Source organism: Mus caroli, unplaced genomic scaffold (assembly GCF_978045245.1).
Source record: "Mus caroli unplaced genomic scaffold, Mus_caroli_1 scaffold_7, whole genome shotgun sequence".
NCBI lineage: Eukaryota > Metazoa > Chordata > Mammalia > Rodentia > Muridae > Mus > Mus caroli.
Genome location: NW_028227262.1, coordinates 100,652,051 through 100,792,552, shown reverse-complemented (window position 1 = coordinate 100,792,552; position 140,502 = coordinate 100,652,051). Strand labels below are relative to the sequence as shown.

General features: G+C 49.2%; 3 protein-coding genes, 1 long non-coding RNA gene and 1 pseudogene across 18 annotated transcripts; 3 read left to right on the top strand and 2 right to left on the bottom strand.

Moving 5' to 3' along the window:
* Positions 1-15,051: 15,051 nt before the first annotated feature.
* LOC110296094 (retinol dehydrogenase 11 pseudogene) lies at positions 15,052-18,076 on the bottom strand (annotated as a pseudogene).
* A 13,581-nt stretch (positions 18,077-31,657) lies between these two features.
* Positions 31,658-54,791, top strand: Krabd3 (KRAB domain containing 3). 10 transcript variants are annotated; one of them, XM_085840628.1, is made up of 18 exons: positions 31,658-32,206; positions 39,241-39,367; positions 39,735-39,854; positions 40,348-40,497; positions 41,330-41,482; positions 42,382-42,516; positions 42,926-43,099; positions 43,771-43,920; positions 44,629-44,826; positions 45,270-45,443; positions 45,818-45,994; positions 47,789-47,941; positions 48,422-48,574; positions 49,188-49,382; positions 49,473-49,613; positions 50,109-50,231; positions 50,570-50,680; positions 51,656-54,791. In XM_085840628.1, the coding sequence occupies exons 1-18, from the start codon at positions 32,195-32,197 to the stop codon at positions 52,468-52,470; spliced, it is 3,261 nt and encodes a 1,086-aa protein (XP_085696754.1). In that variant the 5' UTR covers positions 31,658-32,194; the 3' UTR covers positions 52,471-54,791. The 10 variants fall into 10 exon arrangements, with proteins under 10 accessions (XP_085696754.1, XP_085696758.1, XP_085696757.1 ...); XM_085840632.1 differs by having other exon boundaries at positions 41,327-41,482; positions 51,660-52,127; XM_021164613.3 differs by having other exon boundaries at positions 31,659-32,206; positions 50,124-50,231.
* A 9,291-nt stretch (positions 54,792-64,082) lies between these two features.
* Znf467 (zinc finger protein 467) lies at positions 64,083-82,525 on the bottom strand. Of its 6 annotated transcripts, none has more exons than XM_021164632.3 (5): positions 81,888-82,525; positions 79,934-80,009; positions 79,111-79,224; positions 78,433-78,546; positions 64,083-64,262 (listed from the first exon to the last, which is right to left on the bottom strand). In XM_021164632.3, exons 2-5 carry the CDS (start codon positions 79,965-79,967, stop codon positions 64,183-64,185), a joined length of 342 nt encoding a protein of 113 aa, XP_021020291.1. In that variant the 5' UTR covers positions 79,968-80,009; positions 81,888-82,525; the 3' UTR covers positions 64,083-64,182. The 6 variants fall into 6 exon arrangements, with proteins under 6 accessions (XP_021020291.1, XP_021020288.1, XP_021020287.1 ...); XM_021164629.3 differs by lacking the exon at positions 64,083-64,262 and adding an exon at positions 73,047-75,826; XM_021164628.3 differs by lacking the exons at positions 64,083-64,262; positions 81,888-82,525 and adding exons at positions 73,047-75,826; positions 81,503-81,626.
* Positions 70,008-79,685, top strand: LOC115031323 (uncharacterized). The gene is made up of 2 exons (XR_003836945.1): positions 70,008-70,199; positions 78,289-79,685. It is a non-coding gene; the product is annotated as an uncharacterized LOC115031323 (long non-coding RNA).
* Positions 82,526-84,747: 2,222 nt separating the features above from the next.
* Sspo (SCO-spondin) lies at positions 84,748-137,911 on the top strand. Its single transcript, XM_085840626.1, has 103 exons — positions 84,748-84,797; positions 85,024-85,206; positions 85,633-85,715; positions 85,892-86,071; positions 86,262-86,506; positions 86,598-86,697; positions 87,674-87,832; positions 87,952-88,031; positions 88,347-88,499; positions 88,775-88,946; positions 89,075-89,315; positions 89,548-89,692; positions 90,629-90,746; positions 91,336-91,511; positions 91,591-91,818; positions 91,969-92,134; positions 92,327-92,561; positions 93,621-93,810; positions 93,917-94,011; positions 94,222-94,478; positions 94,757-94,891; positions 95,624-95,820; positions 95,949-96,076; positions 96,172-96,281; positions 96,609-96,758; positions 96,852-96,945; positions 97,029-97,198; positions 97,422-97,655; positions 98,068-98,289; positions 98,709-98,945; positions 99,755-99,846; positions 99,924-100,155; positions 100,301-100,453; positions 100,726-100,866; positions 100,936-101,118; positions 101,219-101,369; positions 101,893-102,046; positions 102,170-102,224; positions 102,670-102,780; positions 103,056-103,250; positions 103,338-103,465; positions 103,994-104,144; positions 104,233-104,386; positions 104,853-104,925; positions 105,539-105,600; positions 106,831-106,997; positions 107,298-107,441; positions 108,784-108,954; positions 109,039-109,203; positions 109,760-109,939; positions 110,040-110,162; positions 110,243-110,372; positions 110,526-110,651; positions 110,805-110,896; positions 111,727-111,900; positions 112,157-112,321; positions 112,843-113,092; positions 114,102-114,148; positions 114,298-114,468; positions 114,798-114,929; positions 115,142-115,287; positions 115,994-116,088; positions 116,882-116,934; positions 117,108-117,314; positions 117,447-117,617; positions 117,724-117,803; positions 119,147-119,316; positions 119,793-119,839; positions 119,940-120,131; positions 120,250-120,420; positions 120,650-120,850; positions 121,137-121,233; positions 121,329-121,528; positions 121,824-121,984; positions 122,808-122,968; positions 123,109-123,332; positions 123,563-123,604; positions 123,749-123,904; positions 124,423-124,632; positions 124,799-124,966; positions 126,169-126,300; positions 126,396-126,642; positions 126,874-127,026; positions 127,101-127,147; positions 127,289-127,633; positions 127,926-128,093; positions 128,607-128,737; positions 128,991-129,115; positions 129,322-129,368; positions 129,601-129,879; positions 130,187-130,345; positions 130,514-130,630; positions 131,263-131,401; positions 131,547-131,749; positions 132,575-132,702; positions 132,819-132,961; positions 133,058-133,104; positions 133,835-134,043; positions 134,594-134,689; positions 134,816-134,885; positions 135,127-135,257; positions 137,050-137,200; positions 137,748-137,911. Exons 1-103 carry the CDS (start codon positions 84,748-84,750, stop codon positions 137,768-137,770), a joined length of 15,447 nt encoding a protein of 5,148 aa, XP_085696752.1. The 3' UTR covers positions 137,771-137,911.
* The last annotated feature ends 2,591 nt before the right edge of the window (positions 137,912-140,502 follow it).

The following is a 140,502-nucleotide window of genomic DNA, read 5'->3' as shown; positions in this document are numbered from 1 at the left end:
ACAGTCTCAGATTCAGGATATCCCTCCGAATGTTAGGTTTATGGAGCGACTAATTAAGAACTTCTGAAATAGACATAGATTGTTAAGCATTAATGAGACTCTCTCATATGACTGATATCTGATGTGTGCAAAGCATGTTGACAGGGTCCTAGGAGGGACAGTGCTGGAGGTGACTGGTAAGCAGAACACTAAAAAGCGAAGACAATTATAGGCTTGTAGATGAAGAGAGGCAGCAGTAGGAGTTTGCTGGATTTGAACTCAGAATTTGAGTCTACAGTCCAGCAGTCAACTAAGGAACACCCCTGTTGTGTGAGGTTTCCCTAGCACATTTCGCCTGTGTGACCCTGAGTAGATCCCATAATATTTTGTATAAGTCACTAAACCAGACTCATCACCAGCTGACTCAGACTCTCTGTTTCCTGCTCAATTCCTAATGGCCCCTCATTCATCTCACAGGTTCTTTCCCACCATGAAAATTCTGAATTCCTACAATAAATCAGGGGCTCTGCCTTCTCCTCAGTTAGGACTTGTGGGTGTAGGGAACAAGTTGAGGAATCAAGGCTTGTCAGCAGAGTTCCCACAAGAATCATGAGTATCTGGTGATGTGACTATTTTTCAAAAGCCACAATCACAATGCTGCTTGATAACACAGATCTGGACACACTAGGCTTCTGTGGGACAGGCTTCATTTTTCTGGGATGCCCTTTTCCATGTAAGAGAATTTACCTGGCATCACTTCAGTCAAAGCAGTCTTCACAAAGACCATCCAAGCTACACTGCCGAGATGTGTCTGATGGGAAGGCTCTGGGTTCTGGGTTCTCTACTCTCCTTGAACTAAGTTAGTCGAGGCCTCCTGCCATGGAGAGAGATCTGTTTCACTTTTTTCTTTTTTTCTTTTTTTTTTTTTTTTTTTTTTTTTGGTTTTTCGAGACAGGGTTTCTCTGTGTAGCCCTAGCTGTCCTGGCACTCACTTTGTAGACCAGGCTGGCCTCGAACTCAGAAATCCACCTGCCTCCTGAGTGCTGGGATTAAAGGCGTGCGCCACCACGCCCGGCACTTTTTTCAACAGCAAAGTGTTATCTGCATTGCCTCTGAATTCTCTCTCTGAACCACTCAGTTTTCATGGGAAGTCAAACCCTTCTCATAGAATCTATGACAAGAGAAGCTTGTCACAAATAGCTCACACAGTCATCGCTTTACTCTGAAACAGCCTTTCAGCTCTGCAAGTTCATTTGTATCCTACTGGGTCATTATCATAATCACTTTCCACACTTTCAATACTATTCCTTCAGTATATTTCCAGCAGCGAGCATCCTGTAGGTCCTGTACTTTGGACTCAAACCACCCAACCCAGTGACATCATAAAGTACCAATCTTACAAAAGGAGCAAATCGTCTTCCTAAGTGAAAGAGCATCTCCTCAACAGCTGACATTAGCAAGTTGGTGACTGAAAAGTTCAGCAATCCTCTGCTGATGTCTTTTGTCTCCTACAAGTCTTTGCCTTCAGATAGTGTTTGTCCATGCTAGCACAGCCTCAGCCTCTGTCCACCCCCATCTTAGCCTGCCAATAGAGTCTTGAAACTCAGAATGCAGTTCATCACTCAAAAAGAAGGTAGAACTCAGCAGAGATAAGATCTCTGCAGTATACAGTGTGCTAATGTGCCTTGGGGGTTCCAGCCTTTGAGCCAGTGGATGTTTAGAAGTGTAATCAATGACAGTAAATGGGGGCATAATAACACTGATTCCAGAGGCCTCAGCAAATGAAGACTTTCTAACATCGTGGGTTAACCTGCCTAAGATGAATGGTAAGTCAGTAACCAGACATAAATAAGGGGGCACCTGGATTTGAACCAGGGACCTCTTGATCTGCAGTCAAATGCTCTACCCCTGAGCTATACCCCCACTTGTACTAGTGTATGCAGTTAATGATCTTCATCTGAGTGATGATAAACTATGGCTGACTATAAAGTTAAATTACAGATGCTCACAGACCCACTTTCCAGAAGTTGCCAGACCTGACTGGTGAGATGCCTTCCTCAGTTCTGCAGCTTTCCAGGCCCATCCTTGCATAGCATCATCACCCAAGAAAAGGAGCAGAGCAGCTGCAGACCCTGAGCCGCTTCACACTGCTGTCCTGGGTTAGCTCCTGAGATGGCCAACTATCTACCACCTGAGCCCGAGACACCCCTGACAGACGGGCTGTCATTCAAAAGTTCTCACAGGGCCCTAGCTGGTACTGTCAGCAGCATCACTTCAGGATCCCTCTCTGCCTGGTACAGCAGCTCAGCCAGTCTTTAGCTTCTGAGGGTGAAGTAAGTGATCAGTGGGCTCTGGAAGGGGGAGAGAAGCTCTCAGGGGAAATGTCCACCCTATACAGACCACCCAGTTTTCTGATTTGTCTACTCATTCTTGACCACAGGTTTACCAGAGGGTCAGGAAGGGAGATACTTTTATAGTTAGGCTCTCCTTCCTGATCCCTGGACATTGTCTTCCTCTATAACTGCTATGCCTGGAAAAGTGCAGAATTTTCTGTCATAGTCTTGTCTTGTCTTTATGAATTCAAGAGAACTAAAGAAGTTAGATATGTGCTGGAATAGGGGAGACAGATATTAATAACAAGGACACCCAGCCTGACGGAAGAGATAGGAGGAGACTATTCATCTACATGACAGGTGTTCAATGGAGCCTGGAGCTCCCATCTTGGCTGAGATGTGAATGAAAGAAACATAGGACTGAGTGTGTATGTGATGTAAATATATGGTAGGAGTACCAGGATTTGGACCAGGGACCTCTTGATCTGCAGTCAAGTGTTCTACCCCTGAGCTCTATCCCTTTCCTTTCAGGCATTTCTAATAAGTGTCTTTCACCTTCTACATCCCTAAAAACTAGGTTTTTTGTTGTCTCATGAGACTTGGTAAAACAAGTTGTACTGCCACTACAAACAACCCAGAGAGGTGCCTCTCCTGCCTACAGTGTCTCCAGTTCTGTCCCTGCTGTCATGTGAGCACTCTCCCTGGAAACACGAGGACAGAAGCTATTACAAGGGTCTTTAGATTTATATGTCTGACTTCCTCAGTAAAGTAACAAGCACTTGGTTTTGAAGAGACCCTAATGTTTTTTGGGCCACATGTGGTACCTGCATGTAAAAACATCTCTCCAGCCCTTGTATGGTTTGTGTGTTAGACTCTAAGGTTGATTGCTGGATAGCTAGTGAAAATGTCTCTTCGGGCCTGAGTGGTTCATTGAAGAGCTCTTAGAAGCATCAGGAAGATAGCTGAACAAGTGGATGAAGAGGGCCTTTGGTTTAGAACTAGGTAATGCTGAAGCTATGGGCCCCACCTTGCCGCTCAGATCTACCCCCAAAGCATGATGGTTTTAATCTGATATGTGTGTGATGATTTGAGTAAGAATGGTCCCATAAGCTCAAATATTTGAATTCTTGGTCCTCAGTTATTGGAATTGTTTAGGAAGAATTAGAAGGTATTGAAGTTTTGAAGTAAGTGTGTTACTGGGGTTAGGCTTTGAGATGTCAAAAGCCTGATGAAGGTGCAGGCTTGTAACTCATGTAAGCTCTCAGCACCATACCTGCCTGCCAGTCACCCCACTCCCTACATGATGATCATGGATTAACCCTCTTAAAATGTAAGCAAGTACCCAATTAAATGTTTCCTTTTATAAGTTGCCTTTGCCATGGCTCCTCACAGAAATAAAACAGTAACTAGGACAATGGGTTTTGTATTTGCCAAAGGATCTTGTACAATTATATTCAGAAATGAAATGTTTTTCAAGTTTATCAAGAAAAAAATCTCCCTCTTTTTTGTAGCACCTCAGTAGTGCTAATGCCTTCCTATTTCTAAAATGGATTCATTCTGGCTCTATTTTCTAGTCTGTCTGTGTGCCCTTAATTAAATAAATTCACTCTTCTACAGTTTGTCTAATTTAATGCAGTCAGGAAATCAGTAACTGACTGGCTTCTGTAGATTAGGATTGTAAGTCATATATATATGCCTTCTGCTAGACTCATTTTTCAAATATATTTCTCTCTCAACTTTTGTTTGAATTGTCTTCCATGTTTCTATCATGATGATTAGGTAATTGTATTCATGGATTATCTAGATGGTGTTAAGTGGGGCTACAATTCTGGGTAGACGCGTTGCTTTAATAGAAACTAGTGGCATTATACTTAAACATTTTCACGGAGTCAGCTAGATTCATGTTGATTTTAAATCTAATCTAGCTGACAATCAAGATTAAGTAACATCACTGCACCCTCTGTGAACCTTACACTACACCCCTGGTTTCTAAAGTCTGCTCTCCTTGGACTGCAAGTTGTTCCAGCCTCTGTTTCTAATCAAGAAACCACAGACACTGTTCTCAATTAGGCCTTTTCTTTTGAAATGCGTTTGTGTTTGCCCAAGCTGAAGCCTGTACGGAGTGAGGTCCGTCCAGTTGTCCGTTTGCAGACCACTTGGCTCTTCTCAGTGGTGCTAATGACTATCAGCTGCTTTCCACTTTACCCATCTGCAGCTTTAACCTTCATCGCACCTTTCCCCTTCAGTGCATGCTTTTATTATTCTGCTCCACTTGCTGCTTTCTGTTCGCCTGGATGAGAGCAGTGGACAGTAACAGTGATACAGCTTGAATCCCATTAGTCCATTACTTTTGAATTCAGCCTCATTCGAGTTCTCAGGCCAGTGTGACACAGAGCAAAGCCAGATTACTTGCCAGAATGAAGGGCCACTAGTCCTTGTCCTCCTCATTCTCCTCTGAAACCTCATGAACTGGGGCTTCTCTTTGCATCGTTCTCAGCATTCTGATCTTCTCTGCTCCTATTAATCCCTGCTTATGGCATCACACAGCTTCTCTGGGCCACACCTCCAAATGCTTCCACGTTCCTCCTCCAAAAACAGCTTCAAGGCCTATGAAGCTTGGCTCCCCACAGCCCCACACCTTGGCTACAGTTTCCTAGATTACTTAATTTTCTTGGTGTTGTGACCAAATTTCTGACAAGAAGCAAGTTAAGGGAGGGAGAGTTCATTTTAGCTTATGATGGATATTCAGTACATCATGTGTGGGGGAACATGTCAGCAGGAGCATGTGGCAGATGGTCATATGGCATCCTCAAGTCAGGAACCAGAGATGAATGTCTGTGCTTAGCTCATTTTCTCCATTTTTAGTCTTGGGGCCAAGCCCTTGGGACAATGCCACATATATTCCTCTTCAGTTAAATCTTTCGGGAAACATTCTTATAGACACTGTTAAACCTGAGATTCGCAAGGGAAAAAAAAAAACAAATCCACAATTGTCCAATAAAGGCAAACTGTATTTCAGGATGCACCTGGGACTGGCTAGCCGATTGTTTCATCTCAAGTTGGGATTTGAGAGACCAGCGTCTGCTAGACTCTTGAAGTCTCTTTTATAGGAGAGATAAGGTATTCACAGGGGTGAGAGAGTTGGCTATTATACGTTGTTAGAAAGATACAATGAAAGGGAAACCCGAGGGTATATTTTCATGTAGTTGTACATCTGGTCAAGCTGATGAGGAAGGTTAACCATCACACACGCTATAGAAGCTGTTTGTGAACACATGGCCAAGTGTAGTCACAGAGAGTGACTACAAGCCTTCTGCCTCAGAGTGCCTTTCACACCCTCCTAGGTCACAGAGGCTTCCCAGAAGTCATGGTGCTACTTCAAATGCACTCCACTTTTCCCATTTCACTCTCTGCAGAAACGTCCAGGGGGTAGAAACTGCAGTCATGAGTTCTTCAGACACAGTCACAAGCTAAGCTGTCCTTGTGAATGGAAATTCAAAGGGAGCTAAGGACCCTATTTATTCAGAGTTGGTAGCCATGTGTGTTGAGACAAAACTTGCACAGAGAAGGGCAGACAGAAGGCTGTAAGGATCAGCGCTCTGGAGGAGACAGCCATGCCTGGAGAAGCTCACCTGTGGATGCTTCCAGAGAAGCTCAGTCTGTTTCTTCTTCTTCTTCCCTCGCAGTACAACTCCAGCATTTTGCAATTCAAAGATGAAACGTAATTTTTACAAGTAAAACACTAAAGGGGTTGAAGGCACACAGTTTTAAATCACTGCCCACTTTACCTGCCTGCAAATATTCTCTTTATCTACACCTGACCACATGCTCAGTTGTCTCTAACATGCATCTGTGTGGCATTAACACTGTACTTATTTTTCTCTCTGTAGGAATGGTTCCATTATAAATTGAACCCACCTCTACTCTTCTCCCTCATCAAACCCCAATGTCCTTCCACTCAGCAACCCACTACAACAAAGACATTGACTTGAAGAGCCAGTACTGTTACTCTGAACAGGCATTTAGAATGAGCCAGTGGTGCAAGACAAGTGCCCTGATGGCCTTAGATGACACAATCTTTCCCTCTTCCTTGCTTATAGTTCTGACTGTACAGTCAGCTGCAGATGCATCACCCTCAGATGACAAGAAACTATCCGGAACATCTTGGGCTCTGCTTCCATCCCTCCTAGAGCAGTACATCCTGTTATGCTCAGTGATCCCAAACCCCACAAGGACAGCCCTAGAATAGAAGGCTCTTGGGCTACTGCCACTGTGATATAAAGTGGGGCATGCCTAAATGAGATTCCATCCACTCTGAGCAGGTTTCCTAACCCTGGGTGACCTGCTCATCATGAATCCTAGAGTTCTAGTATTTGCTGCTGCCTGTCTAGGAAGAATGATGTAGCTTTATGTTATTTAACTTGTGTGGAAATTCACTCATTAAAGGCATGCAATAGGTAGAATTTTCAGATTGATAACCACATGTGGTGATTCTACTTATCTGGTGAATTTGTTATCCCAAGAAATAGTGTAGTATCTCAGAGAGGTGACAAAATGAAATAAGGAAGGCTGCTGCTGAAAAGTTAACTTCTCAGACCCCAGTTCAGACCTAGCAAATCACAAAGTCTGGAGATGAGATTAGGGAATCTGCCCAAGCCACACTCTCAGATCATTCTGGAACTCGGACACATTTGAAAACATTTATTTAAGTTATACTTCTGTTGTTATTGGATATTTAATAACCCTATTAATTCTTATTATGACCCAGTCAGTCCCCCAAGAATTGAGACAGACCTATTGATTTATTTAATCAGCTTTATCACAATTGCTAGGTGACTACCTCTAATTTATTTTTCTATTTCCCAGCTATGCTCCCCAAGTTGCTTACTGTGAGTCTCCCCTAGGCTGCTTTTGTCTATTCAGTCTTCTTTCTTCTCCCTTCTCCCCCCTCCCCTCTCCCCTCTACTCTCTCCCCTCTCCCCCCTCTCCTCTCCCCTCTCCTTTCTCCCCCTCCCCCTCCCCTCTCCCCCTTCTCCCCTCTTCTCCCCTCTTCTCTTCTCTCCTCTCCTCCTCCTGCCCCTCCTGCCCCTCCTCCTCCTCTTCCTCTTCTTCCTCTTCTTCTTCTTCTTCTTCTTCTTCTTCTTTTCTCTCTCTCTCTCTCTCTCTCTCTCTCTCTCTCTCTCTCTCTCTCTTTTCCTACCTGCAACTCCCAGCCCCGTAAATGAAGCCCTGCCTACTTATATTCTCTCCATTAATTGGATGTCAGCCACTTCTATTTAACAGTTAGAAGAGATTGGCAATCCAAGTTTATACAACACCATTTGGTTTCCATGTGTGCTTCTGTGCTTGTTGAATTGCACCCAGATCTTGGGGGCCATTACTTAGCATTTGAATACATAGCAGCACCAGACCAATGCCCAACACACTTCCATGCTGTATTCCTGAAAGAAAAGACCATGACATAGCGAGTCTGCCTAAGTTCTCATGATGCTTAGTAACATGATCATGGTCTAGAACCACGTTTCTGGTTCTAGAACATTCCACCACTCCAGCTCAAGAGATGATTAGACTATCCTCCTTCTTGCCTAGTCCGCCCCTGTTTCTCTCCTACCGCCTTGACTGGGCAATGACATGAAGCAACCTAAAGCACTGTCTGTGCTGTAGAACACTAAAAGCAAACTTCACTGGCGGCATCTAAATTTGAACTAGGGACCTCTTGATCTACAGTCAGGTTCTTAACCCCTAAGCCATATCATCAATCTTGATAAGGTATCTAATAAACACCATTTTATCTGCACTGAAACACCATCTCTCTTGTGAAGAGAATTTCTATAAATCCTAAGAAAGTTTTGGTGGTAAGGAAATATGAATTCACAGCAAATTAGTGCCTTTTGGTCCTTTTCTCCTATGGAGCCCCCATCCTCATACTGGTTCCCAGAAGGTTTCTCTGCTTAATCTTTGCATCTCATTTTTCTTAGGACCCTTTTGAGGCATCTGATTGAAAAGCCCTCCCTCTTCCTCTCCTTCCCTCCATTCCTTCTCCCTCATCCTCAATAAGCTGCAGCGGCATTGAACTTGTCACATTCTCTTCCTCCCCATCCTTATCTCCACCATATGACTTGAGGTCTTTATTGCCCATTTTCTCCCCTCTGCTCTGTCCAATTCTCCCCCAATATGTCTCACAGTTTGGGGAAGGAAGATAACTGTACTCAGGGAAACCTAGATAAATTATTTTATAATAATTATCTGACTTTGAAACACAGGATGAGCACACTGTCCCAAAGGGTCATAGGCCAGGTCAGCCCAGGTTGCACAATAAATACCAGAAGTGTCTCTTCTGCAGGACAAGTCCTGACTCAAAAGAAGAGAATATGCACTTGTGTTGTGTGGACATACACACCCCACAGCAGACATGCTGACATCTAGTGCATCAGGGGTCCCAGGGCCCAGGTGGGGTTTTAAAAACTTTTGACTTTCTCATAGCATAGCATGGAAGACAAGTGACTTCTAAGTGCCAGGAGAAAACAGAGGAACATCCAAGGCTGTGTGGTTCCCAGCTAAAGCCTCAAGATGACCCAGCCACAAACAGCCATTCCACAGGCTGAGAAGTCAAGACCTCTGCACACATCCAAGCTTCTGTTGGGTGTGAGAAAGGCATTCTAGTGTAAATACAAGTTCATCCCTTCATCACTGTCCCTGCCCACTCAGGTTCCCATTTGCTCTTTACCCATCCAGTGTCCAATCATAACCTCATTCCCATGCTCCCTTGATGAACACGTCTTTCCCTAAGTCAATCTCTGTGTTTTATCTCTTTAAAACACCCAGTCTTGATAACTCTCACTTCCCATAACTGCCAAAGAGCTCCAGAGGCCCAGTGCTGCCTGCTGAGCACCCTCCCAACAATATTCCTACACTCTTGGATTAATGTTTCATGCTTTCCCTCTCTTCCCCAAACCTGTAGCAACTTCTCCCCATCTTCAATTCATTTCTGACTGCACTGGGAAAACACAGGTGACACAAGAAGCTGTCCCCACCTGCTCTGGAACATTTGCTTACTTCTCAGCATCTAAGTCCATCTATTTTGTTCTCCTTCCAGTGACCAAGGATCAGCTCCTAGTCAATAGCCTGCTCACAGGCATTGTGCCCCAGCTCTGCCAACATGATCAAAGTCTCTTCAGTAGCCTCATCTCTGTTTATTAAACTAAATCAAGGGGAAATTCACATGACATAAAACTAAGGTTTCTACAGTGTACAGTTGGCAACCACCTGTGATCCCTAGTTTCAAAGCTTTTTTTCGACCAAGAACACCTGCACCATTAGTAACCAATTCCCATTCCCTAACATGCAATGTCCTGGAAACTACCCATCTGTCTGTGTGAATTTCCATTCCAAGTGTTTCATTAAAAAAGTCATGCTATACATAATTGTAAGTGTATGTGTGTGTGTATATATGCAGTTTTTTGTAGAATGACATTTTTATGTTTTATATGACTCCTGGATTGGTCTTCTATCTGAAAGAAGTCTCTTTGAAGAATGAGAATGATGTCCATGGATGGACATTTAGGTTGCTTCCATGGGTTGGCTATTGTGAGCACTGCTCCTATGAACATTCATGAACAAGCATTTGAGTGCCTATTTTCAATTCTTTTACAGATATACTAGGGAGTGTGGTTGCTGGATTACATGATAATTCTATTTAACGTTTTTTATTTTATTTTTATTTTATATGTATGAATGTTTTGCCTGCAGATAGATAGATAGATAGATAGATAGATAGATAGATAGATAGATAGATAGAAGATATGCAGCACATTATATGCCTGTGCCAGTGGAGACCTGAAGAGGGTATCAGATCTCCAGGAACTGGAGTTACAGGTGATTGTGACCACCATATGGGAATACTCAGGTCCTCTGGAGAACTCATTTCTCTTAATCACTGGGCCATCTCCCCAGCTCTCTACTTAACTTTTTGAGAAACAATAATTTTCCACAGCAACTAAACCATCTTCTACTCGTAGTAGCCACTTTTCACTTTTCATTTTTCCCCCAGAGTCTCTGCAGCCTGGTGGCTGAACAGCAGCCGCATGATGAGAAACACTTCCTAGGCCCCAACTTCAGGCATCGCTGGTGGTAAGCAGGAAGAGGGGAAAGTTAAAGTCTTAAGGAAGGGGTAAGTGGGGACCCAGGAGAAAGAAAACCAGTCTGGGACCCACAGCCTCCTGTGGCTGAAAGGTTTTGTTTCCATGCTTGCATCTTTACAACTCTGAGAGTTCAGAAGGGAGCTCACTCTACTGTTCACTATTCATTCATTCACTCACTCACTCACTCATTTATTCATTCAATTATACTGGAAATGATGAGTGAACACTCAAGGAGTTTGACATATCTTGGCCATCCACTTAAACACAGAGAGAAAGCATGAACATTGTTCTAATTCATCAAAAGACTTCTTTCAAATAGAAGACCAATCTATTTGTCATACTGTCATAGAAGTGGCAGGAGGCTGAGTAGAGGACAGAGGACCCAAGCTGGGGATGAGACAACGATTCCTAAAGAGATGAGAAGGGTTGATTGAGGAAGAAGCCATCTCCTCCTCTACCTCTGCCTTAGTCAGTGTTCTATTGCTGTGAAGAAACACTATGATCTAAAGTAGAGATTTCTGGTTCTTTGGAGACTCAGTTGTGACGTGATGTATTTCTTGAAACTGTCTTATGAGAGGATGCTTTTGTTGAAGCAGACACGTGAAAGGATGTTTTGCTAAGAACAGACACATGGAGTTTTTCTGGAGGTAGCCTTTAAAAAAGGCATGTGACATTTTTCTAGAGCAGATGCTTGAGAGAACAAGTGATGTTTGGAAAGGATGTAAATATAGCTCAATGAAAAATGGACGATGACAAATGGTATTGGCAGGCCTTGGGCATTGTTGAGCTTTGCTAATGATGCTCAGCAGTATTGGTACACCTTACCATTCTTTGTTGGTCATCATTTGTCATGACTTCATAGAAACACACCAAAAAACTTCTGGTGGTGTCTGGAGGCTTCTTGCTGCTTCTACTGACTGGGCCTAAGTGGGAGAGCCTTGCAGTTTCTTCTTGATCAACCTGTCATTGCTGATTCATGAATGATGTGGACCAAGCTGCCACTGCTGATTTCTGTGACCTGAACTGCTGGTATCCTGACAACACAGATTGGCTTTGCTCCAAAGAAATATTTCTTAATAGGTCCAGATCCTTCCTTGCTCTATTAACTTTTCCTTTCCACTATCTCTAGTGGGTGGTAGGCTAGAAGGGAGGTTAAAGCATTTAAGAACCCTTATTAAAAGTAGGTTTTGATATAGGGAAAAAAAGTAGGTTTTGAAAAATCTAAGCCTACAATGATCCACGATCAAAGCAACTTGTAGAAAAGCAAGCATTTAATTGGGGGCTTGCTTATAGCTTTAGAGGCTTAGTCCATTACCATCATGGTAGTTACTATGGCAGTACACATGGTGCTAGAGCAGTAGCTGAAAGCTACATCTTGATCCTCAGGCAAACAGATGGGGGCGGGGGAGATTGGGCCTGATATGGACTTTTTTAAACCCCAAAGCCTAACCCCAATGACATGCTTTCTCCAACAAAGCCAAAACCACTTTATCAGGCCACAGCTCCCAATCCTTCTCAAATAGTGCCATACTCTGGTGACTAAGCTTCCAAATATAAGCCTATGGGGGAGGAGTTCTTATTTAAACCACATCAATACTTCAGGCTTGTTCAGACTGGATTTCCTTCATTGTGTGAGTCTCGGAGTCACTTCCTGGGAAACGGAGTCATAGTAGAGTGACTGTGACCTGGATGGACTTCACAGTGAGTCCTCTGCTGGCTCATTCCTGGGATGTGATTCTTTCTATAGCTAACTGCTCTGCCTTCAAAAGGTCCAGAAGAATTGAATAAGTGAAAGAAGAAGAAAAAAGAAAAGAAAAGCAGAAATGATTATGAGCAACAGCTTCTATGAGGGGAAAAAAAAACTTAGCAGGAAGCACCCAGACTTAAACTGGAACCTTACTGGTTTAGAAGCCACATGCCCCAAAGCCAGATGCTTTACCCCTGAGCTCTCTGCTCTATGATAGGGGACTAATAATTACCTTTTATATTCTCATACATAACATTTCTACAATATACTAGAAATTTATACTTATTTCTAGAGAGTTGGTAAGACTAGCACTGATTCTTCTGCAAACTCAACCTAGAGAGCGCCTTGTCCAGTCCCCAGCTCTACCCTGCTCACATCCTTCCCCCTTTCTTCAGGCTGTGGGAGTAACAGACAATTAAATATATATATTACACACACACACACACACACACACACACACACACACACACACACACACTACTGCTACTACTACTACTACTACTACTACTACTACTACTACTACTACTACTACAGGGACTCTAGGATTTACATGCCACACTCTACGTTATATACCACAAAACCTCAGGGGAAGGTGCTATGCCTAACTTTTTGAGACACCCAAATACTTGGATCTGAACACATCTCTCCAGCCTGAGGAGCTGTGATTAGATCCTAAGGGTGTGGGCAGGAGAAGGTTGTGGACTTCCCAGGTCCTGACTGGACAATGAAGGAGTTCTACAAACCATCATAGAATGGAGACAGCTCTACTGTGACCTTTATTTCACTACATGAATGTGCCCACTGTTGCATATGTTTCTCCTTATATCAAAGTATCATCCACAATTATTTTTCAGAGTCAAACATTGTTTTAAAGCTTATCATAAAACCCTGCAGTTCTTCGTATAGTCTTCCTGTCACGCACAGGCCCTACTTTCCATAGTTTTGGTTGTTTCTTCTGGTACTGTGGGGTTAAGTGAGTATAGCTAAGTTGACAGTAATCAGGTTTAGGACCTTAGCATCATTTTGTAGAGAAGCATGTCACTTCCACTCCTTCATGTTATTTTGATGAGTGTGTGGTAGCGAGTATGAGTGGCATGCTTAAGTAGGTCTAAGAGTTTGCATGGAACTGTTGGCTTTTCCTGGGGGTAGTGACAATATTTCTTGCTTTCATTTTGCTTTGATTTGGTTTTTGGTCGAGACAGGAGTTCTCTGTGTAGTCTAGGCTGTCGTGGAACTTGGTCTGTAGACCAGGCTGGCCTCCAAGTCACAATGATCCATTTGCCTCTGCCTCTGGAGTGCTGGGATTAAAGGTATATACCATAACTTTTTAGCTGCTTTATTTTCTTTAAATATCTATACTTTTTTTTAACAAACTTTGATTTCTCTCTAAAATGTCTTTCAGAATAATTTTCCACATGTGGGTCATCAGATATTGAACATTTTTCTTTTTCTTTTTTTTTTTTCCAAGTAGAACCCATACTCCTTCACCCTTACCAGGGCATTCTGTGTTTCTATCTCTCTCCTCTATGTGAAATTCTCTCTTTTCTGCATTTCTTCTCTGTCTCTCTCTCTGTCTGTCTCTCTGTCTGTCTCTCTCTCTCTCTGTCTCTCTCTCTCTGTCTGTCTGTCTCTCTCTCTCTCTCTGTCTCTCTCTGTCTGTCTGTCTCTCTGTCTCTCTCTCTCTCTCTCTCTGTCTGTCTCTCTCTCTCTGTCTGTCTCTCTCTGCCTGTCTCTCTGTCTGTCTGTCTCTGTCTGTCTCTGTCTCGCTGTCTGTCTCTGTCTGTCTCTGTCTCTGTCTCTCTCTCTCTCTGTCTCTCTCCCCCCCCACCCTATCTTTTTCCTCTTAAGGAAGATTCTTCTTCTGCCCACAGGCCTCTCCTTTGGAATCCTAGCCACTTCTCAGGAGGTGACCCAGAAGCCTCTTCTCTGCTTGCCCAGCCAGAGAGATGGAGGGATGCTGTCTTCTGCATGGAGTTCTATAGGGCCACTGAAGTTCTCTGGTTCTCTCCCATCAGCCCCAGGATACACTGCCAAGCATTGTGGGATATTTAAAGCTGTGAGAATTCAAAGAACTCCATGGAAGCAGGGGCAGGCAGGCTGCAGTCTGTGGGCAGGAAGTGAGGGTTGAGCAGGAGAAGGCCTGGGACCCAGCACAGCAGCACTGTGAGAAGTGTTCCTAGGGTACAGTCTCAAGCCACCAGTAAGACACAGCCTGTGTCCTACCAGGAAGGAGGAAGAGCTGCGATCTTAAGGAAGGACAAATGGGAACCCAGGAGAAAGAAAACCAACCCTGGGACCTTCAGCTGACTAATAGCTTCACCCCTGTGTTTGTAGTTTTCTTTTCTTTTTCTTTTTTCCTTTTGTAGTTGAAAAGAACCTTTATTTTTATTGAAAGGTGAATATAAATTAAGTAAAATATTAATTCAATTAATCACTGCATTGTCAAAAGTGTTCCAATATCACCAGAAACTAATTTTAAAATACGGTTTATTGGCCGTAACAAGCCCATAAAAATTATTAATTTACAAATAATAGAAGTTAAAGGCTGTGGTCCTATCTGTCTCATATATTCAAGCTTAAAATATAATTGTCAGCCCAAGGAAATGGCAAACTCCCTTAGAATAGCATCCTCCAAGCAAGTGATAGGAACATGAGGGATTCCTGACACCCTTTGTCTGTATTTGATAAAAAGCTCCCAGATAAAGCACAGAATTTTAGTAAATGGAAGCTATCTCTACTTTATTTTGCAGTGCTTGGATCAAACCAAGGGCCTCACACATTACAGGACAGCATACACCTTCAATCTCAAAATTGATTTTTTTTTTTTTACAAAATTATTTATATGGGTGCCTGCATGTGTATCTGTGTACCACATTCTTGCAGTGCCCATGGAGGTAGATAAGGCTGTCAGATCCTCTAGATCATCTATACCTGAAGTTATAGATGGCTGTGGTTACCATGTGGGTCCTAGTAATTGAACCACGGTCCTCTGGAACAGCAGTCAATGCTAAGTCATCCTATATCTGTGCACACACTCCTGAAATGAACAACTTGTTAAGCTAATGTAAAAAAAAAATGCTCTAAAAGATTATGAACTATAATTACCAATCCTTAGGATAACATTTCTAAATAGAGACTTAGTTTCTTTCTTGTGCTTTGGATGTTTTCTTGCCGTACCGATTGGTGATTAAGACGGTGTGCCTTTCTATAGCTGTCTATTACAGTATTTCAGTTATGGTTTTAAATTCTTAGCTGACCCCTTCATGATCAGGTGTTGCAATCGGTCACTGAGAAGCACAGATGCTGCAGGGAATAAGTTTAAACTTCCATGCTGCTGGTTAGGAGTAGCTTCCAAAGGAAAATGGTAGCTGTGTAGGTCGTATGAAGGTGATCTGACTTAGTCAGTGATGCCTCTAGAAATGCTGGCAGGAGCAGGAGCAAAATAAGTCAGTACAAATTCAAGAGGTTTATAGGAACCTGGCAGTGTACTGGGATTTAACTGGATGCCAGGCAGGCAAGGTTTGAAGTTCTGTGCTCTTCTTGTTCAAGGTTTTGGCCACTCTGAAGGACAAACAACATCTCCAATCTTCTTTTGAGTCTAAACCATCACTTACCAATTCATAGGGAGATGACATCCCACAGCTATTGTTTCCTTGTAAGCTTGGCTAAAGACCCATGCCAAGTGGCAATCACTGAAATGACTGCCACTTAGGCTGTTGAGACCTTCTGTTATGGTACAGTACAGGCTCCTCTGGGCTCTCTGTTGAGGGGTCTTGATGAAAAAGAAGAGAAGCTGCCAAATCTGTCCCATAAAAGATGAGTGCCAAATCAGTTCAGAATGGATTGTGCCAGGGTGGACAGAATATGTTGTCACTCTGGAGTCTTTCAGCCTCCTGGCCAGTTCCTTAGTGAAGAGAATGTTGGCTAGTTTGCTGTGGCAGTAAGTGAGACCTGCGTTGTAGAACTTCTCACCCTGCGGGTTATGGAAATGGATCCTTCCCAGATGGTGTGACTACCCTTGACGGGGCTGATTCCCTCAACTTTTCTAGCAGCAAACGGGTCAAGAGGAAGTGACCCAGGTGGTTGATTCCAATGTGCATCTCAAAGCCATCCGCACTCTTGGAGTAGGGGCAGACACATCAGCATGCCACATTGTTGATTAGAATACACAGAGGCTTTTCCTCAGCTAAGAAATATTTGGCAAAGGCTTGAATAGACTTGGTACCAGCTAGGTCCAGTTTCCATACCAGGACCTGACTGTTCCCTGTGGCTTGGATCTCACTAGCCACCAGTTTCCCCCTTTTGCACATCCCAGCAAGCTAAATACACATGGGCTCCTATTTGGGCCAGGTCTTTAGCTGTCTCCTTCCCAATGCCTATGTAAGCACCAGTAGCCATGGCTACCTTCCCAGGAAGCTGGACATTAGATGCACACACTCCACTGGACAGCATTTTCCTGACTTTTGGTGTGGCTGAGTACAGAATGAAAGGAAGAGAGAGCAGTAGCAGGAACCCAATCATCTCAGCAGCCTATGCAATGCCACAGGCTCCTAGATTTCTTGGAATAAAGGAATCATTTTAAAGATTTATATTATTTTATTTTATGTGCATGAATGTTTTGTCTGTGTATGTATCTGTGTACTCTGTGTGTGTGTGTGTGTGTGTGTGTGTGTGTGTGTGTGTGTTACCCTCAGAGGCCAGAAGAAGACATCAGACCCCATGAAACTCGAGTTACAGACAGTGAACTGCCATATCGGTACTGGGAATTGAACCCAGGTCCTCTAGGAACACAGCCAGTGTTGCTAGCCTCTGAGCCATCTCCCAGCCTGTGCACCAGAACTCCAGAACTTTGCCTAGTGATGCCTACTCATGATGTGAAGTCGTTTTAAGGCTGATGCCTTAACTGACCTTCTCTTTATGGTAATGTGTGCTCTTTGTTCAGTTTAAAAGTAACTCTTTTCCTATATTTTCCTATATTATCCTCTAAACTTTGTTGGGTTGACTGTCAGTCACTGTGTTCCCAAACTGTCTTTAGAATGTTTTGTGAGGTAGAGGTCAGGATTCAACAAGCTTCTTTCTTTCTATATGGGCCCAGTTGTCAACTCCCTTTGCTAGACGGTTTTATCTTCCTCAGCTTTCTTTAGTGCTCTGCAAACTGCCTTTGTCAGCCACCATTGTCTATATCAATTTTTTTGTCACCATGACAAATACCTGAGAGAAACAATTGAAGAGAAAAGGCATATGTCTACTTATGTCCTTTAAAGATCTCCAAGGGCAGTAGGCTCCACTGTTTTAGGCCCACAACAAGGCACAAACTCCACAAGGAAGGGTGTGGTAGATAAAAGCTGTTCAGGATATGGCATCCAGGAAGCAAAGAGGGTAATAGAAAGAGCCAGGCACCAGATGCCATTCAGAAGTACTCTTCCTACCCCCAGTTTTGAGTTGGTGGTCAGAGTTATCAAAGAGACTCCCAAAACATTGTAGGCAATTGCTGTAGCCCTTGGTTTCCTCCCAAGAGGTGGAAAGCATGTTCCTATTACCAAAGACACCATGCATTTCAGACACAGGAGCCAGAAGACCTGAGCAGGATCTGATCTGAATGCTTCCTTCTTGAGGACTAACTTTCATGGTTGGTAACCAGAAGGCACCATACAAGCTTCCATGGCATCCATGAAACCACAACATCAACCAGAATGACACAATAACTCTAAAAGTGCAATAGTGGCAGCTTTCTAATTGGATGTAAGGCCTGCTCAACAAAAAGGAAATCATGCATGTTACTGGAAACCTAGTCAACTGCTTGGGGCTAGAGGAATCATGGATCTTATAGGAAAAGCTATAAATGCCACTTTACCAAACCACCATAATCCGTAACTACAGTCTAAATATTTATCCTCATACCCACAAGTAAGTGTAGTTCGCATTCCTCATCAAGAAAACTTCTGCTGGGCAGTGGTGGCGCACGCCTTTAATCCCAGCACTTGGGAGGCAGAGGCAGGAGGATTTCTGAGTTCGAGGCCAGCCTGGTTTATAGACTGAGTTCCAGGATAGGCAGGGCTACACAGAGAAACCTTGTCTCGAAGAAACAAAAAGAAAAAGAAAGAAAACTTTTATTTAAAACAGATGTAGACAATTACAGAAAATCACAACTGATCAAAATGCAAAGAATAAGAGATCGTGCATTACCCAGTCCCAGCTGATGTCTCTACAGTACAATTCTTGCACATAAGGTTCAGGGATCATTGCTGAAGAAATAGGGGGGAGGGGCAGGGTGAGATTGTAAAAGCCAGAAGAGCAGGATGTTTGATGTGATACATCCATGAAGTCTCATCATCGAGGCTGCCTAACCACAGCCTGAACAAGGATGACACCAATAGACATGTAACATGGAAGAGGGAAAGCTCACATAGCCTCAATCCTGCACAAAGAACTATAAGCAACTAAGGAATGATGTGAGCAGGAGAAATAGTCTTCCTTAGGGAAGGGCACACTAATTGTTTATCCAATACCAAATGTTCAGCCCTGAAATCATGTACAAACAATTAATATTATATGGACTGGGTAGCTTATATTTAGAAGTGTGTGTGTGTGTGTGTGTGTGTGTGTGTGTGTGTGTGTGTGTTAACAACTACAGAAAAAGAGGCCATAATTTGAGAGATAGCAGGGGCTACATAGGAGGTGTCAGAAGGAGAAAAGGGGAAGGGAAAATGTTTCAATTATATTATAATTCCAAAAATGAAAAATATGTACAAAAACACTGTAGTAACTTACTCCCTCCAGCTAGGCCCCACATCTTAAAATTTCTACTGTCTCCAACATAGATCCACAAGCTTGGGGAGAAGGGAGAGACCAAGTCTTCAACACATTAATTAGCCCTTGGGGGAATTTCACCTTCAAACCATACCAAGAGGATTCTTCTTAAAGGGTCTAGCCTGAGCCTTTGAATTTCTGACCATCTTTGGAGAGTCCTATGTTCCCTTTCTTTCTCTTGAATGAGCTTTGAGCTCTGGTTTAACACATCCTTCTATATTTCATCTAAGTCCTAAATGTTTTTTGCTACTGTACTTATATGTTTTAGGAACTATTTGTACAATTAAACACACACAAACACAAACATAATTCTAGTATTCCTTACTCACTTGCATCTGTGATTTAGACAAATGCAAGGAGAATCTACATATTTCTAATAACTAGGTTTCTAACCTATAAGTCATCTGTCTTCTCCTTCTCAATATTTTGGTTCATCAGTTTCTTCCCATAGACTTTTGTAGTTGCAAACATTTTTGTGTAATTTTTGCTCATCTGTGATTAGGAGGAATGACAGTTAATCTTATCAATTTGACTAGATTTAAAAATTACCATGGAAACAGATCACTGAATATTCATGAAAGTGATTCCAGAAAGATATAAACTGGGGATGGAAGGCCCAGACTGAACAGGTCCTGATTTAAGTGGAAAGCAGCATGGATCTCCTTCTGCTTCCTGATGATGGAAGCAATGTGACTAACCATTCATGCTTCTGCCACCAAGCCTTTCAGACCACGGTAGACTATATCCCTCTTAAAATTGCAAGACAAAATAAATCCTTCCTGAAGTTGTATTTGCCAGGTATTTTTTCACAACAATAAGGAAATTAACTCATACAGACAGTTAACATTTTATGTTATTCTAAGTGTAACTTCTGCCTTTTCCAGTTTCTGGCTGGTACACTGAAATATAATCATTGATATAATGATTTCAACTTTGAATCCAGAAACATTGGTGGAACAGTTAATCATCCTAATTAGTGGATTTTCCAGTTTTCTGGCTGGTACACTGAAATATAATCATTGATATAATGATTTCAACTTTGAATCCAGAAACATTGGTGGAACAGTTAATCATCCTAATTAGTGCACCTTTGATGTCTTTTTTAAAGTTCTATGTATACAATCACACTGGAGTGACTTGTTCTGACTCCATTTTGTGTCTGCTTAGACACTTTTCAGGTCTCTATGCCCCCAACAGCAATGTCTGCCTTGGAAGCACAATTGGCATTTCCAAGATCCTGATCATGGCCCAGATGTATTACCCAAAATAATGTTCTACAAACCAAACATAAGCTAAAATAAATGAAAAGGATATAAGACAGAATTAATTGTCATGCTATGTCTGAAATAACTATTGTTTTGCCAAAACAAATGTGACAGTAACTCTGACCTTTGCCTAAGATGGATGTAACTGTGGGTTTTAACTTTAAAAATGTTGTACCCCTAAGTTTTGGTGCCAAGAGTCTGAGGCACTATCCCATTGTTGGTTATCAGCCAAAGGCAAAGGATGGTCTCTAATTTGATCTTATGTGTGTGATGATCTACAATATTCTCACCTATACATTCTCCTCTTAAAAGCATATATTTTGTTTATTTTTATCAACTCCTTTCTCCATGGCTATGATCTTCATTTATCAAAGATTTGATGTAGTTACCAAAACTACTTTTACCTTGTTTTGAGTTTCAATGGAAAACTTTTAATATCCTACAATTAATCGGATTTCTTTTATGTTTAGAGAGATTTATTGGAGCACCCTTGTCCTAATTGGCTAAAAACATCTAAAATCATGAATATGTGTTCACTCTTCTTCTATTTTAATGGTATGTAATTTTTCTCCTTTAATCTGGTGTCCTACTTTGGGTTGTTCCAAAAACAGATCTTGAGACTTGAAGAAGCAGTTAGTTTATGAGATGAATACAGGAACCACTTTTCTGGAGTGGGTGAGTCACAGGCTCAGAGAAGGCACCATTTTGAAAACAGTATTATTATCCAGAAGTTAAAGACATCATTTGTTTCTGAAATGTTCGGTATTACAAGTGGTGAACAACTCTATGTGCAATGGGGCTTTGATGCATGTGTCACTGAAGCCTCTTTCTTCATTTTCTTGGTCTGAACAGCCCATTTTTCAAAGACAGAGGGATGCTGGCATCACTCACTATTGTTGTGTTCCAAATTATCCAGCTCATTATGCCTGGTAGTGTTAGTTTTATGAAATCAGGAGCATTAGCATCTGGGGTACATATTCCTGTCATTATATTTATGTGGCGGGTTGTTTCTTTTCTTAACATATAGCACTTCTTTGTCTCTTTCACTATTTTAGCTTAAATATATGTATTCCAGGTGCTTTCCATGTCCACTTGCTTATATCATTTTCTGTCCTTTCATTTTCAGTCTGTGTGGGTCATTGCTGGTGAGGTGTGTTTCCTCCTGACAAAAATCAGTTGGCTCCAGTTTTTAATCAATTTTGCTAGTCTGCATTTAAAAAAAAAAACTGAAAGAGATTTATGACCATTTACAGTTAGGGTCATTGAGCACTGTGATTCCTGAAATTCAGTCAGATTATTTTCCTGGTTGAGACAAACACTGTAAATTTGTTTGTTTGTTTGTTTGTTTGTTTGTTTGTTTGTTTTCTCCCATGTTCAGTGAAGGAGTGTCCTGGATTACTGAAAAGAATATGTTTGGATCCTTCTTAATTCATTTTTGTTTCCAGCCATTCTTCTCATCATACTTCTTCCCTGACCTTTAATGCTTACCACTGTCTTTCTTCCTTACTTCTCTGTAGAATTCTTTTAAGTATCTTCCACAGTGCAGGCTACTGGTCATGAATTGTTTTAGTTTGTGCTTACCTTGAAAGTTTTTTCCCCTCTATCCTTTTATTTCTTAGCATATTTGTACTCTAATATTTAGATGTGTCTCTCAGAAACAAAAATATGTAGTTGATTGACTTTACTTTTAATCTACCAGTTTATTTGTCTTTTAATTTGGCATTTCATGTATTACACTTAATTTTAATGTTGAAAATTGGCTAGCTTTTCTATCTTCTTTTTCATGTAGGATCTCATTTTTTTTTATTGCTTTGTTTGTTTTGGAGACTATAGGAAGAGAGTCTCAGAGTTTTGAGGTAAAATTTACATCCTGGAATAGAGTTAGTAAAAACTCAGGTTGGTCCTGAGGAGATGGCTCTGAGGTGAGGCGCATTTGTTGCTCTGATGGAGGAGCAGGTTTCCCAGTACACACATGAAAATTCACAGGTGATATGACACTTTCTTCTGACCAAGCATGCATGTACTGCACATATATACATGCATGCAGGTAACACATTCAAAGACACAAAATTAAGTAATTAAATATATTTTTTAAAAGCCCAGATGTCTACCAATCACATTAATTCCACTGCTCAGAGGGGTCACCTGGCACACTCCACACCTGTTTGCTTGATGTGTGGTGACAGAAACTAGAGATAGAGTTTATACAAGAAAACCACAAACCCAGTATATTCTTGAGAATAACCTGGACATCCTAGACCAGCATATGCATGGAGTAGAAAAATAGGGCCAAATAATAAAGCAGTTTCCCTGGGCTGAGCTGAGACTGGTGCACAGTAGATATCGAATGATAGGGAAACAAACAAAGACAACCCCTTTATCTCTCTCTTATGTTCTGAAGTAGAAGACAAAGCCAGGTCCTGCTTCCCTGGAAGAAGAGTGGGATGAAAGGGGAGGGGAGAAGAGGGAAGAAAACTGTGAGTGTCTTTTCCCTAGTAGGAAAAACCACAATGATTTCATTTTCCAGAGGAACATTGAAGTGAAACAGGTGGATAGTGGCTTCTGCAAGGCAATACTGTGTGCCACATATGTGACTAGCCCTTCATCTATAATTTCCCACATAATTTCCATCACAGCCCAGTAAATCAGGCTCGTTTCCAGTGAGGCTCAAAAGTGCAAGTTCAGTGACACGAGCTGTTGTTTGTAAGAGATCACTCAACTTTGACCCACATCCTTACTCACAACACACTCCCTCACTATGGCCCACCCCCAACCAGCAATTCTACCACCCCACAGCAGCCGCTTGTCTTCATAAGTGCTTTGTTCTAGCCTGTGTGGGGTTTATTTTATTTCCTTAGAGGTCAATTCCTCTTCTAGTTCCTAGAGATAATATCTTATAATCTCCTTCTTCTTCCAAAAAAAAAAAAGTAAGCAAAGAGTCTGGGGTGTCCAAACTGAGGGGTAATGAATGGTGTGGTTCAGGGTGAGAGGCTGTTTCTTCTGATAAAACAAGGCACTTAGCTGATTGTTAAAGTCTCCACTTTCTATGGAGGTAATCACTCTCTCTGCTGGTACTTTACCCAAACCTGGGAAAATGAGGATCAGAGATGGGAAGTCTGATAGGACCAGAGATCACGTCACTCAACTGGAAGATGAATCAGCTTCTTAGAGCTGTGGTCAGAGGTCACCAGAGATTGGGTGCTTCAAAAAAATATTACTTCATAGCTCTGAAAGCAAACAGTTTGGAATAAAGCCATTGATCAACAGGGCCTTCTACCTTCTGGTGGCAGTCTTTGGCCCACCTCATCTTGTAAACACACACACACACTGTGCATCTCTGTCTTTATCCCCACAACCTTCTTTCCTGTGTGTGTCTTCTCTCCTTTTCCTATATAAACACCAGCCATACTGGATCAGAGCCATCCTACCTAAGCATGACTCAACTCAATTATAACTGAGTGACCCATATTCTAGCTAGATCACATTCACCAAGAATAGGGCTGTATTTTACACAGATTCAAGATACAACTTAACCCACACTCAAGGCCTCCTCAGACATGCAGAAGTAGCTATGAATTACTGGAGCCTTCAATGTACTGCCAAGATTTAAAAGTGCCAATTAGTATATGTTTAATACACTGGGATTAGAATTAGGGCAGCATTTAGCTGTAGTCAAGAGGTCCCAGGTTCAAAGTCACATTCACCTTCTTTACTTTAGGGTTTTGTTTTGTTCTTGTTGTTCCATAAAAGGAGGTTGTAAAAGTAACAATCAACACAGGGGTAACAGTGAATTATCAGCAAAGATGAAATTAGAGTATGAAGTTACCATTTAAGGTTATCTATAGTGTGAATTCTGGAATTTTAGTTTCTTTGAAACCACAGAAATATTATAAAAATATGTTTTTGTTTTAATCCCAGGTGTGGGGATATGGTACTAACTATAAAACCAGGGATGGAGAGGGTATAAAGAGTCAGAAAAAAACCCACAAAGTAGCAAAGACCAATTACAAGTGGCACCTCAACATGGGGCATAAAAATTAAGGATAAAACCAGGAAGTCTGATTTCAAATGCTCCAGAGGAAACAGCAGAGATGAAGGAATAGTTATTTTTTTCAATATGCAAAACAAAAAATTTATTGCAGCTGCTACTGCTGAGATTTCCACCACCACCACAGCCACCCTGCTTTGCTCCTAGAGGGGATTTGCTGATTTTTCTTTTTCTTCTTCCTATATTCTGTTTCAAAAAAGATTGGAAGAATGGCTGAGCAGTTGGAAAAATTGCAGGTGGAAATGGAGGATCCTGAGTAACAAAAAATGGCTGAAATAGAAAAACAAAAAGGTTCTTTGCTCTTCTTTCTCATTTCTGAAATGGTTGCAGAGTTGGCTGTGCATATGAAAAGTTTGTGGGTGGAAGAGCACCAGAAAAGAGAGAAGAAAAAGATTCAGTCCCAGTGACTGAGCAAGAGAGCAGGAGTTTCCCTGAAGGAAGAAAGAGGGAAAGAAACTGCCAGAAGGGGGTAGGGTCAGAGAAAATGTCTAAAAATAGGATGGCAATTTGATGAAACAGCTCACTATAAAGAGAGGGTCAATCTCCAACCAACTGCACCACCAGGGTTGGAGGAAGAGTAGCTCACGGTTACAAGATCACATCAGCTTTCCCTGTACTTATTCAGCATATGTCTACTAAATGTGTGAGAAAAGGTTATGACAAGATAGGACGTCATGGCCAGGCGTGGTGGCGCACGCCTTTAATCCCAGCACTCGGGAGGCCAAGGCAGGCGGATATCTGAGTTTGAGGTCAGTCTGGTCTATAAAGTGAGTTCCAGAACAGCCAGGGCTATACAGAGAAACTCTGTCTCAAAAAAAAAAAAAAAAAAAAAAAACCAAACAAACAAACAAAAGATAAGGCGTCATCCTAAAGAAATGACAGATTTAAGACATTTTAAAGAAGCCATGATTTCATATAGGATCCATACACCTTATGTGAAAAGCATAAACAGAATTATTCCCCAAGACTGGAAAGTATTGGTAACAGCTCTACTGCAGTCTGGTCCGCAGCTGCAATGGTTAACATGGTGGAGAGACAAAGCCACGAATACTGAACAGCAAAATAGAGCTGGGGCGGGAGGGATAAATACAGTAAAAGACCAGTTGCTGAGTGAAGGTCAGTACTCTGATATACAAGAACAGATTACAGTTGATGATGTCACTATAGAACAATGTCACATGGTGGCTTTAAGCACTAGGGACAAAGTTGAAGACCCTGGGAAGAAGTCCACCTCATTTACAAAGATCATACAAGGTTCTGGAGAAGTCTTCACTGATTTTTTTTTTAACAGAGATTAATCTCAGCTAAAACTTCAACATAAAATTCTTATTAATCTAAAATAAAAGTTCATTGACAACTGTCCTTCAGTGGGGTAGGCCAAACACTGCGTTGTAAATGAAGACTTGGATTAAAACAAATGTTGTCTATTAAAATGTTCAAAATGAGCCTGTAAAAGCAAAACTGATGATTCCTTTGACAGAATATATTTTCCCTTTATAGGTAAAGAAAAAAATTCACATGTACGAACTAAATCTTAGAGCCCTTTTCTTTAATACTAGAAATCTAATAGTCTAAATCTTCATTTTTCAAATATTGGTGAACCTGTTTTTCCATACCTTTTTCTATCTATTTATATCTTTAAATTTTTATCCTAAGAGAGTCAAAGATTTTTTTTCTAAATAAAAATGAGAAGTGTATTTTTAGTGACACTTAATGCATAAACATCAAGAATTCTACCAATAATATAGATTATTCCAGAGTGGATTACACTGTAATTTATAGGAATAATGTCTGAAGAAGAAAAAAACAGGGCTTTTTTACTATCCCCTTGCAAGAGCGGGAAAGGTTTGCTTTCACAGCACCTACTTATAAAAATGTTCAACCTGTTAAAAGGTATCAGTGGAAAGATCTTCCACTGGGAATGTTAAACAGTCCAACTTTATGTTAATATTTTGTGCAAAAACTGCTAGAAATAATTCATAGGCAATTTTCTCAATCTCTTATTTATCATTACATGGATTATAGTTGTGATCACAGGCTTTTCCACCTGTGCACAAGTTCCCTAAAATAATGACCCTAAGACTTATTATTTCTGAATAAGTATGTAGGTCAAAAGCTTTAGCTTGTACTCTGAATAACCCATAACTTAATTACTCATTTATTCTATTCCATGTGCTACAATGTGATTGGTTTTGATTACCTCTCCTTGTCTTCATGCAACTGTCTCCTTCAGCATTGAGGTGAATCTCTCCTGTACCTGAGTCTATGCCAGAAATCCTCTCTCTGTACCAAATTTCCTCTTCCCTATTTCCTGCCTATGTTAATGGGCAAACAGCATTTTATTGACAGATTATGCTTCCATACATTGCACAAGAGATTCTTTCTACGTATATTTTGTTAGTTGATTGGGATACACATATTTTAGAGAAAATGTTTAAGGAAACACAAAGAATTCTGTCATGCTGGGGGGTTACAGATTGCTTCTGAAAAACTACAGAGAGAAGATTCTATTTGGGTGTTAAAAATAAGTCAACACTGGATGGTTTTAGATCTTCGACAAGGGAGCTAAAACCATCCAGTGGAAGGAAGACAGCATTTTCAACAAATGGTGCTAGCACAACTGGTTATTATCATGTAGAAGAATGTGAATTGATCCATTCCTATCTCCTTGTACTAAGGTCAAATCTAAGTAGATCAAGGAATTTCACATAAAACCAGAGACACTGAAATTTATAGAGGAGAAAGTGGGGAAAAGCCTCGAAGATATGGGCAGAGGGGAAAAATTCCTGAATAGAACAGCAATGGCTTGTGCTGTAAGATCGAGGATTGACAAATGGGACCTCATGAAACTGCAAAGCTTCTGCAAGGCAAAAGACACCGTCAATAAGACAAAAAGGCCACCAACAGATTGGGAAAGGATCTTTAACTATCTTAAATCAGATAGGGGACTAATATCCAATATATATAAAGAACTCAGGAAGGTGGACTCCAGAAAATCAAATAACCCCATTAAAAAATGGGGCTCAGAGCTAAACAAAGAGGAGGAGGATGTGGTTTAGCTCAGAGCTAAACCTGAGGAATACTGAATGGCTGAGAAACACCTGAAAAAATGTTCAACATCCTTAATCATCAGAGAAATGCAAATCAAAACAACCCTGAGATTCCATCTCACACCAGTCAGAATGGCTAACATCAAAAATTCAGATGACAGCAGATGCTGGCGAGGATGTGGAGAAAGAGGAACACTCCTCCATTGTTGGTGGGATTGCACAACCACTCTGGAAATCAGTCTGGCGGTTCCTCAGAAAATTGGACATAGAACTATCGGAGGATCCCATACCTCTCCTGGGCATATATCCAGAAGATGTCCCAACCGGTAAGAAGGATACATGCTCCACTATGTTCATAGCAGCCTTATTTATAATAGCCAGAAGCTGGAAAGAACCCAGATGCCCCTCAACAGAGGAATGGATACAAAAAATGTGGTACATTTACACAATGGAGTACTACTCAGCTATTAAAAAGAATGAATTTATGAAATTCCTAGGCAAATGGTTGGACCTGGAGGGCATCATCCTGAGTGAGGTAACACAATCACAAAAGAACTCAAATGATATGTACTCACTAATAAGTGGATATTAGCCCAGAAACTTAGAATACCCGAGATATAAGAGACAATTTGTAAAACACATGAAACTGAAGAAGAACGAAGACCAAAGTGTGGACACTTTGCCCCTTCTTAGAATTGGAAACAATCACCCATGGAAGGAGTTACAGAGACAAAGTTTGGAGCTGAGACAAAAGAATGGACCATCTAGAGACTGTAATATCCAGGGATCCATCCCATAATTAGCCTCCAAACGATGACACCATTGCATACACTAGCAAGATTTTGCTGAAAGGACCCTGATATAGCTGTCTCTTGTGAGACTAGGCCGGGGCCTAGCAAACACAGAAGTGGATGCTCACAGTCAGCTATTGGATGGATCACAGGGCCCCCAATGGAGGAGCTAGAGAAAGTATCCAAGGAGCTATAAAGATCTGCAACCCTGTAGGTGCAACAACATTATGAACTAACCAGTACCCTGGAGCTCTTGACTCTAGCTGCATATGTATCAAAAGATGGCCTAGTAGGCCATCACTGGAAAGAGAGGCCCATTGGACATGCAAACTTTATTTGCCCCAGTACGGGGGAATGCCAGGGCCAAAAAGTGGGAATTGGTGGGTAGGGAAGGGGGGGGTATGGGGGACTTTTGGGATAGCATTGGAAATGTAATTGAGGAAAATACGTAATAAAAAAATAAGTCAACACAAAATTCAACCACAAAATGTACAAATTAGAGATCATTTGAAACCTCTTATTCATTTTCAAAGGTTAATGGGACATATTAATTGGCTACAGCCTACCATTGGACTAACTACTCATGAGTCTAGTAACTCTTTTTCAAACAATACAAGGAGTTTCAGACTTAAACAGTCCAAGATGTCCATTTTCATTCAAACCACCTCACCCAGCAATCTCTATAACAGATAAAAGAGATCATAGACAAAATGTATTGCTGGAAATAGTGTTACTCCCTAGAATTAAAATGAACAATTCTCTGAGAAAATACTATTGTAAGGAGAATCTCTTATAAGCATCACCTGTCAATAAAAAAGCCTATGCCCAATGAGCTGAGACAGGAAATTAGAGGTGGGTCACTGGCAGCAAGAGAGAGGATTCTGGGAAATAGTGAGAGGTCCATGAGATTCACTGGGGAAGATGTCACAAGATGGATGCATGATCTCTGAGCACAGGTTAACAGCCATGTGACAGAGTGTAGATTAGAATATATGGGATATTTTAAGTTATTATCTAGTCATACCAGAGCCTAACTATATGGCCACAGTATTTCTAAATATATTTTGAGTCTGAGTCTTATATCTGGTAGCACAGGGCTGGAATGAAAAAACAGACCAAACTTCTACATACTATAATTTTAAATTTCTATGCACAGTCACAAAATACATAAAGGGAGAAATAGACAAGGGTATAATTCATAGATTTTTAACACAGTTCAATAACCAAAAGGTAAATAAATGATAATATATAAAAGGTGCATATAACATGATCAATATGCTTGATTTAATCTCTAACTAGATCGTTACAACCCACATTAGAATATAAACACTCTTCTGAAGGAAATGTGAAACATTTAAATGTTTTTTTTTTGTTGTTTTACTGGTCAGAAAAAAAAGTCTCAGAAAATTCTAGCAGGAGTGTGCAACCACTGGCCCACAACTACTATGGATGCTACTCAACACAAAATGGCAAGCCTACTTAAAACCTTATACGATTTCTTTTGGGGATTTTTTTTGTAACTTGGCTGCTTGGTAAACTTTATACAATGTCAAGTTTAGATACATCCATTACAATCAACATCATAGTCTCTGACTGTAGAGCAAAATTTAAAAAACAAACTCTTACATAAAACCTTCATCATGGGAAATTCCAAAGTCTTTTAGGTGACCTCATAGATGGAAAGAAGACAGTAATGAAAATCAGAAAGTTTTTAAAATTCCAGCTATTTTTCATATGCAGAAATGGACAGCACAGTTTATTGCTCACAGAAACTAGCTGTTGCATTTGAGTGAGACAGCTGGCTAGTCCACTCAAAGCCAACTCATCAAATGGCCAGGTAACCAAATGCCAAATATGTAGGAAGTTAAGCTCTCTGAATAGCAATGTACTGAACAACTAATTGGAATTACTAAGTTTCTTTTTTAATGTATTCGATTTCTATTCCATCCCTTGAGCTCATGTGAAATTGTTGAGATCAAACTAGAGCTACTTATCAACCACTGACAGAAAATGTCAAGAAGCCCTGGTGGTAAGGATGGGGGTTCCCTCACACATATTTGCTGATAGCAAGAATGTCCACAAAAGACTGCAAAGACCACAACGTTGCCCAAATGCCATAGCAACCTTGTAGGGAAAAAGCTCTTCTACAAGGCTGCCCACCCAGCAAGAGTCTGCCCAGAGCTGGACTAACAACACCTTTGTTATAGCCAAAGACTATCATTTCAAAACAACTCTGCAACCTTGCTCATTTTAGAATGCCAGCACTCATGATGCAGAGGCTGGTGGAGCTCTGTGAGTTCAAGGTCAAACTGGTCTTGTTACAAAGCAAGTCCACGATAGCCAAGGCTGGTTACACTGAGAAACCCTACCTCAAAAAAAAATAATAAATAAATAAATAAAATAAAAATAAAATCTTGTCACTTCCCTGAACACAATCATTGCTTGTTATGGTCTCACATCCCAGACTACCACCCCTGTTATCTGGAGTAAAACTTTTTAATGTAGAGATTATAAGGGCTGGTGTGGAGGCAAAAAATAGTCAAAAGGGTAATGAACAGGCAGTTGTTTCTGTAATTTTAACAACTGGCCATTCAGCAAGTTTGATGGTGTAAGCTCTTCTTAGTGACAGATGGCCCAAATCTCCAAATGCTGCACCAAGCCCAGACAGGAGGACACTTAAAGCAAAACAGCAGATTATGTCTTTCTTTTTTTTTTTTTGAAAGGTTTTGAGAGGATTTTGTGGCTTAGGGATCATAGGTCCCTGGCTTGAGGCCTAGGACTTACCCTGAGATGCTACTGGAGATGAGACTGAACTTTCAGTTTTCTTTTTCCATGTTGCGGTCCTGTCCTTAGAGTGTGAAGGAAGAAATTCACTCAGCTGTGCTGGGCAGTAATGGTTAGTGGTCTCTGCTCGAGCATGTGTTCTGGCATGCCAGCATACAAAGACAGTATGCCAGTGGAGCCCACGTAGGCCAGAGTCACTAAAGAACTGTGCTGGGGTGGCTAGGGAGAAATCGTCCTTCCTCGGAATATCGCAGATAAGGAGATGCCCCTGCAGACATTTTTAGGAGTGGAGAGCAGAGAAGAACAAGTCCCGGGTAGGGTGGCTTCTGCTGTGGCTCCAAGCACCTGTTTCAAAGCTCCAAAAACTTCTTCTCTTTGAGATTTTCCCATATAATGAAGGGAAAGACAAGGACTCCCGGAAGGAAAATGAGCCTCAAAGTGCAGCCTAAGGACTATGTCTGCACCACAGAGACAGCAGCACAAATGAATCCTGGGATGGGGCACACACTTAGTCCATACATCATACATATATTTAAGCCTAGCGTTTGTCAGGAACTACTGGGGCCGCCACCATCAGTGGGCGACACGAGCAAGCAAATAGTCACATAAAATATAGTGATGCAGATCAGTGTAGCGGTGAGCCACTGTGCCCTGGCCCTCAGCCACTCAGGGTCGGGTTTACGTGACTGCAGCCAACGGGAGAAACTGGTCCCTTTTTATCCATGCATCCTAACCTGGCACCTGTACAGGTCTCACTCAGAAAGCGCCGGATGCTAAAGAGAACGGAGGAGTGGATGGTAGGTTATTTGGATGAACGGTTGTTTGCACCTGAGCATGCGCAAGCCGCAAGCTCGACAGGACGTAACCAGTGCCAGGCGGGTGCCTGAACCTGAGGAGCTAGAGGTGTGAGGGACGGAGCAGTAAAGGAGAACCCCCGCCACACCCCCTGAAGCCACGCCCCAGGCACGGCGCCCTCTGGGAAGTGTAGTCTGCGCTTGCGTCGTTACCGCTGTGAGGCTGGGGGCTGCGGGCGGAAGCGGGACCACCCCTCCCGGGATGCGAAGCGCTGGACCGACCCAGACGAGCCAACTCTGCTGTTCTCGGTGTAGCGAGTTCCCCAGCCCCGCTTCCTGTCGTGCAGAACTGGGCCGCTGTCCCCGAGGGTCTCGAGGGTCTCGGTGCAGCCTCCAGCCAGAGCCGCACCGGAAGCTGGGTGGGCCACGGAGTCGCGAAGCTGAGTTCCGCCATGGCGCTCCAGGTAAGACGAGCCGTTGCGGACCGACGGACGCCGCGGTCGGGCTTCTTGTTGCAGCGCAGTCCCCAGGGCAACAGGCCCGTGAGGATCCGTCACCGCCGACTTTGAGCTCGGGTGAGCCGATCAAGGTCGGCCAGTGCCCTGAATTCCCTAACCAGAAGTCTAGGGCTCTCCCCTTCTCCCAGGGCACACGGACCTGGAGCTTTTTTTCTACCTGGGGAACTCATTCCTTTGGCTTTTCAATACAAGATCGTGAGAGGGTGTGCACGACCGAAGCCTCAGCAGGTCTTGAGGGAATAACTAAATCTGACATTTATTTTTGTTAAGATACGTAATCCCCGTGAGTTGGGCCGGAAAAGTGGGGAGAAAGAAAACAGATCGAAGTTAATGCTGGTAAAATATATCAGTCCCAGAGCTGAAGAAGAGCCCCATCAGCTGTTGTGGCCTAGGTACAGTTTCGGCAGGATCGTGGGCTGTGAAGATGCCAGGGCAGTTGCTGCACTGCCTTCTGGGTAGACACCCAGAGTCAGATGTGCAATTTTGGTTCACGAGCTTTGGCCAGACTTAGGCAACTGTGTTGAGGTCGTGGCTGGACATCACTAATACCCCACAAGACTCTCAGGAGAAACGATAAACCAGGTAAATCGAACATTGTCTTGGCCTGGAAGCGTCTTTTTTTAGCTATGGCTAACAGTTAGCCCAAGACTCTTGCTCAGATACTCCCACTGGCCCCATCCTAGAGTCTGATTATTTGGGTTTTCTGTTCTGTAGATGAGGGAATTGGACCACGGATCTCTCCAACCTGATGTTCAAGGAAGAGTATTCACTTACTGCATAGAGAAGATGGTCAGGCACGGTCTCTGAGAGTACAAGGTCCCAGGCTAAGGAAGAGGGACAGAGATGGTCTAAGATCTTTATGTTCAGTGTGACAGGGGTGACAGAATCACAGGGGTGTGTGCACAGTCTACAGCTGGGGACAGTGAGTAGCAGCCATGGTACAGGGTCTGACTCTGGTAGCCTGAGGCATGCTGGGGCAATGCGGCTAGGCTGATACAAGACTGAGTGCTGAAACTAAAATTTCATATGGAGACTGACACAGTAGGAGCAGTTTCTATGGAAGCCCATCATGGGAGTTATGAGCAAGGAGACTGATCATCTACAGTGGTCCTAGTTAATCCTGAAAGGTTTTCTTCTGATGATTGGGCAGAGGTCCAGATGACAAGCCAGCGGTAGCTGTTCTCCTGAAGTTAATCTCCCTATCCACTCTGTCTCTTCCCCTCCTAACCCACTCCCTGCCCTTCACACACACTCTCTCTTCCTTTGCTTTTTATTTATATTTTTGGAGACAGACTCTCATGTGGCTGAAGATGACTTTGACCTGATTGACCCTCCTACAACGGCCTGAATCATAGGCATGTGCTACCATGTCTGTCTTTGTGTGGCACTGGGAACTTAATTCCAGCGTATGCCAGGCAAGCACTTTATCATCTGACCAACATCCCCAATTTTATCATCTGACCAACATCCCCAATTCGGCACCTCCCATTTGGGAAAGCTCTGGAGGGAGCATCTCTCCACTCACAGCAAGTTCTCATCCACGTCAAAACAAAACACTGTCAGTGAGGATTGCCTTTTGAGGCTAGGTTGGAGAGAGGCCTGGAAAATATTGCAGGCAAAGGCCTAAAGGAGCCAGATATATTTAGCCTTGAGATAAAGAGCCACCTATGCTGCCCCCCAGAGTCAGGAGTGGTGTATAGAAGAGCCTGAGGTGGTAAGCAGTGTCCTGTAAATGGAAATTAGGCAGATAGCCTTGGTGACACTAGCCACAGCATTTATGCTAGGTTAATTGTAGCCTATGGTAATTAATCCTGTCTGTACAGTATCCCTGTGGACTAGGATATGATCCACTTGTACAGATGAGTTTGCTAACGCTCAGATAGGGCAGCCATTTGGCTGAAGTCTCATGACTAATATGTGGTCATTCCGTGCACCTTAGGTTGTGGCTCTCAAAAGGACTGACTTATACTAAGCAGTCTCACAAAAGACTAATAGAAATACTGTGGTTAGACAGTATCCTCCGAATTTCACCTGTTAGGAACTTAATGCCTAGTGTCATGTTTATGCTTTGTTGGGAAGTCATTGGTGTTGATGGGTGATTGGGGGAGTAGTCTTGTTTAGAAGGCCTTTCTGGCTTGCTTTCTCTGTTTCCCCATCAAACTGTCACGTACCAAACGATGTGGCAGGGAGGCCTTCAACCAGCATGGCCCCTTGACCCTGGATTTCCCAGCATCTGCAACTGTAAGAAGTCAATTTATTTTCTTTATAATCACCCTGTCTCAGGTATTCTGTTAAAGTAATCGAAGCACAGGAGGAGGGAAACCAGGTGCCTACTTCTAGTGAGAAATGAAGCTGACACACTGAAAATGCATGCAGATACAGCTGTTGAAATATCTTGCCTCCTGTCTTCTTTGTATTTCTATGTTAAAATACCTAAGATGGGTCACTTATAAAGAACAGATTTTGGCTGGGTGTGGCAGTGCACACCTTTAATCCCAGCACTTGGGAGGCAGACTCTCTTGTGAGTCTAAAGCTTGCCTGACCTACATAAGTTCTAGGACAACCAGAACTACAATAGTGAGGCTGCCTCTCAAAAAGCAAACAGTAACAAACCAGATCCTCCCCCACAATTGTAGCTGCTGAGAAATCTAACGTGTAAGGCAAGGACCTGGTGCCTGGCGAGGGTTGCCTTAATGTGTGGTTAGCTGCTTTTCTGGTTCTGACAACAGACCTAGCAGAAACACCTAAGGGAGGCCAGGTTTACTAGGGCTCATGTTTTCGGGGGGTTCAGTTGTGGTCATTTGACCCCTGTACTTGGGCAGAACATTGTGGCAGCAAAGTGTGCATTCTCTAAGTCTTGATGATTGGGAGATAGGGGGTTGGGTATGAAGGAACCAGGAGTATTACATCCCAAAGAGCCTTACTCAGTGATGTATTAGGTCCACTTTGTAAAGTTTCTATAGCCTCCTAAAATCATTCAGCAGACAGGGAACAAACTTTTAAAGCATGAGCTGTGAGCACCAGGAGACTCTTCACATCCAGTAGCACTGTTGTCCCACCGTGGAAGGCGGAAGGGCAGAAGAGCACGAGTAAGAGAGGAAGAAGAGGCTAGCCCCATCATTTTTATCAGGAAATTACTTCCCCCAGATAATGGCCTTAATCTGTGCATAGCTTAATCACTCTCACCTAAAGTGAACCCTGCATGGAAAGCCAAGTGCTAATGCAGAGCTGTCTCATAAGCATACAGCTGTGGTAGCCTGAGCCATGCTGCTATTTAGGAGGAGTTCTGCTATTGTAGGCCATAATATGCATGTCATGTGGCCAAGGCCAGATATCCACAAGCAAGATTTTCCCTTTTGCTGAACTCAATTTGTAAACCCATGCTATTCTGTGGGAGCTCCCTTCTGGCAGGGTCTGAAACAGTCGGCCAGTTCTAGCTCTTTGGGTTGCAGGCCCCATTGGGTTGGATCTTTGTGTTGCTATGGCTTGGCCACTCTTTCCAGTGATTCCCTTAGCCATCACAGTGAGAAGCTTAGATTATAAACAGGGGCTTCTATTGTTTGGGCTTTATGATCCCTTCCTTCTTGATGGTGCAACTTCTCTGATCTCCTGTAGTTGTCTACTAAGTTCATGAGGTGGTCAATGTTCATACATCATAATTTATATGACTTTTAAAGGATACAAGTGTTCATCACATCAGCATCTGTACATGTTTAAAGTGTGGGAGTAAAATATGGATATTTGGTCTGCAGGAGGCACACATATGCCCATTTGGACCCTGAGTTGTTATGACAGACCTGGGAATCTGATCTCAGCAGCTTCTTCCCACTTGCCAGCCCCCATGGTTCCCAGGCATTGACTGCTAGGATACCAGAAGGGAGAGGGGAAAGAGGACAGCACCAGAAGGGACCAAAGGACAGAGCTGTCACAGAGATGCCAAAGGGGAGGCTAGAAAGTGATGGGTAGAATGGGGGGTGGGGTAAGATGGCCAAGTGTAATGGGGTCCTGTGGTAGGGCCCCCCAAGAGCATCTGAGGCTTAGTAGAGCCACCTATGAGGATTCAGGCTCAGCGGGTAGTTAGCTCCATAGCTATGTCCATGACAGTGGAAAGACATCTGATAAATCCGGCAATCAGCAAAGGCACCGTCTTTTGGGTGACGTCAGAGGACATTTGAGGGCAGGTTCCCAGAGGCCTCCAGTGCAGTCACCAGGAAGCACTTAGCTTGCCCAGCATGATGTTGAATGACCCATGTAGAATGTCCACTGTGGGAATCTTGCCAGAGATTCCAGACCCAGGATTGTTAGTGAGAACAGGTCACTCAGTCCACTAGCACTTGACCCATTTGCAGACACCTAGAAAGAAGGTGTATGTTCAGCACAAACTGCATCACACAGATTAGCCTCTATAGCCAGTCTTTGTTCCTTTGTGGGTTCTTTTTCCCACCGTTTATCCCCACTCCTGTTTGTTTCGCTATCACTAGATAGGAGAGAAAGGATAGAGGGGAGACAGAGATAGAGACCTCTGAATCTAATTTCTTTCCTTTTGTTTCTTCTTTTACCCTGCTACCAACAAACTGCAACCAAACCCCCTGAATGACTGCCAACCCCACCTATTTAGGCTCTAGCGTTTATATATCCACTGAAAATCCCCAGAACTCCAGATGCCACACGATCTCAGAAACTCTGCATCTGGTAGAACCATGCCTCTGCTAAAGCATAAGGCAAATCAGTCAGCTGCTTCGGAGCAGCCCCGGAGTCCCACCCCTGGGATTAAAACAAAAATAGTCTTAAAATACTTTAAAAAAAAAAAGAGAGAGAGACCAAAATTCCAGAATTCTCACCACAAGCCTCTGTGTTGACCTCTAACTGGTTAGGTAGAGACCCTTTTGAGATGCACATTTCCAGGTGGCTGCCTGGGGCCACCTGGTGCTAGATATTTTGAAGGGCAGCAGTGCCGTTGCCTACCCTGTTGACTCTTTAATACAGAACCTAAGATTGTCCACAGTTTGTGTGCTAGGCGGCCAACAAGAAATGCAAAATGGCTCCCTGCGAGAGGTTTGTGGAATATCTGATAGTTCCTGAGGGATAGTGGCCATAGTGGGCCAGAGCCACAAGTTAAGCCTGGGGAGAGAATCTGCTGGGTTGCCCAGCAGGCCATAGAGATGGTTGGGAATGCACAGTGAGTCAAGAGGCAAAGGGCACTGCCTCTGATCCCTTCTGGACTGTCAGCAGTCAGTGGAGATGCTGTCCCTGGCCAGATGTGTGACTGGAGCCTAACTACTTCAAAATGTCAGGGCTCTGGGTGCATGAGTCCATGTATGCACATTGATGGCCGTCAGCTGTCAGGAATGGCAGGCAGAGAGATAGCGGGGAGTGGATGACAATGCTGCCAGTTTGTAGCAGAGATAGTTTTTTAAATCAGTGACACAAATGCATGAAATAGGCAGTAGTCTCCTCTGCCTTATTAGAAGTGTCGCCATTTTCTTTACGATTCCTTCCTGCAAAGCATGCTTGTTTCTAACCTAGATGGATTCTTTCCTTAATTTTACATTCTGTTTGTGTTATTTGCATGGTTAATTTCTGCCATCGTTGAAGCTCGTGCCTATCAGATGTTGGTCATTGTCTGAGTTTTCATGGCTGTTTTAATGATGACTTTTAAAGTAAGAGCTTTTGCGTTTATCTTACAAAGCTGCAGGAAACAGGTGAGCATAGTAGCTAAAGGTGTGGAGTGTGGATGTAAAGAAGTGTTTCCTGAAGGCCCTGGGATTCCGGGCTTCTTCTGAGCAGGTCCCTAAGGACCACACTACAAGCTTTCGATGCTAAGTGACAATAGTGGGAGGGCTGGGGTAGGGAGCATGGTGAGGTGGATCTGTCAGACTGCAGCCTAGGGAGCTTTGTGGACATCACCTCTGCTGCATGCTTCTGCTGTGTGAGCCTGGTGGTGGGTGTCACAGCTCTCCGCAGTGGAATTGACCAAGGCTGTACCAGGGTTTGTGGACAGTTGAAGCCATGAAGGGCAGGTAGGACTGGAAAAGTGGAGGTGGGTCCTCCTGCCCAGCAGCTAGGAACCTGGACCCACACTGGAGTGGAGATCAGGGGCCCTAAGCATAGGTCAGGCCTATGAGTGCCTGACTCAGCTGCTACCCAGGTGGAAAAGGGTCAGTGTCTAGATCTTCAAGGCTTCTTGAGGTGTTTGTTGCTGCCCCTCCCCCGCCTTTTGATAGTGTTTAATTTCTGACATAAATTATGTCATCCCTGCTGAAGAGCATTAAGTGGGATTTTTTTTTTTTTTTTTTTTTTTTGCTATGTGGGTTGATTAACCCCAGTTCAGAAATGTAAGATGGAAAATGCTCCAAAGGGCAAAGCTTTTGAGCACTGTGATGCCACGTGTGGAGAAGTCCACATCTGAGCTCCTTTAAACATTTGTAGTCAAAATGCGACATACCAAAAACACTGTAAAAGTTACCATCAGCTAGGTATATACAAAAGAACACAGTTGAGTGTCATCTCTAAAATAACTCATTATGTACATGTAAACATTCAAAAACAAATATTCAAAATGCATCTGGCCCCAGGAATTTGGGATAAAGAATACTAGACCTTGGCTGTTTTTATTAGCTGATGTCCCCCTTTCAATGCCACAATGCTGGAGTTCCAGGTCCTTGGACATTCACTCCTTCACTGACAGAGTGAATGTAGGGCTTGCCTGCATACTTAGGAATGTGGTTTCATCTTTCCAAGTTACACCCATGGTGACCTTGTTTCTAAAAGGTTGCTGACAGCACATCATCCTGGGCACCCAGCTAGCCCCACCACTGTCCCAGTTACTGCTTCTCCCAGGCCAGGTCCCACCTACTTCTGCACTGCCTGTTTGCAGTGTCTACCAAGAGACCCATGTGGCTCACTGAGTTCTAAGGGACAGTTTGGGTGGGCCTTGTTGGCATGGTTGCAGCCAACCCCCCCGGAGACTGTACCCACAGGTGCCCATCAGCTTCAAGGACTTGGCCGTGCGGTTCTCTGAAGAGGAATGGCGGCTCCTGCAGGAGGGGCAGCGGGAATTCTACAGAGACGTGATGCGGGAAAACTACGAGACGTTGGTGTCTGTGGGTGAGGTCCTGAGGCCTCCAGAGTGTGGGTTGCAGGGACAGAAGAGGGTAGCTGGTCTTGAGTCTGGGACCCTAGGCTCCTCCAGGCCTTGGTGTCCTTATCTGTGAATTGAGGAGTTTTAGGGGAGTGTTCAGAGCTTGAGGCTGCCCAGGGCCGCATTTTCCTTTGATACTTTCCTTGTTTCTGTGAGCTAGAGTGGGGGTCTGGGTACAAGGCTTTAGGGGTATATGGTCTTTTGATTTGATGACCACACAAAGATATATGAAAAGCTGTACATAGATAAGCAGGCATCTGGGCCATCGTGTGACTGTGGGAGGGTAAATGCCACTCAGTTCCTGGCGTAACTAACTGCTCCTTCTTTCCCCAGGGACCTCTGAGCTGCTTCCTCTCTCTGCTTTCCTGTCACCTGCAGAGGCTGGAGGAGCCACATCAGGAGAGAGCCACCAGGATAAGGGACAAAAAACCCATTTGGAGCATAGTTCCCAGGGTAGGTCCTCCCAATAGACTTGAGCACTTCCTCTTAGTCATGGTTTTGAGCTCCTAGGTTCTGCCCCTCAAATGATACTTTGACTTCAGCTAACTCAGTCCAGGATTTCTTGAGTCTTGCCCCTTGCTGCTCTGAGTTGGAGACTCATGTGGTCTATTCCATAGAGAAATGCTAAGAATAAAACCTGAGGTCATGTCAGGGAGAACCTCTGCCTTGGGCCCCACTTGCCACTACCCAGAGCCAGCCTACAGTTTAAACAGTAGAGGTAGCACACAGGGCCCAGGTAAGGGAGAGAAGGTAGAAAACCAGACAGACCACAGGGTCCTTCAGTATTCCCCTAGAAAGAAAGAAAGACAGGAGGAGCTACTGGGATCTACTGGGCAAGAACCCTCCTGAGTCCAGCACCCCCTTCTCTGAGCCATTTGCTGTCTGTGACTGAAAGGGTTCTTTGAGGAGCTAGGTGACTGAGCACATGGCTCACACACCTCCACAGGAGAGCAGCCTCAGCAGAGCCTACACCTCACCGCATTAGTGCAGCTGGTAAAGGAGATTCCAGAGTTCTTGTTTGGAGAAGTGAAGGGTACTGAGGACTACTCCGAGAGTGGGAGCACCAGTCTGGATGGGGAGCAAACAAGCCCTGAGGGTAAGTCCCATAAGCTGCATGAGTAACCTCACTACAGTCACAGGGCTGTGCACAGATGCCTTCCAGCTCTGCTCTTGACCTCCTCACTATGTACTCATCCATCCTTTCAGCTTCTGGGACCTGCTTGGTACGGGAACAACTCATGCCTTTTCTTGGTGTTCTAGTGTGGGTCCAGCCACCTGGCGGTCCCTCCCTGTTGCCGTGCACTTTGCATGGTGGTGAGCAGTGTGTTCGTCCCTAGTAAGCAGATGAAGAACAAGAGAGGAGCTGAGCTTTGTCCCGATAACCAATGGGGCCTAGGTCCTATGGTCAGCCTTTGCTCGTCCTGCTTCACACACTGGTCTTTCCCTGTCTACCTGGTCAGCTCAGTACCGACCTCACCCTTGAGCATGACCCTTTTCAGCCCTCTTTAGTTAATGTTGGATAACGTAAGAAGGGAGCAGAGCCGGGCAGTGGTGGCACACGCCTTTAATCCCAGCACTTGGGAGGCAGAGGCAGGCGAATTTCAGAGTTCGAGGCCAGCCTGGTCTACAGAGTGAGTTCCAGGACAGCCAGGGCTGGCTACACAGAAAAACCCTATTTCAAAAAACAAAAATAACAAAAAAAAAAAGAAGGGAGCAGAGGTATAGAATGGCTTTATACTCCATGCTCTGTGTTTTCCAGGTCATAGCCAAGACCATGCACTGTGAAGTTTCAGAGCTCAGCAATGGCAGTGCTCAGGTCGCTGGCTCCTGTCCTGGTGGTTGTTACTGGAACATGACAGGGAAAACACTGACAGTGGTAATGTTAGGACAACTTACCAGTTGGCATCTTCTCCATCTCCCAACAGTAGCTGTGGTTGTGGAAGCTTGCCCTCCCCGAGGCCTGCTCAATTCTCTTCCGGAGAGCCCTGCAAGCCACCCCAGCCTGGCCACCACACCCACAGGCAGCTCAACTTCCAGTGGCCCTCCTGGAGACTGGGCACATGGAAGCCCCTTACCTGCTAGTGAGTCTGACCTAATGTGTACAGAGACATCCAACATTGTAAAGGCCTAGCCCTGGAACCTGGCCTTAGACCCTGGACTCTTCACTTTCTCTGCCTCAGATTTCTCTGAAGCTAACTGGAAATAGAGGTCTCTAGATACTGAGAAAATTCACTTGGCCTCTGGTCTACAGACTAGGTGATATAATGCTTAGCTCCAGATGGCCTGTCCCCCATGTTGATCGCTGAGGACTATATATGCACACAGGGAGCGCTGAGCAGTTATAAGGTACAGGCCCTGCAGGTCGGATTCTCAGCCTGTCTCAGCAAAGCTAGCAGCAGGGAAGCAATGCTGGTCACTAGAGTTTCTCTGGGGTCTCATTTTGTCTTTCAGAATTCTTCGAAATCGTACTTGTCTGAATGTTTTGGGTTTTTTATTTTTGGTTGTGTACCTAGCATCTAGTGGCTGAGTCATCCTCCAGTCCTGTTGTGGTGTTTTAATTTAAAATAGTTAAGGGATTAAAAAGGACATTCCCCAAAAATGTACTCCAGTTAGCTGTTGTTCCATGTGCCATCTGTCTTACAAGAATCACATAGGAATCATGATTACAAGCCTGACCTGTGCTGTAGCTGTTGGCTTCATCGGCTGGGCTAGATTCACAGACTGGGATCAGAGAAAGAGTCTGGAAGCATTTGGCATGAACCAGTCTTAGTATTTACAGCTAGACCAGAAGGAGAGAGGAAACAGCCTCCAGCCCTCCTGGGACAGATCTTCCAAAGATGGCCCAAGCCATCTTTGTTTAGGATTTGGGTGACTCTCAAAATATTGGAGAACTAGAGTGGCCTATTCTTTAGGTAGACAGATCTGGGGAGACTCCAGGGTCTGAGTCTCTCCCTAACATGGCCTTGTTGGTGTTTTGCAGTAGGAACTGATGATAAGCCACTATCTATAGAGAAGGAAGGTGTAGGAGCCTCGAGAGAGACCTCCATTCATTCCACTCAAAGCCTGGGCCAGAGCAAGAGTTACCTAAGACAGGAGCGAGGCAGCATGGGAACAGGTAAGAGGCTGCCTTTCCCTGAGGTGGAGCAGCCTAGAGCTGAGTGGGGTCAGTGAAGGTCATGTCACTCACCCAACTGAACCCCATGACGTCCCCATAAGCCAGTGGTTCTCCACCTTCCTAATGTGACTCTTTAAATAATCCCTCATGTGGTGGTGACCCCCAATCATAAAATTATTTTCTTGCTAATTTATAACTGTAACTTTGCTACTTTTACAAATTATAGTGTAAACATCTGATATGCTAGTCCCAAGGAGGTTGTAACCCACAGGTTGAGAACGATACTATAAGATAAGCCTTGTGTGTTTAAATGGGTGGTTCACAGGTGCCCAGAGATGGTGGAGATAGCTGAGGGTCTCATGCTGCCTGTCAGGACTACACTGACCTTAGCTGCCTTGTACATGCATAGGAACCCTTCCTGAGAACAGTCCATTGCAAGGCCTCATCAACTGTTTGAAGGAGATCCTTGTGCCCAGACCCCAGCACCGGGAGACAGCCCCACACTTGCCACCTTCTCTCCCTGGCTTGAGTGTGTTGAAGCAGACGAGAGCTGAGGTAGAGGCTGGGAGCCTGCCCTGCCCGGGTGAGTCCCTGGGTACCTGGCCTGCCCAGGCCAAAGTCTCCAAAGTCCCAGAAGGTTCAGATTGCCATTCATAGTTATTACTATGTTCCATACTGTCCCCCATGATATGGCCACTGTGGATGATCCTGTGTCCCTGCATTCAAGTATCTGAAGCCTAAAAGCTCTTTCAAGGATAGCAGCATCAAGCTTGACCCTGTTTTCCTAACTGTTCTCTGGTCCTTCTAATGTGGGACTCTGAGAACTCAGTGCTCAAATGTCACTTCTGTTGACATGAATCAAGTATCAGTGGACACTCTGGTCTGCCTGAGATTTTCCTCAAAAACCTGCCAAGCTTTGAGTCTTGGTCTTGCATCTGTAGAGGAGAGCTGTTCCATCCTCTGGCTTGGGGTGAGCTTAAATACAGAATTACTCTAATGTATGAACATTACATGTGTCTGTCAAGGCCTGATATGCCTTGAAGCTAAGTTGTAGTCAGATCTCCGAAAATTCCAGCCACTCCTTCAGTTTCCACCCTGAGCAATAGCTGTGCCCAGGTGCTGCCCACTTGGAAAGTCTACAGGTCCTAGTTTCTGTCCCTCTGATGCTCAGACAGCGCCCCAGGACAGTCCTTGTCTGTCTGTCAGGAGACTGAGGATACTGAACTTAAGTGAGACATGTGCCTTTTCCCTTAGTGAAGACAGAGGCAGCATCCGGAGATTGTCCTCTTCAGGGCCTGCTGAACTGTCTGAAGGAGATCCCAAAAGCTCCAGACCGGCGTCCCAGCCCCTCCGGAGCATCAGACTTGCAGCTGCAGGAGGACCCAGGGAAAAGACATTCTGGAGGTAAAGGCTGCTCACTGGCTTAGAGGTGGGGGAGCTAGATGTAATGTGCTTACTTTCCCTGGTCTGAGTACAGCTGTGTGGCCCCTCACAACAAAATCTGATGCCTTGTAGCAGCTTGTTAGTCAGAGGACCCAGTATTGGATTTCATCACTATACAAAGAGCAAAGCAGTGGGAGATCCTCAGTCAGTGCTCTTGTTATAGGAGGTAAAAGTACCAGAACCATCTACAAGGGGTACTGGGGCAGTAGAGAGAAGTGAACTAGAGGGCAAGAGTTCTAACACAGTCGACTGTAGCTGTGCCTGGGGATTCCTGTTGTCCTGGGTGCAGCCTCGGTGCTATGACTGGAGGTTGGGGATCCTAGCAGGTACATTTATTTGGATTGAGATCTTTGTCAGTTCATCAGTAAGCTTGTATTCCTCAGAACACAGCCTTGGGAGCTTAGAGAGGGTGGGCTTGAGCCACGCCTGCTTCATGAGAAGCAAAATCTGACTTGTTGCTAACCAGGAAGGGATTTATTTTTTAAATCTCTTAGAAAGCTCTGCAGCACCCAGGGCTGGGAGAGCTGGTGTTTATACCCAGAGCCAGTGACTGCTATGAAAGCAGAGGAGCCTTGAAAGTCCCTTGTAACCTTGTAAAGAGGAGCGTCTCGGGACTTAGGGAAGTCCAAGCCTGAAATCAAGGCTCCCCAGCAATCACCTCTCCCGCAGGGATGAGACACCTCCAGACTCCTCCCCACCCTAGTCATGACGCTGGCAGTATGCTTACCACGGTGAAGGTAGAAGATGGCTGGGCCCAGAGTCCCCCAGTGCCAGCATCCTGCCAGCTTAGCAGGCAAGGCTACAGCTCCTATTCCACTGGAGACAACAGAGAGGTCCGTGTGCCCCGCTGGGGCCCCATGACTCTAGGTAAGTTCTGGGTTATCTACCCACATATTCCCATGGAAATGAGTTCCAAAGCCCACAAGTACCTGCTTCTCTTTCAGCTAAGGAGCCTTTTCCCTGCCTCTGCTCCCAAGCTGTTACACTGTAGTCCATGTTCTTAATCCATGCCCGTGTGCAGACAGCCCTCTGGTTTCAGGACCTTCCTTTGGCAGTGAGGTCCTGGCTATAAAAGCTGGCCACTGCATGTGGGCCCCACCCTTCTCCTCAGAGTTGGGGTCAGCTTCATTCCTTCTTCAGAAGCAGAAAACACATTCAAAGTTCCTCACTAGAGGCTTTCCTGCTTATCAGATCCTTAGAGCCTGCTATAGAAGCAGGATGTGAATGGACCAGCCAAGGGCCAAGCTGGGGTCTGACTAGCAGGCCAGAGCCCAGCAAGATAAGATGATAAGGTGGCCTCTCTTGTCCAGCCAGCAGGGCCTCAAGCTCACCCCTAGAAGCTCTGGAGGCCTGTCTGAAGGGCATTCCTCCAGGTGGGTCATCACCTCTTCAGTCACTAGCCATCTCATGGTCCAGAAGTCCCCAGCCAGGAGATGCCGGGTCTCAGAGGTTTGAGCTACAGCAACAAGGATCTCACAGTGAAGGTACTTGGGCCTGGGTTAACAGATATTCCTGTCCGCACAGGAGGGAGATGCTGGTCATCATCCTCTCTGGGCTTCCTCAAGTCTATGTCCTTCTTTCCTAACCCCTGCCTCATGCCTTCCCCCAAATAGCTATCCAGGTTTGCTGAGAACCAAATGCTACCACCTACTTTCCCTTCTCTGAGGGCTTCTCCTTATTCCCAAGAGTACTTGCGGGGGGTAGAGAGGGGGTGCTAGGTAGACTTTTCATCAGTGCCATGGGAAACCCCGGAAGTGGGAGGGGTTCTCTGGGCTAGGTGTCCTGGTGCCATATACTCTAAGGCCCAAGGATTTCTCCAGCAGGCTCTGACTTGACCCAATTATTATTCTCTCTGCAGAAGCTACAAGGGAGCCACTTCTGCCTCTGAGCTTGCAGGGCTACATGAGAGAAGGACCTGGGGTTCAACCCTGTGGCTCCCAGGGTACCCCTACCAGCTTCTCCTCAGCCAGCAGCAGTGATGGGGATCTGGATTTCAGGAGCCCCAGGAGCAGCCAGGGGCAACGGCTTGGGAAAGGTGAGCTGGTCCAGCTGAGGTTGTAGTCCTCTGGGAAGGAGTACAAGGTCCTTGTCCACTGTTACCTCTGCTCTAGCTCCAAAAGAAGAGCTGGGAATTCCAACACAGAAGCAGACCCAGGACTTGTCTTGGCAGAGTGAGAGGTTCTGTTGTGGTGACTTACCTCAGAGAGGATAGGACAATGACTGGCCATGTGACCTTAATTTCCCTTATAGTAACTACTTCCCTATTCCAGACAAAAAGAAGTGTCTGTAATACTAACTGACCTCCAACGTAGGGGAAGTAGAGTGAGAGCCACAGAAGACCGCCTTCGCCTTCAGAGTTGTACTCAGGGTCATGAACTTCCCTGGGCCCTGCCAGAGGAAGTCTGTCTTGGGAACTTTGGGTTTTTTTTGTTTTTGTTTTTTGTTTTTTGTTTTTTTTTTTAAGATTTAATCTATATATGTGAGTACACTGTTGCAGTCTTCAGACACACCAGAAGAGGACTTCGATCCCATTACAGAAGGTTGTGAGCTACCATGTAGTTGCTGGGAATTGAACTCAGGACCTCTGGAAGAGCAATCAAGTGCTCTTAGCTGCTGAGCCATCTCTCCAGACCAAACTTGGGGATTTTACAGAGCTCTCTCAGCATCTACCTTTGCCTTCCCTCTTGGAACAATCATGCCTGCCTTGTCCTGTGTTGGATACCCAGTTCATCTACCCATCTGTGCCCTGGCCACATCTGTTGTTAATGGGAAGACCTAGAAATGTAAAATTGACATCTGCATCAGTGACATGGCACCAGCAGCTTAAAAAGTGACTCATTTTAGTTTCCCCTGATGAGTTAAACCAGCCTGCCAGGGTTTCCTTCGGGCATTGTGGATGACTGTGGAGAGCTACATTTTCTCACAGTCCCCAAGCCCACACCTACCAAGCTCCTGATTTATGTGGCTCTAAGTCAACAGCAGGATCAGTGTCAAGCTTGGCTTGTCGCACTGTGCAGCTATTAAAGCAGCAGAGCTGAAACTGAAGACCAGCACAGCTGAGTAGGTCACATGCTTATGTGTGTCCTATTCTTGCCTGATCAAAGATTCTGCTGGTTTTCCAAACACTGCTTAATTGGGGCAGGGTGGCTTTCTTTGCTTTTGTCTGGCACATACGTAGAAAAGCTAAGTAACATTTACTGCAAGTTCAGGAGACTACTTTTGTTATGGAGCCTGATTTTTTTCTCTTCATGAGTCCTATTGAGGCAACCCCTCCCCCTCCCCAGTCCTACACCTTACCCCCCACCCACAGTATACAACTCAAATGCCTATCAACTTTCAGCCTCCCCCCACCCCTGTGTGTGTATCATGGCATATATATGGTAGAAGACAACTTGCAGGAGTCAGTTCTAAATTTTCCAACACCGTATTGTTCTGGAGATCAAACTCAGGTGTACTTAGGCTTGTGCCAAGCACCTCTGTCTGCTGTGGCTTTTACTGCTAAGCTATGCAATGCTACATTACATTAGCCCCACATGACACTCCCTTGCTTACAACCTCTGCCCAGGTCCAGAGTAGACAGGAGGTGCCTCACAAAGGAATTCGGCCAGTGCTATCTGTTAACCTTATTCCTCTAGAACTTCACATAATCTAGTTCATATTATTTACATAAGACTGTATGGCTAGGAGTGCTGTCTGCAATGTGTCTGAAACCTGTGGAAAAATTAGACTTCCTGTAACCTGATGTCATACTGAGAGGCAGGCTGCAGGGATTCACCGAGCACTGGCTCATAGTCATCCATCATAGACTGTTCATGTTTGACCTTCACAGGCTATCCACCAGGAAACTCTCCACTCCAAGGCCTGGAGAACTGCCTGAGAGAGATCCCTATTCCCAGACCACAGGCTGCCTGGCCATGCTCCTCAGCTGTCAACAGGGGATTGAAGAGAACAGAGCCCAGGAACTGGACTGGAGACAGAGAAGGTAACAAAATGGTATTTGTGGGTGTTTAAGAGAAGAGCAGTGTCTCCTATGCTACACTGGCTTTTGGCAGCGGCAAGCAGCCCTCAGATCTCAGCTGAGCTGAGAGGATGCTCGGAAACAGGCTTGGCCAGAGCCCTGAGGCAGGCAGTCAGATGGATAGTCACTTCCCGACATGTGCAGGAGCGATAGGCAGAGTGCAGAGTCCAGGGCATAGAGGCCCAGCACTACTGTCTGCTGCTCCACTGAGCCAGAGCTTTGCTGACCAAGTGTTCTGACATGGCTGTATCATGCCCTGTTGCCTGGGCACTAAATTGTATACCTCCTGAGATTCCATATGGCTTGGATTGGTGCAGCGATCAAGCAGGGCCATTCCCACACCTGAAGCTTGTGTGCTAAAAGCCTGGCAGTGGCAGAAATTCTGTCCATTCTGTGGCAGGATGAGGTGCCGTAGGACTACCGGGGCTCTTCTCATTAAAACAGGACTGAGAGGTGAGGCCTCTGAGCCACCCCACCTCAGACAGCGTCCTGGAGAAGTGCCCAGCAGGAGTCTGCATCAAGACAGTCCACAGACCTGTACTCCCACCTGCCACCAAGTGACCACCAGGCCAGGAACATGGCAATGGCCACAAGAGGGTGAGCTATCTTCAGGATATACATCATAATTTCCCTCCAGTTAGTTTTTGTCAAGCCAATAGCCTTCCCGTCTCTGTTTTTCTATTTCTGTCCTATCTTCCTTTCCTTGCACGGCTTATAGACGCAGACAGAAAGAATAGGATGCTGTTTGGTGTACCTGACAGGTACACCTGCTGTGGACTGTAGGTGGTTCTAGCAGGACCTTGCTATTTAGTCTTTGCAGTGGGTAGAATGATGGCACTTAGTTCATCAGTGGCTCTCAGTAAACTGCCAGCTCTTGCATGGTGCTGAGGAGAGGGTCTGCTAAGAAGTGGGTTGGCAGCCAACTACCCAGTAGGAAAGACTGCTGAGCTTGCAAGACTCAAAACCTAACTGAAACCTGATCAGGAGTTCCACATCTTCCAGGAACTTCCAGAAAGTTCTGAAGCTCACTTAGCCAGGGACATGGCTAGCTTCTGGCTTGGCTTCTCTGCCTGTGACCAGGAAGTAAGTTATTCAGGATCCACTAGAGCCCAAATAGGGTGTGGCTGAGCAGAAAAACAAATCCCGAGTGCCTGGCTATCCAGACTGGTGCTGTCAGGTACCAGTCGGTGACCTCTTCTCCTTTATTTAGAGACAGCCACCATGCCCTCCCCTCTGCACCGCCTGGAGAACTCTCTGAGGGGGATCTTGCCTGTGAGGCCCTTGCGTTTCACCTGCGTGACTGGCCCTGGCCCCAGTCCCAGCCCTTGCTCCAGCTCTAGCTTCAGCAGCTCTGATGGAGAAGACCTAAGACCAGAGCCTGCATTTTGGCAGTCACCCCTCCAGCGTGAGTCTGCTGGCATGGGGGTGGGAGTGGTAATAGGCTGCTCTTTGGGGTGCCTGTCAGTACTCTGATGCTAGCTTACTTATGACACAGAGAAAGACCAGCCTCCCTCCTGTAAGGACCCTGTTCGTCTGTGCCCTGTCTCTGGCGCATCTCCAAGAGTCAACAGCAATAGCTGTCTTGCTGAAGACCCTGAGAGAACAGAGCCCAGGGACTGCAGCAGCCTCAGTGCAGGTGAGCCTGGAGTCTCCCTGGATGACAGCCACATGACTGTCAATTTGCTGGCTCTCATTAAAATGTTCCTCTAATTTTTTTATGCTTTACAGCCTGTAAAGCTGAGCCAGAGAGAAAGTGAGCCTGAGTCAAGAGCTGTGCTCTGTTAGGGAGAGCTCGGTAACCACTGAATGATGTGTATATTACATATATGTTATTTATACACAGCATATATGTTCATTAATATATGCACACATGCATATGTGTACACGCATATTCACCATATAGTATCCAATAATATTTGTAAGACTTGACAATTTTAACAAAAGAAGTATCCAAAGTGATCTTTTTCATTGGTAAAGCACTTATCCAGCATACATTAGGCCTTGGGTCTGATCGCCAACATCACATACACAATGAAAATAGAACTTTTGAAATTGGCCCGGAAGTGTAGAAATGGCATCTGGTATTACAAGCCACTTTACTCTCCACCTGAGCTGTGACCTTGGGACCCAGACTTTGTTTCTACAGGAAGAGCAGAAGAGAAGTCCCACCCACCCAGAAGAGAAGATGGTGCAGAGCGCACATGCCAGGCTGGCCCTGTCACCAATGCTGAAGGAAAAGGAGGAGGAAAAGAAGGTAGGGGCCAGGGAACCATCTTCAGAGGCCGCTCCACTCGCAGGCTCTGGCTGCCACCTATGCGGGGCTCAGGATGAGCCACACTCCTCACATTTCCCTCTAAGACACCAAGGGCTTAGTAGGACATGACAGTGGGTCCCCACATGCACAGCAGGCCAGCCTGTCAGTGTTAGGCTCCCCAGCACCTTGCATCTGACTTAATCATTGTTTAAAAGTTGAAGATTTTTCCTTGGGTGAGGGTAGGAGTGGGGGTTGTGGCTCATCCGAATATCCCCATGTTGGAGTGGTGCTGACAAAGCAGTATTTTCCTAATGCCCAGTGCTGTGTCCTTTCTGCAGCAGCAGCTGGGCACCCATGGCCTGCCCCTCAGCTGGAGGAAAAGCCTGAGCCCAAGGCTACTGAAGACTCTAGGGACCTGGAGCCTGGACATAGACCATCCAGTGCCACAGGTGAGCTGCTGGCTTTTCTAGCATTTGCTGTACTTTAGAGGCCTCTGAGAGAATCAGAACCAGGTCCCATCATAAAGAAATAAACATGCTCCAAGTTCCCTGCGCCATGGTTAGGAAAGTGTTACACTGAAGCCACTCAGTACATGGTTCACTTCAGGGTTTTCATAGATGTGCCTGTACAGGATCACCTTTTAGAGACATTGCGAAGCATCTGGAGTCAAAGTTTGGGTTTGAAGGACCTGAACCTCTGCACTGTTGAGTGACCTAGCTAACATCCTGCACAGAGCACAGGCTTCACATTATACATTGCTCCAGGGACCCACAGTGACAACAAGTAGGGTGATGTCCCCATGCCCTGATTTGTGCCGGGAAGACCTCAGAGGTGTGCAGGACTTGAGTGTCCGTGCCACATGCAGTTATTTGCTCTTATACCTGTGCTGGGTACCTGCTGTGTGTTGAGCTTTGGCTCCTCTGAGAAGGCAAGGTCTTGTTGCCCTGGCTGCCCTTCAGAAGAAGCATCAGACCACATTCTTACTTTGTTTTGTGGTGTTTGTTAGTTTTTGTTTGAGACAAGGTTTCACCAAGTAACCCAGGCCACCTGGAACATGTGATCCTCCTGCCACAGAATCAGATCCTTGCTTTAATTTAAAAACTTGGTGAGATAAGAAGTGAGTCCTTGGGCCACTCAGGCCATTGCCTGGGCTTCAGCAGACAGCAGATCTCTCTTCCATTCTGGGCTGAGGGGGTGAAGAATGTCAGGGGCCCTGACTAGCACCATGTTGCCTAGGGTGAGACCCATTCAAGGTGTGTGAGACTGAAGAATTAGACCATTTTGGGGAAAAGGGAACTTAAGATTAAATTCTCTGGAAACCAGGCCTTATGGGGCAGGATACTGACTACACTAAAGAAGTCTCTGGGGCTAGAGAAAAGATCCTTATATCTAAGCACTCTTACCCACCCTTCCTCTGGTTTTAGCCAGGACCCAAGGGAAGCTGCTCTCTGGGGATCCTCCGGAATCATCTAGCAAGTCTCCCCTTCCCACAACTGTCGCGTCAAAATGGTCACCCACTTCTCTTCAGCCACCATGCCCCTGTGGCAGGTCCTTGCAGCAGGAGCTGCATAACCTTGGTACTGCCCTCACAGACAAGCTAGACCGGCTTGCAGCAGCCGTGGCAGGCCTGACTCAGGAAGTTGCAACCATGAAGACCCAAATGAATCAACTACGAAGACACCCACGGAGCCTTGGACCAAAAGGTCAGGGTTCCTGGCGGTTGGCCCTCCCCCAGAGACCCCGCTGGGTCAACAGATTGGACCACAGACATCTACCCTACTGGAGACAGAAGGGCCCCACCAGGCCCAGACCAAAGATTCTGCGGACCCAGGCAGAAGGCTGCAAGACTGGTGACCGCCCAGGACTCTCTAGAGGGAAGGGCAGTTTGGTGCCTCAGCTGCCTCCAGAGGCTTCCTTGGTAGAATCTTCCAGGCCCACCTGTAGTTCATCCCAGCAGATCTCCTCTATGCCTGGAGGCCACACTGTGCTGTCTGCACACCCTCCTCTGGAGCACACTGCATTCCACCAGAATCCCCTCTCCCCTTCAGTGCCTACTTCAGCACAGGTCCCCCTTGTGGCCTCACCTGCAACCAGTGCAGACACAGAACCTCCGGCTGCTAGAGTGGCAGCCATCAGCATTCCAAACCAGCCCAAGGAACCTGACGGCCTGCTAGGGGAAGCCCTCAGCAGAGACCTCTGGGGAGGTGACCACCGGGACCCAAGGTGGGGGGCCCATTAACTGTGCTGTTTGTCTGCTCAGCCTTGCTGGAGATTCTGGGTAGCAGGGACGTCCTGATGGGACCCTCTGGAGTCCAGCCATCCCAGGCTGTCTGCTTTCCAGGGGTTGTAGCTTCCTTCTTACCTGTTCATCAACCAGCCCTCTCATTGCTGCTGCAAGTCTGGCTCTTTGCCTCTGCTGTGCCAGGCCTTCATGGTGTCTGCATAGAGCCATGACAGAGGCATTCCTCAGCCGTACCTCTGGCTTTCTTGGCTCAGGTTCAGTCAGTTGCTCTTCCTCCTTGGCAAAGCCATCTAGGTTCCAGGTGGCTGTCATGCATACCACATGTGCACAGAGCCAGCTGCAGAGGGCACCACAAGGGCACCTTAACCTGCTCCTGGATCTCAAGAACACTAAAAGGCTAGCCTTTGTCTGTCTAGAGTGAATACTTCAGAGATCTCATTTAGGGAGAGCCTGGTCTATGGACTAAGCTGAATTTTCCCACATAGATTCTAAAATTAAATGTATTAGTTGCTAAGTAAAGGCCATTGGCTTCTGTGGAAGGGTGCTCAGAGGGGACAACACTCTGGCATGGTTGCCCAGATTGTCACTAGTACATTGGGACTAGGCAGCTGGTGTCCCCCTCTTCGAGACACACCTCACAAGAACTGAGCATGTGTAGTACAGCCGGGGACAAAGTGCCACAGGGCCTCTGGGGAGAGGACTGCACATGTGTCAGTCTCCTGGGCTGTGTACAAAGTGTCACAGACTTAGTCTGGGCAGCTTAGATCAGGGGTCCCAAATCTAGGGCCTGCCAGGCTTGGTTCTGCAGGGGACATTTGACCCTATGGGGGGCTGTTTTCATGCTCACATGCCATCTCCTGGGAGTCTTTTCTCTAAGTGCCCTCATACCAGGACACAGGCTGTTTTAAATGGCGTCCATTCTCATTTGAACTTAATCTAAAGACTAAAGAACATCACATTCTGAAGTGCTGGGGCTAGGGGACACTTTCCCCTAGTGCCCGGTGTCAGCCTTTTCACATCATTGACAGTGTTGTCATCCAGAAAGTTTACATTCAAGAACCAGACAGTTAAGATTTTTAAAAAGTCAGAAAAAAAAACATGTTTTCAGTATTTTACAAGTTTGTGTTGGGTTGTGTATATCACATTCCTCAGCTACATGCAGGTTAGTGGGCTGCAGGCTGGCCATGTTAGAATTGTACATAAACGGGGAGAAGGGCACCATCTAGCTCATGACACACCTAAGACCTAGGCCAGTCTGGGCTGACTAGATGTCACTCCATCTGCTTCTGCCCTGGGGAAATGCTTGGCACTCTACCACAGCTGGCCACCCTAGATTTACTCACTTCATGGCCTTCAGGCTTGTCCTGAATTCCTTTTGAACCTAAGGCTTTTCAGGAGCTGTGTCTATACCCATAGGAGCTGGGAAGGCCAGGGCCTGGGACTGCCTGCTGAAGCTAAGGGTGACATGGCCTTGTCCTTGACAAGCACAAGCAGTTTCTTGTGGCTACTTTGCCCTGTGACACGCTAAAGTAGTGATCCCTGGAGATATCCAGGGCTGGGTACCCCTCAGGTAACCATGCCTAGGGCTTGGTGAGTGTGGCTTAAACAGACACAGTCAAAACAGAGAAAGGGTTTTAGAACAGTGATTCTCAACCTGTGGGTCACAAAGGATCCACCCTGGGAGGATCACATATCAGATATTTCACATTTCGTTTTGTAACGGTGGCAAAAGTGTTGTTATAAAGTAGCAACGAAATAACTTTATAGTTGATGGTCACCTGGTTGCAACATTTAAGATTGAGAACTGTTTTAGGGACTAAAGCACTCCCCAAGAAGTCTGCGCCTCGACTAACATAAGCTGTGCACGGGACATTGACGGGAACAAGTCGAGCTCAGTGCCTTCACGTGGAGTAGAAATCAAGTGGCTGCAGCTTCCACTTGAAAGGAACGGGCAGCTGCTTCTCCAGGCGAGTGGGCAATGCTGGTGCTTCTAGTGCAGTGGGCAGGGCTAAGGCCCAGGTCCGGAGTAGAGAAGAAACAGTCAACGTCATAATCCTACTTGGAAGGCTTGGGTCGTCTTAAATTGGGGACTGGTATAGGTATCCCTGGCCAAGACAGGAACTTCGTCCTTTCTCTTCTAAACATGAGACCATGTTATCAGTCAATGAAAGGGATGGCATGTCTGTCTGCCTTGCTGACAGCCAGCACAAGTGACCAAACAGCATTGTAGGAGAGTTGTCAGGGCCTGTCACCTCCTGGTTGGTAAGTGTTTCCCTTGGCTGTGCCTGCTTAGAACAAATAAAGGCAGTTGGGACCAAGCTCAGCATAAGTGGTTCAGATCCAACTGGACAGTCTTAACAGGTTTAAAGAAATGTTTAGACTGGAGCATGGGCCACTGAGTGAACCCTATGGATTTCATCAGCTACATCACCACTACACCACTGGAAGGTCTCTAAGGACCTGATGCTGTCACAACTGTTAATCAGCCTTCTGGACTCACTGGGTCCTGTTCCTGGCAGGACAGTTCTGGGCAACTTGTTCAAACTCAGTGCAGATTTGCTGGCCAGGAGGTAAGGACCAGAGGTCTATCTTCTACTGATCTGGGAAGTGGCCATAAGCCATACCTGAGTGGAGACTTCTTCCTCATATCACCCACAGGGTTAAGAGGGTGAGTCCTGCTCACTCTGCAGACTGATGGAAGACTGAAGGAGGTAGGTGGCCCCAGGGACCATCAGTGACCTCCGGCAGTATCCTGCAAGTCACTGTTCACCACTGGGGCAGACTTCACTCTGGACTGGCTTCTCTGGATCCTACATGTGGCCCCTGTAAAGTTCTGTGATTGCAAGGCTTTCCCCTCCTAATCCATCTTGCCAGTTTCTGGTCCTGGAGGCCTGAGCCCATTTACATGGTGGTGGCTGCTGATTCATTCACAGTTGAACACACCGTCGTACTCTGCTTTGTCTCACTTACAGAGTTTGGGGTTAGCTGATTGGCTTTGGTTTTGGTTTTCCTTCCTTCCTGTCTTGTTTTGGATTGGCTGTGGTGGGTTTTGTTGTTGTTTTATTGTTTTGTTTTAATTTTTTTCATATTCATTCCACTTCTCCCAAAGAACTAGAAGAGGAAACATCTGAATTCACAATCCTATTTGTAAGATTTCAGTATTTTCTCAAATTGATAAAACAAATTAGGGTGGAAGTTGAAATTTTGAGCAAGCTGATTAACAAAATTCTCCTGATTCCTGAATGTAAACATACTGCACCATAAGACTGCTGTTTCCACGGATACACAGAACACTTGGAAATTAACCTAGTTGACTAAGCCCTAGAGCAAATTTAAAAATTAAAAGTATTGAAATTACATAGAATGTATATTTTGGCCACACTTTACCTTCTAGGCTAGAGTTAAATAGCAAATCCCAGACATTTTTATATACTCAAAAAAATAATGATTATACTATCAAAGCTAACACAAGGGACTAGCCTGTGGTAAAATACCAATGCAAAAAGAAAACACAAGTAACCAGCCTCAGGAATGAAAAGGGACATTACTGGAGATGCTATAGGCTGTAGAAGATAACAAAGATAATACAAAGAACTTTTTGCTAAGATCTTGAAATTTATATCATAAAACAGTTCAAATATAGAAAAAGGTAGAAAACCTGAGTAGTTTTATACCACTGAAAAAGTTGTTAAACATCTTCCTACAGAAGAAATCAAGGACCTCATGGGCCAACTAAGGAGTAGGAATAACCAAAATGATCCAGAGAAGTGGTACTTTGGGCTCCAGTTCAATATGAGACTACCTCAACTTGCTGACAATCCAAGGGCATCCCACCAGCTTCAGAGTCCATGGAAGCCGAAATCCGCATCAAGAGTACCACCAACCAGTCATACATCTGGTCATGATTACATCGGGTCTGTCTGTCTATGAGATCTCAAACTGATCTTAACATCTGAAAATCACCAGTGGCAGCCCACCACTATCAGAAACTAAAGGGAAAAAAACCCCACATGATTAGTAGCTACAGAAAGGATGTGTGGGGCAAGTGGACTGTGCCACCAGAAAGAAGAACTGGTAAGGTTGAACAGACCCAAATCCCAGGGGATCTCAGAATTGAGACCGGCAGGTATGGGGCCAGCTCCTTGCCAAACTGCCTGATCTGGAACATGCCCCTTCACACTCAGAAACAAACTGGATTCCACCCCTGTCCCCAGACTCTGCCTTTCCCTTCCTGTCTGGCATATAAATGCCCTGAGGGGAAGTGTGGATCCTCAGATCCCTATTCTCAAGTCCCAGTGGCGTCCGAGTACACAGGAGACAGGGAACCACAGCATCTGTCCCAGCCCCCTCCTGTTTCTCACCCCAGGAAACGTGCTGGGACCCCTATCATGGACTGTGTTCTGCCTCCCCTGAGAGGCTTGCTGGCAGTGCTCAGGCACTCCAGCAGCGAGGCACACAGGCAGCTGAACTAGGATGGTCATTTCAAGCTGGTGTGCTAATGCATACCTCAAGACTCAGCACTTGAAATCACGAATTCTAGGCCAGCCTGATCTAGAACGTAGTGAGTTCCACACTGGCCAGGGTTACACTGAGACCCTGTCTCAAAACCTAAAAGGAAAGGTAGGGAAACAACCTTTAGAAACTATTGCCCTTATTCATTTGTTCCACTAAAACATGTATTGTCCCTAAACACAAGTGTCACCTCAGTTATGACCTTCCTGACCACTCCATTAAAAACTGTAATGTGGCCCACAACCCTCCTTACCCCTCCCCAGCTGTATTTTCCTTGGAAGCATCAGCTGGCAAGCTGCTATTGTATTTACTCCTTTTGTTATTCTCTGTGTTCCCTACGTGCAACTTTGTCCAGTGCCAATCCCTCAGCTGCTGCTTCCACAGTGCTGGTCACAACTTGGGCACAGTAAATATTTTGCTTATTTTTATGTATATGTGCCTGTGTGAGTTTATGTGCACCGGGTGCATGCAGGTGCCCTCAGAGGCTAGGGGGGTCTAGGATCCCTGGGAAGCAGTTACTGCATTAGCTGCTTAATGTGAGTACTAGAAATCAAATTCAGTCCTCTGCAAGAACAATAAGTGTTTTTAATTGCTGAGTCATCTCTTGGGCCCCAACAATAAGCATTTAAAACCAACCAAATGCATCCAAATAAGAGAAATAGTGAATTTGTTAAGCAAAGCCCTTTATCTATGAGAGAGGGGAGGGGAGGGAAGGGGAGGGGGGGAGAAGGGAAGGGGAGGGGAGGGGGGAGAAGGGAAGGGGAGGGAAGGGAAGGGGGAGGGAAAGGAAAGGAGAGGAGAGGAGAGGAGAGGGGAGGGGAGGGGAGGGGAGGGGAGGGGAGGGGAGGGGAGGGGAGGGGAGGGGAGGGGAGGGGAGGGGAGGGGAGGGGAGGGGAGGGGAGGGGAGGGGAGGGGAGGGGAGGGGAGAGGAGAGGAGAGGAGAGGAGAGGAGAGGAGAGGAGAGGAGAGGAGAGGAAAGGAAAGGAAAGGAAAGGAAAGGAAAGGAAAGGAAAGGAAAGGAAAGGAAAGGAAAGGAAAGGAAAGGAAAGGAAAGGAGAGATGGCTCAGTGGTTAAGAGCACTGACTGCTCTTCCAAAGGTCCTGAGTTCAAAATCCTAGCAACCATATGGTGGCTCACAAACATTCATAATGAGATCTGATTCCCTCTTCTGAGGTGTCTGAAGAAGCTATAGTATACTTATAATAAACAAATAAATCTGAGAGAGAGAGAGAGAGATGGGTTGGAAAGATGTCTCAATGGTTAAGAATATTTATTGTTATATCAGAGAACCTAGGTTTAATCCCCAGTGTCCACACAGCAGATCACAACCATCTATAACTCCAGTTGCAGGGGGTTCAACACCCTCTTCTAGCACCATAATAAGACTTGCATGTGGTGCACAAACATACATACAGGCAAACACTCAAACACATAAAAAGTTAAAAATAATTAAACAAAAAAAGAAAAGAAAAGCTGGGCAAAATGACACATAGCTGTAAACCCAGCACTTCTGAGGTGAGACAAGAGTTCAAGGCCAACCTCAATTACATAGAAAGTTCAAAGCTAACCTAGGCTTTATGAGACAGCATGTCAAAAGGAAGGAAGGGAGAGAGGGAGGGAGGGAGGGAGGGAGGGAGGGAGGGAGGGAGGGAGGGAGGGAGGGAGGGAGGGAGCAAAAAGGAGGTGCACCAACACTGATCCTTGAAGAACTGAAAGTCTTCAGGGTCTGTAGCAGGTGCCAGTAGGGCAGTCAGGACATTAATTAGGCATGGGATATTTTGAGCATGGAGGGGGAAAGTGTAGATGAGCTGGAACCCACGACTCTTGATGAAGACACTTCTATTAAATCTAGCAAGGATGCAAACTGAAACCACAGTGGTCCAGCCTTCCCAAGAGACCTTTGCTCTTCTGCACCTACGGTGACCCAAAGGCATTGCAGGGTATCCTGAGTGAACTCACAGGAGGCCTCTGTGGGGAAATTCACACAAGCGAAGTGTGCCAGCCATCAGGTGCTATCACCTAGAAGATTGCTCTGTTCATTTCCATGCCCCTACCCCACCTCACACCTACACCCTACCCTACCCCCAACACCCAGAAAACAGGAAAAATTTTAGACAAAAGTCCCTCTTCCATGAAAAGTGAGATAGAAATTTCTATCTTCAGACAGTGTTTTCACTATATAGCTTCAATTGGTCTCGAACTTGTTAATCTTCTGCCTCAGCTTCCTGAGAGCCAGAATTACGACATGCAATGTTGTAACTTGAGACATTTAATGTTCTCCAGCATCTCAGGGATCCTTTAACACAGCATTGTGGGATCCAGCACAGCTCAGCTCCGCACAAGGTTGGTAGCTCTCTGGGAAAATGGAGTTTCCTATACCAGTGCCGCAGAGAGCCTTCACAGTCCTGGGCTAGGTCCCTTGAATCTCTAGGCTCCCAAGGTGAGGTCTTGGTGCCTTTCCATGGATCTCTTCCTCCATGTCCTCATCTTCTATGTTGGCTGCTCTACCAGTAAGTCCACTTTCCTCTCTAGTCAAAGTCCTCTCTGAGAGCTTCGAAAGCTTGATTACATCTGACATAGTTAAATGTGGGTCTCCTCTGGGAGTCAGACTTCATGCTCTTGCTCCTTCCTGTGAACAGAGACAGGCCTAATCAAAGTTCTGTTGCCAACGCCTAAGCCGCTCCAGACATGAGAACCGCTCAGCAGGCTGCCCTCCATCAGCTCCTTTCAAAAGTGAAGTCACCGAAGCATGGACATGCCTCTAACGGTAGTGTTCCTCCTGCCTTGATTCTCTCAGCATAGTGCTCCCTTAATTGGGCCTATCCATCTTTGCTGTGTGTTTTTTTTTTTTCTTTTCTTTTCTTTTTTCCTTTTGATAGGATAGGATATTATTCTGTAGACCTGCCCTGGAACTTGAACTCCCCATGAAAACCAGATGGCCTCAAACCACAGAGATGACTTGCCAAGTGCTGGAATTAGAAGCCCGCCCCACCATGCCCATCTGCAGTGACCTTTTTATATTCAGAAGTTACAAGTAGATACAAGAGAATGGTCATAGGGAAAGCATTTCCTCTGCTCTGCTTTGGAAGGAGATGCCTGTGAACTAGGATGTAAGACAAACAGGTAATGCTAAAGTTCACACACATGACAAGTTAGTTCTGTATCCATCTGGTCTTTGGTTAGTTGTGTGGACATATCCTTCACACACACACTCACATACATACACTTCTGTTACACTCATGAATCTTCCTATGTGCATTAGTTATTTTTCTGTTGCTGTGATAAAACACCACCAAAAACAATATCTGTAAATCTGACTGCCCCAGGGTAAGCAAATGCCTGTCTCATCTTCAGTTTACACCATGACCAAGGTAACCTTTAGAACACAGAGTTTATTTAAGCTTACAGTTTCAAAAACATAAGAATTCATCATTATGGGGAGGCCCAGCACCAAGCAACAGGCATGGTAGGGAAGCTGAGAGCTCACATCTTCAATGGCAAGCATGAAGCAGAGAGAGGGCTAACTGGAAGTGGCAGGAGGCTTTGAACTCTCAAAGTCAGCCTCCAGTAACTTCTTCCAACAACACCGCACCTCCAAAACCTCCCCAAACAGCGCCATCAGCTGGAGACCAAGTGTTCAAACATCAGAGTGATGAGGCATTTTCTCATTCAAACCACTACACCATGCATACACTAAAGTGCACGCTCATAGTGTCTAGTAAGTATCAGGTAGTGTTGTTTTAAGAATGGATTGTGGACCACTGAGTCAGGTAAGTGACCAGTCACTGCAAAGCAGAAGTGCAAATGACACATCAAAAGTCATGTGAGAGACAAAGGGATGCTGCTGAAAAATACACCAAGTTTGTTACAAGAATTTAATATAATGTTATCTGAAAGTCGTTCTTTTTATTTTATTTTGTTTTGTTTTGTTTTGTTTTGTTTTGTTTTATTTGAGACAGGGTTTTTCTGTGTAGCCCTGGCTGTCCTGAAACTCACTCTATGGAGCAGGCTGGCCTCAAACTCAGAAATCCGCCTGCCTCTGTCTCCTGAATGCTGGGATTAAAGGTGTGCGCCACCAACACCCGGCTGAAAGTCGTTCTTTTTAAGTTATAACACCAAAAGGAAAGGACATCAAATAAACACCTGGTAGCAGCATAGCTTTCTGGACTTGCTGAGACATGTTTTAAGTATAATTGTGATTATGCTTGGCTTTTCCAGACTCACATAACATTATTTCAAATCATAAAATCTCTTGTAGTATGCTGACAAAGTTCTGCCTGAAAGGATGCCTCAAACTCAAAGAAGATGAGGCCTTGTGACCTAGGTCATGTGAGTCCCAACAAGCCCCTGAGCACTTAAAGTCTCGGTCACTTTACCAGCCTGCCAGAGTAGGTAAGCTTGTAGATGTGCACTGTACAGAGAAAGCATACAACAAACAAATACATACAAACAAATCATGAGGGACATGCTAAGGCATTTTAATTTTCTTCTTTATCCTTCCCTTTCCCACATTTTTCCCAAAGAGCAGGGGGGGGTGTGTATCTGTCTGTCTGTCTGTCTGTTGTCTGAGTGCAGGTACCCTTGGAGAAAAGAAGAGGACATCATATCTCCTGGAGCTAAAGTTATAGGCATTTAATGCAAAAGGGTGATAATATAGCAGAGACCATAAAATATTCTGGCTATATGTTGGCAGATTTCATATCTTTTGGGCTATAGGACTGAGGGGAGAGGTCCCAGATTTTTAATAGCTCAACTAAAAAGCCATTCTCCAGTCCTAGCTAGGAGAGCACCCAAGGCTCTCTGCCACAGGCTCCTAAGTACAGCACTTGCTTATCAGGCCCGCAGAGAGAAGCTTTGCTGGTAAATTCGCCCTGTATTACACGGTGTGCGGTGACCTCCATCAGCACTGTCATAACTATTGCTTAGAGGCCAAGTCACAGACATGCTCACACTGGAGAGGAGTGTGTGCCTTGTGTATGTGTGTGCAAGGGTGTGCTTGCCTGTGTGTGCACATGAGGAAGGTCAGAGGCCAACAACAAGATACCTGTTTCTACTGCTTTCTACTTTATTTTTTGAGGCATGATCTCTCACTAAATCTGGAGCTCACCATTTTGGATAGTCTGGCTAGCCAGCAAGCTGCTAGGCTGTGTGTACCTCCGACTCACCCCAGCACTGGGGTCACAAATGCACACTGCCACAACCTAGCTTTTACACGAGTGTTGCGGATCTGAACTCTGGTCTGCATGCCTCCACAGAAAGCACCTTGCTCACTGAGCCATCTCACCAGTCCTATTGATCAAGGCCTACTGTGTGCTAGCCTCAATAGGGGTGTTTAATAAGGACTTGCATTGAAGATATGGAACTAGCTCTTGATCGGTTTGGTGAAATACGATTTAGTGATTTTATTGTCTGATTTTTTAATATTAAATTTAGCTAAGAAATACATCCAGAATGTTCTATGCCCTCTGTTACATTATCTCATCATTTCGTATTTTTTTATTTCATTCCAGCACCAACCCAGTAAAGTGTTGTCTTATCCTTATTTTTCAGAGAAGGCAATTGGAGCTGCTTAGCCTGGGGACAGTCAGATTTACTAATCATTAAACCATAGATTGTTATTTCAGAGGTTGCTTCAATAGAAGAATGAAAGCAGGAGGTTAGACTGTAAGTGGGTTAGTGACAAATGGAAGTAAGGAAGTAGAGACAAGATGTGTTGACTATTTAGAATAGATATGTAATTTTTGTTTGTGAGACAAGGTATCACTGAGTGTCCCTGGCTGACCTGGAACTCACTATATAGACCAGGCTGGTCTCAAACTGAAAAAGATTTACCTGCCTCTGCCTCCAAAGTGCTGGGATTAGAGGCATGTACCACCATGCCTGAACTAGACATGGAATTATTACTTGCCCTGTGGCACTCTTCTTCAGGAAAAAGAAGCTCTTTATTCTTCCTGCTTCACCAGCAAGGCCAATAGCATCGTGTTCCTGTGTGGTATCTGCTGAGTGGTCCAAAAGGAGGTCCCTGGGCCAGGTGCGGGTGGCACACACCTTTAATCACAGTACTCGGGAGGCAGAAGTAGGTGGATCTTTGTGAATTCCAGGCCACCCTGGTCTACAGAGTGAGTTCCAGAACAGTCAGGGCTACAGACAAAGAGACCCTATCTCAAAAAGAAACGAGAGAGAGAGAGACAGAGACAGAGACAGAGACAGAGAGACAGAGAGACAGGCAGAGAGACAGGCAGAGAGACAGACAGACAGACAGAAAGACAGAATCAGAGAGTCAGAGACAGAGAACAGCTGAGATACCTTCTTCAAGGTCAGGAACTTTAAATCATGGAGTATGTACATTACTCTCTTGGTTAGCAAAAGTCATAACACCTCATAAACAGCAAATCCTGAGAGCTGTTATTGACCATATTTTTTATCACATGGAGAAGCTGGTCTTCAGTGAGAACTGACCCAAGAATAAAGTGGGAAGAGAGATGGAGGGTATCTTGGGATTAAATGAAATAACCACAGATTCTTGGTATTCCCAAGGCTGAGTCAGAGGTCTACATTCCTGTGGGAACTGGAGATGTCACCCTTGAATTTCTCATCTAAACCCTGAACTGCTCTGTTCAAGAAAGCCGTGGCTAGTTGTCTGCAGTCACTGGTCTTCATTCAGGATTCATCAGCACAGGCCATGCTCTTCCTAAGGAGTACCAGCCCTATCTGAGCATAAGAGAGGACTAGGCTTGGTGCCCCTTCGTTAGACTCATCTGACAAGCCATCTTTGCCTCAGAACTCCCTGCTGAGACTTTGTGCATAGAGGTGTGAGACCCCACCTACATGACTCTGTCCTCTGATCCCCGACTTACTTTTCAGGGAGTCACTGTATCGCTCAGATGCCTTTTCTTTCCTTCTGGGCTTGCTTGCTTCTTGTTCTCCCATGGGAACCACCTCATAAACCTCTCATTCCATCCTGCTTTGCCAAACAAGCCTTCCCACGGATTTATTGAATCAACATTTGCTTTTTTGTCTTCACTAGTTGAGCTGCTGTGACAATCAACATTTTATATAAATTTAACTGGGCTAAAGGACTTTCAGTCTACAGAACCATGAGCCAAATACATTTGCATTTATTAAAAATTACTCAGACCCAGGCATGCTTTTATAGCAATTCAAAACGAAGAGGGCAATCATTTGTTGTGTCTCAGCTAGACAGAAACTGAAGAGCAGGCATCAGGAGACATCTGATGTTTCCTCATCAGAGAACAGTGGAACTTCATGTGGTCTCCTGCCAGGACAGAGACAGAACTTCATCAGAGCCTCTTAGAACATAAAAGGTTAGCATTCCAACAGCATCCAGACACACCAAGGTCCCTTTCCAGGTGAAAAATGAATGATTCAATAAGATATTTCTTTCTCCTTTCATAACCCCTGTCCTCTTATACCATGTGTCCTGGTAGAGAAGAAGCAGAGAACAAGCGAGAGGCCATGGAGACCTAGCCCTCTTCTCTTGTCACTGAGCAGTCTCAATGGTATCAGGCAGAAACTTGTGCACACCCACCTGTTCCAGAATTCCTTTTGGGCTCTGTTGTGGTAGGCACAAGTCACATTGGGAGCCAGAAACCTGTAAACAGTACCTGTGCTACCACACTGTGGACTCACCATGCCCTTCCTCCCACCTGCGGCCCTGTGGAATCATCTCACCTTCTCTAAGCCCAAATTGTCTTGTACGTAGCATGAGAACAGAGATTCTTTCAACAGCCCTGAGAACCCATGAGGGCACATGGATATGATTAAGAGTGGATAATGGGCTCTGAATTTATACACAATCTTACTTCAACACGTTATTTTGAAAGAAGCATCCATGTTTATCATGGCACCATATTTAAAAAAAAAAAAAAGCCTAGGTGCCCACTGACTGAATCATGGGTAAGGAACATGTAGTCTATGTACACAGGGAATATTATTCAGCCTCAAGGAGAAGTGAAGTATTGCCATTTGCTACTGGAAGGCGTTGAGTGAAAGGAATGGAAACAGAAGGGCACTGCTGCATGTTTTCTTTCACGTGAGGAAGCTGAGCCCCGTGGAACTGAATGCAGAGCAGTGAACCACCCACTCCAACACCAACAGTATGTACAATTATTATGCATTAATTGTGATTAATTAATACATAATTAATAAACATTTAAAAATATATAGTGGTCCACAAAAGTTTAGAGACCCATGTTCTAGAACATTCCCAGGGTGACAGCATTGGGAGTACAAATGTGAGGGTTGGGGCAGGGGAGGCATCTGAGTGGGCCTGTGGGTTGTTCTGCAGAGGAAAGATCCCAGGGATCCTCAGGATGGAGTTGGCCTCATCTGTCTAAAATCCATATCCTGTGGGAAGACCCTGAAGACCATGGGAAGGGAGTCCTGGACAGAAATCCTGGTAGAGAAAGAGGGCTCAGACCCCCAGGGCCTGTCTTGCAGGGTTGGAAGGGATCCCTGGTCTGGCTTCTGCAGAGCCTCAAGTAGAATACAATTTGCAATGCCTCTAATGACATTACATAACAGTATTACATAAACCTGTTACATAAACCAGTGTCCTGTAGTTGACCAGGAAGATCCCCTGCCCCGAGGCTGACCTAATCCCAAGCCTAAAGGCTCTGTCTTCAGTTGGGTGGTTGGCTTAATCTGCTCCCCCTGTCTCCTATGCAGCCTGTACAGATCCAGCAGCTCAAATCTTCAGCTTCGTGGGACCTCCACCTCCCACATCTGGCCACTGTTCCACCCCTCTGGCTCTTGTCATGCACTCCCACCTCTCCCCAGGGAGGGTTCCACAGCTCTTCCCTAGAGACACTCCTCCAGCCCCTCCCACAATGGCTGCTCCAGAAAGCACAAGATACTGTTCATCCATAGAAGAGTGTAATGGTCTCCAACCCTGCTTCGTTGACAGCTAAATCTCAAGGGTCAATAAGTACGTAAACATAAGTGAGTTCCCCTAGAGAACAGAGGAAGAGTCTGTCTGAGGCCCCTGGGGTTCATAAAATTGCAAGCAAAGGCTAGGTATGGTGGCACGCACCTTTCATTCCACCCAGAAATTGGTGGAACGAATTAGTTTGATTGCCTTTGTAAAGGCACAATTTCCAGATACATGGCCTTAGGGCTGAAATGAAGTCTCTCCTAGATGAAGGCTGAGGCAGGTGGATCTTTCTGAGATGGAAGGCAGCCTAGTTTACATAGTGAGCTCTGGGCAAGCCAGGGCTACATAGTGAGACTCAAAAATAAAGCAAGCAAAATCACTTGTACAGGCAAAAATGTCCTTCTGCCCTGTAGCAGATGTTTTGAGTGATATGACCTCCAGAGCCAACTCCCAGGCTCCAGGCACCTGGAGCTTTCATTTCAGGCTTTCCTACAACTCTGTGGTCATGTATCTAGTCATGTATTTGTGCCTTTGTAAAGGTAATCAAATTAAGATGAAGTCATTAGATTGGGACTAATCCAATAGGATCTGTGTTCTTAAGATGAGAAGACACAGATGCCCACAGAATGATGGCTTGGGAAGTCGTATGAGGTCAGAAGGAGAGATGGAGAAGCATCCACCAGTGAAGGGGCAGCTAGGATAGAGGCAGAGACCAGCATCTCCATCCTTCACTCCAAGCAGAGGGCTTGAGGTCCTGCCAGCACCTCGGCCTCAGTCTTACAACCTCCAATCCAACAAGACAGGAGCTGCTTTGTCATTTGGTGCCTCCTAGACCCTGGTACTCTAGTAACAAGACTACAGAAAGGAGAATGGCACCTTTGGTGAAGGGTTCTGGGCACAGACTATCCCCCACTTTGTGTGTGAATGTGGGTATGGATGGTAGGGGCAGAAGAAGGCAACATTAAAAGACTGGAAAGTTCCCAAGTTGCTCTCAGATACCAGGCTATGTATGAGGCAGGGCCTGAATGGTATCACCTGTCTGATGCAAAGCATCCTGGGGGTCTTCTCCCACCCTCATGCATTCTCTAAGTCCTGCCTGTCACACAGATGGTCTCCCTTTGGGTCATCTGCTGGGACACTTGTTTCCTAACCGAAGTGCCTTTATTCAGCATGTCCTACAATATTCTTTCCATGAAAACTGGGCTTTATCCAGCTTATTCATTGCTGGATGTTTTAAATTGTGTCTTCCACAGTTCATCATAGACTGCAGTAGCATGTCCTTGAAACTGTCAGTGGCTCCTGGAACATTTGCCACTGAGACCCAAATGCAGTGCATTCCTTGCTATGAGAGTTTTCATAATCTTGGGCATGGGGGAGGATGCTCTCCTCTTCTTTTCTTTCCCGGGAGACAGACGGTGAATACTCTGGGTGTGTAGAACCATGCTGCCCGGATGGCTGGAGGCCCAGACCACAACACTGATGATATTCCTGTCAACTTGATTCATCTTCTCAGAGATGCCTCCCGACCATCCAGGCAGAATCCATCCCTTTTTATTCTTTTCCCCAGTCACCTCTTACATATTCAGCTGCTGGGTCCATCTATGATTCCAAGTTTACAGAGCCCAGGAATGTGAAAATGCTCTCTACCACGGGGTACAGCATCATTCACAAGAGCCACTGGGTAGCAACAACCTGTACCAATGAGGTGAATAGAGAAACAAAACTGTAGACACACAGTGGAATATTATTCAGCCTTTAAAAGGAAGAAAAGGGTGTTCAAACTCATATTAAAAGACTAAAATTAAAATAAAATAAAATAAAATAAAATAAAATAATGTTGTCCCTGTAAGATGGCCCAGTAGGTTAAGGTATTTGCTGTGTGATACTCAATACCCACATGGTGGAAGGAGAGAACAGACTTCCTCAAGTACTGTGGTATTCGTGTCTGTCTCACCACTGGGATGCCACAGTGCCACCAGTGTGTTCCTCAGGTAAGGCAGAGCACAATCCAAGATAGGGGCTTCCAACCTGTGTTTTTCCAGGTGAGAAACAGCAGGGGCTGGGACAGATGCTGTAGTTCTCAATCTCCTGTGTACTCAGACGCCTGGGGACTGAGAGGAGTTGAGAAGGGTGGTTCCCAGCCTCCTGTGTACCCAGATACCTCTGGGGACCGAGAGGAGTTGGGAACAGGGGTCTGAGGGTCTGTGCTTCCCCTATGCACCAGACAGGAAATCAGGACTGGCTTCAAGTGAGTGTTGAGAAAGTAGGAAGGAGCTAGCAGAGAGGCCTTCTCCAGGGGATTTAGGTGGTGGCTCTTTATGAGGCAGACCCTCCTCCTTCCCTTGGGGATCCTTGATGAAGAAGAGGGTCCTTGCTTGTCCAAACTACTTTATTTATGGAGGATGTTAAGCATTCATCTTACTCAGGGTGAACCAGGGATTAAATACCTTTTGCAAGAAGAGATGCCCAGGAGGGAAGCTCATTGGCTAAACACTTGAAGCCTATCTAGATACCTCATTAGCATGGAGAACTCTAGGTTTTTATGCTACATGACCATGACTGGTTGTCATAGTCCTCTCAATGGGGTGTATCATTATGTGTTAGGACAGATAGACCCTGGTCGGGAGCTGGTTCTAATGCCTGCCATTTTCAATTATGAGACTTCCCAGAGTTTTGAACCTGCTTCAACCTTACCAGGTCTTCTGTCTGGTGGCACGGTCCACTTGTCCCACAGTGGTACACATACAATGCATTTAACTTTTTTAAAAAAGGAATTTATAAAGGAAATTCTGGTATGTGCTACCATATATATGACCCTTGAAGATTTTTTACTAACAGAAATAAGCCAGACAAATATTAAATGATTCAGCTTATGGGAGAGTCTTAATGGTCAAAGTCATAGAGAAAATAGAACGTTGGTTGTGGGAAGTTGCCAGATGGAGAGAGACTATGGAGTCACTGTTTTCTCAACTGACACCAGTGACCACATGTATGTAGAGTATGGTATGACATTTATATAACGATGAATGGTTAGTAACTTCTAACTATACTATCTAGTTTTATGTCAACTTGACACAAGCTAGAGTCAACAGAGAGAGGAAGCCCCAATTAAGAAAATCCCTCTATAAGATCCAGCTGTAAGACATTTTCTTAATTAGTGATCAATAAGGGAGGGCCCAGCCCATTGTGGGTACCATGCCTTCACAGGTCATCCTGGGTTCTACAAGAAAGCAGGCTGAGCAAGCCATGGAGAACAAGCCAGTCAGTAGCTCCCTCCCATGGCCTCTGCATTAACCCCTGCCTCCAGGTTCCTGCCCTGTTTGAGTTCCTGTCCTGAATTCCTTTGATGATAAACAGTGATATGGAAGCATAAGCCAAATAAACCCTTTCCTCCTTGCTGTGATCGTGGTGTTTCATCACAGCAATAAAACCCTAACTAAGGCAATATCCATCAGCTGGAATATCAATAATTTCAGAAGAGGTGGGATTTCTCTGAACCTACCCTGAGAGGGATAAGCAGGTCTTACCACTGCCTTAGAGTTACATAAAACTGGTTTCCTGTGGCCCCTGCTCCCCCTTACAATGGCTTTTTGGCTGATCCTAGCCCTCTTCTTGAGCCAGGGCACACTCCTCTCCAGAAACATCCCTGACTTCTCCAGCCTACACCCTTTCTCTGCCCTTTGGTCATGAATAGGTTGCAATACCTGTGCCTGCCCAGCCGTAATGGGCATGTTGTGAGGCCCCAGCTTTCTCTTTTGGCTCAGGTTCAAGTTTGTGAGTCTGGGACCATGACTCTTAATTCTTTACCATCTCCCAGAACACTCAGCATTAAGTGCCATCCACAGGACAAAGCTTGCCTTACATCTGAAGAATCAAATTCATGAGATCAAGGGCTTGTGCTGTTTCCTACAATGTTTGCACAGGGCTGGGTGGATTTGCAAGCTCAAAGGATTAAAATGCCAGAGTCTCTACTTGCTTGTCTGAGCCGGTCAGAGACACACCTAGACTCTCTCTGACTTGAGATTTGCAGCATGTTTGGCAGGTCCCTCTGACCAGCAGCTCTCAGTGTCCACCCCTGCAGACAGAGGAAGAAGACACCAGAGACTCCGCCACAAGCAAGATTCCTGTGTCATGGGTCACGTGATTGGCAGATTTCACTAGAGCCTGGATTAGCTGCTGCTAATGTCCACTCACTTTGCTTGCCCTTGCCAAATAGTCTCTTGATCACTGATTGTTCCCCAAGCAAGGCAGCGTGTAGAAGAAAATGAGAGAAGAAGGGGGTGAGAAGCAGCGTTCCCGGTATCTGAACAGCTGTCATGGGTAAGCAATGCAAGGGCTGCGTGTTTTGTTGAAAACAGACCAGATCCTCCCCTGACTCCGACTCCTTCAGATGAAGGGGCAACAGCAGGAACAAGCAGAGCCTTCCTCCTCTGTCTGTGGGCATTCACGTTTCATCTCCAGTCAGACTGTAAGTTCCTCACAGGCAGGCAGCATGAGCTATACATGTCTGTATTACATACTGGGACTACAGACTGTCTGCTTCAAAACTGTTTACTACAGATAATCTTTCTGTGGAACAGGATTTGGGGGAAAACTAAATACATTTTGGCTAATTCGTGAAACATCTCATCATCAATGAAACATTCATAGATAAATAAATACATATAATTTACATTTTAGTTCTTAGAGGTTTTTTGGTTTTTTTGCTTTGTTTTGTTTTGTTTTGTTTTGCATACCAGTACTGGGGATAGCTCACAACTTGGGTCCCACCTGGAGAAACAGAAGTGTGTATTAATTTTAATAAGAACACCTCTGGCTGAATCTAGAGCTCCTCCTTGCAGCAGTCTTCAAAGCCCCTGCCTTTCACTCAGATCCTGGGCAGAGGAGGCATAGGAATCGACCACATGGCCTTGCATATTTCGGACAAGTGCTTGCCACCAAGTTACAAACCCAGAACTTTCCCTTTCAAAATTATTTTTATTTATTCAGTTTGTGCATACGCATACCACAATGTATGTGTGGAGGTCAGGGGACAACCTGGAGCAGTCAGTGGGTCTCTGGGATGGAATACAGGCTCAGAGCAGGCATGCTGAGTCATCTTGCCAGGTACCCTCCACCCCCCACCTGACCTCAACCTGTCACTAGGTTCTCTAAGCTAGGCTTGAACTCACTCTGTAGCCCAGGTTAGCTTTGCCCTTCTGATTCTCCCGCCTCAGCCCACAGAGGGGCTGAGCTGACAGCCCCACACCGGCTGGTCAGTCTTGCTCACTTGGTTCTGAGCACTTGTCATTTGTTTTGACCGCTAGGCTTGACACTAAATGACGTTCAACTATTTGCAAACAAGCTCAAAGGACAAGGATTTGACAGGTGGTGAATCTTCAAGAGAATGTGAAATCCCAGGCACGTGGTAGCGCTCATCAAATAATGCTGAAGGATCAAAACGCTGTTCTTACACAAGAATCCCAGAATGTTTGGAGAAGGGAAGCAGTGGGTGAATGTCATGTGTGTGAGCCAAACAGTCCATGCAATAGCCTTTCAGCGGGTCCTTCAAGCTCAGTGCCCTAGAGGCCAGGTGGGCAACTTCAGAGGGAAGCTGAGCTGTGTTTTGGGGCAGCAGAGTGGCGGGGATTTCAATAGCGGGCAGCAGGCAGGGAGCAGCGGTAGGAGTGCTGTTTTACAGCCCTGCCCACAGTTGTCAACAGTCACCCACTCAATCTTAGCCAGGAAAAAAAACCTTACACACATTCATGCCCTTGGCCTTACAGTGAAAGGGGCTTCCCACTGTCCCTCACCAATGTCCAGGTCTCACTCCTGCTCATTCCTGCTCATGGACTTTGCTTTTGTGGTTCACCTTTGCAACTGGAACTCACCCAACCACTCAGATGCTGTGTACCATCGCCTTGGCATGAGACCCTGGGTTCATGTACTCTCCTCCCTCCCCCCCAGCCCCTCCCCCGCATCCCTCCCCCCCAGCCTTCAGCTGCTTCTTCCTTCCTGAAAGTGTTATCCAGGGATCCCTGTCACCTCCTCTCAGGGTCTTCTTCTCTATTCTCTGGGGACTAGTCTTTGCAGCTTTCTCTCAGGATCCTTCCCTCATTGCTTGTGTTCCACACCAGCGCCTGGTCCAAGGCTTCCCTTTTTCACTCCATACTTACTCTGAAAGGTAGGCACCTAATACCTAATAGTTTCCAGAATGCAGATAGTTCTCAGACCACCCGTCTTCAGCTCGACTTATCCTGAGCTCTGTACTTTCTACAAGTCAACCTCAGAAGCTACAAAAGGACTGCTCTCCCAGCACAAATGTGCTCCCCCAACCTGTGGACGCTTCTCAGGGGAAGGCTGCTGTTAGCCAGCTAAGCAGATGTCAGGCCCCAGTGGTTCTACCATGCTTCGTAGCAAGTCCTGTACCATCTGACTAGTGTTTTTTGAATTCAACACTTCTCCATCTTCTCTGACACATCCATAGTCCAAGAGCCCCACCACGTGACTGATGGGTGACTGATGCACAAGTCTCCAGCCAGTCCTCCTAAAGTGTTGGAATATAAACACGTTTTCACCCTGCTGACCCCACTCTCTTAGACACAGTAGGAACTACTGTACACTGGAGTGCCCACAGCCTTTCTGGTTCTCAAGCCAGTTCCAGCTTCTCTTCTCTTCCCTTGCTTGGGTTGGGGACTGCAGCTCTCTGGATCTTGGATTGGATCCAACTTGGGCCTCCTACTTCCATTCAACCTCCCACCCACATTTCCCCTGCCGTTTCTTCAGGCATGGCTTCAGAAGTGGCAGCCTGTCAGCCTCCCTTGACTATGCTTGGCCTGTTGGCCCCTACCCTGCCCTCAAGGAGACCACTATATGTTGGCTATGTGTTGGTTCTGTTTTGTTGCCAACTTGACAAAGCTACAGTCATCTGGCAAGAAGGAACCTCAATTGACACAATCCATTAGACTGGCCTGTGCGGGCATTTTTTTAATTAGTGGTTGATGTGGGAGGGGCAGCCTCTGTAGGCAGTGCCACCCCTAGGCAGGTGGTATTTTAAGGAAACAAACTGAACAAGTGATGAAAACAAGCCAATAGGTCTCTGCTTCAGTTCTTACCCTGACTTCCATGAATAATGGACTCTGACTTCAAAGTATAAAACACATAACTCTCTCCTGCTCAAGGTCAGTATTTTTTTAAAGGTTCACAGACTTTATTGGTTCAACAATGAACAGCAAAGAAAACGCTGACTATCACTCCGGGGGCGTCAATGTAGACGTGAAAGCCACCCTTGGAAAGTCAAGGTCAGTATTTTATCCCAGCAACAGTAACACAAACCAGGAAACCTACTTAAGCTGTGATGGCTCCTGACCCTTCCCAGTGCTTAGCACCCAGGAGACCATTGCCTTGGGTATTTTTGTTGTTAAGTACTCTCAGCTTTCATCAACACCAGCTCTCGTTTTAATGAGAAATTGAAGTTCCAGGAGAGTAAAGGATTCCCTCCAAGTCCTCTGTGAGGTTGAACCCAAAATAGTTCTCTCTAAACTCACACCCCATGCCCCAACTGCTCCTTCACTGTCAGGCAGCCCAGCCCCTGTGCTTCAGTCACAGCGGGGTGTACAGTTGCAGTGCCTGCAGCAAGCAGTCCTCAAAAGGAGACAACTGGTGGGAAAGTGATACACAAACCACCTTTATGGCCTGTTCACGCGCTGCCTCCTTCTGTACCTCCTAGGCAGGTACAGGTAAGGACGCTTCTGGGAAGCCTCTTGAAGGGCTGGAAACAGGTGGTATGGAGCCGCAGCAGCACCTAGAGTAACAGTGCTGGTCCCCAGAAAGCGCCCAAGAGCAGCCTGTCCCCTCTGGTCCTCACCTACTCCTTCCGAGCCAAATTTCTGTCACACACACGCACATGCACACGAGCACTTGCGGGACCATGGTAGTTGTTTGGCCCGTGTGCATCTTGCACTTCGGTTGGGAAGAACCTCCTAGCTAAGTTTACGTCCCTAGACTGACAGAAAAGGTCTTTTTTCCTGTGGATGGAAGTGGCAGCGAATAAAGAGTCAGGTTTTTCCTTCAGTGGCTCAGTTAACAGCTCCAGAACCTCAGCTTTGAACTTTAATGAACTTCAAGTACATAAATAACTATTCTTATCCTCTATTTAGAGGTCTCTCGCTCAGCCAATCTCCCCTTGACCTGGCTGATCCCCATAAATGTCTGTTTCTCGGTGTGGTATCTGCAAGGATAGTCTCTGTGTGTTGTCACAACTGACAAGAGCTAAGTTTTTCCGGACGTCTCAACTAACATTAAAGAAAGGACAATTAAAGAAATGACCCAAGTGTCCTGGTGCTTTGGCAGCAACCTAGGTGTGAATGTTGAAAACCCACTAAGTCTCCAGACATGAGTCTCCCAAATCTGTCGGGAAAGGCAGGATGAGGGTCAGAACTTCGCTTAGAAAAAGATTGGAGGTGGTACCCCCTCGGAGGGATTGGACCAGGCTGGAGCAGAGAGGTTCGAGGCTGGGGCAGGGAGGGCCGCGTCCCCATGGATGCGTTGGTGCCGCACCAGATGGGTCTTGCGGCTGAAGCTCTTGGCGCACTGAGGGCAGGAAAAGGGGCGGGAACCTGTATGGATTGCCTGATGGCGGACCAGATTGGTTTTAGAGCTGAAGCAGCGGGCGCAGACGGCGCAGGCGTGGGGGCGACTGCCAGTGTGCACTGCCTGGTGGCGGCCCAGATGAGATTTGCGACTGAAGCGACGGCCACACTGCGCACAGGCAAAAGGTCTGGCGCCGCTATGGGCCCGGGAGTGGGCGACTAGATTGGGTCGTGAGCCGAAGCGGCGGCCACACTGAGCACAGGCAAATGGCCTTTCGCCCGTGTGCACCCGCCGGTGACGGGCCAGGTGCTGCCCGTGGGCAAAGCCTCGCCCGCAGTCGGGGCAGAAGAAGGAGCGCTCGCTGGAGGTGATGCGCGGGGGTGCCGCGGGCCCCGAACCCGGTCCACAGTCAGGCGCATGGGGAGTGCAGGCCGAGGGCTCGGCGGCGGGGTCCACGTTGGTGCCGAGTGCACATTCATCGCACCCAAAAGGACGACCCTCGGTGAGATGCAGACTCTGGTGCGTAGCGAGGTTCTTTTTCCAGCCGAAGCTCTGCCCGCAGTGGGAACAAGCGAAAGGCTTGGGCCCAGGAGGGGACGGTGCAAGAGACGCGGTGGGGGAGTGGGGAGCAACAGGAATGTCTGGAGAGGACCGGGTGCGGCTAGCAGCATCGTGAACCCTCTGGTGCCGCACCAGGTGTTGCTTGTGTGTGAAGCTGCGCGTGCACTGGGTGCACTGGTAGGGCCTCTCGCCGGTGTGGATACGCTGGTGGCGGATCAGGTGCGTCTTCTTGCGGAAACGCTTCTCGCATTCGGTGCAGGGAAAGGGCCGCTCTCCGGTGTGGGTCTTCTGATGCGAGCCTAGGTGAATCTTCTGGCTGAAGCGTTTGCCGCACTCAGCGCACGGGTAGGGACGCTCGCCAGTGTGCGTGCGCAGGTGGCGGGTCAGGTGGGCCTTCTTGCTGAAGCGCTTGTCGCACTCTGAGCATGGGAAGGGACGCTCTCCGCGATGGCTGCGTTGGTGCAGGAGCATATGAGCACGCTGCGTGAAGCTGCGGCCACAGTCCGGGCAGGCACAAGGACCCTCACCCCGGTGCAACCTCTGGTGCAGCCGCAGAGTTAGCTGATCCCGGAAACGCCGCTCGCATTCCTCGCAGCCATAAGGCTTCTCAGGGATCGGGGCCCACCCCGACAGCGCGATTCCACCTAGTGCTCCCGGAGTCCCTGGCTCCAGTTTGTACGCAACAGCCAACTGACCCAAGTCAGGAGTGGGAAAAGGACTGGGAAGGAAGGAGAGATGCTGGGGCCATTCCACCTCCTCCTCTGCCTCCTGATCCTCATCCTCTACCTTCACCTTCCGAATCATCCATTCCTCCCCTGAGCAGTCACAAGGGGGAAAAAAAGGAATTGTGTGAAAGCCCATCCATGGGTACATTTGCCAGTAGACTCACTCCTCCACTCAAAGCTTCCTGGGAATCAGTAAACCCCAAAGTCCTTTCATTCTTTCTGTTCCCTATGCAGCCAAAGCTGCTGGCCAACTTGGCCTCCCTGGGGGCTTTTCTCCCAGGCTGGCCAGCTCCTCCCCCTCCCCCAGGAACCCTCCCTTGACTCCTTAGTAGTCACCCTTCCCCCTGCTCCCTCCAGAACAGGGCTGATGCATACTTCTGAGCTTCCTTCCCTGTGGAAGATGCCTGCTATCATCTTGGCCCTTCTTGGGTGAGTGTCCTTCAAACTGGCTATAGTGTCAACAAATGCCTGGCCTTCGAAGACCTATTCCCAGCCAACTTTAACCATAGGAGGCTGGATGGCCTTGAAACCTTGGTGCCTCTCCCTCTGCTTCCTCCCTAAATGCCAGAGCACCCCTGTGCTCTGTCCTGCCTTCTCAAATGCTCCCTCTACTGCTCCATCTCTTTGGAACCACTATTCAGCTCCCTTCCACCTGCTCTACAGGACTGGGAAGTCCCATTAAGAAAGAAGCAAGCAGGGCGGTGGTGGCGCACGCCTTTAATCCCAGCATTTGGGAGGCAGAGGCAGTCAGGTGGATTTCTGAGTTCGAGGCCATCCTGGTCTACAGAGTGAGTTCCAGGACAGCCAAGGCTACACAATGAAACCTTGTCTCGAAAGAAAGAAAGAAAGAAAGAAAGAAAGAAAGAAAGAAAGAAAGAAAGAAAGAGATTGAGAGAGAGAGAGAGAGAGAGAGAGAGAGAGAGAGGAAGGAAGGAAGGAAGGAAGGAAGGAAGGAAGGAAGGAAGGAAGGAAGAAAGAAAGAAAGAAACTGCACTTGGGAGGCAGAAGCAGGTGGATCTCTGAGTTCTGGGCCAGCCTTGTCTACAGAACAAGTTCCAGGACAGCCAAGGTTATACAGAGACCCCCACCACCACTACCTCCCTGGCAAAGAAGAAGCTGGAGTTGTCAGGATCAAAGGAAGAGTTAAGGGAGAGAAGACAAGACTGGGGTTTACAGGCTGGGGGCAGGGAGACTTGGTGAGTGTTCAGCCACTGAGAAAGGCAGGGTGAGGCCTCACGGGGAGCCTCAGCCCAAGGGCAGATTCAAGTTCCGAGGGAATCCTCACAAAATGCATCCATGCATGCAGAGGAATCTGTTCTCCTCCTTTACAGCCCTCCTCCCCCTCCCCCACTCCACCCACTCCCACCCCCACCCCCCAGTGAATCTTGTCTGGGAACATTTGAGCCACAGATCTGAGTGCTGCCTGGCCCTGAAAGCCTGTCATAGCCTGAGCCTTGATCATATTACACAGATTACATTCACTCCCATTTTCTAACACACTGGTTCCCATATCACTGTCTGCTCGGCCTCTGACGTGACGTCACGTCACGTCACTTCCCTCCTCTGCATGCCACTCCTCTACTCAAGAATCAGCAACAGCTTCTGGTTTCACGAGGGGGCCCCCCTTTTCGTGCAGGTGTGAAGCTTTGTCCTTCACTATGCTGCTCCCCAACCTGTCACAGATCACCTTTCCTGCTTCCTGCCTGGAAGTCCTTTCTCAGCCAAGAATGTCGTCCCCTCCTCCACCCCACTTACAGCAGCTGAAATCCATGTTCCTCTCACATTGCAGCACACCAAGCAACATTCTGACATGCCTAGCACATAAAGATCCTTTACCATAAACCCCTATAGCAATTACCGTTAATATTAGCTTCCATGAACCTGTGGCTATGTATTGTTGGTTTAATTATTTGCCCTGCCTCATAGTAACAGCAGCCCAGCTCTGGTTTAACTTCTGGATGGCAGACATCTTGAATTCTAAAATCAGCTCTCCGGCCATTTGTTTGAGGCCAACTAGGGATTAGGCAGTGTGCATGTAGCATCACAAAGCTTCACACTAGCCATGATGTTACTGTCACCCTGAAGACAGGTGAACAAAAGACCCCTGGAGGGAAGACAGCATCCCGCCCCAGAACATTCAGCAGGTTAGTGCAGAGCAAGGGCTGTGCAGCTAGGTGCCCTGTCTTTCCCTGCCGTACTCAACACCTTTGTGCAGTATGCACTCAGTAAACCTTTCTTGAGTCAGTGATGCTATTCAAGCAAGTGGTGATGAATGGAAGAAGTGTGTGTGTGTCTGTGTGTATGTTTGCACACACGTGTGTGCTACAGATTGGGGGCCCTTGGTATCATGAAGATCAGCAAGATTTGGGGAAAGGGGCATGCAGGGTAGCGGCAGTAAACATACTGATGAACACCCTGTATCTTTGTGGCAATTATAATCCAAGAGAACAACAGCATACATGAATGGGGGAGAGGGGATGATGAGGGGAGTTGGGACTTCCAGAAGGGAGATGCACTTCTGATACCTGCTTCTCCCATTCCACTGTCTACAGATGTGAAACTCCTTGTGAGCGCTGATGTACTACAGAGGAAAAGGGAGAGGGCCTGAGACACAGCTATCTCCTCAGAGAGAAGCCGCGGAGTTAGTTTGGACCCTGTTCCTTTCGCCTGATCCTCAGAGCATCAGGAAGACTCACCTGGGACAGAGCCTGCAGGTTCGGCCTTCTGCGGGGTACTGGCCTGGCTGCCTATACAAGGAGCTTCAGCTTGTTCTGTGTGGATGCCTTCTTTCTGGCTAGGAGTCTCATGCCCTAAAAGAGAAGAGGATGCCCCAAGGACTCCAAAAACATCACATATGAAAAGCAAACCCCATTGGTTCTAGGAGGCAAGCCTGAACTTCCCAAAGATCTCTGTCCTACATCATACCAGCAAAGGCAGATTCCCGGTAGCCAGAGCAGGCGCTAAGGGTGGACAGGAGCCATAATTGTAAGGAATTTCTGGACTACGTGTTTTATAAACTCCAAGGCAAAACATGTGAGGAAAGAGAATGGGAAGGAGCCAGGCTAGATCTCACCTTAGGCATTCCTGCCTCGGCCTACCTGCAGCCGCTTGGTCCCTCTCACTGTGCTGTTATCACCCCTATAGCACTTTCTGTCTTCTAAGGTGGCTTGCAATTTGTAGCATGCTTACATTTCTTGTTGGCCGACTGCTGCCCATTGTAAGATTAGGCTCCTCACAGGGAAGGGCCTAGGTCTATTTAGTGCCTAAGGTTTTCCAACCGTCCGGAGTAGCTTCCAGCAGAGTACGCGCTTAACAGATGGCTTGTGGAAGAAGGAATATTCTCTCCAGAGCCACGCTCCATGGTACCCACTTACCTGAGCAGGAGTGCAGTGTGCTCGCTCCTCTGGATGACATCTTCTCCTGGGCATTACTGAACCCATCCCTGGGCTCACTCTGGGGAGCCATCTCTGGCTGTCCCACTGAGAATCCTGTTATAGGCAGAGTGAAGCTTCAGAGTGAATCCTGTTATAGGCAGAAGTTCAAGTGAAGCTTCTAGTATTGAACTGGTACCAGACATGGAGCATTTTCCCAGCCGGTCTGGGAAGAAAGGTACCTCTTGTCTGTATGGATAAAGGACTGCCCAAGCTCCCCAGCAGTCTGGCCAGGTATTAAGCTCAGCCCTTTTAATCGAGGGGAGAAAAAAGAAAAGAAATTGGATAGTTTGAAATAGGAAAAAAAAAGAAGAGGAAGAAGAATTCCAGTGCTGGGGGGTGGGGTGGGAGGTGGCTCAGTGGGTAAAGGTACTTGCTCTGTGCCTAATGATCTGCATTTGGTTCAAAACCCACATGGTAGCAGATAACTCAAAAAAAAAAAAAAAAAAAAAACTGTTCTCTCACCTCCACACATGAGGCAGACATAATAAACACAATAAATAAATATGTAAGTGCAATGAGTTTTTTGTTTGTTTGCTTGCTTGCTTTTAGCTTCCAGTTCTCTGTGAATCCCATGCACACATACAATCTAGTATTATCATCCTGGTCTGGTCACTGAGATACATAATGGTGACCTAAAAAGATGTCTGCTTCTCCAGGCTGCCATGGTCTGGGGCTCAGGGTTGTATACCCCTGAGGGAAGACACTGCTACACTTCGGATGCCTAGGAACGCCCACCCTCCTGGTTCCTTTGTCCCCCACTCACCCAAGGAGTTCAGGGCCTCCAGGGTCTCTCTCATGGCCACCAGGAGTGGCTCTCCTAGGTGATCAGGCCACAGACCCTAAAAAGACAGCCCTGTTCAGATTCTTCCTGATGGCCTCCACCTAGGTCTCAGCTATCCCCAAGAACTCCAAAGTGAAGCCCTAGGCACAGGTGAGGGAACAGAGGCCTCTGAAGATGAATACCCAATCACATGGAGCCTCCTGCAAACTCTGCTTGGCAATGGATATCAGCCCTGGTCCCCACCTGTCAAGTCTTCAAAACCATCCCCAAACCATCAGCAGTCACTCACCACCCACTGTGTCTTTGCCAGGGTAAGTACAGGGACCACTTAATTCTCTGGACCAAGATGGGGAGAGGGAAGCTACACGTGGACCCTTCAGCCCCTAGGGCAGTAGCTAGTGAAATGAGAGCCAGCCCTGGAGGACCAGTAACACTTTAGGGATACAGGGGTGGGGGGAGGTGAACAAGGGCTATTGCAGAGGTAGTAAATGACTCTGCCTTCCTCTCCCTAAACCCCTACCTCAAAGACTCACAACCCCCATAGGACTAACCGTGCGAGGACAACCCCCACACCAGGCCAGGGCACTCCCCGAATTTTGCACTTCTCAGCTCCACTTCCAACCGGTTCTCTGCCCCTCCTTTAGCAGGCTCCCCTCCCCCTTCCCTGGCAGCCTTCCCTCTGCCCCTCCCCTCTCGCTGCCTTCCGCCCTCTCTCCCCACCAAATCTGGCAGCCTTTTGGGGCTCCTCCTCCTGCCCCGCCCCTTTGGCTCCTCCCTTACGCGCACCCGTCGGGTCAACCCCCAGGGGCCCCCTTCGAGTCGGCCCTCAGCAGCTACGGCCTCTCCCGACCCTCCTCTACCAGCAGTCTTGGGCAGCGCTCCCCTCCCCCTTCCTCCTGTGCCCGCCCGCCTAGTTCTCCGCACGCCACCCCCTCCCCGGGCTGCACACTCCCTCCCTTCCTTCCCCCTCCTCTTTTCCTTCCTCCCCCCCCCCAACTCCCGCCCTCCCCTTCTCAGCTGCTCTCCCCCATCCGCTTGCCCCTCCCCTCTCCTCCCCCACTCGGGTTTTTTTTCCTTCTTTCCTCTCCTCAGTTCCCTCCCCCTCCCCCACACCAGCCTCCCCTCTGCTTCCCTCCCTCCCGCTGCTCTCCTTCCCCCCTCAGCGGCCCCCGCCTCCCTTCCCCCTCTGCCTACCCTGCAAGCTTGGGCTCCGCTTCTCTCCCCTCCCGGTCCCCAGCCTTGTTCTTCCCCTCCCCCTCCTAGTTCGCTCCCTAGCTTCCAGGTCTCACGCCCCCCATCTCGGGGGGTGGGGGAGGTGGAATCCAAGCTAACCCCGCAGTCTCTGGACCTACTCCCTCGCTCTGCCCCTCCCCATACCCCTTTCTTCCCAACACACCTCCCTCTCAGCAGCCCCCTTGCCCATTTCTGCTCCCCACTGACTTCACGCCCTCTCCGGAGTTTTCCTTCTGACTAGACTCCCCCCAATCCCCGCCCCTGTTAGAGCTCCGGAGTCACTCCGGGTCCCGGCCCCCTGCCCTGCTCTAGGCTCACCTGTCAGCGTCCTTCGCTCCCGACCAGCCCCATCCCTGAGCCCGTTTCCTGCCCTTTCGCACTGGACCCTTCCTCTATCCCGAGGAACCCTACTCCGGCTCCTTGGGATCCTCCCCGCAGGCCCCTCCCGCCCTCTTCCCACCTGCTCCCACCGGGCCTCCCCGAGTCCTTGCCCTCCCCTCCAGTTTCCTAGTCTCCCCCTCTGCGCCAGGACCCTCCCTCCTGACTCCCTTCCCTCCTGGTCTGACCCCGCACCCCTCCCCCACACTCGCGTCTGCGCGCCCCTTCCCTCGGGGTTGTCACCTGCCGTGGGTCGGCAGGGCTTGTAAAGCTCCGTTTGGGTGGCGGGCGGAGACGCCTGCCCCGGAGTCTCGGGTGTCCTTACCTGGCGGGCTCCTGCGGCTACGAGCCGCGGCCCGCTTCGGGGACCCAGGCGCTCGGGCCTCCGGTCCCGGGCGGCCGTTTGCACAATGGCGCCGGCTGCCTGCAGCTTGGGTGCGGGCTGCCCGAAAGACTCCGGGACTGACAGCCCTGAAACTTCGCGGGGAGGGGAAGGAAAGACGCGGAGGGAGAGGGTGCGGGGCAGCGTTGCGGGTGATCGGGGGGAGGAACCCGGGAAGCGGGAACACTGCTCCGGGGCACAGGCTAAAGCGGAGGGTCTTCGAGAGACCCGCCGCGGGAGGGTGCACTAATGGGCTTGGGTGCAGGTGACGGTCTGAGGGCAAGATGCCCGGAGTGTGGAGATGGAAAGTGGGAGCTTAGGACCGAGGAAGGGCAGAGGGGAGAGGAAGGAGAAGAAGAGGCTAGGGAGGAAGGGCACTCGGGCTAGAAGGGAGGGTGCTCACAGCCTAGGAGGGAGGAGCTGGAGAAAGGTGGAGCGCGGAACGGGGTGGTGGTGGTAGTAGTGAAGAGTTGGGGGGAGCAGGGAGAGGAGGGGGCGTGTTTGGGGAGGAGAGCAATGTGTGTATGGCTGTCTTTAAAATCGCCAGTGGCAGCCGAGTATGTGGTAGCGCCGCGGTCCCGCGGGAGACTGTCTGGCCAGCAGAGATTGGGAGAATCGGTCAAAAAACTCTCCACCAGGATCCACCCAGACCGGAGGACGCGATCCAAGTCTCACTGCGGAGACTAAGGATTAAGAACCAATCTAAGAGGGCAGAGAGAGGGCTCTCAAAGTAGAAAATGGGGAGAAAAGGAACCAAGTCCCCGACTGAGACCGGTGGACAGGCATGGAAACTGCAGGGGGTGAGGTGGGCGGGGCTGGGCGGGGGCGGGGGAGTGTTGTCCGTGGGTAAGAAAACCTTCTGGCGTTAGGTGTGTATCTCTCCCCAGACTTCCACCATTTCTGCTCATGGGTGCAGGTACTCCTAAGCCATCCCCCTCTGCTCTTCAGACACCCCCACCCAGTCCCGGAACTAAAATCTAGGCTGGATATTCCATGCCCTGTGATTTTTCTTCAAACTCCCATGGGCTCCCATTTCCGCCTGCCTGCCCCTGTAGGGAAAAGGGCAGATCCAAGTTACATTTCTCCCTAGTCCAAGCTTCCCTTGTCAGCCAAGTTGCAGAACAGAGCTGCTGGGAGAGAGTCTGGAGAGAGGAGGCCAGTAAATGGCCCTCTTGGATAGGACAAGGGCCCTGACAAATGGCGCCCTGACACAAGGATAGTGACACCTGTGGAATCAGGGCAGTGACCCAAGGCTAGCCTTATAAGATGGAGCAGGGCTGTCCTCGACATTTACAGATAGTTAGAGTGAAGTCTGGAGCAATGGAGACCGACCTGAAGGATCAGGAGGTCCTGTGACTCGAGATGCAGAAGGCTCTTTTAATAACTGGCTGCTTCGCTGAGTGAAGATGGCTCGGAGCAGAGTTTGTGTCCCTCTCTGTGTGCAAGAATGGGCTTTGAGAACTGCAGTCCACGTGTGTAGGATAGATATGCAGGAACAGTGGCCAGGTGAGAATGTGAGAGAAGTTAGAAGGACACTGTGCCCACAATAGATGCTGACCCTTCCCCAGGACTGCTCAACTCCCAGGCACCAACCCTAGATACCTGGAAGCAACTGGGGAAGCTCATACTGGCCCTATTTTGGTCCCAGGCCTAATAGTAGGCCCAGAAGAAGGAACTCCCAGGCCAGGTGGGGTGACCATGCAGGATGCCCAGTGGGACCTCATTTCATTATGAAATAAAACGATTCAGAGTTTCAGGCCCAGCCGCATTCCAGCCCAGTGGCCTTGGAGGCCTACTGGTGACCAGGATGTAACCAGGATTTGCCTGTGGAGCCTGCAGCTGCCTCCTCTAAACCGGACGGATGCTGGGATTATTCTATCCGGCTTAACACTGCTCCATCCAGGGGCAGGGGGAACAAGCTCACTCCCACCCCACCCCCACCACCCCCTCTTATTCCACCCTTCTTCCCATCTTCCTGGATCCTTTCAGTGTTTGAATGCTTTGGGACCCTCAGAAAAACCCAAGGTGACCAAATGGCCCCAGCCACCTCATACAGATACCCTCAAAAGACTGACATCACTGAGCAAAGGATTTACCGTTCCATATTGCCTCCACATAACTTGGGTGCTTTCTCTTCTTGTGTACCCGGGCCGAGGGAACAGGGAGAGGAAAGACCATAGAGAGAACACCATAAGTCATGTGTTTTGCCTATATATATGGATGGTTATGAGCTAAAAGTTTGGTTGCTGAGAACCAAATCTGGGAGTATCAAGTGTTCTAAAACACTGAGCCACCTTCTCTCTAGCCCTGCAGTTTTTGGAAGGTGGAGAGACCCTCCCACACCTGAAGTTTCAAAAAGCTTATTGAGGCCCATCTGTGCAGCCTTGGAAAGTCCCTGAAGTTTTTACTGGTAAGGAAACAAAACGCTCAGAAAAGGAAGGTGTCTTGATCACACTCATATATTAGTTTGTGGTAGTGCTTGACAGTGTAGAAAAACCAGGGGCTCAAAGTGTCCAGCCGTGGTCCTCTCACACACCCACATTCCTAGATGGGCGAGATGGGGCCTGTGTCCAGGGAGAATTGGCCTCTGAAGGGATGCTGGAGGTAGGTCCAATCTGGTTTTGAACAGCTGGTACCCAGGGGCTGGGATAAAATCTACCCTTATGAAGAGCCTTGGACAGACTGACCTCCAGGTTAATTCAGACCTCATTGTGGGACAGTGCTATCCTCTCTGGTCTCCTCCAGCAGCATTGCCCAAGTCCAAGCAACAGGTCCTCCCAAAGGCGACCTGTGGTGGAGCACTATGCTGCCTCTTGCCCTTCTCTTTGGGATGCTATGGACTCTGGCTAATGGGTAAGCAGCTCCTGGGGATCTCCCAATAAGATCCTCCTGCCTGTCTATACCCAGGCTCCCTCTGGGATGCCAGGATTTTCTTTTAGCCCTTTTCTATCAACCCTTAATCTTTCCCTTCTTTCAAGTACTTCTCCCAGCAGCCCTTGGGGCCTCGGATTCATAGTACAAAACTTCTCGATGACAGAGGGGGCAATGCTGGTATCTGTGCTCTCCTGTCCCTGGACAGGCATTGGTGTGAGCAGATAGAGACTGTCCATGTGGAAGAGGAAGTAACACCTCGTCAGGAGGACCTGGTACCCTGCACCAGTTTGTACCATTATAGCCGCCTAGGCTGGCAGCTGGACCTGTCCTGGAGTGGCCGTGTGGGGCTCTCCAGGCCCCCAGCACTTGGGCTCTGTGCGATCTACAAGTGAGTGAGGGTCAGAACCTGGGCTGTCTGCCGGACAGGAAAGGAAAGAGTGACCACAGGATATCCTGAGAGTGGGGGAGGAACGAGTGCAGCAGGCATTTGGGAAACGGGTTCTGACTGGATTCAAGGAAGGGTGGAGAGAGATGATGTAGGTGGATGAGAGGGCACTGTGCTGGGCACAGTTTGGCAGGGGGAAAAAGGTGTGACGCTTCTCCCATCTGCCCCTGGTTACTTCCTAGCATTCATTCTTGCTTTACATTTGAAAGTAAGGCCAGGAGAGGAGAATTGCTTGACAGGACCCCTTAGAGTAGTTGACCAGAACTAACCCACCAAGTACTTGACCAGACCAAGACCCACCATACCTTATGGTAGGACTTGGCTGAATATTAACATCTCTCCCTGCTTCTCCCTGTGTGATGGGGGCAGACCCCCGGAAACCAGGCCTGCTACTTGGAACCGGACAGTGAGGGCTTGTTGTCCAGGATGGGGGGGAGCTCACTGTACCGATGGTGAGTACCCAAGAGGGATGGGTAGGTGGTACCTTTTGGGGTAGTAGCTGTGAAAGGGAGCCCATCTGTGATGTAGCAGAGGTGACAGACTGCCTGAGGACACAACAGGTCTGGTTGGCTCTCCAAGCCATCTAAACAATGACAAGCTGGGTGTGCCCCATTCTTTTCTACCACAGCCCTTGCTGAAACCAGCCCTAAAGGTCATTGCTTTGTCACATGGCATTGCCAGCCTCTAGCAGGCTCGGCTAACTCTTCGGCAGGAAGCCTAGAGGAATGCTGTGCCCAACCCTGGGGACACAGCTGGTGGAACAGCAGTTCCCAGATGTGCGTCAGCTGTTCTGGTCAGCACCACCCAGGTGGGTCTGTAGTCTCCAGTTCTGGAGACAGGCTTATCCAGACCCTCTTCCTCACCCTTGAGAGTTCTAGGCCTTTCCACCAGGTCCTGCCTACTCCTATGGTCCCTCTGAGGGACCATGCCCCGATCTCATACCTCCTGCTGTGCCAGGAACTGTGTCCTCACCTCTGTTCCTGCATTATCTTGCTCAGGCAATGCTTCCTCTGAAGGCCTCCTGCAGCCTCTGGCAGGAGCTGTAGGCCAGCTCTGGAGCCAGCGCCAGCGTCCCTCAGCCACCTGTGTCACCTGGTCTGGCTTCCACTACCAAACCTTTGACGGACATCACTACCACTTCCTGGGCCAGTGTACCTACTTGCTAGCTGGTGCTATGGATTCCACCTGGGCTGTCCACCTCAGGCCTAGTGTCCACTGTCCCCAGCATAGACACTGCTGGCTGGTAAGGGAGAGATAGATGACCCCAGGGAAGGTCTGGAAATAGCAGGGGTAGGGGAGGAGAACCACCCATCTGATCCACTGCTCTCTCTTAGGTTCAAGTGGTGATGGGCCCTGAGGAGGTATTGATCCAAGATGGAGAGGTCTCTGTGAAGGGCCAGCCAGTGCCTATTGGGGAGCCTCAGCTGCTCCATGGTGAGGGCTTCTTCACTCCTCTGAGGTTGTCCACCTACTCCTAAGGGCAGGGTGGCAGGCGAGGGCAGAGCCGCTGCACCCCCCTGAGTACTGTTGGGAAGAGTTTGAAAACTAGGGGTCAGGAAGACATAAGCCTGGCTTACCCACTCCCTATTGTCTTCAACTGTGACTTGGGCAGGCCACTCTGTTTCCCTGCCATGAACCCCATGAGAGTATCATCATGGCTGGGACAGGAGGCTGGGGCTAAGCGTGTATGTGTCTATATGGTATGGGTGGGTGGACAGAGTGTATGTAGTATGTATGTATTGCCTGTGTAGAAGTGTGGTATGTGTGTATGAATGCTATGAGGTATGTGGTTTATGTTGTGTGTTGTGGCACATGTAGTGTATATATAGTATGTGTGCTATATGTGTATATGTAGTGTGAGTGAAATGTGTATATAGTGTATTATGGTGTATGTATAGTGTATGTGTGGTGTGTGTATAGTGTATGTGATAGTATGTGTATAGTGTGTATGTGATGTGTGTGTATAGTATATGTGTGGCATGGATATAGTGTATGTGTGGATATAATATATGTGTGGTGAGTGTATAGTGTATGTGAGATGTGTGTATAGTGTGTATGTATGTGATGTGTGTATAGTGTATGTGTGATGTGGATATAGTGTATGTGTGGTGTGTGTAGAGTGCATGTGTGGCATGGATATAGTGTATGTGTGGATATAATATATGTGTGGTGAGTGTATAGTGTATGTGAGATGTGTGTATAGTGTGTATGTGATGTGTGTGTATAGTGTATGTGTGGTGTGGATATAGTGTATGTGTCATACTTTACTCTCTCAAGATAGCAGCCACAGCAGGAAAACCATAGTGCAGAGCTTGGAAATTTGTGTAAATTCTTTCCCTATGCAGTCTAGACCCTGCTGATGAGCTGGGAGTGTGGCCCTTGAGACTGAATGACCCTATCCTCTTTCCAGGGATGAGCCTGCAGTGGCAGGGAGATTGGCTGGTGCTCTCTGGGGGCCTGGGGGTGGTTGTGAGACTGGACAGGTCCAGTTCCATCTCCATCTCCGTGGACCATGAGTTCTGGGGACGGACACAGGGCCTCTGTGGGCTTTACAATGGCAGGCCAGAGGGTATGTGAAGTGTGTCTGGAGGAGGGCAGGAGGGAGGGAGGGCAGGAGGGAGGAAGGGGGAAGGAAGGGAGGGAAGAGACTTAGGACCCAGGTTTAGCTTTGGCTTCAACTTTTCTCAGATGACTTTGTGGAGCCTGGAGGGGGATTGGCTACACTAGCTGCTACCTTTGGGAATTCATGGAAGCTCCCTGGCTCTGAGGTGAGGCTGTCTCCTGCCTGCCTACTATTTTCCTGGGGTCTTCACGGAGAGCACACAGGTTCCAGGCCCCATAGGGAGTCTGGCAACTGCTGTGTAATGACAATCCTGGGTCCTCCCTGTTATGGCCACTGAGCAGCTCTGTATGGACTGACTGTGGCTCTGGCTCCTCTTCTCTGAGCTGGGCTTGTCACTTTGCTGCCATCTGCAGCCCTGGTCTAGTGGACATGACAGTGGGGTCTGGAGGCAACTGTGAGGTAATCACTTTCCTGTTTCCCTGGATAATGTCACTGCTTCCTGGCCTGTCTCTGTTCTCAGTCTGGGTGTCTGGATGCGGTGGAAGTGGCTTGGGGCTGTGAGAGCCTCCTAGGAGGTACATTAACTGACTTGGAAGCTGTCAAGCTTCAAGCTCAAGCTCAGGACATGTGCCACCAACTGCTGGAGGATCCATTCTGGCAATGTCATGGACAGGTATGGGTGGGGTAGAGGTGGTGACCAGCTCTAGAGGGGAGAGGTTTCGTGGTGACTAGTGGATGCTTAAGAGATGCCAGTTGGGTCATCTGATTCAGTCATTGGGTGCCCTTCCCCTGTCTTACCTTTGAGAACAAGATGGCTGTTCTTGTGACTCCTGAGGATCCTTCTAGCACTTACCATGTTTGGTTTCAAGTTGAGATGCAAAGGAGGAGGAGACAGGAGATCTTGGTGAGGAGAGGCATTTGCTGGCTGAGGATCTCCCTTCCCTACAGGTTCCGCCAGATGAGTACCATGAGACCTGTCTCTTTGCCTACTGTGTTGGAGCCATAGTAGGCAATGGCCTAGAGGGGCAACTGGAGGCTGTGTGTGCCACCTTTGCCAACTATGCCCAGGCCTGTGCCAGGCAGCACATCTATGTGCACTGGAGGAAGCCTGGCTTCTGTGGTACGCTGGGTCTGCCTATCCCAAATCAGTCAAGATCCTTGAGTGGCCTAAGGGCTTCTTGGCTGCCTCCCATGGCCTATTGGATTTGCAAAGCCAACTCCTCATAGGCCAATTTTTTGTTCCCACAGAACGTGCGTGTCCAGGGGGGCAGCTCTACTCTGATTGTGTCTCATCCTGTCCACCCAGCTGTTCAGCAGTAGCCCAGGGAGAGGAGGGGTCTTGTGGGAAAGAGTGTGTGAGTGGCTGTGAGTGCCCAACAGGCCTCTTCTGGGATGGTGCCCTCTGTGTGCCTGCTGCCCACTGCCCCTGCTACCACAGGCGCCAGCGCTACGCTCCTGGTGACACCGTGAAACAGCAGTGCAATCCTTGGTGGGTCTTTGGGCCATGTTCTGATATGTTTTCTCTGTGCTGTCTCTGAGATCTGCCCCTTCCAATAACCAGTCCATTCTGAGGTCTCCCACCCAGTGACCTGTGGCATTTTCTGGCATGCCTGATGACTATCCACTTCTATTGGTGGTGGGTGTGCCAGGGGAGAGAGAGAATCAACACCTTGGGATGGAGCTGATGCCACAGTGCACTGTCCTATCCCTTGTGCCTTTAGTGTGTGCCAGGATGGTCGCTGGCACTGTGCCCAGGCCCTGTGCCCTGCTGAGTGTGCAGTGGGTGGTGATGGACATTACTTCACCTTTGATGGGCGGAGCTTCTTCTTCAGGGGCACTCCCGGCTGCCACTACAGCCTGGTGCAGGTGAGCAGATAGCCTGTTTCAGGAGGGGGATTTTGTTAGAGTGGGGGCCTCACATGGGAGACCCAGGGAGATGACTGTAAACAAGTCATTAAAGTAGACCCCTGCACTCCCCACACCATCCTTTCTAGTCCCCACCTCTAGCTGGCCACAGAACTAAATCCATCTTCATAGTCCCTTATACAGACAGATGTAACACACTGGACTTGTCACAGGAGAAAGAAGGGACCCTCCTCAATAATGTTGAAGCTTCCCAATTCAACACACATCATTTTTTTTCCATCCTTCTGAGGACTGATCAGTGATTTCTCAATTTTAGTGTTGGACCACTGTAGTCTCTTTACTCTGCCCCCCCCCACTGGGTGACAGTGGGGTAAGAAAATCAGGGGAGAGCAGGGCCAACAAACTGGTGTGTTATCCAGGGCAGCTGTCTCCCCATCATCTGATCAAAGATGCATGAGGTATACACACACAGATGGAGGCTACATGGCAGCACACGCTCATGCACACACACACAAACACACAAACACACACACCACACTCCACACACAGTCATGCTGTGTATGTAGATTCAATAAAAGTATACGCATATATGGATATATATACATAAAGGAACACTCATGGGGTGGAAGAGAAGTATGGGTGTGTATGAGCACATACACTCTCTCTCTCTCTCTCTCTCTCTCTCTCTCTCTCTCTCTCTCTCTCTCTCACACACACACACACACACACACACACACACACACACACACCACACACAAACCTCTTCCCCATATACACTCATGTCCATTCGCCTATGTCAGTCCCTGGTGAGCTAAGCACATCTTGTCTCACAGAATCCGCCTGGCTAGCACCTGTGTAGGGTAGGAGCTGAAGTTACCCGAGGCCTCCTCATGGATCCTCCACACACTCTTACCATCCTCATCTTGTCTACCCTAGGACTCTGTGAAAGGCCAGCTGCTGGTTGTGTTGGAACATGGGGCCTGTGACACTGGGAGCTGCCTCCATGCCCTCTCTGTCTTCCTGGGGAACACCCACATTCAGCTCAGATACTCAGGTAGCTACAGCTCTGCCTCCTTGGCTAGCGTGGAACCTTTATTCTCTGGAGAGTAGAGAACTCTGCAGTCTACTTCTTTGGGGTAACCAACTGGGCCTGCTGTCCATTGTCCTTACTCTGCATACTCAGGCCTACCCAGTGCTTGCCCTCCACACACCCCTCTTGATTCCAAAACTGTCCCTTCTAGATTCCTGCACCTGCACTTACCACCCAGATCACCTCATGTCCCCACCCCAGAGGCAGACACAGTTATAGGAGTTGGAAAGGCCTTGGGCATGAGCAGATGGCTAACCCCTCTCAGCAACTATCCCTCCAACTCTGCCAAAACCAGGCCTGCTGCCAGCTCTCTTTACCCAACTTCCCTCACATACTGACCACACAAACAGAGGGATATACAAAAATGCATGGTGATGTGGTTCTTGAGCTATGGAAGGGTGGTCTCTGGTAGGACAGGTGTCCTCACAGGGATCACACTAGTTGCTCCCTCACCCCACACTAACACAGCCCCCTCTCCATTTTCTTGCCAAGTTCCTCTTGAAGCCCCTTCCTTCCACAGACTCCCCATTACATGGTCAGGCTTCTCTTCCAGGAGCTGTGCTGGTAGACGGGGAGGATGTAGACCTGCCCTGGATTGGTGCTGAGGGCTTCAATATTTCCTGGGCCTCTTCTACATTCTTGCTATTGCACTGGCCTGGGGCCTGGGTTCTCTGGGGAGTGGCTGAGCCTGCAGCATACATCACGCTGGACCCCCGTCATGCCTACCAGGTATGCTATGAGGCCAGTGAATGTCTGGGTTAGGCTAGGTAAGATTGTATTTCACTTTTCTGTGTCTTCCGTGGCTCAGGTGCAGGGTCTGTGTGGTACTTTTACCTGGAAGCAACAGGATGACTTTCTGACACCGGCTGGAGACATAGAGACTAGTGTCACTGCCTTTGCTAGCAAGTTCCAAGTGTCAGGTGATGAAAGGTGCCCCTTGGTGGACAAAAGCCCACTCTTCTCCTGCAGTTCTTACTCTCAGCGCCTCACCTTCGCAGAGGCAGCCTGTGCCATCCTGCATGGCCATGCCTTTCAGGTACTAGGGTGTCCCCTCTGCCCATAAGCTCAAGGATCCAAAAGTCTAGAGAGAGAGTTCAAGGGTACAGGGAGGCAGCTAGCAGTGGGATCCCAAGGGGATGAGATCCACAGAAAAAGAACTAACTGCCCCTTTTCTTTTTGCCCCAAGGAGTGTCATGGGTTAGTAGACAGGGAACCATTTCGATTACGGTGCTTGGAGGCCGTGTGTGGCTGTGCCCCTGGCAGGGACTGCCTGTGCCCTGTGCTCTCTGCTTATACACGCCACTGTGCCCAGGAGGGCGTCCTGGTGCAATGGAGGAATGAGACCCTGTGCCGTGAGTTTCTCTGCCCAGGCCCCTCACATCCCCCTTCCTAGTGCCTCACCACCATCATTAGGAGGAGCTGGAGGGGGCAGGAATTCCTTCCTTACCAGACCATTGCTAGGCTCTTTCTCCTGTAGAGGTACAGGGACTTGAGGCCCAGACAAGGTGGCTAGGCTTCTGATTTGCATACATTCCTGTGTCCAGCTGTTTCGTGTCCTGGTGGCCAGGTGTATCAGGAGTGTGCCCCAGTGTGTGGTCACCATTGTGGGGAGCCAGAGGACTGTAAAGAGCTGGGCATCTGTGTGGCTGGTTGTAATTGTCCCCCGGGACTACTGTGGGACCTTGAAGGCCAGTGTGTGCCTCCTAGCATGTGCCACTGTCAACTTGGAGGCCATCGTTACACCATTAACACCACCACTGTGAGAGACTGCAGCCACTGGTAAGACCTGTCACACTTGAGCAAAGAGCAAGGGGGAGGGGGAGGGAAAGAGGGAAAGAGAGGGAGGGAGAGAGGAGGAGAGAGAATGGCTGGGTGTGCTGTTGCATGGTCACAGTGGTTGTCAGGGTGGGATGGCAGGGTGCTGATACTGTCTCAGTGCTGCGGCACTGTCAGCTTCAGGAAGCTCTTGCTCACTACATATTGTGTTGATTTTACTTCCTAAGTATAGCCTAATAGAGTGTGGGAGGTGCAAAACCATTCCTACTTGGTAGATGAGGAAAGAGAGGCTCAGCTGGGCTGACCATTTGTTACTGAGAAGGCAAGATGAGGTCTGTACTTGAGGAGGCTGGGGCAGGCTCTAGGGCACTTCAGTGGGTCCCCTCTCCTGGTTTGGACAAGTGGTAAATGTCTTAGTCACTTTTCTTGTTTCTGTGACCAAATACCTCATAGGAAGCAGCTCAGGAGAGGAAGTAATTATTTTAGTTCATGGTACAGGGAAAGACAGCCCACCAGGGTGGGGAAGTCATGGTGTCAGGAGGCAGCTGGTCATACTGCATCCTTAGAAAGCAGGGAGAGATGGATGCTGGAATCTGGCTCACTTTCTTATCACCCCAGGACCTCAGCCCATGTAATGGTGCTGCTCACAGTCAGGGTGGATCTTCACACCTTAACTAACTCAATTATAAAAATCCTTCATGGACAGGCCCAGATTAGTCTCCTAGGTGACTCTAGATCCATCAAATTGACAGTCAAGATTAGTCATCACATTAGGAGAGTCGGTATCTCCACCCCACTGGGGCCAGAGAGAAGAGGGACTGTGGATCCCAGGCATATGGGCTTCCTGAACAGCTTGTCTGACTATGCTAGGGGCTGGGGTGTTGGAAGTAGAACTGTTCCAGTTTCTAGCACTGGGACCAGGTTCCTAGTATTAGTGGATCCAGATGCCTGCAGAGGTCCTCGGTATCTCGGTTCCTGAGATTCATTGTGTCTGACCAGGGGATAGGATAGCCAGACAAGCCCATGCTGAGCCTGACTCTTCCACCTTCCCTTCCTCTACAGCATCTGCCAGGAGAGGGGCCTCTGGAACTGCACAGCCCACCACTGCCCCCGACAGTGGGCTCTCTGCCCTCAGGAGCTCATCTATGTCCCTGGTGCCTGCCTTCTCACCTGTGACAGCCCCCGTGCCAACCATTCCTGTCAGGCTGGAAGCACTGATGGCTGTGTCTGCCCCCCTGGCACTGTATTGCTGGTGAGGCTGGAAAAGGGACCCATGGGGTAACAAAATGCCTCTCCCTACACAAGGAGCCTGCCCTGCTCCCTAGATGCCCAAAACAGTGCTTTTACCCTTCACGCAGGACAAGCACTGTGTGTCTCCTGATCTTTGTCCCTGTCGCCACAACGGGCAATGGTACCCACCCAATGCCACCATCCAGGAAGACTGCAACATTTGGTATGCTCAGTCCCATCATCTGTTACCATATGACCTTGTAACCCCTGACTCCCCAGGCCATCATGCCTCTTCACTACAAGGGGTTAAAATGGTGGCTGGGGCAGCACATGCAGAGTGGCCTGGACCCTGGGGACCCTCCAGAATTCTTCACACTCAGGCAGGGTATGTATGGACTATTGTTAATGGCTCTGTCCTGTTTCTTGCCCACAGTGTGTGCCAGGGCCAGCGCTGGCACTGCACAGGTCAGCGGTGCAGTGGATGGTGCCAGGCGTCTGGTGCACCCCACTATGTGACGTTCGATGGGCTGGTTTTTACCTTTCCTGGGGCCTGCGAGTACCTGCTGGTGAGAGAGGCTGGTGGCCGCTTCAGTGTCTCCATCCAGAACTTGCCTTGTGGGGCCAGTGGCCTCACATGTACCAAGGCGTTGGTTGTGCGTCTGGACAGCACTGTTGTGCACATGCTGAGAGGTGACTGTGACCTAGCGAGAATGGCTGGATACTGGCAGAGGGTGTTGGGTAAAGCAGCATAGCATCATAGCTCCTCCCAGCTCCTCCCCTGGGTTTCGTTTTCCTATGGTGGCGTGGGGTGGAGCCAGAACTCTGGAAGGCTGTGAGATGGAGGCCCAGAGAAGACTAATGACCCACCCAAGGTCACCTAGGAAATGATGCAAAAGAAAGTTTGGAAGAGTGGCTGGGTGGATCTCTCAGGGACCAAACTAAGTTTAACACCTTCCCTTCTTCTTCAGGCCAGGCCGTAACAGTGAATGGAGTGAGCATAAGGCTCCCCAAAGTCTATACAGGCCCCGGCCTGAGCCTGCACCATGCTGGCCTCTTCCTGCTGCTGACAACACGCCTGGGTCTCACTCTGCTCTGGGATGGAGGTCAGGCTCTGTCCTTCTGCCCTTAGCCCACACTAGGCCTTCACGCTGGCAGCTGGAGCCCCCAGACCCTTCTTCCTCAGTGCCTGCCAAACTCTGAGGTAGAGGTGGACTCCTGAGCCCACTCAGGACCCATCTCCAGTATGATAGCCAAGTCAAGATATCTGCTGCCTCCCACCTTCCCACCCTCTGCCCAGTGCCCCTCACCAGTGGCCACCCATGTCTTACAGCCCCTGGAAATGGTTGGAGCTTCCCTATTATATTTTTCATAATTGTGTTTCTCTTCATTTTACAAGCATGACCGCCCTGCCGAAGAAACATTTAGAAAATATCAAGTTTTAGGAAGAAATGAAAATAGACCAGCTGATATTGCACTACCCAAACATAAGCAGTTGGCGTTTTAGAAATATAACTGTTAGTGAGGAACTGAGGGAAACCAAAATAACCCTGTGTGGATCTGGTCCTCTCAGCTGGGCCAGCCTAGAGTTTCTTGCCACAGAAGAGTATCTCAGCCCATCCAGAAGCCAGGTCCCACCTGAATCTGGCCTGGTGGGGAGATTTTGCTGTCTTTCAACCTAGAGTTAGTTAGGAAACTAGCTTCCTAGTTAGCTCCTAGATGTTGCTCTTCAGTTGTCCCCTGTTGAGTAGGGCTCCTGTGCAGGAGGCTACTATACCTATGTGTCTTTTTGCCCCAGCCTGCTGAGGGCCTGGAAGTCACTTTTTTAATGCCACCAGGCACCCGGGTGCTGGTACAGCTGTCCCCCCACTTCCATGGTCGTGTGGCCGGGCTGTGCGGAAACTTTGATAGTGATGCCAGTAATGATCTGCGGAGTCGCCAAGGAGTCCTGGAGCCCACAGCAGAGCTGACTGCGCATTCCTGGCGCCTCAATCCCCTGTGCCCTGAGCCAGGAGACCTGCCACATCCTTGTACAGTGAGCAGGGCAGGGTAGCCAGAAGGGAGGGTAGATATACTAGGAGAGAGAGAGAGAGAGAGAGAGAGAGAGAGAGAGAGAGAGAGAGAGAGAGGAGAGAGAGAGATCCAAAGTACCCTGTTTTGCAGGTGAATGCCCATCGGGCAAACTGGGCCCGGGCACGCTGTGAGGTGATATTGCAGCCAATCTTTGCCCCATGCCACACAGAGGTGCACCCACAGCAGTACTATGAGTGGTGTGTGTACGATGCTTGTGGGTAAGAAGGCTGTGTGGTGGGTGCAATGGGCATGCTGAGGTGTAGGGGTGGGGTGGGGTGGGGATGTATGATGGGCTGACAGCTCCACCCCACAGCTGTGACACAGGGGGTGACTGTGAGTGCCTCTGCTCAGCCATTGCCACATACGCTGATGAGTGTGCCCGGCACAGACACTATGTGCGTTGGCGCAGCCAGGAGCTCTGCCGTGAGTGTGTCCTACTCAATCCTGCCTACCTTGAGCCCCTTGAAAGGTCCTTCTCCTGTCCCATCAGCTGGCTATTTAGTCACTCAAGTTCACATGTGACCTGGGTGCTCACACTGTTGCTGGACACTTTTCTTAATGGACCAGACATGGGAATGGCTAGTGCACAGGACTGGCATCTTTCATCTTCCTTTGGGGAGCATCTTGATAGAGCTCTCTAGCGTGCATCCTGTGTGTCCCTTGGGTGTCAACTGAAGCTGTATTACCTGTGACATTGTTTCCTGGTGCCCTTGGGCCTCAGTGAGCAGAGCCTCTCTTCTATCCATTCAGCCCTACAGTGTGAAGGAGGTCAGGTGTATGAACCCTGTGGCTCTACATGTCCACCCACTTGCCACGACCACCATTCTGAGCTCAGATGGCACTGCCAGGCCATCACGTGTGTGGAGGGCTGCTTCTGCCCTGAGGGGACACTGCTGCATGGTATGTCGCTGGGGACAGAACACTGAGACTGGGTAAAGGCTAAATGTTCGCTGGGCTCTCCTTGGTCCTGAATCCTGTGCTCTGTGCTCTCAGGAGGAGCCTGCGTGGAGCTGGCTGCCTGTCCCTGTGAGTGGCAGGGCAGTTTCTTCCCACCAGGGACTGTGCTGCAAAAGGACTGTGGAAACTGGTGAGTGGGAGACCCAGGAGAAGCCTGTGCTCTCGGGCCGAACAGGCTGATCTGTGGCTAATGCCAGGCCTCTGTGGGCTCAGCACGTGTCAGGGAAGCCAGTGGCATTGTGACCGTGGTGGTGCCCCATGTGAGGACATGGAACCTGGCTGTGCAGAAGGAGAGGCTCTGTGCAGAGAGAATGGGCACTGTGTGCCACTTGAATGGCTTTGTGACAATCAGGATGACTGTGGTGACGGCTCAGACGAGGAGGGTGAGTATAACCCGTGTGTGGTGGTTACAGGGACAGATAACTGAGTTTACTGAAGCTGCCGCATCTGGCCCCAGGGTGGCATCCTAAATCACTGCTTCCCCTGCCAGGAGCTGTGACTTGGGTGGTGGGCAGGAACTGAGGGACAGAGAGGGAATTCTGGTCCTTCTGGGCCAGGATCTTTGGCAGCACAGCATCCTGAATCTGCTTGCTTGTCCCATGCCAGGGTGTGCCACCTCAGTCTGTGGGGAGGGACAGATGTCTTGCCAGTCTGGCCACTGCCTGCCCCTGTCCCTGATCTGTGACGGGCAGGATGACTGTGGAGATGGCACAGATGAGCAAGGGTGCCTATGTCCCCATGGTTCTTTGCCCTGTGCTGATGGTCGCTGCCTGCCACCTGCCCTGCTGTGTAATGGTCATCCTGACTGTCTGGATGCTGCAGATGAAGAGTCCTGTCTGGGTGAGGACTCTCTGCCCTGCCTCCAGCCTTCTAGGAAGCCCCTCTCGGAGTCTAGATCCTGAAGTCCCCTGACTATCTACCCCATTCTATGTCTGGTCTCCACTCATGAAGGTGGTACCTGTGAATGATTAAATGGAGATCCCCCAAAGAGATAGAATAAGGGGCAATCCCAGGAGCTGGATTGGTCCGTGGTTAAGAATACATGTTGCTCTTCAAGAAAACCTGAAATTAGCTACCAGCATCCACGCTGAACCTCACAACCACCTATAACTCCAGATCTAGGGGTTCTGACATGCTCTTCTGGCCTCCACGGGCCCCTGCACACATGTAGCATACATGCACAGACACATACATTTTTTTATGTCTTAAAAGGGGTGAATCTCAGGATCACCCCCTCTCCTCTTGACTGCAGAACCGGTGAGCTGCATCTCTGGAGAGGTATCTTGTGTTGATGGCACTTGTGTTAGGACTATCCAGCTGTGTGATGGAGTTTGGGACTGCCCAGATGGAGCTGATGAGGGGCCTAGCCACTGCTCTCTGCCTTCTCTGCCTACTCCTCCTGCGGGCATTGGGCAGAACCCTTCCACCAGCTCCCTGGATACAGCACCGAGTCCTGTGGGTAGTACCAGCCCTGGTGAGTCTCTGGGAATAAACAGGGTGAGAAAGTTAGAAGCCAGATATGCTGCCCTGGAAGGGGACGAGTGAGTATCTCAGAAAGAAGCATTTGGGCCAAATTCTGGGGCTAGGAGCTCTGGAGTGAAGTAGTCAGTGTTTGAAAAAGATGGAAGGTCCAGAATTACTTCCTGGTGTTCAGGGCTTCCCTCTGAACAAGTGAAGGAGAACCTAACGGCGTCCGGGGTCCAGGGGAAAGCTTGTGGAAAGCAAAACAGCAGCCGTGTGCAAGAGAAGATGGGGTTAGGTTAGGACGGGGCATGCTCAGGTAAGAGTCAGGGGTGCTGAAGCTAGAGGGCAGCCCCAGAGAAGATGTGAGGGTGAGCTGGGCCTGCAGAGTGGAGTCCACTCTCGCTGGTCTAAGCAACACATTCTCTGCAGCGTCGCCCTGCAGCCTCTTGGAGTTCCAGTGCAATAGTGGAGAATGCACCCCTCGGGGCTGGCGCTGCGACCAGGAGGAAGACTGCACTGATGGCAGCGATGAGCTTGACTGTGGTGGGCCCTGCATGCTGTACCAGGTGCCCTGTGCCCACAGCCCACACTGTGTGTCCCCAGGACAGCTATGTGATGGAGTGACACAGTGCCCCAATGGTTCAGATGAGGACCCCGATGTTTGCGGTAAAAGTCACATACCTTACTCTGTCCCTTCTGCTGGTGGCCTAGCAGGCTGGGGCCTGACTCTTCCCAAGCACTTGCCACCATTGATTGGCCCATGCTGTGGCAGTTTGGTGCACAGTTAGACTGTGGCTGGGGATATCAGAGGCTGAGTGATTGGTTTGGTTTTGTTTCTCTGATCTTTACCATGAAATCTACCCTGGATTTATTTTTCTTTTTTCTGTAGGCTCATTGGAGAGTAGAAAGGAATCTCTTGTATGCTCACATTTGGGCTAGAGGAAACAAGAGAGTGGGTGGTGGCAGAGGCCATGAGGGTGGTCTGTGGGGAGACTCCCCCATCTACAGCTTCTCCCTACCTTACCTGAGCGGGATTCTTTGAGCCCTTACAAATCAACACCTCATGCCCTGGCTTTCTGTTTGTCCCTCTGAGAGGATAGGATGGGGATGGGGCAGGAGCAAGCTAGGATACTTCTGTTTGTTGGTTTGTTTTTTGAGACAGACTTTCTCTGTGTAGCCTTGACTGTCCTGGAACTCACCTTCTGCCTGTCTCTGCCTTCCAAGTGCTGGGATTAAAGGTGCAACCCACCACCGCTCATCTGACAAGACACTTCTTACCCATATGTTTCACCAAGATGCCCTCATGCCAAGGCCTCTTCTCCTGTGGTTTGGCTCCCTGGCTGTGCCAAACAGCTCTGCAATGGGATCCTTGACTGTCCCCAGGGCAAGGATGAGCTGAACTGTACTATGGATACTGTTTTCTTGCTTTCTAGGAAATGGCTGTAATTCCTAGCTAACTGTTCTTTCTTCCCCAGAGGAGCAATCAGCTTCAGGAGGCGCCAATAGGACAGGAGCTCCTTGTCCAGAATTCTCCTGCCCCAATGGCACTTGCATTGATTTCCTGCTGGTAAGAGTCTCAAGCCAGGTTGGGTAGGCTCGAATTTTATACACATAACCAGAAGCCTGAGACTGCTGCTTTCCCAGGTTTGTGATGGGAACCCAGACTGTGAATTGGCAGATGAAACAGAGCCCTCCCTGGACGAGCAGGGTTGTGGGGCCTGGGGCTCCTGGGGTCCATGGGCGCCATGCAGTCAGACCTGCGGGTCTGGCACACGGAGTCGGAACCGGAACTGCTCCACATCCAGTCTCCAGGTGCTACAGAACTGCCCAGGCCTGCAGCACCAGTCACAGGCCTGCTTCACAGAAGCCTGCCCAGGTGAGGGAAGGGACATCTGACAGGGGGAGTGGGGCAGTAGGTCCTAGGGACAGAGGTGACAATAGAGGCTCTTAAGCCTAGCCCTGCCTCAAAGCCCGCACCCCCCATGCCCCCCCCCCACACATTGTCCTGGCCCTCCTTGCAGTGGATGGAGAATGGAGCTCCTGGTCTCCCTGGTCTCCCTGTTCTGAACCCTGTGGGGGCACCACAACACGGCATCGCCAGTGCCGGCCACCCCAGAATGGGGGCCAGGACTGTGCCCTGTTGCCTGGAAGCACTCATAGCACCCGCCAGACCAGTGAGTAAAGGGGAGAGGGCACAGTAAGGGCACAAGGCACCTGATAATTGGATGCTGAGTGGGTAGGTGGACATTGGGGGAGGGGAACCTCAGGGTGGGGAGTGGGGGAATGGGAGAAGACAGCAGGAAAAGAGGGTACTGTGGGCATGGGAGTTACCACGTGAGACATTGAAGACATGGAGGGTTGTGGTGGGTGTAGAATGTGAGGGACACCGGATCTTCGCTGCAGATGCCTCTCTCTAAGCCCTGACTTTGTCCTTGCCCACTTTCAGGTCCCTGCCCTCCGGAGGGCTGCCTCAATGCCACTTGCTTTGGGGAGTTGGTATTCCAGACTTGTGCCCCCTGCCCTCTGACTTGTGATGACATTTCTGGTCAGGCTGTGTGCCCTCCTGACAGGCCCTGCAGCAGCCCAGGTGAGGGGGACTGGGCTGGGTCTGTTGAGGCCTTGCTTTGCATAATGCCTAATGCTGGGCTTTACCTAGGTTGCTGGTGCCCAGAAGGGAAGGTGCTGAACACTGAGGGGCAGTGTGTGAGACCCAGGCAGTGTCCCTGCTTGGTGGATGGTGCCCGTTACTGGCCTGGACAACGCATCAAGATGGACTGCCAGCTCTGCTTCTGCCAGGATGGGCAGCCACATCGCTGCAGGCCCAATCCGGAATGTGCTGGTAAGCCTCTGTCCTGGCCGTTCCCTGGGGAGGCAGTGGAGGGGGCGCGGAGGCTGCTTCCTGTCCAGACCACCAAGCCCTGACTTCTGTTGTCTCTCAGTGGATTGTGGCTGGTCTTCCTGGTCCCCTTGGGCAGAGTGCCTGGGGCCCTGCAGCAGCCAGAGCCTCCAGTGGTCTTTTCGGAGCCCTAACAACCCACGCCTCTCTGGGCACGGTCGCCAGTGCCGTGGCATCCACCGCAAAGCCCGCAGGTACAGGATAGGGACAAGATCTATCCTTTACCCCTGCTTAGGAGGTAGACTCCAATTCCCTCTTTGAATTCTAAGTATTTCACATCGGCCGGAGGCCCCAGACTAGCAACCTGTTCTCAGACCCCCAATTGACACTTCAGCTGTCTTTTCCTATGTCACCCTTCTACCCACTAGATCCAGGAGCCAGCAGACAGAGCCTACAAATAGAGCTTGAGCAATCTGGTGGCAAGAATGGGTCTGTGTCTCTAGTGGGTGGAGAGCACATCTGTTGTGGCTTATAGAGGCACAGTTATTTCAGCTCTTCTGGAGCAGGCTGTGTTTACCTGCAGTGTTGGCCCAAAGTGCTTCTCTCCCCTATGGAACCTCCAGGGATAGAGTGGGAATATAGCATGACCAAACATTTACCCAGGACTTTCTTAGTTTTATTACAAGCCTAGGAATGCCCTTTGTCCACCAAGTAGGGTGGAGGTAGCTTTGAGTGAACTCCCTTCTCCAGGAGCTGTAACCATGTCTCCCTTCCCAGGTGCCAGACAGAGCCCTGTGAAGGCTGTGAACAGTGGGGCCTCATGTACAATGTTGGAGAACGCTGGCGTGGGGGCCCCTGCATCGTGTGCGAGTGTCTACACAGGAGTATCACACATTGCTCCCCCTATTGCCCAATAGGCAGCTGTCCCCAGGTGAGGGGCCTGGGAATGTGGAGAGGGCGGGACCTGGAGAGGTGATATGGATCAGCCAGGCTTGGGGAAACTGATGGTGTGGATCGGTGATGGACAAGTGGCTTGGCTTCTGTCTTCCCACAGGGCTGGGTCCTGGTGGAAGGAATGGGAGAATCGTGTTGCCACTGTGCACTGCCTGGTGAGTGGGACTGGAGAACAGCAGAGCCTCAAGATGAGAAGAATCCACTGAAGGCTATGGCAGGGAGACATGGTGGGGTTTCCTTATCCTAAAGGCATTTTTACAAATTGAGGAAGCTAGCGCCCGCCTAGCATGTACCGTTACATAGGTTGTTCACAATGAGTCTCTCCCTAACGCGCCTACATAGGTTAGAAATGGCACCTGGTCCATACTCATCAGAAGGTTGTTTTGGCCTGGGTGTTTTATTCTGTTCTCTAAATAGTGAGTGGAGGCGGAAAGCCCTAATTCATCCACAGAAAGAAGGGACCCATCCCAGCTGGCATTTGTCCCTGAGAAGCCATGAGAGGGAACGTGTTCCAGGAAGTGTGGGGGGACCTGAGTGCTGAGTTGGTGGCTGGTGGCAGTCTCTCCCACTCTTTCTCCTGACCACTGGGTCTCTACACAGAAAAGAACCAGACAGTGATCCACATGACCACTCCTGCCCCTGCCCCTGCCTCTGCCCCCAGCCCTCAGATTGGCACTCATCTGGTCACCTATGTTCTGCCTCCCACGGCAGGTAAGTCACGCACGTGCTGTTTCAGATGCTGAGAGGGACAGCCCTAGCGGTTACCAGACCTCTAGAGAAACATAATCTCTGGCCCAGTCCCCTGCTTTACACACACTGCCGGTGGTGAAGTCACCCTTCCCAAGTTGCACTGCCCAGCTCTGCCCCACCCTTGTTCAATTTTTCTGTCCTCTGTACTGCATCTCCCCTGTGGCTCCCTGATTGTCCCTGCCACCCTCTCTTTTGCCTTACTCCAGCCTACGTCTCTCTTTCTCTCCTGTACTCAGATGCCTGCTATTCGCCCCTGGGCCTGGCTGGATTGCCCATCTGGGCACCATTCCAGCACTGGGAACACACCACCAGGGCTGACCCCGTGGAAGCTCCCACGGCAGGGCCTGGCCCCAGAGAGGGGGCTTCTGCTGAGTGGCACACCCAGCCACTCTATCTGCAGCTGGACCTGCGTCGGCCTCGGAACCTCACTGGTCAGTGAGGAGGAGGGGACAGGATAGGGGGTGGGGGAGGGGTGGCTGGCTCAATGCTGACCTTTGCCCTTCCCTGTTCCCTCTCAGGCATCATCGTGCAGAGGGCTGGCTCCTCTGCTGCTTATGTCTCCACTTTGTCACTCCAGTTCAGCAGCGACAATCTACAGTGGCACAACTATGTCAACTCTCTGTCTAGTACCCTGTCTCCACCCAAGGTACTGAGACCTCCAGGGCCCTGGACCAGGTGGCCCAACAAATCCTTTTGTGGATGCCACAGCCATTGTCCCCCAGGCACTTTCATTCCCCTGGGTGACAGTCCTTGCTTTAGATGTCTGTGGAACACCTACTAACTAGCAGAGACTATACTCAGTAGAGTTGAGAGTCCAGGGATATCGGAAAACCCCAAAGTCACTTAGCATCTGCACACATGACCCTCTGCCAGTTTGTGAAGGGCAGGGTGGGACCACAGTCAGTTCACAAAGGCCCTTGGAAGCACAGGTCTCTGCAGCAGCCTCTGCACAGTACTATTCCTTTAGGGGTGAGCATTCTCTCCAGGAACACAGGCCCCTGCAGCCATAGGACTCAGTCCACTCGTGTCCATTCTCCTTAAAGAGCACCTGCTTTATGTGGAAGTAACATCCATGCCATGAGGGTTGGGGGACTCAGGAGGGACATCAAAGCAGAGTTACAATGGCGGCTTGAGCAAGAGGTGGTACTCGGGCAGCAAGTAATGTCTTCCACAGCCTTCCCCGGAGAGCTCGAACCATATGGCCCCTGAGGTATGGACATTCGACCAGATGGTACAGGCAAGGTACATCAGGGTGTGGCCACACAGTGGCCACCTCAGAGACAACAACCAGCACGATATCTTCCTGTGGGTGGAGCTACTGGGCTGTAAGCCAGGAACAGGTCAGCTTGGGAGCTGGAGGGACAAGGGTGGGCCGTATGATGTCAGGAGTCCTTAGTCATATATTTTCCACAGTGTCCCCATTGGCACCCCTATGTCCGGGGAGCAGGCACCGCTGTGCCAGTGGTGAATGTGCCCCAAAGGGTGGTCCATGTGATGGTGCTGTGGACTGTGAGGATGGCTCTGATGAGGAGGGATGTGGGCCCCTTCATGCAAGCACTACCAGCAGGTATGGCCTGGCCTAGGGCTGGACATAGGTGGAAAGGTGAAGGGAGGGACCCTGTCTTGCCTTCTCAAACTGGGACTGTTAAGGAGTCATAGCTGGGTGCCCCTCAGCCCTTACCTCCATCAGAGTCTTGGGTTCTCTACATTCTCCTGATACCTGGAGTTTAGCAATTCTCAAAGGATGGCCCCTGAGCTAAGACCACCACCACCACCCAGCATGATAGATAGCTGGGAGTCACTCAGTTTCTACCTGGCCCTGAGGGTTGCAGTAGGAGTGCTTTACCCATTCTCTGGTGATCATGACGTGATCAAGCTAAGACTACTGTTGGAGCTCACCTTTGTCTAGCCTTGGTGGGCAGTGCCCCTCCTGAATGCCCTACCCTGGTCCAAAAATCCCTGATCTCTTTGGGATGGTTGGGCTCTAGGGCTAGGAGATTCCCTGGAACTCTCTTGGTGGTTTTTCTTCCTAGAGTCCATCCCACAACCAGGACCCCAGCCCTCTCCCCAACTCAGCCTGGAAAGTTTCCGTTCCATCCCAGGGAGGTGAGTGAGGATTTGAGTCCCACTCCCTCAGCAGTGCACTTCCTGCATCTGCATCATCCTCCCTCTGCATGCATTCAGTGGCTTTTCCTCCAGCTTGTGTTTCCTGATGCTATTCTGTCAGGCCTTCAATCCTGAACTGTCTGGAAGCCAGCTGAGTGCTGGAAGGACAGAGTGGTGTGGAGATGGACAGGGCAGGCCATCAAGGTAGTGCAGTCTGGGTGGCAAGGACTCTGTCACAGATGAGGAGACACTAGGGCATTTGCTTTTGGTCTCTATGCCTGGGGTCCCCAGAGGCATCTGGGACAAAGCTTGAAGGATGGGGATATTTGTGACACAAAGAGGGACAGGGCACTTTCCATTGACAAACAACGTGCTCAGAGCACTGGGGGTGGGGCAGAGATTTGGGGGTGGGCCAGTGTCTGAGGATGCCCAGGCTCAGATGATCTACCTGCCAAGGGAGGTTAGCTCAATCATGAGATCTGTAGGCCAGTACAGATATTCAGCCTCCTTACCTTGCAGGAGAATCACCTCTGTCCTCAGCTCTGGGCTTCTAGAAACAGATAGAGGTGGGAAGGAGGAAGCTGTGGCCTGGCTAAGCTCTCTCCCTCTGCAGGGTCTGCCAGACACAGAGCCCCAGCAGCCCAAGCAGGAATCATCCTTGCCTGGTGCAGGTGTGTGCACAGACTCCAAACCCCTCCCCATGTCTCCGCCCTTGTCATCCCTTCCCCTTGTAGAGCAAAGGCAGTGGTGTTCTAGAGGCTGAAACCCCATCCCCCTAATTCTCCCAAGACCAGAGAGCTATAGGGTCAAGAGACACCACTCACCAGGCACATGGCCAGGTTCTGACTTGCTCAGCCTACTAGACCTAGGATGTCAGATCTGAGAGGACCAAGGCAGTTTGAAGGGCCATGAAATTGTCTCCATGGCTGCAGCCCCCAGCCCCTATTCTGGACCAGCCTCCATTGAGATACCACCTGGCCCCATCTTTGTCTTTCTGCTCACCTAACCATGATGTTAGGTGTTATTCTAAAGTGTTTGGTGTCAATAAATGCCCTAAGTAGGCAGGAGAGTAGGGAGGGTGCCTATCTTAGGATACTTCTAAACAGTAAAAGGGATTCCCTACCCAGCATGTTACCAGTTTCCCCATGGCCACTGATCAGCCACCTGTAACATGGTCCCAATGTGGGGTGGGATGGTTGTGGATCACCAAAGGAGCAAGCTATACTGACTTCCCTGGGAGATATTGGACAAACCATCCCAACCCTGTGCCTCAGTTTCCTCACCTATGAGACTAGGAGGCCCTTCCCTATGCATTCTAGAAGTTGTTCAACAGTCTGGCTGCACCATGTCTTTGTGTCTTTTGTAGAAAAAAAATCACATCTACAACATGTGGGCTCATGGGATAAATCCTAGTCTCATTCTAAATCTGGTTCCAAAAAAAGGCTGTCTTTGAAAATGAATATTTTGGCAGAAAATGCACGTCTGGCTCTCCTTTTCACTACAGTTGTCAGGAAGCTCAAATCAAGTTTCTGTCTTCACATCAGTAGCAGTGCCCCCATTCCGAGTCTCAGTCATGTTTGCTCCTTCTGCTGTTATGTTTAAATGGCTCCAGGTCTTTTTCACTTCTTAATACCTTATTTTACAGTGAACTCATACTGGGAAGTTGCTGTGTCTTCATGCAGCTAGAGTACAGTATTAAATGACGACTGTTTTTTTCTAACCGTCTTCTCATGCTCCTTGGGTGATATAAACCCTTTCTTTTTATCTGAGGAGTCCTGTGATAGCTGTAATTATCCTGCACCATGTGGGAGCCAGGGGTGCCTTCTTCAGAGTCTGTCCACCACCTCTCATAGGCCAGGGAGCTGAGGCAGTGACATCTCACTCCCCTCCATCTTCAGGGGAGAGAGCAGGTCTCATCCCTGCTTCTGAGGGTACTCTGCCTGTTTCAGGGCAGCCCATGCAGACACTGACTGCCACCTCCACCTTCCCTCCTGGTGCCAAGAGCCTACACCCAGGAATGGCAGCTGTGACGGTGCATCCTCCACACTCAGTCACACCAGGAACTCCTGTTGGTAAGACTCTTCAGCATGAAAAACCTGTGTGAACCCAGCTTCTCTGTGAGGAGCAGAAGCCACAAGAGGTTCATCACTTAGATCAAGGTCATATGGCTCCAAGTCATTTTTTTTTTTTTTGCTAGAATGGGCCTTTCTGACTCATTCACTCACTTCATTTTCATTATCCCAAGTAAAGTAATGTATCCTAGACACTAATAGGAGAGAAATTGGAGGCTGCTAAGGACTGACCAAGAGAGAAGGGTAAGGGTGGCTGGTTCCCAAGTCAGCAGGCATCCTGTGATGGTGTGCTGTCTGCAGGCCAAAGTGTCAACCCCAGGCCCTTCCCACCCATGCCGTGTGGCCCTGGGCAGGTGCCCTGTGATGTGTTGGGCTGTGTGGAGCAGGAGCAGCTGTGTGACGGGAGGGAGGACTGTCTTGATGGCTCCGATGAGCAGCATTGTGGTGAGCTGGAGGGACTACACCACACATTGGGGATGCCAAGAGGGTTTCAGGTCTGGGAAGCTCAGATGGGAAGGATATAGGAGGGACTGGAGCAGCAGGGAATGGGGAGAAATTGTTAAAAATGACTAGGAGCACCAGAGTCTTTGAAGATGATGAAGAGAACGGGATAGGCATCGGGTCCCAGCCTGTTTTGTTAAACCTATTTGACTGCTAAGGATACTCAACTGTCCATCAGTTTACCTTCCCAATTATCTGTTGATACATCCACCCATCCATCCCCCCCACACACACTCACCCATCTTCCCACCCACTTATCCATTGCTCCATCCACCTCTTTATGTGTCTGTCATCCACCTTCTCTTTTTAAAAAATATTTTTGTTTTTATGTGTGTGTGTGTGTGTGTGTGGTGTGCTCATGCATGCATGAGCATATACCACATGCGTGTACTCATGGAGGCCAGATAAGGATATTGAATCCCTTGAAATTAGAATTAAAATGGTTGTGAACCACCATGTGGGTGCTGGGAATCAAATGTGGGTCCTCTGGAAGAGCAAGCAGTGCTCTTAACTACTGAGGTATCGCTAACCCCACCGATATACTCTCAAATCTACCCATCCATACACACATCCATCTTTTCATCCACACACCCATACATCTGATCATTTATTCTATATGTCCATCCCTTTCTCCAAACGTATATCCATTAATCTATTGACCCATCTATCTACCCATCTTCCCACGTATCCATTTGCTACCTATCATATTATCTATTGTCTGTCTGTCTGTCTATACATTCATTTATTTACTCTTGCACCTGCCTACCCACCTAATTACTTACCATCTACTTAGCTATCCCATTCACACACTCATCTCTCTGTCCATCCATCTATCCATGTACCCACATATTTATCCATCTATCCACATAGTCTACTCATCTGTCCATCCACTCATCCACCCATTCACCTACCACCCATCCATCCATCCAAGGTAGATCATTTTCATCAAAGTTTGGTTTTACAACCCAAAGAAAAGGTGTTAACCAATTATAGTAACTGGCACCCTGGGGAGAACCCATTCGGAGAGAGGATAACCAAGAGGAAGGGCTGTTCTGCATGCATTGACTTCTCTCTGGAAAGTGGAGAAACTGTGAGAACTGTGTAGAGCAAAGACCTTGTGTGGGCTCATCCTGCGTAGAAGATGCCAGAAGCACTGGGAGGAGTGGAAAGGCCAGAGACCCTGCTCAGCAAACTGTCCTGATCAAGTTCAAGGGACTCAGTTTCTTACCCAGCCAGAAATCATTTATGGGGCTCCCTTCTCTCTCCTCAAATGACCAATTGGCAGCAAGTGTTGAGCCCTTCACTGTGCCTACTACTGCCCTCCCTGGGTTACCAGCCTCAAAGGCCCTCTGCTCCCCAAGTCAGCTGAGATGCGGCAGTGGGGAGTGTCTACCTTTTGAGCATCGCTGTGACCTTCAGGTGAACTGCCAGGATGGCTCTGATGAAGACAACTGTGGTACGTGCTGGCCTAAGGCACCATCCTGAGGGTCCTGTTCCTGCTTGAGCCTCCTTCTAAGCCCTGGTGTGCTGTCCCCTGCAGTAGACTGTGTGTTGGCACCTTGGTCTGGCTGGAGTGACTGCAGCCGCAGTTGTGGCCTGGGCCTCATCTTCCAGCACCGAGAGCTGCTAAGACTTCCCCTGCCTGGAGGCAGCTGTCTGTTGGACCAGTTCCGTAGCCAGTCCTGCTTTGTGCAAGCCTGCCCAGGTAGCCTAGCACCCCCGAAGGAAGGAGAGGTTGGCCGCTTGCCATGGGAGACCTTGTTGGATCGTATCAGAGACCCTCAACAAGTGCCCTGCTCTCCTTGTGTCCAGGCTTTTGGGACTCTAGCACAAAGATAACCATGTGATCCTAGCTTTCATAGAGTTGTCAGGATACTCATTCCTCTGGCCCCACTCGCCCTTCCTTGCCTGTCTAGGTAGCCTGAGGGAATCTCTTCACTCAGGGTTCTCATGCTCTAAACTGGTATTCCCCTGGTTTTGGTAGCTTCCCTGTACCACGGCTGCCAGACGTGTGCCACTTCAGGGTTTTGCCACTGTAACCTTGCCAGGGGCTGGAACTCTAGCCTTGTAGTTACTGGGTGACTTTCACTGGTTTTCTCACCCACGGGCAGTTTCCCACAATACAAGGACTTTAGAACTGCTAGGGTGCTGCCCTTGGATGCCAGGCCACCGGCCCCCAAAGGGCTGGGAGAGGCTCCCTGGCTTGGCCCTCCCCTTTCTACACAGCCTGTTTCCTTGGAGTCTCTCTTCCTCCTCTACAGTGGCCGGGGCATGGGCAGAATGGGGGCCCTGGACACCCTGCAGTGTCTCCTGTGGAGGTGGCCACCAGAGTCGCCAGAGGAGCTGTGTGGACCCTCCTCCCAAGAATGGTGGTGCCCCATGCCCTGGGCCTTCCCATGAGAAGGCACCCTGCAACTTGCAGCTCTGCCCAGGTGACACAGGTAAAGGGAAGTTGGCTGGGAGAGACCTCTGACAGTAGAGCCCCAGGGTTTGTCTCAGGATCTTCTGGTGCCCACCCTACTTGAGCTCTTCTCTGCTCAGACTGTGAGCCAGGCCTTGTGCATGTGAATGCTGAGCTGTGCCAGAAGGGGCTAGTGCCCCCATGTCCACCCTCCTGCCTGGACCCTGAAGCCAACAGAAGCTGCAGTGGGCACTGTATGGAAGGTGAGGCAGAGTGAAAGAGGAAGTAAGAGGTGCCCTCCCAAGCTCAGCACTGTCCCTAAGTGACCTTTCCTTGCACCCAGGATGCCGCTGCCCTCCTGGGCTCCTCCTCCAGGACTCTCACTGTCTGCCCCTCTCTGAATGTCCCTGCCTGGTGGGCCAAAAGCTGATGCAGCCCAGACTGGCCTTCTTGCTGGACAACTGCAGCCAATGGTGAGCATGCTACACTAAGGGGTGGTCGTAGTCCAGGGTTGAGTACTGGGGTGGGAGAGGGTGCTGGGCCAAGGGAGGGCTCTGGATTAAGAGATGGTGCTGAATGGAGAGAGGCTCCTGGTGCTGATGGATCACTCCTCCTGTTCTCTGCAGCATATGTGAGAAGGGGACACTGCTGTGCAAGCCAGGGGCCTGCTCCCAGTCCTGTGGCTGGTCTGCCTGGTCCCCCTGGACTGCTTGTGATCGCTCCTGTGGCTCTGGAGTGAGGGCCAGGTTCAGGTGAGCTGCGGCAAGAGTGGAAGAGATGGGGAGAGAGGATCAGAACAGGCTGCCCTAGGAGGAAGGGCAGTAATGGATGGGAAAAGGATAAGGAGGGCAGGGGTGCTGGCTGGTGAAAGAAGAAGACAGATGCCCAGGCAAGTCTCTTTTCAGGTCCCCTACCAACCCTCCTGTGGCATTTGGAGGTTCCCCGTGTGAAGGTGACAGGCAGGAACTGCAGGCCTGCTACACAGACTGTGGGACAGGTACTGTAAAACAGGTGACTGCCTTCCTCTTCCCAAGTCCTTGACTTGGCTAGTACCTTGGATGGCTAGTGGGTGAAGCTGTGCTGGAGGAGGCTGCCTGAACTCCAGTGCCAACAGAAACTGCAGTGGGTTCTGTGGAAGGTGAGGCGTAGCCAGAGAGTGGAAGCAAGAGTAGTTGTACCCACCCATCCAAGCTGCGGTCCTGGAACCAGGCTAGGTTAGTGGGCTTTGGGGTGGGGCAGGCTCTTGTGTAAACTTCCTGGATGCCTGGGCAGGCTGGTTTGCGGGGACAGATGTCTGTAGAGGCTGGAAGAATAGGGTTGCTGTGTGCTTCAGGTGCCCAGGGCAGATAGGACACTTAGAGGCAGGATAAAGGTGCCAGTTTGTCCCCTTTGCTTCAGGCTATGTGGGGACCAAGGGAGGTCATTGAAGTTCAGGCTATTTGCTGTTCGTCTCTGAGGCAGAATGAGTGGTGGGTGACAGGAGGCTGAGTAGTGGGGTCCTGGAATCAGAGGAGCTGATGGTGAGCTCCGACAAGTGGTCACATGCAATCTAGAGGAGTTGGGCTGAGCGACTGAGGATGGGGAATGCATTGTGGGCTGTTGGCTGAACCATGGGTAAGCATAGGCATGACTTCAGGCAGGATCCATAGAAGGCTGTGCTCTCGGGAAGGGTGAGACCTGGAGCTGCAGAATAAGGTCCTAATCACAGAGCCACAGGAGTAATCCCAACCCTTCATAGCCTCTTGGTTTTTCGGACCCGACTCAGACCCCCAACCCTTTGGCCAGCCTGTCTCTGTACAACAGACCTATAACTGTCTTTCCTTTCAGAGATACCAGGTTGGACACCCTGGACATCCTGGTCCTCCTGCTCCCAGAGCTGCCTTGTCCCTGGGGGGGACCCTGGCTGGCGGCAGCGTTCTCGGCTGTGCCCCAGCTCTAGGGACACATTCTGTCCTGGAGAGGCCACCCAGGAGGAGCCCTGCAGCCCCCCTGTGTGCCCAGGTACAGTCCTGCCTTCCTGGTGTGGCTGGGAACCTTAGTGGAAAGAGGAACAAAAAAATGACCCCTTGACCTAGTCCAACCCCCAGGAAGGAGGGGAAACAGCCAACCTGGTGGATGTCCTTAAGCCACCCCATCTCACCCCCACCCAAAGTCACCTTAAAGATGGGAAACTTTGATTGATATTATTTGGGAGTATTCTAAATCCCTTCCTCCCCTGCCCACGTTTTGTCACCATGGCCTCTGTTCTTCCTGACAGTGCCAAGTGCCTGGGGTTTATGGGCTTCCTGGTCTACCTGCTCAGCCTCCTGCAATGGTGGCATCCAGACTCGTGGGCGCAGCTGCTCTGGTTCTGCTCCTGGGAACCCTGTGTGCCTAGGACCCCACACTCAGACCAGAGACTGCAACATGCATCCATGCACAGGTGCCACATTGCTTCCACACTCTCCAGGTGGCCACGTCCACCCTGGGTTTTGACCTTTCCAGCCTTCTCTTTTTGCTTCTCTGACCTCTGACTTCAGAACATGCCACAGAGAGCTAGGGAGCCTTTGGGGATTCCAGTGTCTCTCCAAGTCCCCTCCTCCTCCCATTTCCTGGGAACCAGATACTGGGCCAGACACTCTACTTGTCCCTGATAAGGGTATGTGACCTTGGAGGCAGAGCCCACTCACAGGCAAAACTCAGCGGGGAGCAGCATCAGTCCCTGAAGTCTGTCTTCTTTGCTCCCTGATCCTTTGGGCATTCCTCCTGGCCCAGACACTGGTGTCCTCCTGTTCTCAAAAGCATTTATATCCAGTGGAGCTAAGCTCTGGGACAAGGGGGAGGGAATGGGAGAGGACTGGTGGGGAGGGACTTCCTCACCTCTTCCCTGTCAATCACTATATCCGGACTTTCTTCCTTGTCAGCATCTCTATTGACTCAGACCCTCTCTGTCTTCTCATCTAGCCCAGTGCCCTGGAAACATGGTATTCCGCTCAGCAGAGCAGTGTCTTGAGGAAGGGGGTCCATGCCCTCAGCTGTGCCTGGCACAGGACCCTGGTGTGGAGTGCACTGGCTCCTGTGCTCCTAGCTGCAACTGTCCCCCTGGCCTCTTCCTGCATAATGCTAGCTGCCTGCCCCGCAGCCAGTGCCCCTGCCAGCTGCATGGGCAGCTCTATGCACCAGGAGCAGTGGCTCACCTAGACTGCAACAACTGGTAGGTTACCAGCGGAGAATGGGATAGGGACAGGGCAGGGGAGAGGTGGTACGAAGGGAGGGGCTATGCTCCACAGTCAGGCAGAAATGGACTCATTCACATACTCTCTCATTGGTGTGCGTTGGAGGCGGAGGGCAGTGGGCTGAATATGCTGACCACACACCAGACATGGTTCCTGTGAACACTGCAGTGAATGAGACACTGCCTGGCTACAATGCAGGTGTCTACAAGAAGTGTTCATCCAGTCTGACTGTGGGAAGACTGGGTTTCAGATAGGCGATAGATAGGCTGGAGTGCTGTGTAGAATGGAACTACAAACTAAAGAGGGGCTTCCTTTTTAAAATGTAATTTGATTCCTTGACAAATTCACATGTGCATAAAATAATTTTGATCCTGTTCATCCTCATTCCTCCCATTAACTGCTTCCGGGTCCACCCCAATCCTCTAACTTAAGCTTGTTGTCTAGATACTTATGAGTAGGGAACCATCCACTGGAGAATGGTCCACCCACCAGGGCCATGTTCTTAAAGAAAATGGACTCTCCTCCACCAGCACCCATCAGCTGTCATAGCTACCTAACTGGAGGGCTGGGGGCTCATGAGCCCTTCTGAAAGGGGTTTTCTCTTTCTTGAATTTCTACACAGGATCCCTTGGATTCTGTTCTTTGAAGTACTCAAAACTGACACCATGTTTTGCCAGCAGAGGGCACTCTAACATGCACCCCCCCACACACACACACAGACAGACAGAAAGACAGACAGACAGGCAGACAGACACACACACACACACACACGCACTCACGCACACGCACAGCACGCACTCCGTCCCCAGCATCACAGAACCCACTGGATTTGGGGAGGGAGGTCTGAGAGTCCAAGCCACAGCTTTTACTTAATGTTATATAGTTTGTGGCCCAGCTCCCTGGTCCTTGAGGCAGGTATCCAGTGCTTCAAGGGCAAGGGCTGGGTGGGTGGACTGGTTTAGAGCTCATAGAACCATCTCTTGGCAGCACCTGCATCTCTGGAGAAATGGTGTGCACCTCAGAGCGCTGTCCAGGTACTCCCTTCATGTGGTGGTCAGTGCTGACACTATGCAACTTTAGACCCTTCAGAGATAGCCTCCTAGGGTGTTGGTAATGTCCCAGGAAAGTCAGGGTCCAGGACAGCTTGCCCTGGTCTCAGATATCTGCCCCTTCACCCTGGCAGTGGCCTGTGGCTGGAGCCCCTGGACTCCATGGAGCCCTTGCAGCCAAAGCTGTAATGTGGGCATTCGACGGCGCTTTAGAGCAGGCACTGCACCGCCTGCTGCCTTTGGAGGTGCTGAGTGCCAAGGTCCCAATCTAGATACTGAATTCTGCAGTTTGAGGCCATGCCGAGGTAAGAGTGGGAACCTAGAGTCTGAGACTTCCTTGAAGAACCTATCTAGGGTTCCTTCCAGAGAGAAACCAACAATAGCCCTCAGGACCCCATTAGTTATGTAAGGGTCCTAAGAGGTGGGTTCCCAGAGACCTTGCGAGTCCATTCCCTTAGAAAGACCCTCCCTCCCTAGAGGCCAGTCCACTTTCTCTCTGAAGGCACCAGATCTCCTAGGGTAGAGGTGACCCTGCAGGTGAAATTACATAAGATGAGAAGGAAGGGGTGTGTTTGGATATCTGGGTTTGGGAAGGAGATGTGCCGGGTATGGAAGATCTGAATGTTACCCATAGGTCCTGGTGCAGCATGGGGTTCCTGGACCCCATGCTCAGTGCCCTGTGGTGGTGGCTACCGAAACCGCACTCAAGGCAGTGGCCCGCACAGCCCTATCGAGTTCTCTACCTGCAGCCTGCAGCCCTGTGCAGGTGAGGGATGCCTTGGGGAGACTCTAGTTCTCATTCCCACCAAGCTAGGACACTTCAAACACCCTGCCCACTGCAGCCCTGTCGGTTAGAACAGTATGACCTCTACGACAACCTCAGCAATACCCAGAACTGGTGCCTCTCCCATGCTAGGATCCTAGAAGAAAGCTGAGTGAGCAGGCTCTGTGCTGCCCGTTTGTCACATGTGTCTACAGGACCAGTGCCAGGTGTGTGTCCCGAGGACCAACAATGGTTGGACTGTGCCCAGGGTCCAGCCTCCTGTGCCCATCTCAGCATCTCTGGAGAGGCTAACCAGACCTGCCACCCTGGCTGCTACTGCCTCTCTGGAATGCTCCTGCTAGTAAGTATCCCACTGCCTGACCACACTGGGACTGCCTCACAGCTTGGGACCCTGGTTTAGCAGGGAAGAGATAGCCAGTGGGCCTGGTCAACGGTGCCAAAGGTTTGGGACTGGACACAAAGAGCCTGCTGAGTTAAAGACACCCTAGATAACTGGCCTCTTGTTTATGAAAGTGGTCATGGATCAGATAAGTGTTTTATAAATTTTACTCCTTCAAATGTGTGTCTTCTTACACACCACCATGTGCTAAGGGCCTACCCAGCGCTCAGTTTTAGACTGTGCAATCGGGTGAGTGGATAAGTCAGGCATACTCAGGGTTGCCTCCTGGTGCTGGCTAGAGACACAGCTATATTCCTTAAAGAAAATGGTTGTGTGTGTGTGGGCGTGGGGCTTGTTGGCGTGGGTTCTTCTGTCATTTATGTCACATAGTTCATATGGAAAATACGTATCTCACACAGTTGATTTCAGTTAATGGTTCAGTCTCATACCTTGCATTGGAAGAGGGTCAGTTTCTTCCTGAAGGAGAGGCCCATGTGCCCATGTGATCCTCAGCTGAGGGTCTGCTCTTGCCCATTGACAGAGGGACCTGGGTAGAGAGAGCTCTGTGGAAGGTGTCTGGGTGGCACTTGAGGTAGACTGGGAAACTGAGTTCTGGCTTTGACTGGAGCAGGCTGGAGCCAGGATGACAAAGGGCTTTCTATTCCAGAACAATGTATGTGTGCCTGTCCAGGACTGCCCTTGTGCCCATGGGGGCCGTCTTTATTCCCCAGGCAGTGCTGTGATTCTTCCATGTGAGAATTGGTAAGACCCTCCCACCCCCAGTTATGCAGTAGTCTTGTGATTCCCGAGGACCCAAGTGTACCCATCTGCCTCTCCTCAGTAGCAGGGGATATTGGCTTCAGTTGGCCAAATAAATGCCCATTCTTCCCCTAGCCACAACCAACCAGCCCTGCCATCTGAACCTGTCTGTAACTCTCCAGGCACCCATCCTTGTCTGTCTTCTCTCAGGGACTGGAAACACACTCTCCAGTAATGAAAGAAAAAGTACCTGTCCTCTTTCTCCCTACTTGTGTTAATTTCTAGGATTGTTGTAACAAAATATACCATACCTATATACGTGCACATACATACACACACATGCACATAAATGCATGCACACCAATCACATGCACATACATACATGCACACAAACATGCACATATTCTGGAGGTAGAGGCCTGGAAAAACAGCCATTGATGGCCACACATGTCCTAGATCAAGGTGTTGGCAGACCTAGTGCTTCTTGAGGGCTGAGGGAGCATTTGTTCTAACTCCTTTTTGGCACCAATCTGGTATTTTCTGGCTTGCAGATGGCTGTCTTCTCCCTCTTTCCATCATCTTCCCCCTATGTATGTCAGCACATGGATACCCTTTTCTTACATGGGATTGGCCACACATCCCCTCCAACAACCTTACTAATTAAGTTACCTCTGGAAGGATCTTATCTCCAAAAAAACGTCACATTTGCAAGTTGCAGGGGCCAGAGTTTGAGCATAGTCTCTGTGGGTACCAAGTAGCCCTGAGGGGCACCCAAAGCCTCTGCCTTTCCTTCTAGCTCCTGCATCTCTGGGCTCATCACCAACTGCAGCTCCTGGCCTTGTGAGGAAGGTGAGAGCGGGTTCTCACTCCTCCTGTGCCCTTGCTTCCCATCCCTGGCAGGCATGGGTCTGGGTTGGGGTAGGAGACAAGCTTCAGGAGAGCCAAGGCAGAAGGTATCATGGTACCTCCCCACATTGCATCATTCTCTTCTCTCGTTCTCTCTGTCCCCTCTATACCCCAAGGCCAGCCTGCATGGTCATCCTGGACTCCATGGAGTGTGTGTTCAGCCTCCTGCAACCCTGCCCGACGCCACCGGCACCGCTTCTGTGCCAGGCCCCCCCATAGGGCACCCTTCAGTTTGGTTCTGCTGACCACAGTGGCTGCCCCTACAACCCTCTGCCCAGGCCCTGAGGCTGAGGAAGAGCCATGCCTCCTGCCAGGATGTAATCGTAAGTGGCCCTTTAAGCTGATGCTTGCCCTGAAGTCCTGGGTGGGATCATCTCTGGGGTACCTCATCCTTGTACCAGCAGCCTCCAGCAACCTCAAACCTTTTCACATTTCCTCCTCTGCTGCTCCCTCAGAAGCAGGGGGCTGGAGTCCTTGGAGCCCCTGGTCTGGCTGTAGTCGGAGCTGTGGAGGAGGCCTGCGAAGCCGGACCCGAGCCTGTGACCAGCCATCACCCCAGGGCCTGGGGGATTTTTGTGAGGGACCTCAGGCCCAGGGGGAGGCCTGCCAGGCTCAGCCATGCCCAGGTACCTGCTGAGGATGGGGTGGTCCCAGGAACAAAAAAGCTGGGAAGTAGTCCTGGGAGGCAGGCCAAGGTCTCCAACCTACTCTCAGACCATTCTGCCCTCCCAGTGACCAACTGCAGTGCCATTGAAGGGGCAGAGTACAGCCCCTGTGGCCCTCCTTGTCCCCGCTCCTGTGATGACCTTGTGGTGAGTCTGGTCCCCCTTGATACCCCCACCTGACCTTTGGCTGTCCAGAGAAACATCTTGTGGGAACCAAGAGTATGGCCTTGGGCTCATGGCCTCTTGCAGAGAGAAATGGGGCAGACATCCTGGTGGGGATGGTTGAGGCCCTGGATTTTAATTTACAACATTGTAGGCTCGCTCCATCTTACTGATGAGAGAGCCAGCCTCATCCAGCAGCCCTTGGCTTTGGTACAGCCAATGTTTCTAAATTAAAATGCCATTGCAAACACAGCATAAACATGTGGGAGGGGGAAATCATCTCACTGTATCATCTTAAGTGCCATAAACATTTTGGTGTACAAAGTGTGTGTGTGTGTGTGTGTGTGTGTGTGTGTGTGTGTGTGTTTGTGTGGTGTTTAGGAACACCTACGCAGACACTGTAGACACAGATGGAGGGAAACACAGACAAGGTCTCTGAATCTGTGATCCCACATTCTGGGGGGAGGAAGACAGACATGGATTAAATATTGAACATAATAAGAGCTCAGAAGATGAAAATGGCCTGAGCCATATATATGTACTGGGGGCCAGGGATAGCTTCAGAGAGGTGATGGGGGAGGAAGAGTGCAAGAGAGTTCACCTAGAATGGCACAGTCAGTCGTTGCAGGTCATCGTGAACAAGGCCTGTTCCCAGCTCTTTCCCACACAGCCTCCCTTGCCATCCTGCTCTCTGAGTGCTGGGGAGATCTGGGCATGCCACAGTTCCCAGGCAATCGGTGCAGACTCCACACTGAGTCTGCAACCCCTAGGAACTGGGGTTTCATATCTCCTGGCCCCAGCTTTCAGATACATTCCGTGGGAGCTGAGGGGTTAACCTGTAGGCCTGCTCCCCACTCTCCCCTTCTCAGAGGCAGGGGACTCTGGTGAGCTGGCTCCCTTCCTGCCCTTCATCAAGTCTTAAAAGAGAAGGAAGTTAGTTGCAAAGTCTTGCTTTTCTCCCTCTCTGGGCACCCTTCATCTCACAGTGCTCCCTACTCGTGGCAGGGACAAGATGCCGACAAAAGTAAGTTCGGAAAGGAAGGGCTTTTTCAGGTGCATTGTTAGCAGGGGGAAGCCCATAGCTTTGCAGGAGGCATAGAGGCACTGAGGGCAGTCCAGGACCCCCTCACATGTAGCGCTACCACTCACATTTAGGGTGTGGCTTGGTTTCCATGGTGATTCTAAATCAAGTTAGCAATCAGGATTAACCATCACACCCACCCACCACCCATCCAACTTGGTCTGGGATTCTTCCTAACTCCCCACCGCAGGCCGCAGGCCGTTTCCTGCTGACTAAACTCCTGCTTGCTCTCTGTCCATCCCTCCAGCACTGTGTGTGGCGCTGCCAACCAGGCTGCTACTGTCCCCTGGGCAAGGTACTGAGTGCTGATGGGGCCATCTGCGTGCAGCCCAGTTACTGCAGCTGCCTGGACCTGCTGACTGGAAAGCGCCACCATGCAGGCACTCAGCTGATGAGGCCGGATGGCTGTAACCACTGGTGAGAGAGAGACCATGCTCTATTCCCGGGCAGGAGGCGGCATGCTGACAAAAATAGTTTGCCTGGTGTCTGTGCATCTAAGTCCTGGGGGCTCAGACAGTGGTACCCTAGGTACCCCCTTCCCTGGAGAAGATGTAGAGCAGGCCCTGTGACACACATCTAATAGGAGGGGAAACTGAGGCAAGAGGAGGCGAGAACAAACAAGCAACAGACAGGCCATTTATTCCTGCTGCCTGCCTTCATTTATCTGCAAGTCACCTACAGTCATTACCAAACACAGAACACCTGTTGTTGCTATCCCAGAAGGCTAGCTGACAGGACAGGTAGACTTGTGAAGCATAAGAGACTAGGAAGAAGGGAGTAGACTACACCACGAAGGTACAAAGACGGAGAGGAAGGAAGCAGAAGCCAGATGAGCTCGTGGTGTCCGAGACCATTCTGAGCTGTCATCTTTTCCTCTGCCTCCGCTCTTCCAGCACCTGCATGGAGGGGAGGCTTAACTGCACAGACCTGCCCTGCCAAGGTATGCACTAGCTTGCAGGGTGGGGAGGGAAGTAGGTGCGTAGGGAGAGTAATTTCACGAGTATATCAATTATGTCCAATGCCTACCCTTCTGTTCACAGTGTCTGGAGGCTGGTGTCCGTGGTCGGAGTGGACAACATGCTCCCAACCCTGCAGGGGCCAAACAAGGACCCGCTCCAGGGCCTGTGTCTGCCCTGCTCCCCAGCATGGGGGTTCTCCATGCCCTGAGGAGTCAGGGGGAAAAGGAGTACAGCATCAAATGGAGGCCTGCCCTAACCCCACTGCATGCCCAGGTGTGATGTTCACAAGGCCTGTGACCCTGTCCCAGAAGCTCCAAATGCATGTTCTGACCCTGATGACCTAAGGCCTCCTGGGTTTTCCAAGATAGATGATTCTGTCTTCTTGGTGCAGTGGATGGAGCCTGGAACCCTTGGGGACCATGGTCTTCCTGTGACGCATGCCTGGGGCAGTCCTATCGAAGCCGGGTGTGCAGCCATCCTCCCATCTCTGACGGAGGCAAACCTTGTCTTGGGGGCCATCAGCAGAGTCGCCCTTGTCGGAACAGCTCCACCCTGTGTACAGGTGAAGGCTTTGGTGGTGGGGTAAGGAAGAGACGAGTCCTTTATAGATCTAGAGACACGCTGCCTCTCACTCTGACTACCACTATACATAGAATTGTTCAAAGGGCAGCCTCGAGGTACTTGCCCATGGTTCTGGGTGAGGTGTCAGGGCAAGGCCAGTGTAGGCATAGTAAGAGGCTCTTACCTCTAGGGATAGCTCCTTAACACTAACTCTTTGACGTTCTTCCTAGATTGTGGAGGGGGCCAGGATCTCTTACCCTGTGGGCAGCCATGTCCTCATTCCTGCCAGGATCTGTCCCTTGGCAGTACATGCCAGACAGGCTCAGCAGGCTGTCAGTCTGGCTGTGGGTGTCCCCCAGGCCAGCTTTCCCAGGATGGACTCTGTGTGTTTCCAGTTGACTGTCACTGCCACTTCCAGCCTAGAGCCATGGGTGAGTCCCTTCCCCTCATCCCAGCCACCCACCCACTTCTGCCAGCAGCCCATTGAGTTCAGTATCACTCTGCCTGGTTCTGCATCTCTACCCATGGGGCCCAGGCCCAGGCTATAGGCTGGGAACTGGAAGCCCTACATTTCCCATACCCTGAGCTAGTCCAGGTTAGAGAGTTTGCCTCTCCCTCCTTCAGGACATGGGCAATGTTGGAATGGGTTCTAGCATGTAGGAGTGTCGGATGAGGGGCAAGGCAAGGCAAGGCTGTTGTGCTGTCTTCACCCTTCAGGGATCCCTGAGAACCGAAGCCGGTCAGTAGGGTCCACACTCAGCTCCTGGGAGAGTCTAGAACCTGGAGAGGTAGTGACTGGGCCCTGTGACAACTGGTAAGTGGGTTGGGAGTGAGCCATGGAGCCGGACAATGATGCTTTCAGGGACATGGACCAGGCTGTGTTGCTGAAACCCCTTTTCTTGTCCCCAGCACCTGTGTGGCAGGTATCCTGCAATGCCATGAGGTGCCCAGCTGCCCTGGTCCTGGGATATGGAGTTCCTGGGGGCCCTGGGAGAAATGCAGTGTTTCCTGTGGGGGAGGGGAGCAGCTACGGTCCAGGCAATGTGCCCGACCCCCCTGCCCTGGACTGGCTCAGCAGAGCCGAATTTGTCACATCCATGTCTGCAGAGGTGAGCCCAACCTTCCTCTACCCAGTGATCCTTTAGCCTTGAGTCCTGTCAGGTCCCTTGAGCCTGACTCTGAGTGCCTGTAGAATCCTCTTTCTGTCCCCCATCATTCTCTTCCCTTGTTAGTTATGAGCAAGTAAAGGAGGAGACAGGCAGATCGTGGGGGAGCATCTGGGGAAGGGATACTGCCAAGAGGGTGGACACTATGACTTTCAGGCTATAGAGATGGTGGGCACAGAGGTAGGTAGTGAGGCTGGGATCAGACAGGGCTCTGACTCCAGTGTTGTCTCAGAGACAGGCTGCCCAGCAGGTCGACTATACCGGGAATGCCAGCCCAGTGATGGGTGCCCCTTCTCCTGTGCTCATGTCACCGGACAGGTGGCCTGCTTCTCTGAGCGCTGTGAGGAGGGGTGTCACTGTCCAGAGGGTACCTTTCAGCATCACGTGGCCTGTGTCCAGGTGAGAACTTGGCTGGCCAGGAGCCTGAGGCTGTGTCCACTGTCCCTGGCATCTGGCAGCTCCCTACCCCCAAGGTATCTCTGGCCTCTTAGACAGTCCCCTTTGTCATGGGACCTTAAGTAACACTCAAACCTGAGAGGCCATTCCTCCTGGGCTCCCATAATTGTGCATGGCACATGGACCAGCATCCCTGCCCTCTGTGTCGGAGGCTGTGGATCTTCACTGCCTCTCTCTTCCCTGCCAGGTCATTGTGGGGGAAAGACCCCCCCACACCTTCATCCTACCTGGTCCCAGATCCCTGCCTCCAGCTGTGGGGACAGAAGGCAGGCAGGTGTTCCCTCTGTTCTGTTGAGTCCAACATATAGGCTCTGGGAGTCCACACCTAATTCTGGTGGCCTCTTCCAGCCATATCTTGATGTTTTCTGGCCCCATTTCCTTGAGATTATGACACTATACCTGATGGAGAAAGGGCTGCTCCAAGGTCAGGAGGACGTTGAACACCAGCGTTGTTGATCTCACACTGAGACAGCCAGAGTCCTCTGATGACTGGCAGGATTCTTTGTCTCACTGAGTCTTGGAGCCTCTGCCAGTGTCTGCCTGTGTCACTCTAGCTGTCTGTAGAGAAAGATGGCTGACTCTTAGGCTGGCTCACAGCCTACAGACCTTCAGTCCTATGTATACTGGGAAATGTCTCCTGAGGCAGAGGTCCTCCCTCCTGCTACCATTCCCTCTCTTTCCCTGAGTCTCATCAGAAGCTGTACACAGATGCCCAGTAGGAAGCCTTCTGGGAGATGTCACTGTCTCCTTCTGTTCTCCCACCCAGGAGTGCCCCTGTGTGTTGACAGTCCTGCTGCTGCAGGAGCTGGGGTTGACTAGCGCTGCCCTCAGTTCCTATCCAACCCTTCTGGGAGATGAGGGCAAGCCCCTCGGACCTGGAGATGAGCTGCTCCCAGGCCAGATGCTTCAAACAGCCTGTGGAAACTGGTAGGGGAACCAGCAAGGTGGGGATTGGGCTAAAACATGGGGGAGGGGCTAAACGAGGGATTAGAGGGCGAGGACAGGGAACCCTGAGCTCTGTCCTTTAGCCTGGCTGGGCCTCATTGGCCACTTTGTTCTGTCCCCAGCTCCTGTGTTCATGGGAAGCTGTCTTGCTCTATGGCGGAATGCTCCAGAGTGCATGGCAGCTTCAGTCCCTGGGGCATGTGGAGCCTTTGTTCCCGCTCCTGTGGTGGGCTGGGTACCCGGACCCGAACCCGCCAATGTGTGCTTCCCACACTTGTGCCTGGTGGACTGAGCTGCCGTGGACCCCTTCAGGACCTGGAATACTGCTTCAGCCCAGAATGCCCTGGTAAGGGAAATATGTAGGAGCTAGGCAGACACCTGTCTGGCCAGGTATGGCTCAGCTTGTCTTTATCCTGCTGGTATCTCTGGCGTTTCCTTCCTTTTGTCCAATAGCTCTAAACTTTTGTTTGGGTCTCCAACCAGCACTTCTGGAGATCTTAGCATGTGTTTTGTGTGCTGCTGGGAGGGTGCATTGGAGTCCCAGAAACCGTTCTGAGCAAGGTTTCCTTTACACAGGAACTGTAGGGTCCACAGTGGAGCCGGTGACAGGCCTTGCAGGTAGCCCGGGTCTCCTTGCACCTCAACAGTATGGCCTGTCTTTGGGCCTCCACCCTCCCCATCCTACTTCCTGGAAGGGTTAGAGAGCCTTGGCTGACTACTTGGAAAAATACTTTCTCTTTCTTCTATCCCTCCTTCCCACAGGTGGCTGGGGCCCGTGGTCTCCATGGTCTCCCTGTTCCCACAGTTGCACAGACCCTGCTCACCCGGCGTGGCGCAGCCGCACACGCCTCTGTTTGGCTAACTGTACAGTAGGGGACTCCTCACAGGAACGTCCGTGCAACCTACCCTCATGTGCAGGTATGGCTCTGGGGCCCTAATCACAGCCTTCAAACAGCTGATCTAAACCCACACTAGAGCTCAATATCCAACCCCTAGAACAACCTAACGATCTGATCTAATCTAATCTCAGATCAGAAATCAGTGTCTGACTCTAGACCTCTTCTTCACTCTGTTAGCCCTAGCAGCTGCTCTGAGCTCTGCCAAGTCTAGCAGGCTCCTTGGTCCGTCTGTCCGTCCATCTGTCCGTGTGTGTGTGTGTGTGTGTGTGTGTGTGTGTGTGTGTGTGTGTACTGTCTGTGGGGTTGTTCCCCATCCCTCAGCAGCCCCTGAGTCAGGGATTTCTGTCCTCTATGAGGATAAGACACACAGGATATGCAGGCCCAGTTGCCAAAACCACACACCCGCCAGAATCAGATACAGAACAGGAGCCCTGGGTGTGGATGAGATCACAGCTGGCCCAGGGGAAGAAACCTGAGCTGGGGGAGGGGAGAGCCTGGGATAGGTTCTGATAGTTCCAGACCTTTCTCATCATGCAGTGCTGCCCCCGTGCCCTGGCCCTGGCTGTGGGTCAGGGAACTGTTTCTGGACGTCCTGGGCCCCATGGGAGCCTTGCTCCCGAAGCTGTGGTGTGGGCCAGCAGCGTCGCCTACGAGCATATCACCCCCCTGGGCCTGGTGGACACTGGTGCCCTGATATCCTGACTGCGTACCAAGAACGCCGCTTCTGCAACCTTCGTGCTTGTCCAGGTGAGGGGAGCTAAGGACAAAGCCTGCTTCAGGCTCCTCCCTGCCCCTGCCCCTGCGAAGCTATGATGCCTTTCATTAGCCTTCGTGATCATGCCAGTCATCTCCTGGCTCATGTGGGGCCCTCTGCCTGTGCTAAGCCCTGATAGAACCATTCTCTTTTCACCAGTGCCTGGGGGCTGGTCCCACTGGAGTCCCTGGTCCTGGTGTGATCGCAGCTGTGGAGGAGGTCGATCCTTGAGGAGTAGAAGCTGCTCAAGCCCACCACCCAAGAATGGGGGAACATCCTGTGTTGGGGAGAGGCACCATGTCCGGCCCTGCAATCCCATGCCCTGTGGTACTGCAGTGGTGACAGCTACTTCCTGCCTACTGAGCTAAATTCTGCAAAGCTCTCTCCACCCCCACCTCTAACTTCATTTCCACTATACCCATGGGATGGAGAAGGAAGCAGGCTGTTATTTTGTGGGCTACTAAGGAAAACAGAGATGTTCAGGGGAGGGATGGCTGGATCTTGGTACCGGGTTGGAATAGCCTATGTGTATCTGGGTCCTTTGTGGCTGAGGGTGGAATGCAAAGATCTATCACCTACCTGGCTCATCCCTATGACATCGTCCCAGCCTTGTCTGCCCTATTAACTACTGGAGAACCACTTAGCCCAGGCAAAGTTTCTGAGAACTTGCAGTGTGATATCAAGGGCATATGTGGTAAACTGAACCAGAGACTATACTTGAGCCCTCCCCTCCCTCTCCTCCTTCCCCACTCCTCTTTTAGCTTCAACCCTTCCTTCCAATGCTCCCAGCCCTGAGGGGCTTAGTCATTCCCAGACCCATTTGTCAGGAGATCCCCATTCATACTGCACCCTGCCTCATATTTCAGACTGGGGCCATGAACCATTAGGTGAGAATGTTGGCTTCTGAGAGGTACAGATGTAGTCTAGCTTCATGAACACGAACTGGATGACCAGCTAGAACAGTAGGTTCTGAGAACTTACTGTGCACTTAAAAAAACAACTCTAGGGCTCTGCCAAGCCCCTCATGTTTCAGTTCATACCAATATGGGGGAACGGGGAGGGGGGTGGATCCTGGAGCCTCTAGGAGTCCTGATAGGAAAGAGAGAGAGGTTATCTTAGTTTGGGTTTTATTGTTGTGAAGAGACCCCATGACTACAGCAACTCTTATACAGGAAAACATTTAATTGGGGCTGGCTTACAATTTTAGAGGTTTAATCCATTATCATCATGGTGGGAAACATGGCAGCTACAGGTAGACTTGGTGCCGGAGGAGCTGAGAATTCTACATCTTGATTCACAGGCAGCAGAAGGGGACTGGATTCAACACTGGGTGGAGATGAGCATAGGAGATCTCAAAGCCCACCCCCACAGTGATGCATGTCCTCCAACAAGGCCACACCTACTTCACCAAGGCCACACTTCCTAATACTGCCACTCTCCATGGGCCAAGCTTTCAAACCCATGAGTCTAGGAGGCTATTCCTATTCAAACCACCGCAGGGAGCTTAACACTGGGTTTGTCCCCTACAGAGGAAGGCTGCCCAGCGGGCATGGAGATGGTGAGCTGTGCCAACCACTGCCCCTACAGCTGCTCAGACCTGCAGGAGGGAGGCATGTGTCAGGAGGACCAGGCCTGCCAGTTGGGCTGTCGCTGCTCTGAAGGTAACATGCTAGAGGTCTTTCTGGCACCTCAGGGTAGCTCAGTGGGAAGACAGGTATGGTCTAGGTACCAACATCCATCTGTTGCCTCCCCACAGGGTTTCTGGAGCAGGATGGAGGCTGTGTGCCAGTTGGGCACTGTGAATGCACAGATGCCCAGGGCCACAGCTGGGCCCCAGGGAGTCAGCATCAGGATGCCTGCAACAACTGTTCCTGTCAGGCTGGGCAACTCTCCTGCACTACTCAGCCCTGCCCACCTCCTGCCCACTGTGCCTGGAGTCACTGGTCTGCCTGGAGTCCCTGCAGTCACTCCTGTGGACCTCAAGGGCAACAGAGTCGCTTTAGGTATGAGCCTGGGTGACAAGGGTCTCCTGCCTGGCATGTCCTCTCTGGCAGAATTCTGGGTGTTTCCTGGTTTCTCAATGAATTTGCTCCATCCTGTGTCCTGGTTCAGTTTGTGCTGGTCACCTAGGCCTTTTCTTAGCCACCCTCATGCTCACCCTGAAGCCAGAAGGATTATGTAGGGCATGCATTGTCTGCCACCCCATCCCCGCCTTTGCCCCTGGCCCTGCCCAGGTCCTCCACATCAGGCTCGTGGGCCCTGGAGTGTCAGAAGGAGCAGTCACAGAGTCAGCCTTGCCCTGAGGTCCCCTGCCCACCCCTGTGCCTACATGAAGCCCACCTCCATGATCTGGGGGACAACTGGCTGCATGAAGAATGCCAGCAGTGGTAAGCACGGTCCAGGAGAGGGTGACCCACTGTCCTGCTGGACAGCAAGACCCTGAATCCAGGCTCTTTTCTAGCTCCTGCACCCCGGAGGGAGTGATCTGCAAAGACACTGATTGTGCAGGTTTGGGTTTCATCCTGTCCCCTTATGTCTTGTCGCTCATCTCTTCTACGTCCTCCCCCACCCCCTTCCCCAGTGCTACCATCTGAGTCCTCACTACCCCCCCCCACCTCACTACTCTCACCTTTCCTTGCCCTCTTACAGTGCCTGAAGGCTGGACATTGTGGTCCTCCTGGTCCTCCTGTTCTGTCTCTTGCGGAGGGGGAAGCCAGGTCCGCACTCGATCCTGCACGGTGTCAGTCCCTCCGCATGGGAGCCTATCTTGCGAGGGCCCAGACACCCAGACCCGGCACTGTGGGCAGCAGCTGTGCCTGCAGATGCTAGAAAGGTGCTCCTGGGGACCATGGGGACCCTGTTCCCGCAGCTGTGGCACAGGTCTGGCCTCCCGCTCTGGATCCTGTCCCTGTCTACTGACCAAAGAGGACTCCAAGTGTAATGACACATTCTTAGACCTGGACACCCAGGCCTGCTACCCAGGACCCTGCCAGGGTGAGTTGTACCCCTGCTTTTCTTCCTTGGAAAATTCAGGGAATAAAGGTTTGCCCAGGCCAGATTCTCTCTCTGAAATGTCCCTATTTCTACTTCACAACTTACATCATTCCCTTCAGAGCCCTTTGTCGAGCGAGCGAGCGAGCACTCTTAGCCTGCTTTGAGAGAATCCGCCCAGCAGGGGCCTTTCAGACCGCTTGACTTCCTCTTTCCCTTTCCCAGCTAAGGGAGGGAGGGTGTGGGCACAGGGGAGGATGTGGGACCCCCAGCCTCCATCCCTGCCCATCTCTAGATGACTGCACGTGGGGCGACTGGAGCAGCTGGACACGCTGCTCCTGTAAGGTCCTGGTGCAGCAGCGTTACCGACATCAGGTGCCAGCACCTGGCCAGGCTGGAGAGGGCACCCCTTGCACCCGTCTGGATGGCCACTTCAGGCCTTGTGCCATTGGCAACTGCTCAGGTAAGGTCGGAAATGAGAGGTCAAGGAGCCGAGTGGGAAGAGGCTCAGTACAAATGCCCAGGGTTTGCACTGCCCCTTGCCCTGAGAACAGAGTCATGTTCGCTCTGTTCCACCTGCCAGCTGCCTTCCTCACTGTGATTCCCCACTTGACAGCTGTGCTTTTATCACCTTGTTTTAACCCCTTAGAGACAGGTTATCTCATCTGGCTTCTGTTGAAGCTGTCCCTCATCTTGTCCCTTTGTGTCCCACCCTGGAGTAGCCACCATAATTCTGACTCCCACAGTCCCTCCTCTTTGTAGCTTCCTGGATCTTGGGGCCCAATCATCCTAATTCTTCCTGGGGCACATGAGCTATGCAGGGGAAAGTCAGGGACAATAGCCTTGACAGGCAGCAGCCTTGTAGTGTCTATCACCTCTCAAAGGTGTCACTGGGATCATGTTGATCTGCTCTGTTTTGTGGGAAATGGTGCCTGGTGGGCTGTCTCTCCACCACCATTCCTCCCTGTCCTTCCAGAGGACAGCTGCCCACCTCCATTTGAGTTCCAGTCTTGTGGCTCCCCCTGTGCTGGGCTCTGTGCCACACATCTGAACCATCGGCTTTGCCAGGACCTACCACCTTGCCAGCCTGGCTGCTACTGCCCCAAGGTGAGTTCTAGAAGATGGCGAGACACTCAAGAAGGGAGTGTTCTGCCCAACACCCCCCTCCCCGCAACCTCCCCTCCCTGCTCCCCTCTCTAGGGTGTTTTCTAGAAGGGAGCACATTGCTTCCATGCTGGGAACATCTCCCCACCTTGTCACCACACATATGTGCACTGCAAGAAGCCAGCATGGTACAGGGCACATAGGTGACAGTGGTCCCTTCGCAGCCCCAAGCTGTCCTGATTTTCCTTCTGCACAGGGCCTGCTGGAGCAGGCTGGAAGCTGTATTCTCCCAGAGCAGTGTAACTGCTGGCATACCTCAGGCGAGGGAGCTAGGGTGACCCTGGCCCCTGGGGACCGCTTGCAGCTGGGCTGTAAGGAATGGTGAGTAACAGGGGAAAGAGGGGCAGAAGTTGGGGGCAAGGACACCCTAACCCACAGAAGCCAACCTGAGAGCAAGTGACCCAAGATGCCCGACTTTAAGGCTCTTTCATCTTACACCAGAGCACCCAGCTTTCAGGCTGATGAGCCATACATAGTTCAGCAGATCCCTATTTCCAAAAGCCCATTCTGATGTGTTCCTCCTACAGCGTCTGCCGGAGGGGAGAGCTGCAGTGTTCCAGCCAAGGGTGCAAAGGTAATCCTGGCCTTAGGAGACCTGTCCCTGTTAGCCCAGGGCTGGGGGACTTCAGGACATGGAGCTTGCATTGCTAAGGCCAGGACAATCCTAGACAAATAGTGCCCTGTCCTGCCCTGAGACCTTTCTTAGTCTTTCCTATTGGTTGTGACCCTGAGCTCTTCCTGCCTGCCCACTGGGCTTTCTGGGTTGAAGATTTCCTGAGGTCAGCACAAATCCTTTGCCCTTCTAGGTCTTCTGCCTCTGACTGGATGGTCAGAGTGGTCACCTTGTGGGCCCTGCCTGCCCCAAAGTGCCCTAGCCCCTGCCTCCAGGACTGCCCTGGAGGGGCATTGGCCTCTGAACACATCAGACCTCCCTCCACCCTCAGTCACTCTGCTGGCTTCAGAGCAGTACCGGCACCGCCTCTGCTTGGACCCTGAGACGGGGAGGCCCTGGGCAGGAGATCCTGCTCTTTGTACTGTGCCTCTCAGCCAGCAACGCCTCTGCCCTGACCCGGGAGCCTGCAATGGTAAATGAGGGATGCAGGCCAGTAGGCAGGATGGGTTGGCCTGCTAGCAGCAGGGGGTCGTCCTGATGGGGCTAGTCACAGGTTCATTTCATTGTTAGGAGTAAGACAACCTGCTAAGCCTCCCGCTTGCTTGCCTCCAGGGCAGACTGGATGTGAGACTTGGTGGAGTAACAGTAGCAGTTGGGGGGGAAAAAAGGATTGTGAAGGGTGTTGGGGCATTTTTCTAAGGGGAGGAGACAACACCTGGCACTGCCTGAGGCAGGTGAGGCCTGAGCCACTGATTTCCATTGTAATTTTCCCTTCCCAGACACGTGCCAATGGGGACCTTGGGGACCTTGGAGCTCCTGCCAAATGCCCTGCAGTGGAGGATTCAAGCTGCGCTGGAGAGTGGCAAGAGACATCTCTGCGGGAGAATGCCCTGGACCATGGGCTCAAACAGAAAGCTGCAATATGGGATCTTGCCCAGGTAACCAGTATCCCAGCATCCCAAGGGTATGGAGACTGGAACATTGGAAATGGCCCCTGAAGGGGATTGGTGCCTCTGCCCTGGTGGTTTAGAGTGGAAGAGAGGGTCTGCTGGGGGGTGGGTGGGTGGGCAAGAGTGTCCCCAGTTCACACTTTTACTTCTGGACAGGAGAGAGTTGTGAGACCAGGGACATGGTGTTTACCCTTGACTGTGCCAACCAGTGTCCTCGCAGCTGTGCTGACCTCTGGGATGGTGTTCAGTGTCTACAGGGACCCTGCAGCCCAGGTATCTGGCCTGGGGAATCTGCATTGCCCAGAACCTGTTCACCATAGGAGCACAGGTAGGGTAAGGAAAAGGTCAGGCTATTGATCATGACAGGGCAAGAAAGTAAGTCCTTCCAGCAACCACTCTGAGTCCTTCCTAGTGGCTCCATCAAAGCCTGCTGGGTTGCTGGCTGTGGTGACACACATCTGTAATTGTGTGTCATTTGAGAGCCTGGGACATGAAGATTGCTATGAGTTTGAGCCTGGGATACATTTTGAATTTAAGGCCAGCCTAGGTTACATAGCAAGATCCTGTCTTAAAACAATGTGCTGTATAGGGGAGCACAGAGGTGTTTCCCACGCATGGCCAGAGGGTGAGAGCAGCTTTGGATCCAGTCTAGCTGCTGAAGGGACCCATTATGTAAACCTTGTCCAAATGCAGGATTTTATAACCTTTTTATTAGCATGTATTAATTTTTTACAAGATAATGGGTCACATCTTTGTAACGTACACACTGTACTTCCCCCTTTCCTCGCCATTCCTTTTCTTCATTCTTCCATCTTTCCTCCTGACCCCTTTCCTCCTTAACAGTAAATCGCCCTTCCACACTTTCACATCTTTTTAAAGCAGTGGATCTTGCTTGCCTCTCACAGGCTGCCGATGTCCCCCTGGTCAGCTAGTGCAGGATGGACACTGTGTGCCCATCTCCTCTTGCCGCTGTGGCCTGCCCAGTGCCAATGCCTCGTGGGAGCTGGCCCCCACACAGGTGGTCCAGCTGGACTGCCATAATTGGTATGCTGCCATGCTGCCAAGCCAGACTATAAGGGCTTTGGATGGGTGACATGGGGGCAGGTCAAGGCCATGGGCAATGCTGGGGAATGAAAGCTGTTTGTCACAACTTGGGTCCTGAGCCCTTGGGTGTGCACATTGTCCACAGCACATGCATCAATGGGACCCTGATGTGTCCACACCTTGAGTGTCCAGTCCTGGGACCTTGGTCAGCTTGGAGTGAGTGCTCAGCTGTCTGTGGTAAGGGCACCATGGTGCGCCACAGGAGTTGTGAGGAACATCCTGATCGTGAACCATGCCAGGCTCTGGATCTGCAGCAATGGCAAGAGTGTAACCTGCAAGCCTGTCCTGGTGAGTGCCTGGGTCTGGGGTTGTACAGCAGAGTACAGCCCTGTAGGCAGAATGGTTTGTACCCTGGGTAAAGTTTACCCTTGGGCTACTCGCATGCTGATTTCTCTGCCTTCATATCTTGTTTCATTCGACATGGCATTGTAATGCTTATACCAAGAATCTCCTCTCTCAGATTTGTGTAAACAGTTCTTGTTGCGTATTCTCTGCCTTTTCAATAAATGCTGATCACCCAATGGCTGGGCAGAATAGTGAATAGGGTGGGATGTCCGCCAGCAGAGGAAAGAGAGAGGGAGATGGGGCGGAGCAAGAGGATGGAGAGAACTGGAACCATGAAGAAGGGGTTCGAAGGGTCAGGTCAATAATAATATGCAAGTGTCATGGGATGGGCCTGGGAGGGAGCCAGATTAGCGCAGGAGATCAAGGTAGATAATTGCTTGGCTACTGAGGTGCAGTTTTGAATAAATCTTATTTCTTTTGTGTGACTATTGGGGAATAGCATAAGGTAAAGAAAAATAGCTTCCTTATCAATTCATCCTTTATATTTATATTAAGGATAATTCTTTTCTGGTCCAGTCTTTTTGGAGTTCTGTAGGCTTCTTGTATGTTCATGGGCATCTCTTTCTTTAGGTTTGGGAAGTTTTCTTCTATAATTTTGTTGAAGATATTTGCTGGTCCTTTAAGTTGAAAGTCTTCATTCTCATCTGCTCCTATTATTAAGGATAATCCATTTACACAGCCTTCCATCTTTGCTGGCCCTTGCAGTGGGTAGAATAGACCCTCTGTAACCTGCAAGTACCTTTCTCACTGCGTATGTGTGTTTCTCAGAGTGCCCACCTGGGCAGGTGCTCAGTACCTGTGCCACTATGTGCCCGAGCTTTTGCTCCCACTTGTGGCCTGGCACCATCTGTGTGCGGGAACCCTGCCAGCTTGGCTGTGGCTGCCCTGGGGGACAGGTGAGTCTGGCCTCTGAGTTCTGGTTTCTGTAGGGGTGTGGGATCAGGGGTGGAGGGAGATGCAGTTGGGGAGACATGGGGCCAGATCCAAGTGTAACTGAAGCTATCTGCCTCAGCTGCTATACAACGGCACGTGCATTCCCCCTGAGGCCTGTCCCTGCACCCAGCTTTCCCTACCCTGGGGCCTCACCCTGCCCTTGGAAGAGCAGGCCCGGGAGCTGCCCTCAGGGACTGTGCTCACTCAGAACTGCACACACTGGTGAGGTCCTGGAGCCTGGGTGGAGGGCAGGGTTGTTGAGAATGGGGTGGGGAGGAGGGACAAGGGGCCTCTGAGCAGTTGCTTCTGTCTCCTTAGCACCTGTCAAGGTGGAGCCTTCATCTGCTCCCTTACGGACTGTCAGGGTGAGATGTGGCTGTCCTTACCCCTCCCAAGCCAAGACTCTGCTCAGGGAAAGAGGGTCCTATCTACAACCCAGGCTAAGCTACTTGCTTTGGGAAATGGACCGCTTCCCTACCCTGAGCCCTAGCACGCCCCACTCCATAATCCCAGAGCACCCTGTGTATCTTTTCTACTGATGGTAGTATTTGCCAATACGGTACATGCGCACTGAGCCAGGCTACATGAGTGAAGCTAGGAATTAAATGGTGCTTCCTGTTGAAGTCCAGGGGGGTGAGTGGAAAGGAGCTGTCTGGCTTGGAAAACCCCAGACCCTCAGCATTCAACTTCTGCTGCTGCCCACCATTGCCACTTGGGGATCTGTAGATTCAGATATAGGTTTTGCAAATTCTGAAGCACCAATCCTGGCTGCTGAGTGAAGGTGGGCAAGCTACCAGAACAAATATAGACAGGAGACTGTCTCTGAGTTTCTAGCCAGCAGGCAGCACCCTTCCGATGTGGCAGGGTCCTGGAAGCGCAGAGGTGAGGTGGGCAAAAGTGGTGATAGAGTGAGGACTGTCTGGGCCTAGTGTTTGATGAATGGGTCAGAGGGGGAGGCATAGCTGATAGAGGGCAGCTGGAGCCAGAAGGGCAAAGGAAGAGGTCAGGTCAAGTACCCAAGGCCTGTCTAGTGGGGCGGGGGAGATCTAGGTTGGATCCAGAGCTGACAGACAGAAGTGGCTGGTCTTCCTGCAGAGTGCGCTCCTGGGGAAATATGGCAGCATGGGATGCTGGGGCCTTGCGAGAAGACATGCCCGGAAATGAACATGACACAGGCTTGGAGCAACTGCACTGAGGCACAGGCTCCAGGCTGTGTGTGTCAGCTGGGGCACTTCCGCAGCCAGACAGGTCTCTGTGTTCCCGAAGACCACTGTGAATGTTGGCACCATGGGAGTCCCCATTTGGTGAGACAGCAGCTGCTTTTCTTGTCTAAGGAATCCCTATCTACCGATCGTACCTCTTTTGACTCCTTATTCCCGGTCATGCAGGGGCAAGCAGGCTCTACCTTCTCAGGACTCAGCTGGTCCAAGGTTGAAATTCCCCCTGGCTCCTAGCCAGATTCCAGTCCTGGGCCACTGCTCTGGCTGAAACTCCCAGAGTGGATTTAGAACTGAGATGTTTCCTTGGAAATCTCAGGAGGGTGGGAGTGGGCTGGAGAGACAGCACAAGGATTAAGGATTAAGGATCCTTGCAGAGGATCTTAGTTTAGTTCCTAGCACCTACACCTGATGGCCCACAACCATTTATAACTTCAGCTCTAGGGGACCTGAGCCCTCTTCTGGTCTTCACAAGCGCGTGTGCGCATGCACACACACACACACACACACACACACACACACACACACACACACACACACAAAACAAACACATACGAGTTTAAAAATAAGAATAAAATCTTTAAAAAGAGAAAAGAAAATCCGAGAGCGACCCACCAGAGTGTCTCCCCTCCTGCAGCCTGGATCTGAATGGCAGGAGGCCTGCGAGAGCTGCCGCTGTCTGCATGGGAAGAGTGTGTGTATTCGCCACTGCCCAGAGCTCAGCTGTGCTCAGGTACCCGTAGCCCTGTAGCCCTTTTGGCTGCCCCCTAGTACCTCCCATATGTGGTTGATCCTGGGGTCTTTGGGCAGGCACTGTGGGGTGATGGCATGTCCTCCTGTGTGGTGTGGCTCTCTGTAGGGTGAAGTGATCATGCAGGAGCCAGGGAGCTGTTGCCCCATTTGTCAGAAAGACACTCTGAGTATGGAGGGTAGGGGATCCTGTATAACGCCTTTCCCTGGTCTGCCTCTTTCTGCCTCACAATCTCATGCCTAGCCTGTTTTATTCCCACCTTACCCAGGCTTGCCTGCATGGGGATCAGAGTGGCTCCCTCATCCCAGGCTCTGCCCTAAAGTTGGCTACCCCCATCCCCTTCAACCCCCCACCCCCTCCCTGTCCCCACCTCGGTCATAGCCTCTTCCTCTGTCTTGGTGCTATTCTCTCACCTCCAGGAGAGGAGCCAGTCTCCTGCAGGTACCTCACAGAACTCAGAAACCTCACCAAGGGTCCCTGCCACCTGGATCAGATAGAAGTGAGCTACTGCAGTGGACACTGCAGGTCCAGCACCAATGTCATGACTGAGGTGAGCTGGGGACTGTTGTAACATTCCATGGGGTAGGTTGGCCAGTGACTCTGGGGCGCTTGACACTATCTGAGGACCTAGGAAAAACCCAGAGACCATGAGGAACATCATCCATCCTCATAGAGCTGACAGAACTGGGCCTATGGAGTGTCAGAGCCCTTCTCCGAGGTAGTAGTATACACACATCCCCTGAGTATGTCTTTCAACCATATTGTGTCCATCTAAGCTGATAAGCCGAGATGCCCACAAAGAAAGGAGGGCCAGACCCATCATGCTTACTGCAGGAGGGTATCCAGAGTCAGCCCCCCTGGGCTTTCCTTGTAATGTCTACACCTGAGCAGGCCCAGCATCAAGTTCTCTCTGCTTGCTCCCCTTGGATGCAGCTTCACCCCCTGACTTCCTCAGCTTCCAACCTGGAAAGCTGTAACTGGGACCACTGGCATCCCTTTGAATGGAGGCCAGATCCTGACTCCCAGGACCTCACATCCATCCTTAAGTCCATCCCCTTCTGCTTCCACCACGCTGGCTTAGTAAGTGCCAGAGAACAATGGTGGTTCCCAGATGTTGCCCCTCAGCCTGTGCTGTGCTGCTGCTGGCCTGAGTGCCCCTGGCCTCCTGGGGATGCTTTCTCCAAACACATCTGGAACTTTTAAAAGACAAAGTAAAGAAAGGAAAAAGGAACAGTTAGGGGATGATAACCTTTGCCATTTTGATACTGTACGAATATCTGAGTTATTAGCTATGCAAAGTGTTGTAGCTTGTCAAAAGACCCTCACCCACAAAGAGCACAGAAATTGTCATCGTTGCAAAACACATGAGGATTTTACTTATCCAACATGTTGGGGAACCCCCTCTCAGCACGCAGGCTGGAGGAGAGACCCAGAACAAAGAAAGAACACACTTTTTATAACTTTGTAAGGGCCGGATATAGGCACCAGGGTAGTTTGGCTTATTTTAATTGGTGTAGTCAATAACCTTTTTAGACATTGGTTGGTTTGTGGAGGGTGACTCTGATTTTGTCTGTCCTTGAGGTTTTTAGTGTGAGGCGGGGCAGGGGAATTGTTAATCTTGTTTTGGAAGTTGAGTAATTTTGACCATTAAAACTATGTTTCTATATTTGTATGGTCAGCCAGCTTTTTTTTTTTTTAAAGATTTATTTATTTATTATATGTAAGTACACTGTAGTTGTCTTCAGACACTCCAGAAGAGGGCGCCAGATCTCGTTGTGGATGGTTGTGAGCCACCATGTGGTTGCTGGGATTTGAACTCTGGACCTTCAGAAGAGCAGTCGGGTGCTCTTACCCACTGAACCATCTCACCAGCCCTGGTCAGCCAGCTTTTTATCTGACTCTGTACTTGGCCTGCTAGTTACAGTTTGGAAAGTCCTTTTGAAGGAAGAAGGTACTGGGTAGTCTTGAGTTTATTTTGGATATTACAAAAGATTACAGGTAAACTTAAGTCACTATTGAGTTGCTCTGGAAGGGCAGCCCACTGTGCTTAGGATCCCAACTGTGCACTTAGTAGTTTCACGCATGATTAACCTGTTTCCATCTAGACACCCCTAGGGTGGAAGTCACATCCTTACCCGGATGCATCCATTCACTGGGGGTTCACATGTGCTGGGCTGGAGTGAAGAAAATGGACCTCTTGAGGAAGGGAGCTTGGGAGGCCAAACTACCTTGGGAGTCCAGGACCGTTGGAATTCGGTCCTTTCTCTGGAAGGCAAAGACCAGGGAAAAGGAGGAAAACTCCATTTGGTTCCCTATACACTAAACCAGCCTCTCTTGCCCAGGAACCCTACCTGCAGAGCCAGTGTGACTGCTGTAGCTACAGACTGGATCCGGACAGCCCCGTGCGGATCTTGAACCTCCTTTGCCCAGATGGCCACACAGAGCCAGTGGTTCTGCCAGTGATTCACAGCTGCCAGTGCAGTGCCTGTCAGGGTTGGTCTGGCCTGGGAGGAGAGGGCAGGGCTCCTGGTGGGCAGGGCTCCACAGGGCTAGCCGAGGCTGGGTCAGAGTTCTCCTTAAGGAGGCCTTAGGGACATGCACAGCACACGGACCCTCCCTTACTTGGGTTTTGCTAGTCCACTGTGATCCTTTCCCCTCCTTGATATCCTGCTTATCTCCTCTCCAATTACACATAAACTTGGTTCAAATCTCAGTCTTCCACTGAGGTCAGTACCCATAATGCCATCCCTCAAATGGGCCTGTCAGCTACACAGGAGCACTCTGGAAGGGCCTGCATATGAAATACCTGGCAGGTTAAGTTACAGATTTGATGTGCACTAACTGAAGTCACACCATATTACCCAAGTGTGGGGAAGATGCAGTGGAAGGACAATGACACACCCTAGGTGGGGGCTAGAGCTGGTTGTACTTGCTTCCTTCTGGAAGCTCTATCTCATCCTCCACTGCCACTCCCCTGCCCCATCTTGTCTCACTTGGCTGTGCTGCCTCTCACTGCCCCATTTCAAAATTCTGTCTGCAGGTGGCGATTTCTCAAAGCACTGACAGGCTCTGTCAGATGCAGCCACTGTTGTCTGCCTTGTGACCACAGGCCTCCGTGGCGCTCCCCACTTCCTTCAGTGTCCAGTTCCCCGCCTCTGGCCTGTGAACCATGCTCTGGCATTAGCACATTCCAAATAAAGTAACGCTGGCAACTAGTGCTGACAAACGATTGTGTGGTCTCTATCGGGGACTGGAGGGAGAGTTCAGCCTGGACCTGAGCAGCAGCTCGGAGGGGCCCACCATACATTCATCACGGTGCTCAAGTCACTCTCCATTTCTGTCCCAGTTTCTTCAGCTGTAGTAGGACAGGGTTGACTCTAAAGTCTGAAGAGCTCCTGTGTTAGACATGAGTGTCCCTGGTCATATCCTTCAAACCAGTGGTATTGCACCAACACAGAATTCTGGACCATTCAAGCTATGCTCCTCTTGACAGCAGTTTTACTGAACCATAATTTATATGGAAACTCCTCCTATGCCCCTGTGTGTGTGTGTGTGTGTGTGTGTGTGTGTGTATGTGTGTATGTGTACACAAGTGTGTAATTTTTTTTTCTTTTTTTTTTTTTAAGTGTGTAATTTTTAAGACATGGTCTCTCTGTGTAACCCTGGCTGGCCTGGAACTCACTACATAGACCAGGCTGGCCTTAAACTCAACAGAAACCTACCTCCTCTGCATCTGAGCACTTGGATCACTGGTGTGAGGCTCCACACCCAGTCTGAAATTCTTGCAATTTAACTTTAAACTTTAAAGACTCTAGAAGGAAGTAATTAGAGTTATATAAACATCACCTCCATCCAGGTTTAGAACATTTCCATTGTTTCCTGCCCACCGACAATCAACCTCTCCTGCTTCTACCCCCAGGGCAAGCACTAATCTCAACAGAGTTGTCCCTTCAGTTTTTGTAAAGGCCTGGCCTCTTTCAGCTAACCTGACAATTCCTAGGTTCACGGACATTATAACATGTAACAGTGGTTCACGGACATTATAACATGTAACAGTGGTTCATTCATTCCCTTTTACTGCTAATTAGTAATCATTGCATGGATCATCCACAGAATACCTGTGATCTGCTCGATGATCGATATTCCTTATGGCTTGCCTATCCCTATCTATTTGCCAGTTGGTAGACATTCCTGTTGTTGCTGCTTTTCCTCTTATGCATAAAGTTATTATGAACATCTTTGCACAAGTCTTTGTGAGGGCGTTTGTATCTTTTATATCCCCAGAACCTATATAGAAGGTGGGCTGGACAGTCCTCACTTATAACCCCAGCACTGGAGGTACAGAGATAGTATATCTATTGTTGGTCAGTCAGTCTTGCAGAAAAATCAGCTCCAGGTTTAGTGAGAAACCCTGTTTAGTTGGGGTTTTATTGCTGTGAACACACACCATGACCAAGGCAACTCTTCTAAAGGACAGCATTTAATTGGGGCCGGCTTACAGATTCAGAGGTTCAGACCATTATCATCAAGTCAGGAACATGGCAGCATCCAGGCAGGCATGGTGCAGGAGGAGCTGAGAGTTCTACATCTTCATCTGAAGGCCACTAGAAGAAGACTGGCTCTCATGTGGTTAGGAGGAGGGTCTCATTGCCCACTTCCATGGTGACACACTTCCTCCAACGAGGCTACACCTACTCCAACAAGGCCGCACCTCCTAATAGTGCTACTCCTGGGCTAAGCATATTCAAACCATCACAGACTCTGTCTCAAAATCTAAGATATAGGCTGACTAAAGACAGCCTATAGGGCTGGAGAGATGGCTCAGCCATGGTTAAGAGCACTGACTGCTTTTCCAGAGGTCCTGAGTTCAATTCCCAGCAACTACATGGTAGCTCACAACTATCTGTAATGGGATCTGATGCCCTTTACTGGTGTGTCTGAAGTCAGCTACGGTGTACTCATATATATAAAATAAATAAATATTTTTTTTAAAAAAAGACAGCCTATAAAGAGATATACCTACATGTATGTGTAACACACACACACACACACACACACACACACACACACACACACACAGAGTAAACCCAGCATGATGGCCAAGTTTATAATCAACAGCACTTAGGCTCACTGAGCCTGTCTCAAAATTCAAAGTATGGGGTGTGTAGAATGATTTATCATTTATCCTTTAGGGAGCCCTATAAGGACAAATTTGGAATTTTAGATTTTTTGTTTGTTTGTTTGTTTTTGTTTTTTTTTGAGACAGGGTTTCTCTGTGTAGCCCTGGCTGTCCTGGAACTCACTTTGTAGACCAGGCTGGCCTCGAACTCAGAAATCCGCCTGCCTCTGCCTCCCGAGTGCTGGGATTAAAGGCGTGCGCCACCACGCCCGGCCTTAGATTTTTAAAAGAACACAGAAATGTTGTGTTTTCGTTTTAATCCCAGATGTGGGGATAAGAGGCTGCCTCAGACTGTCCACAGAGGCTATGGTTTGCCTCGTGCTCTCCCAGAGGCATGGTTTTGCCAGCTGCAGATAGTTTCTGCAATTGTGTGACTTTTAGAATTCTGGGAACTTTTCAGAGGGCGTAGAAATATTAGAGGCCTGATAGGTTGGTTGGTGGTCCTTGCGGGGGTCGGGGGTGGGGGGCCGGAGGTGTTGGTTGTGGTTTGTTCGTAGTCGTGCTCAAAGAAGAAACCAGAAGAAAGAAATAAGATTCAAGGATCTGTATCTCCCCTCTATTCTTTCTCACCTATCTAATGTTAGGGGGTGAAACTGAGGGGATAAAATGGTGGGAA

Excerpts from the sequence above, each read along its gene's own strand:
- Znf467 (XM_021164629.3), bottom strand. The coding sequence starts at position 79,967 with ATGAGAGAGACCCTGGAGGCCCTGAACTCCTTGG. Across the intron at positions 78,547-79,110 it reads CACACTGCACTCCTGCTCAG|GGCATGAGACTCCTAGCCAG; the intron begins GTAAGTGGGTAC and ends CTTCTCTTTTAG. Across the intron at positions 75,827-78,432 it reads ACCTGCAGGCTCTGTCCCAG|GGGAGGAATGGATGATTCGG; the intron begins GTGAGTCTTCCT and ends GTGACTGCTCAG.
- Krabd3 (XM_085840633.1), top strand. The coding sequence starts at position 32,005 with ATGCGAAGCGCTGGACCGACCCAGACGAGCCAACTCTGCTGTTCTCGG. Across the intron at positions 48,575-49,187 it reads ATGGCAATGGCCACAAGAGG|AGACAGCCACCATGCCCTCC; the intron begins GTGAGCTATCTT and ends TCCTTTATTTAG. Across the intron at positions 49,383-49,472 it reads TTGGCAGTCACCCCTCCAGC|AGAAAGACCAGCCTCCCTCC; the intron begins GTGAGTCTGCTG and ends CTTATGACACAG.
- Sspo (XM_085840626.1), top strand. The coding sequence starts at position 84,748 with ATGCTGCCTCTTGCCCTTCTCTTTGGGATGCTATGGACTCTGGCTAAT. Across the intron at positions 96,946-97,028 it reads CAAAAGGACTGTGGAAACTG|CACGTGTCAGGGAAGCCAGT; the intron begins GTGAGTGGGAGA and ends CTGTGGGCTCAG. Across the intron at positions 115,288-115,993 it reads TCTCTGGAATGCTCCTGCTA|AACAATGTATGTGTGCCTGT; the intron begins GTAAGTATCCCA and ends TTTCTATTCCAG.